This window comes from Tenrec ecaudatus, chromosome 16, assembly GCF_050624435.1.
Source record: "Tenrec ecaudatus isolate mTenEca1 chromosome 16, mTenEca1.hap1, whole genome shotgun sequence".
NCBI lineage: Eukaryota > Metazoa > Chordata > Mammalia > Afrosoricida > Tenrecidae > Tenrec > Tenrec ecaudatus.
This window is the reverse complement of record NC_134545.1, coordinates 66518518-66662696: the sequence shown is the minus strand read 5'-3', so window position 1 is coordinate 66662696 and position 144179 is coordinate 66518518.

Below are 144179 nucleotides of genomic sequence, written 5' to 3'. Positions count from 1 at the left end.
AGAGCTGGCACCATGATGACCAACCCCAGAGCTGTGTGCCTGATCCAAGCCATGGTACTGTTCATTGTCCCACATGCTCTGAAAGTCAGACATTGAACACGAAAGAATCAATGCATTTGAACTATGGTGCTGCTAGTGAATATTAAAAGTGCCATGGACTACCAAAAGAGCAAACAAATCTGTCCTGGAGAAGGATATGCTTGGGAAAGCACAGGGGCAGTGGCACAAAAGGAGGGCCTCAGCGAGATGAATGGACACCGTGTCTGCGGCAATGGGTTCACACAGAAGAACACTCGTGGGAAGGGCACAGGAGCCTGCAGCGTGCCTTTCTGTGGAACGCAGGTTTGCTCTGAGTCAGAACTGACTGGATGGATGGTCAGCATCTAACAACAACAGCAAAGCTGGGGCCCTGAATTTAGAACTCTAGGCTGCTCAATTGTAAGTAAATACATTTCTGTTTGTTAAATCCATCCACTTGCGGTATATGTCACAGAAGCGATAGATAACTGAAACACTCATGATCCTTCTTTGTCTCATATGTTAATTCAGGGCTATGAGAAACAGTTGTTCCTTAGTCTCGAGTTAAATATGTGATTGGCTATGTTACTCAAACTCATTGCCATTGAGTCAGTGCTGCCTCATAGTGGCCCCTGGAGATTTCCTAGACTGTAACTCTTTGTGGGAGTAGAAAGCTCATTTTTTCTCCCATGGAGTTACTGGTGGTTTTGAACTGCCAACCATATAGATTGCAGCCTAACATGTAGCCACTACACCACCAGGGACACATAATTGCTACATTAGACCTGGAGGAACAAGAGGAAGAGAAAAGAGAGCTGATATTTGCTTTAAAATTTTTATGTATAAAAAATTCAAATTTAAATTTTATATACGATTTTAATTAATTTTGATTATATCTAATGGTCTTCTAGAATATTTAGATAAGGACTCCATGAGTTTATAAAATGTGAATATAAAACGAATTTAAATAGAAGGCCAAATTATTTTCAAATAAATTACACATTTGTAATTGTAAGACTATACACTGCAAACTATCACATACCTTTATGAATTATAAAAAATAGAAGATAGCATAATCATAAGAGCATAAATTTATTACTTATTTTTACTCCCTCTTTAGAACAGACAGTATATTCTATTAATAACATTTTATGATAATGCTAAGCTTTTATAATCCCAGGTTCCATCTTTTCATAAACCTATTTATTTATCTGATTATAAACCTAGATTATAGTTGATTAGCCATGAGATTCAGGGTGAAGGAATCAGTCTAACGTGTGGTAATTGAAGTGTCTTGTGTGAGATTTAGCCTGAAAATTAACCAGAGTTACAATAAATCTATTACAAGGAAAATGAATTTTAACACTTCTGTGCTATTTATTAGCAAATCTTGGGTGCAGATATGATTTAGGATTATAAAACTTTCAGTTATTTTAATATGTGTGACTGAAAGTTGTTAGTTGCTTTCAAATTGTCTCTGAATCGTACTGAACTCATGTGCAAAATAGGAAACACTTCCCAGTCGTGAGCCACCCTCACAAATGTGATGATGATGCTTGAGCCCATTGTTGCAGCCACTTTGCTAATTTATCTCATTTAGGGTCTTCTTTGTTTTCATTGACTGACAACTAGAAATTATTTTCATTTCAAAGAAAAATATAATCATTTCAAAAGCTTGGCATAAAACAGGCTTTACATTTTAGGACCAAATATGCCTTATTCTTGTTCTCACGTTCTCTCATTCATTAAATTGTTTCGAATGTCCACTCTGCCATTTTTGTATGGCAGCCAAAGAATTGTTGCTGTTTCTTTGTAGCTCGGTGTCTGTAAACATTTTATAAAAATCTTTGAGAATAAAATCCTTATATTTTCATTGGGATAATATGTCTCCTTCTGCAATTTTGGAGAAAAAAAGGTTAAGATTGATGTTAAACAGAAATAGGTAAGCTTTTTACTATTTAAATGCTATAATTGTGATCATAAAACTTTATTTATTGAATTTATATATAGACATCAGTTAAAATATATATTAATATGATGTGGAAATTGTATATATATAGTTTTATAAATTTAAGTGTTATGGAAAATCCCCATGGTAGTGCATAATGAATGAAAATAAAGAACATAAAGAAGAAAAAATATCTCTTCTCTTATATTTTTGCTTCCAGTAACTTTATTTAATGTTCTACTGCATAGTAAATTTTGTACAGCATAATACTGGATTCTAGTTTCCAATTTCTCACTTAATATTTACTAAATAAGACCATGTCGTTTAATCAAAAGCCTTCTGTTCTATTACAATGATTTTATTGCAAACCCCGTTGTTTTGTAGTCCTCAACATATGCTCAGACATCCCTTCCTCCTTCTATGAAGTTATTGACCAAATATTAATTCAATGGACATATTCCGCCCAGTAAAGGTTTAAATCTTAGGAACACATTCTGTTTTGCACTCACTCAGTATCTCTGTTCAATTTTCTCTCCAGCATCCCACTGCCCATTTTCCAGTGCTGGCTTAACACAGATTGGGAAGTTCAATCGTTAGTCCTATATAACCCGTATCTTTTGCCACAGAGCAGGGATTTATTGACTATAAGGGTACAATGCATATTTTCAGAGGCAACAATTGGTTTACTGGATTTTTTTTAAAAAGTGTAATAGCAATGTTTGAACATCATAACATTGAAAAAATTATAAAGGAGACGATGATACTCAGGTGCTACATCATTCAATTGTAGAGATCCTGCCCCAAATGATACCATGTGGACTCCAAGAATTATTGGAAGACTCAAGACTGTGTTTATTCATCTTGGAATCCCAGACTGGCAATGGAGGATGCAGCCAGTGAGACATCCTACCAGGCTTCAAATGGGGCAACAGAGTAAGAATGTCTATGTGCCATCCGTTTTCAACCCAAGGGTTCTAGCACAGTGCATAATTGATCACGACCCACTCATGCTGATGAACTGCCATGGCTTGTTTATTAATTACTGTGTTCTGAAAATTATGTCACTAATATGTTAAATACAGCAGAGTTGCTCGTGGTAAACAACTCTCTGCGGAACTTCCAGATGAATGAAACACTACAAAGAAGGAATCGCTAACTCACTTCTGAGCTATTAATTAGGCTTTGAAACCCTTCCAAACAACAGTGGAATATAATGTGGCACATTCTTGTTAATAGGTACCACGGAACCAGTGGAACATAATGTGGTACATTCTTGTTAATAGGTACCACGGAACCAGTTCTGGCTCAGAGTGACCTTATATTCCACAGAAGAAAACACTGCACCATCCTACACCACACTCATAATCCTGATATTTCAGCCTCCCAAGTTGAGGGCATGCAAAAACATACTGGAGACAAGCTGCCTCCTCAAAGTAGAGTAGACATTCCTGACTTGCATGGAACAATGCTCTCAGGACTTTCATTTAGTGATAAGGCAAGGTTCAAAATGAGAAGGAATAGGTTTATTCATCCATTTCTATTCAGAAAGCAGACTATATGAAGTATGAATCTAGGAAAATTGGATATCATAAAAATGAAATTGAATGCATAAAGATCCATATCCTAGGCATTTGGGTGCTGAAAGAGATTGGTATTGGCCATTAAAATTGGAAATCATGTGATTTACTAGTCCAGTGAGGAAATGATGTGCGGGCCATTCCTGACTCCTGTTCTACAAGGTAGAAGGGGAATCTACCTCCACATCTGCAGAGTGATAATTCCTATGAATTGATGTCAAACATGCCCCTGGCCTCCATTCTTCTTTATTCTAGGGATGCCAACCATCCCTGACACAGTTATGCGCTTTTCTTCTGCATTTAAAAATTCATTGAAATAACCACATAAAATATAGATAATACTCATGACTTTGTTGTTCACTTGGGAAGTTAGCATGCTACAATTCGTGTGAGAAATATTCAGGATATAGTCATTCAGCCAGGACAGTTTCTTCTCTGGCAGACCCCTAGGCAGGCCTCTCTGACCTTCACCCTCTTGGTCCAACTTCTGCCCCGCAGGGGCAATTTTATAAAACCCAAAAGGCATCTCACTGTGCCATCAACATCATCTCAAAAGAACTGAGCTGCATCTCCCTGGGTCAACAATCCCATCTCCCACAATAAAGGGCACAGAGTGACCCCATCCCATAAGTCAGCTTACTTCCTGAAGCCACTCAGCTTTGCTTACTCCATAACTTGGAAATCTTTCATTTTGTCTCATACTATGGTTTCTGGCTCTGCTGCTGCTGCTGCCCCTCTGCCCCTCCTCTGGCAAAGGCTGTCTACTGGATCACGAATGATCCCATACACAGGTCTTGAGGCCTAACACATGAACTCAACACCTGGCTCTTCTTTCTTACTGGCAGCAACCCATCCCCTCCCCTTTCTGTTTTTGAGATGGCTGATTTTAACACCCAGGAGGATGGGAATCACAATTTCCTCTGTTAATAATAATTTACAACTGGACCAAATAATCTAATTTGTATGCCCCCACTCCAGCCCCGCCCCAAACTTCTTACCTGGACCCCTCAGGAAAATGAAGGTTGTTCTTTGGGAGTAACAGAGGTACATACATATATATTCCTATAAGGAAGACCTCTTAATACAACTATTATTCAAATTTATACATCAACCAATTTCTCCTAGTGATGAAGAATTTTAAAAATTCTACCAGATCATTCAGTCTGAAATCGATCAAATAGACAATCAAGATGTATTAATAACTGGTGATGGAAGTACTGAGAGGAAAAATTAATAGTTAGACACAAAGAGGTGATAGAAATAAATTTTCTGATTGCACAATAGAATTTTTAATGAATTACAACTGGTTCATGGCAAATACCTTTTCAACAGCATACATGATGACTGTACATGTAGGCCTACCTGGGTGGAATTCACAGAAATGAAATTGACTACATATGTTTGAAACAATCCTCAAGAAATTCAACAGTATCAGGCAAAATAAGGCTAGGAACTATGGAGCAGACTGTTAACAAAGAAAATGAAAGTAAGTCCCTTAAAATCAAAGCATTACCTGTAGTATATCCTACCTGAATTTGACATTATCTTCAGATATAAATTTATCTCACTGAACACACATTGTCAGGCTAATTGGAAGAGATTCATAATTGTGAGAATTCCAAAGAAATAGGACCCATAAGAATGCAGAAACTTAAAACAAACAAAAACACACTGGTATCTCAAAAATGTCTAAAAATTTTAATGATATCAGAAATTTTTATATTTTCATTGTTAAAATGTTTACTGGATTATAAAAATGCATATAGCACCACTATATCAATAGGAGGTTTCCCCAAATCAATGCTTGATTCAGAAGAGGATATAGAATTTGGAATATTATTGCTCAACTCTGATGAATATTGGTTGAAAGCAGAGAATGCCAGAAATATTTTTTACTTGTGTTTAATGACTATGAGGACATTTAGCTGAGTGTACCATAACAAATTATGATTAACAAGGCAAAAGATGACTATTCCAAAATACTCAATTATGTTCTTCAAGTGGAATGTGCACAAGAACTAAGAGTCAGTTGTTCATATAGACAAGAAGATATTGCATGGTTTTAAATTAAGAAATGTGGTGAAAAGCTGATGGTGCCCAGCTATCAAAAGATATAGAGTCTGGGGTTCTTTAGGCTGGAAGATAAAAATGTGGCTATCTAACTGAGACATAATAAAGCCCACATGGAAGAAGCACACCAGCATCAAAGGGATCAGGTATCAGGCATCAAACACCACCCCCCCCCAAAAAAAAATCATAGCATTGTGAAGGAGGGGGAATGCGGAGTGGGGACCCAGGGAATGTCTGTGGGAAATTGGACATCCCCTTGCAGAAGGGCTGCGGGGAGGAGATGAGCCAGTAAGGGTGCAGTGTCACAATGATGAAACATACAATTTTCCTCTAGTTCTTGAATGCTTCCTCCCCACCACTATCATGATCCCAATTCTACAAAGAGAAAATTTTCACAAATGAATTAGTGGGGAGTATCATTATTAATGGAGAAAAGATTGAAATTGTAGAGTATTTTATTTTACTTGGATCTATATTCAACACCCATGAAGTAGCAGTCAAGACATTAAATAACGTCATGCACTGGGGAACGCCATTGCACTGGACCCCTTTAAAATTATAAAAGACATCACTTTGAAGACTCTGGTGCTACTGACTAAAAATTAAGAATGTTCAATTACCTTATATTACTTTGTGCAAGCTGGACAATACTAAGGAATATCAGAAAATAATGGATGTGTGAATTATGGTGTTAGCAAAACTTATAGACAGCACCGTAGACTGCCAGAAGAACAAGCAATTTAGTCTTGGAGAAAATACAACCAGAAGGCTCCTTGTAATTAATGATGGCTAGACTCAAAAAAAGAGACCAGTCCATTTCTGTTATCAATTATTTGTGTGTATGTGTGTATTTGTATAAAGATTTAAAGAACATCATCTAACATGTTTTTAGCAATTTAGCAAGTTCCTTTAGATATACCTTGCCCAGATGAGTTGGTAAGAACTTTAATATCATCTTGTTTCTCAGGCTGATTCAGTTACTCATTTCTTGCTTCCCCTGCTTCCCCAAGCCAAACTCACCGCCAACGTGTCCATTCTGACTTATTATAGCCCCACAGGACATGAGAGAAGGGCCCCGTGGGTTTCAAGACTGCAGCACTTAATGGAAGTACAAAGCCTCATCTGCCCTCCACCGAGTGGATGGTGATGCTGAACTGCTCACCTTAAAGTTAGCAGACAAATAGGTACCCACTAAATCAGGGAGCTCAGATAATATGTCCCAATTAAAATTCTAAATTCTTCACTAAAAGACTAAGACCATTTGTGCTCATTTTTACTTTAGATTTGGTCCGGAGGTGTCAGCCACTTCAGCAGAAATGTCCTATTTCACTGCATATTCCAATACATGAGATGTCTGGGATAATTTCTTACTTAATAAGATAAAATGCCCTATGAGTGCATGCATTTGTTTTTGCTAGACAATATGGATTTTGAAGAAAGATAGATTGGAATCCCATTCCTGACAGCAAGTTTCTATTAAAATTAAGAGGACATTAACTTTAAATTTAAGGATATAATTAACATTATTATTATGATTTTTAAACTGGAGGAACAATCATTCTCAAGGTTGAGACTGTCTTGAAAAAATAGTGTTTTCCATGGGTTTTTACTAGCAAATTAGTAAAGACATATGTTAGCAATTTATTTTGATCAAGGGTAGTCTTTAAAAATTAAATTATTATATTGGTGAAAATAAATAAATCTTCCTTTGAGGCATTTTATTAATTAACCACAAAGACACATCTCTATGTGATTTAGTTTTGAAACTACATTTGGAAATTTTGAATCTTAATACTCAAGTCAATAAAATATTGGATAAAGATGTGTGGATTGGCATTCTAGAAGGTTTGAACATGTCTGAAATTTGTAAGGAATTTAAATTTTCTCTTACAATGTCAATGTAAAACATAGTATGTAGTATTCCCTACATGAATTTTTTGTTCTAAATATTTTAGGAATTTATTTATCTCTACCATAGTTTTAAGCCATTCCATAGGTTCCTAAACTTATTTTCTGTCACCTATTTAAAAAAATACTTAGGAAACTGACAGTTAAAAATTTCATTACTAGCCCATAATCCAGGCTCGACTGTAGGTGTCTGCTTTTTCAGTGTATCTGGATAATTCCAATGTCAGCCAGGGCATGATATCATGCACTTTGGAGACACAGTTTTTATTCCTCTCTATCTAGTGTATAAATATATACAAATTACTTATCCATTCTATTAATGATGCCCACCACTCAGACTCAAGTGAAATTTTTCCTTAGGTCATTTAACAGTGTCTTGATAGGAAACTACTAGAAGTTCAGGCTGGATTCAGAAAAGGATTTTGAACCAGAGATGTCTTTGCTGATGTCGGATGGATCTTGGCTCAAAGCAAGGAATATCAGAAAGACTTTTCTTTGCATTTTCTTGACTAAGCAAAAACGTTCAACTGTGTAGACCTTAATAAACTGGATGACCTTTGAAGGACGTAAATTCCAGAACACTTCACTGTGTTCATTCAGAAATTGCAAATGGATGAAGAGGCAGTTCGAGGGAAACCCAACAAGGGAACGCTGCATGGTTTAAAATCAGGAAGGTATGCGGCAGGGTTGCAGCCTCTCATCATATTCATTCAATCTGTATGAACAATTCATCAGGGAATGCAACATCAGGATTGGAGGAAGGCTTACTAACAACTTGCAATATGACCATGACACACCCTTGCTTGCTGAAAGTGAGGGGGAACTGATGCACTTGCTGATGAAGATCAAGGATTGTAACCTTCGGTACAACTCAATGTAAGGAAGACCAAAATCCTCACAACTGGACCAGAAAAGAAAAGGTTGACATTGTCGTGGATTTTGTCTTACTGGGATCCATAATCAAAGCTTATGGAAGCAGTAGTCAAGAAATCAAAAGATGCCTTGCATTAGGTAAATCTGCACAAGACCTCTTTAAAGTATCAAGAAGCAAAGATGTTACTTTGAGGACTCCAGTGTGCCTGCCCCAAACCCTGGTATTCTCCATTGCATCTTATGTGTGTTAGTCTGGGTTGACAGTGAAACAAATCCAGAGACACTCGCGTGTGTTTAAGAGAGAGCTTTATATAAAAAGAGCAATTGTATATTAAGAAAACATTCCAGATCAAGTCTATAAGTCTCACATTAACCCACATGTCTGATAATAGTCCATAAATTAGTCTATATAGTCACACAGCACATGCAATGATGCTGCATGCTGGGAGATCATAGGCCAGTGGGTGAAACGTTTTATGGATCCAATGACAGTGGAGGTGTCTAGCTGCCATCAGCGTGGCTCCATGTGACTTGTCAACAGGAAGGTGAAACGGAGAGAGTGTGTCCGGCCTCCAGGGAGAAAGAGAAGGAAGTGCCCAGAATCCTCATAAGAAGGCCATGCCCACAAGGGGGAATCAGGCTCTGACCTGATTGGCTGGCTATACTCTACCCCTTCACTTTTAATATCCTAAAGGTGATGCGAGATTATGTAACCACCACACTATTCATGTGAAAGTTGGACACTGAATTAGAAAGACTAGAAGAATTGATGCATTGAATTATAGTGTTGAAAAAGGACATTGAAAGTATCATGGGCTGCTAAAAGGACAGAAAAATCTGTCTTGGGAGAAGGAAGGCCAGAGTTCTCATTAGAGGCAAGAATGGAAAGACTTTGTCTTACATACTTTGGATATCTTTTATGGAGAGACAGTCCCTGGAGGAAGACATCATGCTTGGTAAAGTAGAAGCATGGCATAGAAAGAGGAAGGCCCTCAATGTGATGGATTGCCACAGCAGCTGCTTCATGGGCTCAAGCATGAGAGCCATTGTGAGGATGGCACAGGACCACGCAGTGTTTTGTTCTGTTGTGCACAGGCTCACTGTGGGTTGGACGTGGAGCTGAATAGTTGGAGCCTAATAATAGCAACATTATTGATGAGAGTTTGGTTTGGGTACCAAGTATTTTTCTATTATGAAGAAAAATTGTTGTGAGCAGTTTCACACAAATATTTTGAGAAATCTATAAGTATATATGTTGTTTGATACTGCCTTTAAATAGCCTCTCCAATGTTGAATTTAGATTTCTATTCTTGCTTCAATAAATCATCTATAGTGATCAAATTCAGAAGTTATTTCTAATAATGCTCATTTATTAAAAGCTCAGAGAATGTCATCTTCCTATGCTGAACTGGTCAAATAGACAACAGCATAAATGGAGAAATGATTGAAGTCAAGGATTTCATCTTGCTTGGATATAAAATTAACATTCGTGAAAGCAGCGATCAAGCAATAAGAAATTGTAATGTTGCATTAGGTTAATTTGCTGCCCAAGAGCTCTTAAACGTGTTGAAAAGCCAGGGTTCCATCTGGAGGACCACCGTGTGCTGACCTAAGTCAGGCAATTTTTAATTGCCTCATATATATGTGAAATAAATGAGGAAGACTAAAGAAGAATTAATACCTCTGAATTATTGTGCTGGTGGAGCAGTGAAGGTCTTAAAAGTCCCTTTACCTGCTAGAAGAATAATCACGTTTCTATTGGGAGAAGTATAGCCAGAATGCTCCTAAGGACTAAGGATGGCAAGATGTTGTCTCGTGTGCTTTTGACAGGTTATCAGGAGAGATTCTTTCCTGGGAAGTGACAACAAGCTAGGAAAAATTGACAGTCAGCGATAAAGAGAATGGCTTGGCACAGTGATTGCAACAATGAACTCCAACAACCATTGCAGGATGGTGCAGAATTCAGCAGTGTTTCCGTTACACACTGGATTGCTAGGTTTCACAAGCAACTCAATGGAACTAAAAACAAGAACAACTGAGACCATTTAGCGGAGCTGTTAGTTTTTGCCCTTTCTGTCACTCTTTATTTCTACCGTTTGTCTTCATTAGACATGTTAGTTTGAAAAACTAATTTTACAGCTGTCGTGCTGGTGTATTATGGTGTGGTGGTGACCGTACAATCAATACCCCTTGTTATAATTGTATGAGCTATTGTATTATATGATATATAAATTAAGTGCCAATAAAATGTTAGGAAAATATGAGTAGGGACCCAAACAAATAAAACAAAGCAAAAATCCAAATCTTTCTGTAGAGTAATTCCAGCGACTAACAACTCTACAGGACAATGGAAACCTGCACCAAAGGCTCTCCACAACTGTGACACGTTGCAGGAGCCAACCACCACCGTGTATTCCATGCAGTGCCTGGTTGAGTTTCAGCTTCCAACTTTTGGTGTCGAGGTCAAGCGCTTAACCACTGCACCACCAAGGTTCCTTTAGATGCAGAGGGGATTTTAAATATTAGGTCCTATGTTCCCAGATTTAAAAGTTTATATCCCTGTTTTAAACACTAAGCAATCTTTATTGCACTGGAGCATTATAATGCAAATATAAATGCAATGCAGTGATAATTGGGAAAACAACAAGGATGAACAAATAAGTTTGCAAAGAACACCCGAAATATTGCTTTTCTGTATGCTCAGTTGAATATTAATGGCCTTATAGTAGTACTCTTTTATAGATCAAATTGAGATCAAAAGAGATCTTAATTATAGCAAGATCTCATTGATTCAGCTTATGTCTGATTAAATGCACCTTTACCCAAAGTTGAAACACTTTATACCTATAGTAAAACAAAATTCAGCAGAGTATAAAGCCTGCAGATATAACTGAATTGGTTTCTCAGAATTCTCCCTGCAAAAGAAAAGGGGTGGCTGGAAATGAAATTGCAAAATATTGCGTGAAACTTCAGGATAATGCAAGAATCACATTATTGATGCTGGCATCTATGGATAACATTTTGCAATTAAATTATTTCAAAAATCAGAATTTCTTGTTCATTTTTAAATTGTTATGTGCCTTTACCCTATGATCATGAAGGCCTGCATTTAAAATGTTTGTCTTTCTTTTAAGATTAAAGACAGGTACTTGTGTCAGCACTTACAGATTCCATCTAAAGTTATTTGGAGAGAAAACTGGCATCATTTCTTCCCCACCCATTTCCCAGAAGGATCAAATTTCTAGCTCTTTAATAATTTGGATGTTTTTCAATAGAGTACATGTTACTTTATTACTCGGGGTCTTAGAAGACAATGGTTTTTACTTAGCAGGAATGCTCATTCCTTATTTGACCATCTGCAAATTTCTCTGTCTCTCTCTCTCTCTCTCTCTCTTTCAGAATCTGAGTTCATAACAAACATATTCTAAAGATTAAAGCGAGCTTGAGGACTATATTTTGGTAAAATTGCTCTGTAAAGACTGTTTGTGTTCCCATTATTATTATTTTTAATGGCAGGGAGTATGTCCTTTCCACCTGACATCTATCTCAGGTATATCACAGGCATGGTCTGCATTTAATACCTAATAAGTACCTATTTATTATACATTTATATTAAAGTGAAAACCATTTAAAATGTACCACATTCATAAACATTGAAATCACTTAAGTCTTATAATATACATGAATCAATAGCGTTGCCAATGAATTGTTTCTGATTCATAGAAACTCTACAGAGGGCATCTGAGAGTGTGAAACTTCACCCTTTGGAGACAGAATCTTCACAAACAGCCTTATCTTTACCCTCAAGAATTGCTGATAGGTTTGAACTGTTGTGCTTCTAGTTTCCAGCTAAACATCTAACCTACAACTATCCCAGGGCTTGTTAGTCTAAGGGATATTATTATTATTATGAAGATTAATTTTCAGATGAGAAAGCTCAACAGAAATTTAGTAATTTGACTATATCCTGGCAAATAGAAACAGATTAAGCTGTAATTCAAATATAAGCAAAGCAAAAGACGTCAAACACTTTTGCATCACTTCCTGGAATTATTATTTTTAACTACAGATTTAGAGAATTTAGAGAATTTTGGGCAATATTTAGAGAAGTTTAGAGAAACACTGAGGCAAAATGAATAATTCTGAAATATTCTCCCCTGTAGTTTTCTCTGTAAATGTTGAGCATGGGTGGAGTTTATTGGTTACAACTGCTGAACCAATTAGTAGCTAACAAGAGTCAATGGTTCATAATTTGCATTGGGGTTCCTTTCATTTTCTGCCTTTATAGAAATTCCTATTTTCTAATTCAGTTTGCCATTAAAAAATCTTTTTTAGTGTAAATATTTGAATCATTGACTATCTGGGTTTCATTTATTTTTCTTCTTCATACTCTTTTTTGGGGAAGCAGGGGCATTCAGACAAGCCCTGGTGTGGTCGTGCTTGTGCATTGGGCTGAGAACCTCAAGATCAGTAGTTCGAAACCACCAGACAGTCCCTGGAGGAAGTGCCCTGAAGAGTCACACAGTGCCAGTTCCACGCCTGACCACAGGGTGACTATGCCTTGGCATCACCTTGATGGCAGTGAGTTGTTTTTTTTTAATGCATTAAAGCTTTTATGTGTTCATTCAAACACAATTTGACTGAATCTCAAAAATTTAATACATTTGCTTGGACTCAAAATGCATTTTGATGTTATAATTTCTTTGTTGAGCAATGAATTATTTATGATAAATAATTTCTGGATATTTGATAACTTACAAATATATTTTTAGAAGTTATCTCTAACACCATTATTGCAGCTAAACGTGGAGGAGTGGGTTACGTGTGGCTTTGCTAATCTCAAGTCAGCAGTTGGAAACCACTAGCAGCTCTCAGGACACATGAAGAGGCTTTCTGCTCCGAAGATGTGTAGTCATAGAAACCCTGGGAGCAGTTCCTACTCTGCCTTAGAGGGAGTCACTATGACTGCACTTGATGGCAGTGAGTTTGATTTTGAGTTTTTAACTAAATCAATTCTTTGAAATTTATTAATGCTTGCCCTTTAAGAATACAGTTTTTAGTCAACTATAGAAAGTGTCCAAAATACACTATAATAATATTTTCTTACTGCTTGGTGCACTTCTAAAATGTCAAGTTAGTTGATCATATTGGTCCAAATTTCTATGCCATTGAATCGATATTTTTTCTATCAATCATTGAAAAGTTATATTAAAGTTAAATATAATTTATCTGTTGCTCCTGTTAGCTTAATTTTTGTATGTTTCATATGCAAATATAAACAAAATTTTAGTAGGATCCTGATGAATTGATTATTTTACCTTAATCAAATCTCTTTGACTCTAGTAAGCAATTTTTGCCTCTATACTTTCTTTATCTGACATGTATATGACTATACAACTTTCAAAAGGTTATAAAATTGATTACTTTTCCCATTTTTTTCTTCCAAACATTTTTTTCTCTTGTTTAATGTGTAATAGTTATTATTTGTTGTGGTAATTACACAATTTCATGTTAACTTGAAGATATGAAAGTGTAGGGGTGGAGTCAAGCCTGTCAATCAGGTTAGAGCCTGTTGGTACCTCCTGGTAGGTGTGGCCTTCTCCTAAGGAGGATCCTGGGGACTTTCTCTCTCTCTCTCTCTCTCTCTCTCTCTCTCTCTCTCTCTCTCTCTCTCTCTCTCTCTCTCTCTCTCTCTCTCTCTCTCTCTCTCTCTCGGCTTTCACCTTCCAGGTGGCGCCGCCATGTGGAGACCAGTGAGAGCCCTGGAAGTGGGTTCATCACCATTGGAAACACGGGACTTTGCTCCCATCAGTATGTGATCTTCCTGCCTTCTGCATCATTGCATATGCTTGCATGAGTCTGAAAGGGGATTTATGGACTAGTATTGAACTTATGGATTTGAGTTGGACTGGGCTGGGATGTTTTCCTGATATACAATGTCTCTTGATACAAAGCTCTCTCTTGTATATATATGAGGGTGTCTGAATTTGTTTTTCTCATCAACCAGGCCTAACATATTTGTGAAACATGCTATGTTAGTTATCTGCTACTGCTGTAATAGAAATGCCAAAAATTAGGCAGCCATAACAAACAAAAGTGTTATTTTCTCACAATTAGGAGAGTAGAGATTCAAGTTCAGGGTTCTGATCCTAATGGGTTTATCTCAGTCAGCAGAGGTAGAAGGTCATTGTCACTTTGTAATTTTTGTTCTGGGGCATTCTTCATGTGGCTTAGAATCTATTTTCTTCATTTCTCTTCTTGTTTAATATGTTGATATCATAAAGAGAATGGTCCAAGATAAATCAAACATCTAATCTCATGGGTGAACAAAGATAATCCATTACCAAATCAGATTATATCCAAAGATTTAGAAGTTAGGATTTGCAATATCTATTTAGGGGTATACAGAAGGACAAAATACAAGGGGGTACCCCAACAAACAAGAATTGGCTTTTTAAACCTATGTATTTTTTTTTTACAAAACGAGCTTATCACCTTCAACATACTCTCTATTACAGAGCATACATATGTCAAATCTGCGATTCCATTCTTGGAAACACTTTAAATTCATCTGTTTAGATGACTGAAAGCACCCCATCATTTTTCTCCATGTATGTCATAAAATCATTGTCCTTTCATGTCCTTCTTCATTCGCAAAAACAAAAAGAAGTCTCACAGAGCAAGGTCGAGTAAAGTGGGTGGGGCTAGAGAGGCATGCTGTTTTTAAGCCAAACCTGGTGCACTGATATGTCTCTGTGAACAGTTGCATTGTCTTGGCGGCAAATCCAGTCCCCCATCTGCCACAATTCAGGCCTTTTTTTGTCACACACTGTTATGAAATGTTTTAAGAACCTCTAAATAGAAAGCTAGATTAACAGTCTGACCTGGTAGAATGACCTAAAAGTCACCATTTTCATATATTTGGAAAGCTGATAAGACGTCCAGAATGAGGTTTCTTATAAATTGAGATTTTACCTTTTTGAAATAAGATCACTCTTACAATTGAGTTTTTCCCATAGTTCTGTCAATTTACATTTGTTCAACATCACAACAGTTTCGACAGCATTTTTTCCTAAGCAGGAAACAAAATGTCACAGCTGCACAGTTGGGCATAGGGAAAAAGCTACTATATACAAACATTCCTGCGATGAGGACCAGGTAGTAGGTCAGGGTCAGACCAAATCCAGGCATAAATATGGTAGCCAACTAAATAGGAGGGGGAAAGGAAAAAAAGAAAGACATGGGTAGTAGGGAAACAGGCACTAACACTAACCCACCCAAGGGCAGGGAAAGAGGGACCATACTCCCTCCCCACAGAAGAATTTACTTCAGGGACAGCACTGAAGCTACAACTGAGAGTGAGGGTCATGTCTGATCAGAGCACACGGGAGCAAATGAAGGTGGGAGGAAGAGAAAGTAGAGCACATCATGGCCCACCAAGCCTTGAGAATGATATCCCTGCTCAGAGCAGCCAATGCACAGAGAGGATCATATGGCCGGCCCCACTCTGAGACATGACACCCTCACTGACCTATAGTCCCACATTGGACAACACTGGAGACACAGTGTGGGAATTGTGCCCGATCTGGCCACACCACACCAAGGCAAAACACTAAGTGTGTGCAACAGAACAGCAAGGGGAACAGAGCAAAGAAGTCCCAAGGGAGTACCAAAAATAGACTTTGGGGGCAAAGTATGGTACCGCATCAGATTCAACTAGAAACACTCCTAAAGGTCAATCAACAGACCTTGAAATGTTTACAGACTTTTCTTTTTTGGGGTGATTTTTTGTTGCTGTTATTGTTTTATTTTCTTTTGTTTCTGTTTTGTCCTGTCTTGTTTTTTGTGCATATTTTTATCTCTGCAGGTTTATCTAGATAAGATAGGTAGTATAAACAATCTAGAGTAGAAAACAATGGGAACGATGGTTCTGGGGGACATAGGAGAGGGGAAGGTGGGGGAAAGGAAATGGTGTTACCAAACCCAGGGACAAGGGAATAACAAGTGATCCAAAATCCATGGCGAGGGAGGTGTAGGAGGCCTGGTAGGGCTTGATCAAAGGCAATGTAACTGAGAGGAATTACTGAAACCCAAATGAAAGCTGAGCATGATAGTGGGACAAGAGGAAAGTAAAATGAAATAGAGGAAAGAACTAGGAGGCAAAGGGCACTTATAGAGGTCTAAATACAGGCATGTACATATCTAAATATATTTATATATGACAATGGGGAGATAGTTCTACATGGATATATTTCTAGATTTAGTATTAAGGTAGCAGATGGACATTGGGCCTCTACTCAAGAACTCCCTCAATGCAAGAACTCTTTGTTCTATTAAACTGGCATTCCATGGTGCTCACCTTCCCAACAGGATCACTGAAGACAAATGTAATGAAGAAAGCTGTTGGTGCTCCGATATCAAAAGATATAGCGTCTAGGGTCTTAAAGGCTTGAAGATAAACAAGTGGCCATCTAGCTCTGAAGCAACAAAGCCCACATGGAAGAAGTACACCAGCCTGTGCGATAACAAGGTGTCAATGGGATCAGGTATCAGGCATCAAAGAACAAAAAATCATATCATTGTACATGAGGGGGAGTGTGCAGTGGAGACCCAAAGCCCATCTGTAGGCAACTGGACATCCCCTTACAGAAGGGTCATGGGGAGGAGTCAAGCCAGTCAGGGTTAAGTATAGCAAAGATGAAACATACAACTTTCCTCTTGTTCTTAAATGATTCCTCCCCCCACACACTATATAATGATCCCAATTGTACCTTAAATATCCAGCTAGATCAGAAGATGTACACTGGGACAGATAGGAACAAGGAATCCAGGACAAATAAACCCCTCAGGACCAATAATGAGAGTAGTGATACCAAGAGGGGAAGGGAAAGGTGGAGTAGAAAGGGGGACCAATCACAAGGATCTACATATAACCCCCTTCCTGGGCAAAAGACAACAGAAAAGTGGGTGAAGGGAGACATCGGACAGTGTAAGATAAAATAATAATAATATATAAATTATCAAGGGTTCATGAGGGAGGGAGGGAGGGAGGGAGAGGAATGATTAGAAAAATTAGGAGGTGATATCAAGGACCCAAGTAAAGAGCAATTTTTTGAGAATGATTATGGCCACAAATGTAAAAATTGTATGTATGGATTGTGATAAGAGTTGTATGAGCCCCCAATAGAATGATTAAAAAATTGTTCATCACAAAAAGCAATGTTTGAGTGAAACTGCTTTTACAAAAAAATTCACTGTATTAGAGAAACTTCCCAAGCGATGACACCAGGTGCACTAACTCAGAGTGGATTGCTCTGTGATCACCTAGAGGCGAATAATGTATACTATGAAAGCTCCACTCCTCCCAGCAAAATTCTGTTTTTTTCTTTTTTGGGGGGTGGGAACCCTCGTACAATCCATAACATATCCTATATTTGTATTTTAATTATAAGATATTATCATTTATGTTTAATGTAATTGCACATAGTATTAGTATCTTATATTTGATTTTCATTTCTTGCACATCGATGGAAGGACTTACAATGAATAATTATATTACTAGATCTCTAGGTTAAGTTGCCTATAGTGAGCATTCTCACTATAGGAACCAAAGGGCAGCAGTTGGGATGGCAACACTATTACTCCTCATGATCCACTTGCTGAGGTGCTTGCTTCTTAAGGCAAAGGTAATACAGAATGGGTAGTAGAGGAAGGTAGTTCTACCTATCGGTTATGACCAAATGATCAATTGAAAAAGTGAGGTTTGTGAATGTCAATTTATTTTCTTTATATGTGCTTATTGAATATTTTTCCTTTGTTTGTATATGATGTACCAGGTACAATTAAATTCTGTGTGTTTTCATTTATATATATGATAGATGTTTGATGTTAGGTGTAAATGTGATTTCATTAATGTCTGGAAATTATATTTGGGTAAAGAATTGTGTACAGGTGCCAAGTTGGCAAGTGGTGAACTGGGATAAATAGGTTTTTAGCACCAACCTGGCCAATAAGAACATGTGGGATTAATAAGGCTGCAGTTTGATTGAAGTGTAAAGAGATAAATGGCTTGGCAAGTCCTGCCTCTCTCCCTTGCTGAGACATTGAAGGAAGAATCTGTGCTTAAGGGCCCTATATCAAGAAATAGGCTAATGTTACATTTCTTGCACCAGTATGCCACACTTTTAGGTAACCATTCCCAGGTATATTCCCCAGTATTCTGCTTGTACATATTAGAAAACTCAAGCAGATCTTTATGAGTATTGTGCACATCTTCCTGAAACTCACCTTTAGGAACTTTCTGAGACTTAATTTCACTTGAAGCTCACCTTTAGGAACTTTCTGAGACTTAGTTCTAGTTACAGGTCTAGAGGAAATAATTGGTGGTGAGGCTATTTCCTGGGTGCTTTCAGCAATGTCTTATAAGGCATCTCCCCCAGGCAATGCTACTGATGTGGCCCCACCTAGCATTTAAACTTGAATGGTTTGGTTAATCTGCTCAGATGTGGGTGGTTTTACTGGTAGTAGATTAATCCCCTCAGCTGGGAGGGGTGGATCTAATGACTTGGGTAGCTCAGTCATCTCTAGAAGCTCAGTTGCCTCCTCGGCTGGAGCATCAGTCCATATGTTCACATCCCATGTTTCGGGGTCCCAATTCTTTCCAATTATTGCCCTTACTTTAATATTAGACACTGTTTGAGACCTGCAATTCAGTTGACGAAAATGTAATTCAGCTACTCATATAATGAGACTCTGGATCTGGTTTTCAGCAATGTCGGCTCTATTCTGAGAGGAGAGAAGACTCTCTCCCTTGTAACACATGCAGAAGCTTTTAGGTCTGTTATTTGGCACTCGACATGTGCTTCTGAGGTTCTGAGATTATCCCTTTCCTTGATCACATGTTCTATTTTAAGGAGGACTAGCCAATCAGCTTCCCTATTCCTGTCATCCTGACAAATCTGCTGGAAAATATCAAACACGTGATCACCCAGAGCCTCTCCTCTAACCAGAACTTTAATATTGGTGGTGATACTGTGGATATTAGCATTGCTACTTCACACCATGGAGTAACACCACTCATTCTAGTAGGAGTGGCAGATTTATATATGCCTGATAGATCACATTTTCAATTGTGTTATGCTTAATCAGGCTGGAGGGCCAAGTTGAGAAGCCCTACCCTATCTATCTTGTTCCTGGTACTAATGTATTAGACAGGGTTCTCTAGAGAAACAAAACCAGGACACTTATGGTTTGATAGATAGATAATCTCAAAGGAATATAACAGTTGAATAGTTCAAACACAGGAGTACAGAGGGCTCAGTTCAACTCACTTCTGTGAAACATTTAATACACTGGAAGTCCTTCAACTCACCAGGAGGCTGCTGGGTCCAAGGTGAAGGAAGCAGACAGCTGAGTCTTCCGCAGAGCAATTCAGGCAGTCTGACTAGAGGCAGCAAACAGCAGATCATATCACCAACATCAGCCAACACTCAGCCAGATGACAGCATCCAACAGTCCCAAGCTCAAGCGATGTACATACTAGCAACATGGCGATGCAGATCTCAAAAGAACCTCAAGCTCTAGTGACACAGTCGACTGGTTGGGTGTCCTACAGGTAGTGTAACTTGCAAGCTGAGTCAGAGAACTAGCTAAGGCAGCCACACACTGGTCTCATCACCAGAGAGAAAGGCGGGGCTCACCAACCCATTTATATCCTTGCCCTCCAATCAGACTGTGACCTTATTAATCCCACGTGTTCTTATTGGCCAGGTTGGCACAATAAACCTACCTATCACAGGAGCCTTATCTGATATTCCTTGACTACACAAGGGAAAAGGAGAATTCAACTCCACCTGATTTCCATAAGGCAGAGGCCAGACAGGCCTCTACCCTCCATCCCTCTTTACCTAATGCTGACTGTTTCTCCCATGCACTTTACTTCTATGCTGGGTTCGATTAGCTGTTGCTGCAATGTCCCCACAGGACTCAGATATATATTATCTCAGATAATTCTTATGATGAAAGAAATTTATTAGGGAAATCAACAGGTTCCCACAACCCAGGATCAGAAACCATCAATGACCATCACTGATTCATAGCAACACCTCTTCTTAGCCAGCTGCCAAGTCTCTCTCTTTGCCTTCTGTTTCCTTATTTTCTCAGCCATTTGGCGCCTTGCCGTTGGCCTCTGTGAAGAAAGCAGCCTGCTTACCACTGGGCCCACAGTCCCTGAGTAGGCGCTGTTCTTAGGTCTTGCCCTATGGGCTCTGTGTGGCTCCTTTGTTCTAGCCCAGGGTCATTGTGTTCCACTGGCCGTTCTTTCTTGGTGGTCCTGAGATTTTTTTTTATGTTCCTGTTTCCCAAATTGTTGTCATAGAGCCAAGGGAATGGCACAAAAACAGTCTAGTCCCTTTCATCAGGGTTTCACACACCCTATTTGCATGGTCCTAACTTATCATCTGATGAGAATTACAGAAACAAGGACAGGACAGCCAAATTGAGAAATTTCACTTCAACATGCATTCTTTGGTACTCCCCTTTGACCCTCCAATAAAAATGACCAAGCATTCCAATAACTTTCTTTCTATGTCATTCAGATTTTTATTATAAAATAAATATGAACTATTAGGGCAATGGACCTTGCTTTGATCCAAGACTTGCTCTGGATTTGTTGTTGTTCTTTTATTTAAGTTTTGTTAAAAAAGTGTAACACACAAACAAACAAACATAAAGAGTAACAAATAAAAAACAAAACTAGCATCTAAGTGAGAAGTCCACCAAGGCCCCATGGAAGAAGCACACCAGCATCAGTAACCAAAGGACTGTAAATCATATAATCTGAAGCTGAAGGAGGGAATCGTATCAGAGTCTAAACTGAGATTCTGGTTTACAGAAGACTATGAATGTCATTGGGAGTTCTAGGTACAATTGTGAAATCTACATAGGAAATTTAGCCTCTGGTGATTTCCCTTTATCTGTAATAGATTACCAAACAGAGTACATTGGAAAATTGACTATAGGAGATCAAAGGATAATCTTGAACAGTTAAAGCCTTGTCAGTTGATCCCCGCTCTGATGCATGTTGGGCCTGAACTAATTTTCAACATTTTCAGTAGTTTTTAAAATTTTTGTTTGTTCATATTAGAGTTTATCTGAGATATATTTTGTCATTGGGCATGACCACCTTGAATTTTTGTCACATGTTATTAAGTATCTATAACTCAGGATTGATGAACTCTAGAGATAACAGGTAGAATAACAGTTCTGGGGGATACGGGGGTGGGGGGGTGAAAGGAGCTGATGTTAAGGAGGTCAAGAAGGAATAGAGTGTTTGAAAATAGATTGTGCTAGCAATAGTACAATAGTGCTTCATGTGTTTGAGCCATGGAATGATATGATATCTGTATTAGCTCCTAATAAAATGATCATAACAGCATTTGCTGTATATAGTTATAAGAAATTTATTTATGTCAAAGAATGCCAATATGTGGTATTTATTAGGTTCAAATAAATATAAGTTAAAAAAATTTCCTCACACTAAATAAAATAAACAATACTGAAAAATATAAATTCTATAGATTTTATGATTATGCATTTCACTTAAATGAGCATTATGTGTGAACAGATGGTATAAAACATTTGGCAAGTAATAATGCTACTGAGTCCAGTAAAATATGCCCTTTGAATTTTAATTCCACTGTCTTTTAGTCATGAATTGTAAATCAAACATGAAAACCACAATACTCATGTAATACAATTTTAAATATAAAGATATAAAAATCACTTCAATTATACAAATATATTTTACACAAGGAGCTACACAAATTTTATAGAAAAATTCCATTGTATTAAAATTCTATTTTGGCCAAACGTTTTTGAAGCTCCCTGTTCTGTGCATTGAGTATTAGACTGTCAGTTTTAACGTATCACGATGAGTAGATTTTTAGAAAATGTCACAGATAATTTGATTATATGGTACTTAGTTTAAAAAAATGTTTAGACAAGACTTTGTATCTTAAATAAGCTTAAGGAAAATCACAAAAGCTATTGTAAATTCTTTAGTTGAGGTGTACCACATTACACTTTCATTTTTTCTGTTGGTTTGTTTTACAACCTACCTCCTGATGTAATTTATTGATTCCTTATAAATATCTGAAAATAAATTTAGAAGCCCTGTCAAATTTTTACTGAAAAGGAGGCAGTGATTTTGAGTAAATAATATGGGTCAAAGTAAATGTATTAATGACTTATATATTGGTGTTTAGCTATTATAGTATTTACAAAACTATATAAAACAATTTGCTCAAAAATCAGGTCCTCTCTAAAACTGACCAGATGATGAAATCTCTGCTGGGTTGGACTAGATTTGTAGATCATTTTCAGTTACACAGTATAATAATTTCAATAGCTATTTACATAACTTATTAAATTTTTATGAGCCCTTAGTGAAAGTCACACAAATTTGCATAGCCTTACTAAAGATAAATTTTGATTTAAATATCTTATTCCCATAAAGCTACAGAAGGTATACATTGTGGAATATTTGCTGATTAGAAACAAATTTTAGAAATATTATTGAAAGAAATGAAAATATATCACATAAATAGTAGTCAATATTGAGAATATGATTTAATATCATATCAATTTTAAAACTAATATGTAATGTACACTTTAAAAATAATACTACTTGTACCATTTTTAGCCAATTGCTCCTTTCCTGGAGGTAGTTTAGAAATGCCACTAAGTACACACACACACACACACACACACACACACAGACATATACATATACCATGTTGCTGTAAAAAGCAAGCAAAAAACCCCCAAATCACAATAGTTGCAAATCAAAAATTTATTATGAAAACAAATGGACTATGTATTTTTTCCTGAAAATCTGTAATATCAAAAGTATAGACTATGGAAATATAAAGTATTTATTTATAATGTAATGAGGTACAGATAGGCAAATTTGGTTTTGATATATTGTCCTCTTTTTCTGCTCCATTCAAACAATTGTCTCTTAATGTTTGTATAGGTTCCATTTGAGCACAATGAGGTATTCTGGAATTACCATCATATCGATTTTATCCAGAGTTGTTCCCTCTTGCAACCACTGTTGACTGATTTCAGCCAGTTTCCTTGCATGTGATCTTCATGATAATGTTCTATAATTTCTAACTTCTGTTGGGTCATCTTCTTTTGAGACTGATACATTTTGGATATATTGATATATCACTGTCAGCTGCCTTTCCAAATTCCCTGCTCTAGAGGAATGAGTCCTTCCAATGTTCCATTAGCTTTTTGGAACCTTCCATTGGAATTCTGATATTTTTAGAGCCTTGTTTTATTCACAAAGCCTTCAGGGAAGCTTGAACACTTTCCTTCTGTATCATCTATTCTGATCATAGACTTCCTCTAGAAATGGTTAAATGGTTAAATAGATCCTATGCCCTGGTTACTGGAGGAGCCACATGGAGACCCATGGCAGCGCTGAGATGCTTCTACTGTCAATGGTTCCACAAAACTTTGCACTCATTGGCCTGTGATCTTCCTGCATTTGGCGTCATTGCATGTGTTTTGTGAGTCTGAAGAGGACTTGATAGATTGGTATCAGACATGTGGGCTAATATTGAATTTATGGACTTGATCTTGATGGGGCTGGGATGTTCTCTTGATGTTCAATTGCTCTTATATACAAAGCTCTTTCTTATACACATATGAGTGTCTGTCGATTTGTTTCTCTAGTCTACTAACGCAAGCCTTTTTTGGGGGGCGTTTCTAACTCCAGATCTTGTCATATTTCACTGTGAAATTTTACTTTGTCTTCTCAAGTTGCCTTTTGAAAATTTCTGATCAACTCTTGACTTCATTATTTCATCCGTTTGTCTTCTGTACTCTTGGGCCAAGAGCAAGTTTCAGAATCTTTTCTGATATCCACTTTGATCTCTTCATTCTTTCCTTCTTTTTAATTATCTTTTGCTTCATTTATGTATGATGTTCTTGATGTCATTCCATACTTCATCAGGTACTTTTTCATTAGTGTTCAATGAGTCAAATCCATTTTTCAGATGTTCTAGAAATTCAGATAGTTTATACTTAACGTTGTATTTTGATTCTCATAGACTTGTTTAAATAACCTTCAACTTCATCATGAATTTATAAATGTGCAATTAATGGGTATTCCACAGTATAAAGAACATGTTGATCTTCCAAAATTTGACATTACAATCTCTAGATTCATTTCTTCAACTTCATCACTAAGTCCATATTTTCTAACTTCTGTTCTTTCTTCGTTTCCAACTTTTGCATTTGAATGAACAATAATTAGCAATGCATCGTGAATGCATATTTGGCCAATTTCACTTTTAAGAAATTGATAGAATTCTTTCACTTCTTCCTTAACTTTGATGGTTGATGCATAAAGTGGAATAATAGTTGTAATATGACTGTACAAGTAAAGATATTACTCACTGGACCTCATTGTACAAATGAAGATATGATCCTATCACAGCAGCAGTGTCTTCAATATAGACCTTGAACTGTCCTTTTTGGTGAAGAATGTGGCATTGTTCCTCTTGGAGTTGTCATTTCCTGCACGTTGTTGTTATTATTCGGAGCCTGAGGACTGGTTCTGTCTTATGGTAACTCTATGAACAGCAGAATTAAACTCGGCTGGAGCTTGCACCATCGGCACAATGGTTCTTCCAGTTGAGCTCATTGTGGCAGCCACTGTGTTCACGCCTCTCCTGGTAGGTCTTCCTCCTTGTCACTGCGCCTCCAATTTACCAAGCATGCACTCTTTCTTCGTGAGTGACAATATGAGGGGGTAGCCACCAGAACGGAAATTCTTCAAAGTAATCTATCATCTATCTATCTATCTATCTATCTATCTATCTATCTATCTATCTATCTATCTATCTATCTATCTATCATCTATCTATCTATCATCTATTTATTTAACAAAGCAACTGGATCTCCTTGAAATTATTCTCCATATCACTTAATACATTTGTCGAATCTGCCATTCCATTCTTGGAAACAGTTTTCAACCTCATCTGTTTGGATGGCTGACAGCACCTCCCTCATTTTTTTCTTCGCCTCTTCCATGTCCTCAAATCTCTGTCCTATCATGCCCTTCTACATTCAGAGAGACAAAAAGAGCAAGGTCACGTGAGTAAGGTGTAGTGTGTGTGTGTGTAGGGTGGGGGATCAAGAGAGGCAGGCTGTTTTTTTTCCAAAAATTGGCACACCGAGAAGCTGCGTGAGCAGGTGCATTGTCAGGGTGACAAAACCAGTTTCCCGTCTGCCACAAATCAGACCTTTTTTTGTTGCACATGGTTATACAATCTTTTCAGAATCTCTAAATAGAAAGCTTGATTAATATTCTGACCTGGTAGAATTTATTTCAAATGCACTACAAGTTGACATTTTCATCCGTTTGGGAAGTTAACAGACGTTCAGAACAAGGTTAGTCATCAATCGACATTTCGTCTTTTCTGAAATAAGAAAACCACTCAAACGCTTGAGTTTTTCCCATAGTTCCAGCCTTGTAAGCTGTGTTCAACATCACAACAGTTTCTGTGGAATTTTTCCTAAACAGGAAACAAAATTTCACAGCAGCATGTTGTTCTCCTAAATCATCCATCACACACACACACACACACACACACACACACACACACACACACCCCACAAACAAGGTTTGAATGAAACTGCTTTTACGAAAAAAATTCACTGAGACCAGAGTGAACCTTCCCAGGCAACACCACTGGGTGCTCTAACGGAGAGCGAGTTGCTTGATGCTTGATGATCGCCTAGTGAAGAAAAATGCACACTACAAAAGCTCTGCTCTGCCCAGCGCAGTTTCAGGTTTTGCGTGTGTATCCCTTTGTATGCCCCCAAATGAGGTATCAGAATTCTTGCCTCTGAAAATCATTCCCTGCATAATAAACCATATATATGTCTGATCTAACGTGACCAATACCAATCCATTTCAGCTAAAGTGATGTCTATGACATAACTTCCAATTATCTTAGATTCATACTTGAAATCGTTGTATTACCAATTCTAATTATTAATGGATGTTTACTGCTGTTTCTTCTTTTTTGGGTCATGCTCCCTCAGCAAGTATAGGTTCCACAAACCTCTACTCCATACATTCCATTATGGCCATTTTTACTTCGAGAAGGCTGCTCTTCTACAGTCATATTTTGAGTGCTCTCCATCCTGAGGAATTCATCTTCTGGCCCTCTATCTAGCAATATTCCATTGCTATTAGTTAGGTTCTCAGTATCCAACAGTGTTCTTCTATTCATAAGGGTTCCAGTGACTAATTCCTCAGAAATAGGCAGTTTATTCCTTCTTGAAAGTCTTTTCGTGGTCTGGAAGTTCTGCTGAAACCTGTTCACTTTGAATGACTCACTGGTATTAGAAACACCAACGAAATAGCTTCCAGCATGACAGCAACACATAAGTCACACAGCACAACAAACAGTCATGTTCTGGGTCACAGGTATAGAGGTGAGGATTTGCAATATATACTTTGAATTCATACAATTCAATCCATAATATTCCATTATTTGTCCCTTCAAAGTACATGTTCTTCCCACATGCAATGCATGTTTATTCCATCACATCATCCCCAAAGACTGAAATCTACTCCACCTCCAAAATCTAATCTTGTGGTTCACCTGATCCAAATATAAATGAAGCTCTAAATGCATTCCTCAATGAGGCAAATCCTCTTTCATCTGTGACTCTTTGGAATGCAGTTCTAGAGTGCCGTAATAGAAGAAGGACACAATAGGCATTCTGTTCTAAATGAGAGACCAAGAGGGATAACAGGGAATCAATTAAATGCAAATACCAGATGCACCAATCTCATTAGCTTTCAAGCTTTTATTTAACTACAAAAAATACACAATAAAATAGAAACTAAAACTTTATTTTATTATTTATTTATATATTTTAATCATTGTATTGGGGGCTAGTACAATCCATCACAAACCATGCAAACATCCATTGTGTTGAGCACACTTGTTGCCATCATCATTCTCAAAACATTTTCTTTCTACGTGAGCTCTTGGCATCAGTTCTTCATTTTTCTCCTCCCTTCCTGCTCCTCTCCCTCACGAACCCTTGATAATTTAAAAATTATTATTATTTTTTCATGTCTTACATTGTCTGATGTTTCCCTTCACCCGCTTTTCTATTGTCCGTCCCCCATGGAGGAGGTTATAATCCTTTTAATTGACTCCCCCTTTCCACCCCACGTTTCCCTCCACCCTCCCTGTATCATCAGTCTCACCACTAGTCCTGAAGGGATCATCTGTCCTGGAGTCTCTGTGTTTCCAATTCTTATCTGTACCAGTATACATCCTCTGATCTAGCCAGATTTGTAAGGTAGAATTGGGATCATCATAGTGTGTGTGGGGGGGGGGGAATTTAAGAGCTAGCGAAAAATTGTATGTTTCATCATTTATACACTGCATCCTGACTGGCTTATCTCTTCCTCGTGATCCTTCTGTAAGGGGATGTCCAGTTGCCAACAGATGGGCTTTGGGTCCCCACTTCACACTCTCCCTCATTCACAATGATAGGATTTTTTGTTCTTTGATGCCTGATACCTGTTCATAACACCTTGTGATCACACAGGCTGGTATATTTGTTGCTTCTGAGCTACATGGCTTCCTGTTTATTTTCAAGCCTTTAAGACCCGATAGCCAAGCACCATCATCTTTCTTCACCACATTTGCTTAAGCACCCACTTTGTCTTCAGCGATTGTGACAGGAAGGTGAGCATCATGGAATGCCAGTTTGATAGAACAAAATGTTATTGCATTAAGGGGGTACTTGAATGGGGGCTCAATGTCCATCTGCTACCTTAATGCTAAACCTATAAATATATGCACAAAGATCTATTTCTCCATCATCCTATATAAATACATTTACATATGTACATGCCTATATTTAGACCTCTATAAATGCCTTTTGCCTCTTAGTTCTTTCCTCTATTTCCTTTTAATTTCCTCTTGTCCCATTATCATACTCAGCCTTCATTTGAGTTTCAGGAATCTCTATCACATTGCCCTTGATCAAGCCCTACCAGACCTCTTTCACCCTCCTCACCATCGATTTTTGATCACTTCTTGTTCCCTTATCCCTGGTTTTGTTAACACCACTTCCTCCCCCCCCGCCCCCCCACCTTCACCTCTCCCATGTCCCCCTGGAGCCATTGGTCCTATTGTTTTTTGTTTTCTCCTCCAGATTGTTTATCTCACCTATCTTATCTAGATAGACCTGCAGAGATAATAATAATAATATGCATAAAACAAGACAGAACAAAACAAAGCAACAAAAATGAAACAAGAACAAAGCAATGACAAAAAGAAAAAGCCTGTAAATAGTTTAAGGTTTGTTCCTTGACATTTAGGAGTGTTTTCCAGTTGAATCTGATGGGATGCTAAGCCCTAGCCCCTCAGTCTATTTTTGGTATTCCCTCAGGACTTCCTTGATCTGTTCCTCTTGCTGTTCTGTTGCACACACTTAGTGTTTTGCCTTGATGTGGTGGGGTCAGATTGGGCACAATTATCACACTTTGTCTCCAGTGTTTCCCTTGTAGGCCTATGAGTCAGTGACAGATGTCATGTGTTATAGTGGGACCGGCCATATGGTCCTCTCTGTGCATTGACTGCTCTGAGCAGGGATATCATCCTCAGGGCTTGGTGGGCCAGGATGTGCTCCATTCTCTCTTCTTTCCCCTTCATTTGCTCCTATGTGCTCTGATAAGATATGTCTATCTCTCTGAGCTGTAACTTCAGTGCTGTCCTCTGAAGTAAATTCTTCTGGGGGAGGAAGAGCTGTTCAGTTAGTTAGGATTGGGGTTAGCCCCCAGACCTCTCTACTGGTTCACTTCTTCATGCCTGTATGTTGCATTCACATCTTAGAGCACTGGGCTGAAATCTGGTTCCTCTTCCCTTGTAGAGATATAAACAATACCCTCCCCTTGGGCAGGTTAGTGCCCTGTTTCCTCACTACCCATGGCTTTTTTTTCTCTCCACCACCCTATCCTTTTTAGTTGGCTACCATGTGTATCCTTGGATTTGGTCTGGCCCCTGCCATACTACTTGGACCTCACTCCAGGAATGTTTGTATACAGTAGCTTTTCCCCTATGTCCCTTTTGCTTTTTTTTTTTTTAAGTTCAGTGGACTCATATTGTACTTATCCTTTTGTGCTTGGCTCACTTCGCTTTGCATAATTTCCTCCAGTTCTTCCCATTTGTTGATGTGCTTCATGCGTTCATCACTGCTTTTTAGCAATACATAGTACTCTATTGTATATATGTACCACAGTGTTTTAATTCATTCATCGGTTGATGGAAATGTGGGTTGTTTCCAACTCCTTGCAATTGTGAACTGTGCTGTGATGAACACTGGAGCACAGATATCTGGCTGTGGTCTATTTCTTGCCTCTTCTGGGTACATGCCCAGTAGGGGGCTTGCTGGGTCCTATGGCAGCTCAATTTCCATCTGTTTTAGATAGCACCAAATTGATTTCCATAATGGCTGTACATACCTACAGGTCCACCAGCAGTGGATGAGAGTTCTTATCTCACCACAGCCCCTCCAACACATTGCTTTCTGATTTTTATAATTGGGCTATCTTTGAGAGTGTTAGGTGGTATCTCATTGCTGCTGTAATTTGCATTTCTCTTATGGCTAATGATTTGGAACATTTTCTCATATGTTTATTGGACATTCCATTTTCTTCCCTTGTGAAACTTCTGTTCAGGTCCTTTACCCACCTCCTCAGTGGGCAATTAGTTTTTTTTTTCTTTTTGGAAGCTAGATTATTGTAGATTAAAATTTGTCAGGGGAAGCCAGCCCCTAACACATCATTACAGATCCGGTAGGCACAATTGTACAGCAATAAGTAAAGATCATAGTAAAGTTATAGAGAGCATGAGAGATAGAAGAGAAGTATATAAATGGAGTCAGACACAATTCATGGTAGCATGCTCACCTAAGTCCCGCTTGGTGGTCCACGTGGAGGGAGAGAGACCTTTAATGTTAGCCTAGGCTTTTATCTTCTGTGGGGACATTCAAGCCCCCTAATTACAGGTGAGGACATATGTCACAGGAACGGGCTGTGCTATAGGTAATACAGTAATTAGAGGGGGTGGTCTAGGGAAATACACGCAATAGGGATGAGGGATTGGTGGTATACATGTGACAAGATGGACGGATCCTGGAGTCAGGATGGCAGCCTAACCTTGGTCATCCTTGGGTGGGTTTGACCTCTCTGGGGTCTCCTACAAGGAAACAGACAACTACTATCCTTATCAGAAGGAAGTGGGCCCTATTTGTTGTGGGATAAACAGTGGTGACTGCTTGCTCTAGATGGTTGATAGCTCTCAGGGGGAATAACCCCTGACCTACTTCTGATGACCTCCAAGTGTAGTCATTCGCAAGCAGCTGTTTGGTATATATTTGGGGGAGACAGCTTGGGAGAAATCATTCCATATCGCACGAAAACTAAAACTATTAACTATGTACATATATATTGGTATATTCACATCAATGATTCTGATTAATATCCTATGTCCTATTTAAAAATATATGTCACATTTAAAATATACTAATATAATTGGTATAATTGTGCACTAATTTTTCTTAGTTAAAAATTTTAGATATTATTTAACAATATAATGTAAGCATATTTACTATTTTCAAGCTGTATAGTTTTTATGTATATAAAAAGTATACATGATCCCTCAGGACAAGGGGTGTGAGTGGCAATATTGGGAGGATAGAGGGAGAGTAGGTTGGAAAGAGGGAACCAATCACATGGATCTGCATGTGACCTCCTCCCTGGGGGACAGACAACAGAAAAGGGGGTGAAGGGAGACATCGGACAGGGAAGCGTGTGACAAAATAATAATTAATAAGTTATCAAGGGCTCATGAGGGAGGGGGGGCAAGGAGGGAGGGGAAAAAAGAGGACCTGATGCCAAGGGTTTAAGTGAAGAGCAAATACTTTGAAAATGATGAGGACAATGAATGTATAAGGGTGCTTTGCACAATTTATGTATGTATGGATTGTGATAAGAGTTGTATGAGTCCCTAATAAAATGTTTAATAAAAAGATTAAAAAATAAAAAGTATACATAGTTATATTTATTATTTTAGCTTTAATCTTAAATTTTTTCCAGTAACTCAGTGGGGTAGCAAAATATCCATGTATCCTTTTGTTTATCTAGCTGCCTGCACTTTGTGTTGTATGAATACAGGTAATGCTCTGACATCATACCCACTACTAGACAGACTGAAAGTGGTAAATTCTACTCAATCACAAAAGGCAAATACTTTAAGGGTCTACTGCAATAGGAACAGCAACAAAACAGGCACAATCTCAGGCTTGTAGGGCAAGTACTGTGGAATGCTGGGACACTGGATCCTGTATCTTCAGACATACAGCATGCTCCAGAGGCTGCATCTGTGAGATCCCAGGCAGAAACCCCACTAGGTGAACTGGATTCTACCTCAGACACACACTTGTAACCTGAGGGCTTAAGTAAGAAGTGCATTGTGTCTGAAGAAGCAGAAGACAGTTGTAGTGAGATTAGATAACTATGGGTAGGCATACAAAAAGGGTCTTTTTACATCAATATCCTATATATTGTATTAAGATATGTGTTATTCCAGCTGTGCTACTCTGGGCTGACTAGAGAAACAAATCCAGAGATACTCATATAGGTATAAGAAAGAGCTCTATACCAAAGAGTAATTGCATATTAAGAAAACATCACAGCCCAGTCCAGATCAAGTCTACAAGTTTGATATTACCCCATGGGTCCAATACTAGTCCGTAGATTCCTCTTTAGACTCACATAATGATGCCAAATTCAGGAAGATCACAGGTCAGTGGGTAAAAAGTCTTGTGGATCCAATAGCAGTGGCTGCATCTCCAGGGTTCTGCCTGCCATCAGCATGGCTCCATGTGGCTTGACAACATGAAGGTGAAGAGAGAGAGTGCAACCCACCTCCAGGGAGGACGAGAGGAAGTTCCCAGAATCCTCTTGAGAAGGCCATGCCCATAAGACGACATCAGGCTCTGACCTGATTGACAGGCTAGACTCCACGGCTCCACTCAATATTTTCAAGTTGACATGAAATTATGTGTCAGCAAACCTGTAACAGACCTTATGTTTTATTGTTTTTGATTGTTCATATTAGGATGTATCTCAGAGGTGTTATGTCATTTGGAGTCACCCTCCTGAAGTTGTGTTATATGTTTTCTGCCTTTCAGTAAATGAAACCCAGGGTTGACAATGACCCTATAGGGACAGCAAGTAGAATAAGGGTTTGAGGGGCCAGGTACAGGTGTGGTGGTGGCGTGAAAGGGAGACAATGTGAAGGAATGGCATTGCGGAAGCAATTGTACAATTGTGCTTGACATGATTGAACTATGAAATGATATATGTATTAACTCCCAACTAATAATAAAACCTAAGAAATTAATTAAAAAATAAAAATGGTAACAGACCAAGTTTAATACTCATATATAACAAAAAACTGAAATGAAATATATATTTGAAAGTAACTAAGAAAATGGAAGTAAGAAATTATTTCAGAAAGTATTGGAAAAGAGAATACTATATAATATCAAGGCAGAACTTAAGCCACACTGCTTTCTTTGGCAGGATACATCATTGTGCGTATATTTTTCCAGGGACACTGCTGAAATAGTCTATTTTCCTGATTGAATGACCTCAGAGCTGCTGAAGTGCCATGCTTATTGGATTCAATCTCTTTCTTATACTGCAAAGGTCATTACTGGAAATCATCTTAAATACAGTGCATAAACTTTTGCAACATTTTTTCTAATTTTTATTCCTATCACAATATACTGCTCAGTGAAAAAGTAGGCCATGGGTATGAATAATATGAATATCTGTCCTGGCCTGTTTCAATAGTACATCCATGTAAACTTGAACAGTTATTAACAAGAATCAAAACCAAATCAATTGAACCAGAGCAGTCATTCTCTACTCATTTTCCAAACAGACAAACGAACAAAGAGATGGAATTTGTTGCTCTTGAGTTGATGTCCATGAATGGTGACTCCATAGCCCACTTCGCTCAGCCTCCACCAAAAGCCCAAACACAAAACCTGCTTCTCCATGGGGAGTCTTTATCTCAGTAAATTATTAGTGCTCTTTCTCTTCCAATTTTCAATTAAAAATCCAGGAATTGTTTTGCAATGAATCATTTCTGTGTGGTTCAATGAGTAGCATCAGTCTTCTTTTTGACATTCTGTAATAGGTTTCTCATTTACAGTATCAATCAAACTTCTTATTATGATCTCAGGACTTACAGGACTTGAGTCTTGTGACTTCTTTTATCTCTTGCATAAGTTGGACATTGAATTAGGAAGGCGGAATTGATGCATTTGCATTATGGTGCTGGTGAAGAATACTGAAAGTACCAGAGACTAGTGTGTCTAGGAAGGAGTACGGCCAGAATGCTCATTAGTGCCAACGACTGTGAGACTTCATCTTATCTCATGTAATTTGGACGTGTTATTAAGAGAGGCAAGTCCCTGGGGAAGAACACCCTGCTTGGCCAAATGAACGAAGAAGGCTCCTGAGATGATGGATTGACACAGTGGCTGCAACAATGAGCTCAAACATGAGAACAATTGTGAGAAGGAATTAGGACTGGGTGCTGTTTTATTGTAGAGAAGGTGGCTCTGAGCTGGAACCAACTCTCAGGCACCTAAGAACAACATGCCATACATCCTTCTTTATTACACGAACCAACTGATCTCATCATTATTCCTTGAACACATCAAGCCCCCTTCCATTTCAAAACCCTTGAATTTGCATGTCTCTACCTAGAGTTTTATTTATCCATTAAATATGTCATTGTAGTCTATATATTAGTGTGCTGTGCTCATTTGATTGCTGTCTGTCTCTTGCCAATATTCTGTAAACTGTGTGTAGGCAGGGACTCGGTTTTCTTTGTGATGGCATTCCCAGTGACTTACCTAGTGTCTGCTATACAGAGAAATGCTAGATAAAGATTTGATGAATGAAGGCAAAACACCAAAATGGTCTGTAGTTACAACAGCCTTTTTATTCAGTTTTTAAAATGCGTCAACCCCGCCTTAGCTTGAAATTGCTCTCAGTATGCCCATGCTCTTGTTTAAATGGCCACTTACTTGCTGACTTCAATTTCACTCTTACCTCTGTGTAATCAATCCTGCTCGGTAGATATGTGCCATATTTTGAAAACATAATTACATTTTCTACTTGACCCCTTTTAAAAGTTCCTCAATGGCATTTCATTGATCCTAATCCTGAGTTTAATAAAAACCCACAATTTTCCATTCCCTTTCGAGCTTCTGTTCATCTCTTTTATTTCTGTCCTCCATACTTCTTCATCCTAAAGTCATCGAAAGAGTTTGTGCTGTCTTGCTCCTCTATCTTCTTTAAAATACTATATCACATTTTGTTTTGCCAGTGCATGCTTCCGTATACAAATGGAATGTTATTTCCCCAAGTATGTCTTTTTGGACACCTTTTGAAAATCAGACATGATTTCCGGATATAAGACCCTAGGCGATATGATCTTCATAAACCACATTGTTAAATGTGCTTATGGTTTGACAACTGAACAGGAGGCAAGGCCTTGGGAAAGACAGCAAAGCCTGCTGGTTCCCCTTTGGACTGGGATTGTACAGACTGGAATCTACCCATATTTACCTTTGTCATCTCAGTCACCAAGTATTTAAAAACAAGGACTATTTCTCCACTTAAATAACCCTGGCCGGCGGGGGGAGGGGGGGTTTGAGGATTGCATCACCATTTCTTCAGAGAGCCTGTGGTGGAGTGAAAATTCTTAATATGGTTCCTGTGCCCAAGTCTTTGCCTAAATAGTTGAGTGGGGCTAATAAAATAGGCCACCACTTGTATCTCTCTGTGTCATACTGTGGTGGTTTGTGTGTTGCTGTGACACTGGAAGCTTTGTCACTGCAATCAAATGCCAGCAGGATCAGGCAAAGTGAACAGGTTTCAGTGGCTCTATAAGACGAAGAAGAGACAAGGAAGAAGGACTCACCTGCCCACTTCTGAGGGCAGCCATTGATAACCTATTGCGGAGATTCTGAACATTGCCAGCTACTGAAGACCTGGTGAAGCAGAGCAGAACATGGCTGGGGAGATTTTTGGAAGATGGGCCCCTCAGGTCAGAAAGCACAGAAATGTGATTGAGGAGGAGCTGCTTTTTTCTGAGACCATCAGGGTAAAGTGAGTAAGGTAAAATCTGCAGACTTTTGGGGGTCATCATTTGCCAATGGGGCATGATGTAAAGTATGGAGGAATAGCAGAAAAATCTGCTAATAATCAGATATTGGAATATGTTAAGCATGAATATAGGAAAATTGGAAGTGGTAAAAATGAAATGGAATGAATATTAATATCAAAGACATTAATGAGCTAAAATGGACTGGCATTTACAATTCTGGATCAAAAATCATACGATTTACCATGTCCAGAAATACACAGTCAAGAGGAATGGCTTTGTTTTCATTGTCAGAGAAGACAGTTCAAAATCACGTACAATGCTGTCTGTTAATGACTTCAGTATGAACTGGATCAAACATACCATCATACAAGATGCATTAATGATTATTGTAGATTGGAACGCAAAAGTTGGAAACAAAGAGAAATGAACAGTAGTTGGAAAATATGGCCTTGGTGACAGAAATGAAGCTGAAATACCATGGATAGAATTGTGTGTGAACAAAGACTTGTTCATAGTGAATACCTTCTTTTACAGCACAAAGAGCAACTATACACATGAAATTATCTGGATGTAATACACAGAAATCAATTTGACTACATATGTGTGAAAAGGAGTGGAAGAAGTTCAATATTAGGCCCTAAGACAAGTGAGGGGATGACTGTGGAGCAGACTATCAACGGCTCAAATTTAATTGTAGGTTGAGCTGAAGAAACCAAAAACAAGTCCACAGGAGTCTAAATATGATTTTGAGTCTGTGCCACCCGAATTTTGAAAGTGTTGCTAGAAAATATTTGATGCATTAAACACTAATGACAGAAAACCTAAGGAACAGTAGAAGGACATCAAGCAAATCAGCCATGAATAAAGTTGGAGGTCATTGGAAAGATCAGAAAGAAAAGATCAAAGTGAATGTCGGAAGAGATGCTGAAACTTGCTCTTAAACTGAAAAAGTAGCTAAATCAAATGGAAGAGATGACCAAGTCAATGAGCAGAAAATGTCAAAAGGCAGCTTCTGAAAACAAAGTAAAATGTTATAATGAAATGAGTAAAGACCTAATGTTAGAAAACCAGAAAGATCATGCTCAGCTCATCTTAAACTGAAAGACCTAAAGAAAAAAATTCAAGTCCAGAGTTGCACTATTAAACGATTCTATGGGTAAAATATTGAATGATGTAGACAGCATCCAAGGATAAAGAAAGAACGTATAGAGTCTCTATACCGAAAAGAAGTCATTAAAATTCCACCATTACAAGAGACAGTAATAAGCAGGAACAAATGGTGTTGAAATCCACTGAAAGCATTAGACAGAAATAAGCTTCCAGAAATTGATGGACTGCCTACTGAAATGTTGCAACAAGCTGAGGAAGCACTGGAAACACTTTATTGTTAAGCCAGGAAATTTGGAAGACAACTACTTGGCCAACTGACAGGAAAAGATCCATAGTTGAACCCATTCCAAAGAACAGTGACCAATAGAAAGCTCCAATTATAGAACAATATCATTGATATTATAGGCAAGGAAAAATTGCTGAAAACCATCCAACAGTGGTTGTAGTAGTATGTTGACAGGGGGCTGCCAGAGGTTTAGGCTACATTTGAAAGAGGACTTAGAACTAGGGATATCATTGCTGATATCAGACGGATGTTGGCTGAAAGCAGTGAATGCCACAAAGATGTCTAGTTGTTTTTTATTGGCAATATAAGGAATTCAACTGTATGGATCATAAGTAAACTGTACAGTCTTGAGAAGGATGGGCATTCCAGAACACTTCTTTGCACTCATGTGGAACTTGTACATGGATCAAGAGGCAGTTGTGTGAGCAAGATAATACTACATGGTTTAAAATCAAGAAAGGTGTGTCTTGAGGTTGTATCCTCTCACCATACTTATTCAATCTTAATGCTGAACAAATTATCAGAGAAACTGGCTTATATGAAGAAGAATGTGAGATCAACAACCTGTAATATGCAGATGACTCAATATTGCTTGCTTAATGTGAAAACAACTTGAGGCACTTGCTAATGAAGGTCAAGGATAGCAGCCTTCAGTGTGGATTACAATTCAATGTAAAGAAGACCCAAATCCTCACAACTGGACCAATAGGTAACATCATGATAAATAGATAAAAGGTTGAAGTTGTCAAAGATTTTTGTCTTGCTTGGATGCATAATCAGTGCTCATGCAAGCAGCAGTCAGGAGGCCAGAAGGAGAGTTATATTAAACAAATTTGTTGCACAAAACCTTTTTATAGCATTGAGAAACAAAAATATAAAAGTTGAGAACATCCTGACAAGGTCAGATATATTTTAAAAAGTCATAAAATAGCTACAAGGGATAGTGTGGAAAGACAAAGAAAGCATTTTTACATTCAGGGATCATCAATGATATGAAATCATAAATTTTAATCAATAGTTAAATCTGTATCAGTGAAGCTCCTTAATTTTATAAAAGTCCATCAAACTATTTGATAAATTCAGCATATAAAGTAACTTTTCTGAAGCATTTGGAAAGAAGTATTTTTAAAGTCAGCCAAGTAAACTGAAATTTTACATATTTGAATCATTATTATGGCTATTGAGAAGCTGTATGTATAGTCTGTGCAGCTGGTCTGTGCAGCAGAAACAATTACTGATATTTTTTAAATTATTTTTTTTGCTAACACTCTTCTTAGAAAATTTGAGAGTAGTAATTCTTCACATAAGTTAATTTCTAAATTCAAAAAGCTACCATTTTTACCCTTGGATTTTGCATTGCAGTACAAAATAAATAGTTACACTTTCTTTAGTATTCCAAACACGAGCACTAAATTTCTAGATTCCATATAGGGCAAATAATTTAGTACTAAGAAAGATTCTGTCCCTCAAGTGGGAAAAGAAAGTACATATACATATATTCCTTAATCACATGTTGGTTACTTTGTCACCACTTCTACTTTGTTTTCACTTTGCTGCATTTATTTTATTTTATTTTTCCTATTTCCTATCCTTCTTCTATGTCACATTATAGCTTTTTAAAAATCACCCTATGGGGACTTGTCTAAGCCCAAGTGGGCATTTACTTTTCTATTAGATACCAGAAATCGGTCTTTTCGGTCTCTCTCTCTCTCTCTTACATAGCATTATTAGCTATGTAAGAATGTGCTTGAATAGTGTTTCCTCAGGAAGGTGTCATCGTTTTCATAATATAGACTTTTAAATTGCCAAGTAGATATTTCAAAAGTGTTCGTCTGTTTAAAAAAAATAACAAACCAACCTAATGATAATATCTGACACTGATTTTATAAAACTAAATATGATGTTGAAACTTAGAGTACTGGAAAATAGTGATCTATCTTATGGTCATTTAATGATTTTATGTCAACCAGACACTCTTGGCTAGGAGTGGAGTATGATCTGTCATGACCGGAATGTGCTTCCTTGTGGGTGTGGCTTCCCATAAGGAGAACCTTCGGAACTCCCTTATTTCTCTGCCCTAGGCCTTGTGCCTGCTGGCACTCTGCCACTGACCCTGAGAGTTGCTGGTATCCATGTGACTGCAGCCACTGGCCTGTCATCGTGCTGCCTTCTGTATCATTGCAGTGGCTGTGTGAGGTTGAAAAGGGACTGATGGGCTCGTATGGGACTTAGGGAACTTGAGCTGGACAGAGCTAAGATGCTTTCTTGATATGCAAGGACTTCTTGGTATAAAGTTCTTTCTTATATTTATATATATATGAGTGTTACTGGATTCATCTCTCTAATTAAATCAGCCTAACACATATTTCTATACCATTCCAACTACTTTAAAAAGTTGAGGATGACAAAGCATATAAGGATTTCAAATATTATAAGCTGCATAACAGAGTCTAACTTAGTAAGAATAAAAAAGGATTTATTAGAAGATCCCTCAGAATACTAATGCAAAAGCTGGAAAGAGTAATTGGTCAGAAACCAAATTTTGATATTTCAGACAATACACTCAATGAAAGTCTTAGAGCAGTACTTTGCAACACAAAGTTCACAATGAAAACACTAGAGTGACTGAAAAATGCAAATACTTTTTATCATCAGAGATTGAATTATTTTTCTTGCATATTTGCAAGTTGTCGGGTTGCTAATGGTTACTGTAGAATTGGTTTCTTTCCTGGCAACCCATCTCGGATTGCATGGCATGCTACAGCAGAGGCTTTGTAAAGCTGTAACTTTTGGAAAGTACATGGTCAGAGTTGTCCTCCAAGTCACTGCAGTGAGGTTGTGAATTGGCAAGCTTTCTGCTAGTAATCAAGGTCTTAATTGTTTGTACCATGCAAGGACTCCTATCACCAGAAAATCAGATACTTTTTAAAGCACGAGAGCTTCAAAATTGTAGCAAAAATTGAGAACTAATGCTCTATAATGGTGCTTTGAAAGAGCACACAACTTTCTGTCTATCTGCAGGGGTATGCCTGTGCTCAGGAGTCTATTTCCAGGAAAAGGATGAATTTATTTGATCATGCATCCACTGTTAGAATACTGGAAAGAGTACCACCAAAATGGAAAGAATCAGGGGAGGTCGTTTCTTACAGGAAAGGAAACAAGAAAAATAAAGTGAAGTTAGTGGTTTAAGAAAATGGAAAATTGTGTAAAATTTCCGTAAACAGAAGATTAGTAAGGAAAAAGTATTGCTAGAAGGACATCACATTAAAAATCTCTGTTTCAACATTTCCTGAAATATTTAAATCCTAAACTCTTGACTGGAAATGCAGATAGACAATTGTTTATTAATCAGAAAAAATATATGATGAGTTTCTGTGGCAGCTAGATTTTATGCTAACTTTAATAGGGATGAAAATGTAGGAGTGGAATCCAACATTGATCAGGTCACAGTCTGATGATGCCTAACAAGGGGATATAGCCTTCTTGAACGTCACGGGGAGTGTCCCTGGCTGCTTTTTCCCTGCTGGCTGGGACTCTGTGTCTGCTTCCCTGTGGGCCATCTGATCCTGAGTGCTGTCAGCAACCTGCCATGTTTCCACCGCCCTTGGATCCAGGCGACTCTGCAACTACTGGCCTGTGATCTTCCTGCAGCCCACTTTCTGCATCATTAGCCTGTAGTTACCTGATTCTGAAGAGAGACCCATCTAGGATCAGACTTACAGACTTGTGTTGGACTGGCCTGGCATGCCTTCTTAATATTGAATTACTTCTTGCTATAAAGTTCGGTCTTCTTTTTTGGGGGGGATGCCAAAATTACTATTTTTATTTAGTGTAAATTGAACAGCGTACAACTCTTCAAGGAATGGGTAAAGAGATCAAAACACCCCTTCAGAAATTTATAAGCGCAGATGAAGGATATAACAGGAAACAATAGCTTCATCTTTTAACATTTCTGTTTAATAATTTTTTTAATGATTTTGTAGCAAAACGTTTTAAAACGAATTTTATGTGTGTGTGTACATGTGTGAATATAAAGAAAAAACATCTTCAATGCTGGACCAATATATACATCATCATGATAATTGGATAAACAATTAAAATTGTCAAACAAGTAATCTTTTTTTATCAGTCTAGTCCATCTTTTAAAAAGTTAAGCCATATACATATATGAATGTCACTAGATTTCTCTAGAAAAAATATACTGATATAATTTCCTTTTTAAATATGTTTTTTGTTTTCTTTTATATTAGTTATACTTTTGAAAACTTGATCTTGATTTTGAAGAGCATTGACTAGTTCAAAATAATTTCCTATATTGTTATTATATTTAGTGATTATGTGGGAGATAAACTTAGATAATAAACTCTACTGGATATATTTATATATTAATTAGTATTAATTTGATATACCCTTAAGAGTAAAATTATGCAAAAAAAGTACATTGCAATAAACCCATATAGGATTTAAATTGTGATATAGGGTCAAAATTCATTTACAGGTTACAACAGCAATTTTAGTCATGTAAAAATAAGAAAATATAGTTATCTGTATTCTTCTCACTATATCATTAACTATTACAAATCTTTTTATGATCTTATGATTAAATGGTAAGGTAAATACACAGTTGGTCTGCATGCAACATGGGCTGCAAACTTAGGTGCCTATGATGGAAATTTAATTAAATTACTGCATTTAGTTGGGTATAAGATAAAAAAAAGAGTAGAATTTGGAGAGTACATTCTTGATTTAAACCTAACTTATATCACACAGTGTGCACACCAAGATGGAACAAGTGAGACATGTGCCTTGTGTATGAAAATTTGAGTGCAAACCACATTAGAATAAGCCAAATATTTTCAGGTATCTCAAAAATTGATGCAATTTTGATACAATCAATAAAATATCAAAATTAAGGACAATAACATTCATAATTAATTGGTTATAAACTATTCTGTCAGCTGAACTAGTGGGGCCGATTTTGATCTGGTTTTTCATATGCTTTATTCCTCTGTAATAATATCTGTTGTGGTTAAATGCCCTGGAATCACTTATGATTTGAAATTACTTCCTGGACTACGAAACGAAATAGTGTCAAGTCTTGTGCTCGGCGCACACGTTTTCCTCTCCTTGAGCCCGCTGTGGAAGTGACTATGTAAATTCAGCCTGAGACCTTCCTTGTATTCACTGGCCCTCCTTTGCAAAGCATGACATCATCTGAGGATCAGTATGTTACCCTAAGTACTGGAGATGAAACTTTGCCATTCTGGAGTCTTAGGAGGATTCTCTCTGTACTTCTTCCCACCAGGGCGGTTTTGGTTTTGCTTTGTTTCATTATTCTGGCACATTTAATAACTTACATTATACTATAAGTCAATGTCCACAACTTCACTATGTCCTCTCTATTCATTGTCCAGCTTTGTCATGCATTGGATGATGAGGGTCAGATACAATTTAGTTGCAAAATGACATGGCTGTAGGGTTGTGTTTAGCTCGGTTGTCTAGAGAAACAAAACCAGTGACACTCATATACGGATAAGAAAGAAGTAATTTAATATCAAGAAGGCATCCTGGATAACCCAGTCCAACTCAAGTTCATAAGTCTGATACTAGCTGGTACTCTATTCAGACTCACGTTGCTGCAGGCCAATGATACCCAGAGGGGAAGCAGGAGGCAGAAAGATAACTGCCTGGTGGGTGCACAGTCACGCGGATCCCAGTTTAGTGGAAGCATGGTATGGCTCCTGCAGCTCTCAGGTTTGTGCCACCCATATGGAACCACACATGGAGACAGACACAGCATCCCAAGAAGGGTGACCATGACAGACAAAGAGAGCGAGAGTGAGTTCTCAATGTCTCTCACTCTTACACAAAAGGCCATATCCACCAGGAGGTGCCATTAGGCCACCATATGAATGGCAGGTGGGGCTCCACACCTCACATTCATACAAATTCAGTGTGCCTGCCACGAGGGCGAATGATGTTAAATTTCCAGACAAAAATCATGTCAGACAGCCTTTGCTACCCTCAACAAAGGAGCAGATAAATTGTCATGAGAGCCGGAATATTCCTCAGTGCAGATTCCCTAGCCATTTTCTCCCCAATGCAGCTTTCAAAGTTTTGAAAACTTCTTGCAATTTTGAGAAAATCCCTCCTTTGAGAAAATCTATCAACCTTAGTCACCATAATTTTCTGATATTTCTGCCTCAAATTGAAGTGGCCCAGCATATCCCCTCAGAAGTTATTGTTTTGATTGCAATTTGCTATCTGGTTCAGATTTGTAAATCCAAAGCAAATCCCTTTTCATCTATTAAAGGAATTCCTCCTCATCGTTTCCTTTAGCGGCTTGATTATTTTCCCACCACAATGCATGGCATGAATGTTGAAACTGTATCTACTGAAATACTTAATCACGGTCTCTCTCATTTTCCCGTAATTCTAAACATATGGCAAAAATTCACTTTGCACACCAATATATTTTATTCTGAGTCAGGTATACAATAGCTTCTCAATATTTATTTGGTGACTGGATTTATAAAACTAAGTAAAATAATAAATGCTTTAAAATTTGTCTGAGTCTGTTAAAAGTCATTTAAAATAATTAATATTTAGATAAAATAATCAACTTAGTATCCACACTGATGCTACTAGATACAGAAAAACTAAACAACACGACTAGCAATTTCCTTTCAATAATTCAATTGAGGTTTATAACCTTTGAATAAAGAAAAATATACTATAGCAATCTGTAAACTCTATTCTAAATAAAAGGTAATCTTAGTATATAGCAGAATGAATTAACATCGACTGCCAATTTTCAGAAAATTTAAAAGGATTTTTAATTTTCCTTATGGGAAGGGTTTTTGATAGAAAATTGTTTGATACTTTTTATATGAAAGTCAAATATTATTGGCATTAATATGAAAACAAAAGTATTTTGTAAATTATTTCCAAACCTAATATGTCTCTCAATTAGTTATTAATAATTAGTTATTAATAATTCAAAGACAAAGGGGTCGAATTCATCATTTAGTCTTATTCACCCAACATCTCTTGTAACTGCCTGACAGAGTGTGCTTTCTTACATCTAAGAAGTGCAAGGAGATTGACAAGGTACATGTGAGGAGTTATAATACATTTCCCCCCCAACAGTTTTGTTGGTACATAATTCACATACCGTAGAATTGAATAGTTTAGTCGTTCAAACATAACAAGAGGGAATTGTACAATCCCCACCAACATATCCATCCTAGAGCATTACCTCCCCCCATGGTTGATCTGCCCCCAAAATGAGCTGTCCAATTCTGATCAGCTCCAGTGCTCCCTCCCCCTCCCACCTCCATGATTTGCTCCCCTCCCTCTCCCTATCCCTCATCCCTGTCTCTTCTATTCCCTGTAACACTGAATCAGTTCTTATCACTGTACATTCACCCCTCCTGCATTTCACAGCTGGGAAACCCCCTCCAAAACAATGAAAAACAAATTATAAGGCTAAGATCACAGCAGATTTCAAAAGTACAAACAATCCTTGATTGGGAGAAGACCCCCATCAACAGTCAAGAAGCCAGGGAAGAGCTTTTGTCATGGAACATCTAAGGGATACTTGCCCCGGAACAAATTCAGGATATGTCTCCTGGCCAAGTATCCAGCTCTATCCAGCATAATCAAGGTTACAATGGTCTCTGACTGCCAATTTGTATCTCCGCTTTGATTTTTTTTTCATCTGCAAATGTTCTCATAAAATCAAATGGGTAATTTAATGACAGCAAAAGATACATATTTGCAATTATATCTCATTTGTAATAATTAAAATGCACATTTACTGAAGAAACAATTTTCTGCCTGAATTTCTATAGACATTGTAATTTTACAATCTTGTTAAATTATATCAAGGGATCGCTGGCGATACAATACTTACCAAAGAGAGATCTGGAAGTTGAGCAGCAAAAAGGAGGTATGTATGGATCAGACTAATCAACCACATCAAGGCCAAAGGGAAGCATTGTCTCCCAAATGAAGTTTAGAAGGTATGAAGGAACATGAAAGCAGGACAAGTGAAAAGGTGAATCATGAGGAATAAGTGAGATTAGTGCTACTACACTGTAAGGATTGCAACTAATATTACAAAATATTGATGACTAGAAAATCAATTTTTTATCAACTTTCACTCAAATAACACAAACAAAACAAAAATAAATAGGAACAATTAAAGAATAACAAAATTGTTTCCAACCTTGGGGGCACTGAAATAATGAAAATTTTTTTTCAACAACTTTTATTCATTGCTTAGTGTTATGGCTTATTTTCTCCCTTTTCTTATTCGAGGACAATTTGTTCGACATATTAAAATGGCCAAGTTTTATTGAATCCTTCCGCAGGTCAGGGGATCTTTCCATGACCATGAGCAAAGCCTTTGAAGATCGGTGGCCTCACAGTGATGCTAATCATAGACAAAAACATGGAGAAAGAAACGAAGACAAGGTCATAAGAAATAAGAACTCTTACCGATCAACAATTAAATCAATGAACAACCTAATTTTAAAATTGGCAAAAGAGTTGAATAAAGAGTTTTATACAAACACTATACAAATAGTCCTTTAGTACATGGGGAAATCCATCTTTAGATATTATGGAAATGCAGATCAAAACTACAATGGGAAACCACATTACACTTATTAGGATAACGTGTTAGTCTAGGTAAACTAGAGAAACAAATCCACAGAACCTCATATATGTATAAGAGAGAGAGGGAGTGCAGATTGGGAACCCAAGACCCCTCTGTAGGCCACTGGACATCCCCTTACCGGAAGGCTGCGGGGAGAAGATGAGCCAGTCAGGGTGCAGTGTAGCAACGATGAAACATACAACTTTCCATTAGTTCCTAAATGCTTCCTCCTCCTCCACCCCACCCCACTATCATGACCCCAATTCTGCCTTACAAATCTGGCTAGACCAGAGGATGTACACTGGTACAGATAGGAACTGGAAAAACAGGGAATCCAGGACAGATGATTCCTTCAGGTCCAATGATGAGAGTGGTGATGTGGGAGGGTAGAAGAAGGGTGGGGTGGAAAGGAGGAACCAATTACCAGAGTCTACATATAATCTCCTCCCCGTGGGATGAACAACAGAAAGGTGGGTCAAGGGAGATGTTGGATGGTGTAAGATATGGCAAAATAATAATTTATAAATTATCAAGGGTTCATAAGGGAGGGGGGAGCGGGGAGGGAGGGGGAAAAATGAGGAGCTGATGCCAAGGGCTTAAGTGGAGAGCAAATGTTTTGAAAATGATGATGGCAACAAATATACAAATCTGCTTTACACACTTGATGTACTTGATGTATGCATATATGGATTGTGATAAGAGTTGTATGAGCCCCCATTAAAATGATTTTTTAAAGTATAAGAGAGAGTTTTATACATAGGGTAAGTGTACATTCAGAAGCCATCCCTACCCAGTCCAGTCGAAGCCCATAAGTCAGGCTTAGCACACATGTCCGACACCAATCAACAAAGTCCTCCTCTAACTCACAAACACACACAATGATGCCAAATGCATAAGGATCACAGGCCAGTGGGTAGAAACTCTTTCAAGCCAGTGGCAGTGTAAGCATCTCACTGCTGGCAGGGTCTCACATGGCTGCTCCACCACACAGGGCGGCATCAGGGTAAGTGCATGTGACTTCTCCTCAAGGGTGTCTTGCAGGAAGTGAGCCTTGACAGCTGAAGCAGGGTACTGGCTAAGGCAGCTGCACCCTGGCCCAACCATCAGAAAGCAAGAGACCTGAGAACTAGAAAGACGGGGCTCACTGAGCCATTTATCTCTCTGCCCTTCAATTAGTCCCACATGTGCTTATCAGCCAGGTTGGCACAATAAACCTTAACCATCTCAGATAACTATCATGAAAAAACAAGGGTTTGTGAGGATATGGAAATATCAAAACTGAAACATAACTTGTAGGCACAGAGAGCGGTGCAACCCTCATGTCAAACATTTTGCTTGTTCTAAAAAAGTTAAAACTAAAATTACTTTATGAAACACCAATTCCATCAATCCTAGATATAAACCCCAAATACTTAAAAGCAGAGGCTCCAAAAGCTACTTGTACAATAATGTTCAATGCAACATTATCACCGATGGACAAAAGGTGAAACAGTCTAACAGGTTAAAGGTAAAACAAAATGTAGTGGATACATACATGGAAATATTATTCATTACAAAGGGAAATTAACTTCTAATAAATGCTACCACATGGAAGAACTTGGAAGTCATTATGCCAAGTACACGAAATCTGTCAACTATAACAAGCACTAGTGTATGACTTCATTTATAAGCGGTATCTAGCATGGTAGTTCATAGAGATAGGAGTTACAATGAGGGCTTATGAGGGTTGGAGAAATGCTTACAGACTTAAAAATTCTTTATGGAGATTCTATACAGAATGTGAAAGAATGCCTAGAGCCAGCTGTTAGGGATGGCACACATCATGGTAAATGCAGAAATTGCACTGAGTGGCACACTCAACATAGTTATAATTGGTGTATTTTATTATACCTATCCCCGGTAGCTAGAGGGTTATGCCTTGGGCTACGAACACTGGAAGGTCAGCAGTTGGAGAGCACCTGGTGGTTCATGAGAGAAAGACGCGGCTTGTGCTTTGGGCGACAACCTGTGAAGTTTTCAGAGTTTTCAGTGGATCTGCAGGAGCAACGTGGTGCTTCTTAGTCCCATAGGTAGTTACAGTTGGGGGAACTCACAGGAAAGGTCTCCTGGTCAACACCAAGTCAATGATTCAGGGGTGTGTGTGTGTGAGTGTGTGTGCACGCACGCGTGTGTGTCAGTGTGTGTGTGTGTGTGTGTGTCGGTGTGTGTGTGTGTGTGTGTGTGTGTGTGTGTGTCGGTGTGTGTGTATGTGTTTTAAAAAGGTACAGTCTTGGTCAGCTCATACCAGGAAGTTCTACTTTGTTCTTTATCATCATGATGAGTCAGAATCCACCTGATTACAGTGAACTTGGAGTTTAAAAAGAGGTTTTAACACAAATAAAGAAGAGAAGTGTGAAAATAAATGGTAGTACTAATTAATGTCACATTTCACTATTAAGTCAATATGTTAAAATTATATTTATAGTTCTAAAATGTATTTAATAACTACCAATTAACAAAATTAACACACATGGAAACCAGTATGTGCCTCCCTAAACAAATGCAAATATAAATAACTTCTCACCCACTGCTATCTAGACATAGACGCCTAGAGACCAAGGAAGTGAGACAGGACTGCCACTGAGGTTCTGAAGTGAGAGACAGGCCTGCCACTGTGAGTTTCTATTACCGAAGTAGAAAGCCCTGTTCTCCTGAGGGATAGATGGTTTCAAACTGCTGACCTTTCAGATCGCAACCCAGGCTGTAACCACCCCTGGGGATATTTCCTAAAGAAATAGAGAACAAAACACAAATAGACATATGCACACTCAGGTTTATCACAGCTATTTCTATAATCACAAGAAGATGGAAACACAAACCCGTCTGTAGAGAAATGAACTCGGGTACATATCCACAACGGAATATTACATATCCTTCAAAACCGAAGGTGAGTCTGAGAAACGCCTCACCGCACGGAGAGAATTGGAGCACATTATGCTAAGCAAGTGAACTGTATAAAGGTACATATTTCATCACAATTGTAGAGAGAAAAACACACGGTTTCACACCAAATGAAAAGGCTGAACCTTGCCGTGAGGTGAGACCCTAAGGGTGGGGGTGGGAAAGGAACGGAGAGAGAAGTCAGTAGTGAGGGCGAGTGACCAGAGAATATGGAGAAGAGGAAGAGGAAGAGCGAGAAGAAAACTGAGATGGGACCACATCTATGGGGTTTCCTGGGAGACTGTCACTACTTTGACGAGATGGTAGAGCGTGTTCTTCTTTGTATGCGTTAGATTCCACACAGAAAAGGGAAAATAATAAAAATTATGCAACATAAATGTAAACAGGAGAGAGAAGGGGCACAGCTATAAAAACCCTTAAAAAAACCCAAAAAACAGATTCTTGACCCATCATACTTTAAACATTGTCTGAGAGATTAGAAAAAGAGGAAAAACAAAGTTAAGACTGATTTAAGTTCTATTGTGATACAAACTAATTTCAAAAAAACGAACAAAATGAAAAAAATTAATTGATTTAACACATTGCTATTTCAGATCCATTATTGCAGGCACTGGAGAATATAGTACAGTATTTTGATTTGGGGTGGTTTTTTTTGTTTGTTTAGTTTCTCTTTCAATGATACATTCATTTGCCCCTGACATCCTAAAAAAAGAGATAGAGAGAAGTATATCGTGATATAGTGAGAAGTAGGTCCCATGGATTATGCTGAGAGTTCCGGGTGAACCAATGAAAAGATATGAAAAAAAGCGAGAAATATCAAGTGTTCAGCGACATGGTATGAATTATTTACCAAGATGAATTTCTCTGCTGCTGCTGTAAGCATGAGACATGTTTTCTAGACTGACACAGAAGACATAGGTGAGGCCAAATGATTAGCTTTGAACAGTGTAACAGCTCTACACCGGATATGTGTACCTTACAGATTGTATTAGTCTGCGTACTTTAGAGAAACAAATCCACAGAAACGCATATGTATATGAGAGAGTTTTATATAAAGGGTAAGTGCGCATTAAGAAAACATCCCAACCCAGTGGTGTCCAAGTCCACAAGTCCAACGTTAACCCATATGTCCGACACCAATCCACAAAGTCCTCCTCCATCTCACAAAACAGATGCAATGATGCCACCTGCAGGAGGAAAGCAGAGTCAATGAACGTGTAAGCATCTCAGCGCTGGCAGGGGTCTCCAAACGGCTGCTCCAGCACCCAGGACTGCATTGGGGTAAGTCCCTGTGGCTTCTCCTCAAGGATGTTTTGCAGGAAGTGAGCTTTGCCAGCTAAAGCAGGGAACTGGCAAAGGCAGCTGCACTCTGGTCCAACCATCAGAAAGCAAGAGACCCGAGAACTAGAAAGGAGAGGCTCATTCAACCACTTATCCCTCCGCCCTTCAATTAACCCCATATGTGTTTATTGGTCAGGTTGGCGCAGTAGACTAAATACCTCACAGATGGAAGCATTCAGAATCTGATCATCGAGTCTGCATCAACTCTCTTATCTTTTCAGAGTGATCAGAGAACACTGGTTAATTAAAAGCTCCCAGAAGTTAAAAGCTGCTCTATATGAGGAAGAATACCTTGCCAGGGATGAAGGAAGACTTATTAGCAACATACAATAAATACAAAGACGACACACCCTGCTTGCTGAAAATGGGGAGGATTTGAAGCACCTGCTGATGAAGGTCAAGGGTTGAAGTCTTCAGTACAGATGACAACTCAATGTGAAGAAGACCAAAATCTTCACAAATAGGCCAACATACTAATTGGAGAAAAGAATGACATTGTGAAAGATTTCACCTTGTTTGAATTCACAGTCAAGGCCATGGAAGCAGCCACCAAGAGACCCAAAGACACACTGCACTTGGCAAATTTGCTACACAAGATTTCTTTAAAATGTCGAAAGCAAGGATTCTACTTTGAGAACTAAGATGCACCTGAAACAAGCCAGGGTATTTTCAATTGCCCCCTCTGCATATGAATGATGGAGATAGACTAAGGAAACTTGAAGAACCAATGAATTTGAATTATAGTGTTGGCAAAGAGTATTGAAAGTACCTTGGACTTCCAAAAGAACACACAAATCGCTCCTGGAGGAAGTACAACCAGAATGCTCCTTAGCGATCAGTGTGGTGAAACTGCCTATGTACTTTGGATCTGTTATCAAGAGAGGCGAGTCCCCGGAAAAGGACATCATGCTTGGAAAAGTGGAGGGATAGCGAAAAAGAAAATACCATCTATAAAAATGGATTGACACAGTGGCTGCCAAGATGGACTTCTGCATAAGAGCAATTGTGAGGATGATAACGGAAAATACAGTGTTTCCTCTGCTGTGTGTGGGGGTGCTGGGAGTTGGACCCAATATGACAGTTCCCATGAACACAACACCAGTCTTTAAAATTCAAGTCAGATTTTAAAATTCAAGTCAAGAATTTGAAATTCATGTCAGTGAGAATGGTGGATAGCTTCTTTAGACAATTTTCAAAGGAGATTTCAGTAGAGCAACAAATAACTTGTTTTCTTTTGGGGGTGGTGGTGCTATGTTAAACTACCGACATTTTGGGATGGCTTATTAATATATTGTCGCTTGGAATGGTGGTTCCATAGAAGTTCTAGTTTTCTGTGAGGGAAGTCCAGTTTGAGCCTTTGCCAGAGCAGCTAATACGCAGCCTTGCTCCATTTGTCAGTGGAGAACTGGATGTTTTTATGATGTTAAACAAGTTTCAGCAGAGCTTCCAGGCCAGTGGTTCTGAGTCTTCCTTTAACACAGTTCCTCATGTTGTGGTGACCCCCAAACATAACATTATTTTTGTTGCTTCTTCATAACTGTAATTTTGCCACTGTTATGAATTATAATGTAATTATAATTATATTATATCGGATATGCAGGATACATTTTCATTGTTACAAATTGTACATAATTAAAGCATTGTGATTAATCCCCAAACAATATGTACTGATATATTGTGAAAACATGTGTTTTCTAACGGTCTTAGATGACTCCTGGGAAAGGGTCATTTGACCCCCAAAAGGGTCACAACCCACAGGTTGAGAACCACTGTTCTAGACTAAGGCAGAGCAGGAAGAAATGCCTGAAGGTCTTCTGAAAGTGAACTAATGGAAACTCTATGGACCACTAGTCTTATCTGTGGCTCCTCATTGTTCAGGGCAGGATAGCTCTGATTTCAGCCATGTATGATGTCAGCATGAGTCAAGGTGCTGGTAAAGTAGCAGCTAATGTCAACAATCCTGAATAACATCAGTGTGTTTTTGAGAAGATTATAGTTGTGCTTTAGGGTCAAGCAGTCAGGGAAATACATAAGCCTTAACATAAAAGTAACATTTTACTTCTAGGGTGGAGGTGGAGATCTATATGTGATTCGGAGACCAGCTGAAAGTCTCCAGAAGATCATGTGAAAAAGTACATTATGTGGCTTAGTAAATGAAAATACTAGTTGCTACACGGATTTACTGCTTCTTGTGCTCTGGAAACTGTACTGATGGCTTTCTTTTTAGGATTATTTTATTTAATCCACATTAAAATCCTATGAGGACAACAATTATTTTCTCTAGTTCATAGTTTTTGAAATTGAGACTCAGAAAGGATAAGGATTTTGCCCAAATTTTAGGAGCTAAAAAGGATAGTAAAATTAGCAAAATAATCTTCCCTCTCTCTTTTTAAAATTTTAATGGAATTTTTTTCTATCGAGGGAAATATAATATCAAAAATGTGAATCTCCCTTAAAGTAGCGGATGGCTTTTAATTAAAGAGAAACAAGACACAGAGTTACTTAGTCTAAAAACCCTTTCTACTTCAACCTTTAAATTATGAATAAATTTTTCTGATGATAGCAAAAGTAAGGATTGATCATATTTATTACCTAGTAGTAAATAATAAATATATCAAGCAATTAAGCTAGACAAGAAGAGAGACTAAAATGCAGTCCTATTTAATCATGTGGAGCCACTGAATCAATTCTGACTCCTGGCCACTCTATAAAGGGTTTCTGAGACTATATTCAGGCAGCTTCAGCTTTCTCCTGTGATTATATATAAGCCAAACAACCAAACAAAAAATAGACCCCTGTCATTGACTTGATTCCCATTCAATGACTACATAGGGTTTCTGAGACTGTCTAATAGTTACATAATCTGTTGTCAATTTTTTTGAGACTTATGAGTGAAAGGGTATTTAACCTGTCAATCAAGTCGCAGTTTGGTGACCTTATTTGGAGGTGCTAAGGAGATAAAGAGCTCACTGAAGGAGGAACACATGTGGTCTCCCTGGGCGACATTACTGACAATGAGCCACATGGAGCTATGCTGATGGAAGCCAGAGCCTGAGGAGGTGGAGAAGCCCCATGGAGGCCCCTGCCAGCACTGAGATGCTTCTACTGCCACTGGATCCACAGGACTTTCCAGCCACTGGCCAGGGATCTTTCTGCATTCAGCATTGTTGCATGGTTGCGTGAGTCTAAGAGGAATTTATGGACTAGTATTGGACATATTGGCTAATGCTAGACTTATGGACTTGTTCTGGAATGGGCTGGAATGTTTTCTTAATATCCAATTGCTCTTCTTTACAAAGCTCTTTCTGATACATATGAATGTCTATGAATTTGTTATTCTAGCCAACCCAGACTACGACAGACTGTAAATCTTTAAGGGCTCAGAGATTCATACTTTTCTCACTCACAACAGCCAGTGGGTTAGAATCACAGATCCTGGGGTGAGCAATCCACTGTTTGCTCAATAGTGCCATTTCTTGGTGCAATGATTTTACTAAAATTGGTAAGTGTATCTGAATTGCAGCATTTATCATGAAGACTAAGAGCATTAGTTGTCATTAAGATGATTTCATAGGATACCTTGCTTGTTCATTTTGTTTTAATTAAAGTATGTCGAATCATCATGTATTTGTACTATATTTGGTTATTTGTTTATTCCCCAAAATTAAAAAAGTAAGATGATTAAACTTTTCTTCTGTTAAAAGCTATTACTTAGTTGACTGTTGATCTCTTTTGGTCACTTTTTGGTGTTGTTCCCTTATTGTTTTTGATATATGTAATATTAAAAGAGAAAAATTAAAGTATTTCTGAAGGTTCTAAAATGAGAGATAATGTAGTAGCTTTTTACATATTAACAATAAATAAAGGAATTGGCATGATTAATAATCATTTTTACTCCTTACTACATTTTCTTAGCATGTATTACCAGTATGTTGATAAATTACTTAGAATTACCCAAGGTAAAGCACATAACAAAATCAAAATGAGTGCAAACATTAAGGATTATAATATTTATCATGATAATCAAGTTGAATTATAATCTGTTTAACATAATGTCTTCAAACATTTTATTAAATAGATATTTCTCCATTATAGTGCAGACTAATTGATAAGTCTGTGCCTTCTTGTTGAAAGTGGGAGGCATTCCACAAAACAGCTGCTCTAAGCTAATAACCAAGCTCTATCAGTCCCAGCATCTCACATTCTGCATAGGAAACCAATTCACTATTAGCATAGGGCTTATCAGCTTTTGCTTATCTTTATTATGAAAATACAAAATTTACATCAACTTTCATCTAGCCTAACAGTCTCACATTTAAGAATTAGTGGTTCAGTGCCTATATAGATCAAATTAAGGCTGTGTTCTTACATAGTTTAATCCTGTACAGAAGATTAGTTAAAATCCAGTAAAAACGCCTTGATAGGAGGTAATCATACTGATCTGGTACCCCACAAGTTCATTACCATCACCCCTGTGATAAGTATACTTGCTGTATGCTTCCTTGGTTTATAGGAAGATTTGATTCCAGGGAGTAATAGAGGAAAGGGAAGATTAAACACTAACTCCTTGTCAAAACCCAAATCCAACACCAGCAAAAAATAATCCTGAAAATATCAAGCTTTAGAGGGCTATTTGGCAGGGCACCCTTTGTTATCTATTTTAAGCTGCTTTTATACATTACTTATTTTTCAGCCTCTGCTCTGCAGTTATTCAACTGCAAATGCCATTTGCTGCACTGTACACTCCAGTAGCCTGAACAGTAGCCCTTAATTATAATTTATGGGGATTAATTATTCATAAAAGAAATGACTTTTTCTCCTCTGGTTGTCTACTTGGAATGGAAATATTGCTTAGCAAAGAATTAGAAAAAAGAATGAATACATTAAAGGCACTAAAAATACTATCTTAAAATTTTAAAGCAAATAAGCTGGGAAATAAATAATTAAAATAGCTTTTAAGCATGTATATGATATTTATTATTGAAATAAGCAGTAGGTTTTGAACAATAATTGATTCCATCTTATTGTTACTTGAAAATGCTGGAAAATCTATTCGAGACAATGCATATATCTCTGCTAATAAGATATAAATATTTGATAGTTAACTGTATCAATAAATATATTTTATGAATAATAAAAAGTATTTTAAACTTACTCAGGAAGTTATTTTTTTATTATAGGTTGTTATTTATCTCAATTGATGTATATTTATTTGTGATATATGTGAGCTTTTCCAAAATTTGTGCTCATGTGTCTTGTAATATTTCATATTGTTCACATGTATATTTAACTGAATACTTGCTGCAATTTAACTAAACCATCTATGATAGCTAGATTGTGAATCAATTTAGGTGGGTTAGGATTCTCCAATGATGAGATCTAATACAGAATGGTCAATTCCATGATGGGATCTTCCATGAAGCAGTCAGACAGCTAATCCGGTTACCAACTTGATATAATTAAGGGAATTTTCTTTGAAGTGTGGTCTACTCTCGGTATAGATTGACAGTGTGCGCTCAATTCTGCTGCGGCACCTGGATCCAACTTAAGGCTTGTCAACCTCTCAGGTGCCAACGACTGAGCATGGATTCCTTCTGCCAGGCTTGGATTCATTCAGCTAGCCATCCAGCAGCCTGAGGTCTTCCTGCTTCATTTTCTTGCTTCCTGTTCATCAGCCCCTACAGTTACAAGTGTCAGGTGAAGCCTTCAGTTTACATCTGACAAATAGACTTAAAATGGACTGGCTTCCACACTCACGCAACTGTGTGTGCCCTTTCTTGACATACGTGTAAATGTCTTTCTATGTGCATACCAAACCAAATTCACTGCCATCAAGTCGACTCATAGAGACCCTTTAAGCGAGGGTAGAACTTCCTTCGTGAGTTTAGAGATCGTAACTCTACAGAGAGTGGAATGTCCAGTCTTTCTCCCACAGAGCTGCTGGTGGTCTCAGGTGGCAGTTTGATGCACATCCACTACGCACCAGGCCTCCTCTCTATGCAAACATATACTCTTGGTTTTCTTCCCTAAGAAGATCCAGCCCAGTACACTGGCAATATTTTCTTAGAGAGCACTACTAACAGATTATACAATGGGTAAAAAAATACATAATATACTGTACTGATAGAGTTCTTCCATTCCAAGGTTGCTGATTTTACTTTTTATCATTTTTAGCATTCAAGGGTGGAAAAAATCAGTTGAAGGATTCGCATTAGAATGTTCAATGGTACCAAAATTATTACCAGAATTCAGACCTGAAGTTGTTTGTGAATTTAATACAGGATATCTTAAGGGACATGAATAATGGTACTCAACAGCTCTGTACCTGAATTCCTTCCCCGTCTTGATTATAAGAAGAGAGAACTGATTTTATCCTGGGTGAAAAACATGACCATCTGTCACTGGAATTAGCTCTTGGATGATAAAATCCTATGATGATAAACAATAACAACAAAAGGTATTATTTCTCACTTTTAAAATACTGCATACTAGCATTGATTATGATACCTTATGCTGGGTTCTCTAGGAGAGCAAATTCAGACTTTCCTACTATTGTGCCTTAGTTTTAAAGTGCTTCTGAAACATGTATAGTATCACAGCAATCCAATGATGTCCCATACAATATTTATATAAGTAACTATACATATTTCTCATAATTATACTATGTCATAATAAGTATAGGTATATATCACTATATATACAATTCACATAATATGATATATGTGGTTTGCTTCATTATGCTTTATTTCATACAAATATTGAATGTTACACCTTCACCTTCAGATCTTTTAAATTTTTATGGGGCTTGAATATTGTAAAGATTGGTACAAATTCTAGTACTAGGAAACTAAGTCATTCAAATCTGATACTTAAATTTTTAAATTATTATTCAAGAAGGGAGGAGCGCTGGTGGTGCAGTGGTTATTTGTTGGGACGTGATCCACAAGGTTGCCAGTTCAAAACCACTCCAAGGGAGAAAGATGGGACTATCTACTGGCATAAACTGTTACTGTCTTGGAAACTCTCAGGGACAGTTGTGCCCTGTCCTATAGGTCACTATGAGTCGACATCGACTTGATGGCAGTGAGTTTGGTTTTCCTAGTTAACAACATGGATTGACACACTGGCTGCAGCAACACAGAAAGGATGTTGAGTTTGTTAAGGGAGTAGGTAGTACATCATTCTGTTGTACAAGAGATCTCTCAGAATAGGAACTCACTCAATGGCACCAATAGCAATCACAAGAACTATCTGCATTTCCAATGTAACATAGTTTGCATCTTAGTCATGTCTTTTAAATTGGGCATATTTTCCCTAGATATAAAATTAATAACACCTTTATTATATATTGTCGGAGCCAGCTGACAAGTCGAACAAACCTGAAAAGGGGAGTGAGGATTAAGGAAAAAAGAGAAACAGAAAGTATTGGGAGGGCAACAGTGAATACTGAAGCCTCGAGTTTATTATTCATACTCCTTTTTATCCATGCAGAAACAACCCAGGGTTAATTATCTCATTGTTAAGCAAGCACATTTGGTATACATAGCAACTCTATCTTCTGCCAAGCCAGACATCCTTGAGAAAATTAAACCACCTGTTTTTCCCAGACCTTGCATACTTTCTTGTTCTTGACAGTCTGTTCAAAACGTTAAGTCACAGAAGAAATCAGCAAACATTGACACATAGGTCATGAGAATTCTCAGCCGTTTCAAGGCTGAGTCTTAATGGCCTTCAACAATATACTAATAGTAATTACACTTTCTAGGCTAATTTTGTTCACTATTATATTACAGGAAAAGTTTTCCAATTGATGGATTATCTTTCTTTTAAGTATCACTTAAGAACTAAGGAAACTGTAATTAATAACAAGAAAGTAAAACAAAATTTCACAGACTTCTGAAAATTAAGACTCTTCTATGTATTCTGTATTTTCACGGAATCATTTGCCATTGTTAATACATACCATTTAAACCTCATTGATAGTGGGAGATGGTGTTATTCCCTTTCTAGCCACCAGAGGCTAATGGCTAAGATCACAAAAATGTTAGAAAGCAGAATTATGGCTTCATCCCATGCATTGCCACAAATCATTATTTTGGATATAATAATAGAGAATGTAATTTACTTAATTAACCCATATCTTAAAAATTAATTAAGCTTATTTTAGAAGGTATTTTAAATTGATAAAATTGAAGAATAATGAAACGACTACTTAGAAACAGATCTAGAATAGAGTACCAATGAATTGTATGTCTTTAGGCAAGTCATGTAAAATCACTATGGAAATTTAATTTATACCGTAGGTACTACTGCTTAAATTTTAGAACTGTGATAGAAGGTTTATATGTAAGGCTACTAATTGATATTGTTACCATACACGTTTACTCACCAAATGCAAATTTTTCATCAAAATTCTAAAATTTAACTTATATTATCTTCATTCTTTTTGAACTAGTACAATGATTTTACATGGATTGCCAAAAGTCACACTGACTTCTCTTAAAAAGCATACAAATTTAAAATAGTAAATTATATAATTAAAATTTTAAGTATCAAATATTTTATAGCATTAATGAAAAAATTCAGACACAATTTACCCTGTGAATATATGAACTCCTTTATTGTGTGCAAATATCTAGCACTTGATTTGCTGTGACATTTGGTTAGTATAGAATTTAGCTTTACAAGAAACCTTCAAACATTTTATAATATACTTGCACAATTTTCCACTCCCATCACAAATGTATGAGAGTTCCAGTTATTTTACAATCTCTTTAACATTTGCTATTTTTGACTTTTTAATTTTAGTATTTCTCCTGAATATATAGTAATGTTTCATTGAAGGTTCAGCCTGCACTCCATCATAAGTAATACTCTCCCTAGAAAACCAATCAGCTATCTTTTTTAAAATAAAATTACTGTTCAAGTATTTTATCTATTTTTTATTAGGTAAATTTTTCTTATATATAATTGGACTTCAAAATATTTGGGAAAGGTTCATTATCTTTTAATGTCATTTATCCCCCCCCCAAAAAAATTCGAAGAACACATTGGCTATATACAGATTATTTATTCTGGATTAAAATATCTTGTTAGAGTCAGTAGAATATTTATTTATTTTAACGGTATTTTTGATAACTAAACACATAATTCCAACATAGTCTAATATATCAATACACATTTATTTATGATTAATGCATGTTGTCAACAACTTCATGAAAATATTCTCAACTTTTTTTCTGTCATATTATAATTTTAGCATTTGTATTGAGGTCTATAAGGAATCTTAAACATGGAACATCCCCTGAGTTATGGGTTAAGTTTGACTGTATTGCTCATTATAATAAAGAATCCTAAGTCTTCAGTTGACAGTCAATAAATCGGAATCCCTAGGGAGGCTATTTCATTATGTTTTAAAATCAATTTTAGCTATTTGCATTCATCTGGGAATTAAAAGAAGGAAGGAAACGTTTTCTTTCTCAGCTTCAAAACTACCATTTTGTTCTTTTGATCTTCTGTTTCTTTCATGAGGCTCTATATCGTTCCCTCTTACTTTATATTTTCCAAGTGGTCCATGCATGTTTGCGATTGTTCTTTAGGATGGATGCTTTAGAATATTTGTCAGATGATTTTAGGAACTATGACACTCACTATTGAAATCTGATGATGGTGCATACTGATGCTAGTTTATGGATGGCCTGTCCTGATTTGATGTGGCTCATGGATGTGGACTCAAAAGCTTCCAAATTGAATGAAGATGCTTCACAGAAAAGAACATGCCTGTCTCCTCAGGGCATTGGGTTGATGTGAGTGGGCAGTATAGGAATTTGATACTCAAAATAGGGAGGATCCAGGCATGAAGTGGCTGGTTTACAAACTTTCATAGGTGGGGGGATATATTCATAGGTTTATAGGATTAAGGTGTAGGTGTTTATATAAATGCAATTATTAGGCATAGACATTGTTTTGTTCACTTGTAGAATATTATGTTTAAATGAGTCTGACACATTTTGAGTTATATGCATTTTGGATTTATCCTCTTGGACACAAATATGAATTTATTGTTTTGCTTTAAAATTATGTAAAGGTAATGATTTGTGTAAAATGACAAGTTGACAAGGGGTGATCTGTGGTAGTTACATAATTTCATGTCAACTTGCTAAATAGAATGAAAGCGTGGAGTCTGGCCTGTGAATCAGATCAAGTCTCTCTTCCTCCCTGGAGGTGAGATGCACACTCTCTCTGTTTGACCTTCCTGTTGAAGAGTCACATGGAGCCAGGCTGATGGCAGCCAGAGCCCTGGAGATGCATCCACTATCATTGGATCTATGGGATAGTCCACCCACTGGCCTGTGATCTCCCTGCATTCAGTATCATTGCATGTGTTGTGTGAGTAAAAGAAGAATTAATGGACTAATATCGGACATATGGGATGATATTGAGCTTATTATGGACTTTATCTGGACTACACTGGGATGTTTTCTTAATGTGCAATTACTCTTTGATATAAATTTCTCTCTTAGATATACACACAATAAAATAAAATAAAAAGAGTGAAAGCAAAGAAAGACAGATATTATTTAGGAACTAAATTATGAAATTATCTTGATTAATTAGTCATTATATATGGAAATAAATATGCAACTTTTTGAGTAGGGGTTAAATAAAATATAACCACACCTTTTACAATCCAAATGCTGTTTATACTCATAGAAAGAAAGAAATGGACCAGGTGAATAAAATCCTTTGTTGATTTTGTAGATTCCCTCAAGTCAGTTCCAACCCATGGCATTACCATGCACAATAGAACATAAAACTCCCTTATCTGTATTATCCTTATAATCATAGTTATGTTTGAGCCCATAGTTGCAGTCAATAATACATTCATCAATGTGTCAATAATACAATGATCCACTGCCATTGAATCAGCTCTGACTCATCGATCCCTACAGGACACGGTAGAACTGCCCTTTTGGATTTCCTAGATGAAAAATATTTCCAGGAGTAGACAGTCTCACCTGTCTTCCATGGAGCAGCTGGTATATTTGAACCGCTGATCTTCTGGTTACTCTTTTGAAATAATCTACACATATGCCTAATAGAGTTGGGGTTGGTGTTAGTCACATTATTTTGTTATATAATGCAGTACCTTAAGAGTGTGATTTTATAAAATATAAGCATTTCATGGGTCTCATTTTTAGGACACAAAGAAGAAAAGTAAAAAATTTTCACTTCTGAAATGAACACCCTCCCCCACCCCTCCATTTATACGTCTTGCTCTCCTCCAGGTGTGCATTTAATAGGATTAATAGGATTTCTCTTACAAATTTGTACTTTGAGGAGTTTATGATTCCACTATTCAGATTAATTACGTGTATGTTTGCCATTTTGAAGGTTACTACTTAGAGGAAATTTACAGTTGCCCCAGATTTTCCAAACTTTAAATTCTTTCAACTTGAGGCATCAGAGTTCAGTGCATGAATGGCTTCTCCTCTGCTAACAGGCAACAATGATATATGGTGGTGATGCTGTCATATTGTCCTAAAAAATGACACTTTCTTTTGCTTTTTCTTATTCATCTAAAGATAAATGACTATCAAAGATGATTTGTTTTAGTTTTAAGCTATATTGAATGTAGTAAGATTCTCCTACTAATTTTGAGAACCATAATAACATTAACAAGAAAGCAGATAGTGGCGGCTTTCAGAAACTGTAGTGTGGGGTCTTAAAAGTTTGTTTTGTAATAAGCAGCCATCAAAGTGAGGCATCAAGTAAGTCCATATGGAAGAAGCACACCAGCCTGGGTGATCCAAGGATTATGAATAATGTAGTCCAAATAAGAAGAAGGGAATGTTATCAGAGCTTAAATTTGAACACCTGGTTTGAAAAAATGCTATGGATGATAGGGGATGCCCAAAATCCATTTGCAGGCTCCCCACTTCAATTAAGCCTCTCAAGAATACCCGACAGCTAGGATCCAGGGATGTGAATAACATTTCTCTCACACAGAGTTCATGGCAAAGTCAATTATGGTGAATATAGTTAGATTAAAGTGTAAAATCTTATCATTTGATCTCCCCTTTGACTCGTGTTAAGTTGTTTCAGTTAAAATAATAATAAAAAAGGAGAAATACATGTGGATTAAGCATCTGGTGAATCCTCTCTCATCATAGACCATGGATGTGAACATTGGAAAGTGGAATTACTGCAAATGGAGTTGGGTTAAAATTTAATACCTTATCAGTTGATCTCTCATTTGACCCATTTAAAATGTGTTCTAGTCTTTCAATATTTTCTACTTTCTTTTAGATTGAGACTTTTCGCACTCGAGGTTTCACTTTATTATTGTTTTAGGTTGTGTGTGTTTCTGCATATGAAATTCAGGATAAAAAAATCTATAGAGACAGTAACAGGATTAATGATTTCTTTAAGTTATGACCAGGGAAGGGGTGGTTGTGGGAAAATTAGGAGCTAATAACAATGAGTACAATAAAGAAGAAAATGTTCTAAAATTGATTATACTTTTTCTTAATATGCTCGAACTGTTGAATTGGATGACATGTAAATCATGTGCCAATAATTTGAATAAAGTGAAAGGTCATTAAAAAAAAAGGAACCATCCAAAAGAAAGAAAATGGTCAATACTAGTGAATTTCAGTTCAGTAATGCATAGCATATCCATCTTTATGTGTTCCATTTCATTTGGTATGACTTTCAATAGATTCATATTGCATATATTTCATGTTCTGATTATTGGTGGTTAGTTGTGGCTGTTTCTTCTCATTTTATGCAGGCCCGCATCAACAACTGCAACTGTATTCTATCCATTGCAGGAAGGTTCGCTCTGCCTTTAGAAGGCAGTTGTCTTGACTGACTGCCAACTTCAGTGTCTTATTCTGGAAATTCCACTAAATTATGTCTCCCTTCAGCAATCCTGCTGATATTTGAAATACTTGAAACATAGCTTCCATCATAATACCAACCTCAATCCACAACAGTATGACAACCTGGCATGCAAATGGTAGCTTTTTGCTTTTCAAAGTCAAACATATCATAACCTTGCTCTGAATAAGCACTTAACAGATATTAATCTGATACACATTTGCCATCAATAAATTCCTTGGCCTTATTTTTTAAGATCATAAAATTATAGAGATAGTGTTTGGCTGAGTTTTCACAAGGCAAAAAAAAGTGACATTCCTATATGTATAATAAATAAACTTATATCAAGAAAGAAGTCCATACAACTGCAGAGACAGTCCAAGTCTAGGTCACGTCTATGATCAGAGGCTAAGCTGGGGTGCCTTCCAGCTCACTCAGTTGCTGTCACTGGGGGAACCTGGAAGTTGTACCTGAAGGCAAAATGACAAAGCAGAAAGTGAGAAGACACAGTCTCTTGGAAGCAAAGTCAAGTGAATTCAATCATGGCAGTCAGTCTGGCATCCAGGGTCAGCAAGTCTTATGGCAGACTAGTCGCAAGTCTCTAAAAGCTAGATGCAGGACTCAGACCAGCAGGAAGAAGTCAAGAATGATTTCTGTGCAATCAGTTTACATGTATGAAATAGACCACACCTCCAGGGAGATGTTATCAGGTTATGACCTGCCCTTATGGGAGTACCCTTATTGCCAGACCGTTGAGAATCCTGGCCTAGCCAAGTTGACACAAAATGGAAGTATAATAACTCAAAGATAATAACAATTAATTCAATTAAAGAAGTTATGTAGTTTATCTGAATATGTGGTACTAAATTAGAATTTAGAGAAATTGTGATTCATGTGAGCATATTCATATGATGTTATTAATAAATCCTTATACCCATGGCAATGGATTTTCCATTGTCTACTTATGCCACTTTTCCCACTTTTACTGCTATATGAAATGAACAAAAAAGATACCTTTCAAGACCTTCAAAGAACACTTAGCTTACTTAAGTTTTTCCAAAAGATGATTAATTATAGTGCATTAGAACTTGTCTCTTTTTACTTACTTATTTTAGGTATCTATGTTTGTATATTTCAAATTATATAAAAATTTAGGCGATATTCATCGACAATATCAGATGAATGCTGCTAAAAGCAGAGAATACAAGAAAAATATTTCATTTTGTATAAACATTTAACTGTGTGGATTACAAATTATCAATGGAAATTATCTATAGCATTGCATAATTGAGCTCTTAAACTCACTGATATCAAGTGGATTTTGACTCATTCTGACCCAGAGGAGATGAGCAGAGCTATCCCTCTGGGTTTGAAGCCGAACTCTTCACTGGAGTGAGCGTCCTTGTTCTCCTGCCTCGAAGCTGGTCATCTTGAACTGCTGACCTTGTGGTTATCAGCTCAATGCACACCCACTCTGCTACCAGGGCTCCTAGTGTTGCAAAGACTGGGAATTTTAGAACCGTTTTACTCATACAGAACTTGCACATAGATCAAGAACTCTAACACAAAAATGGAACAATAAACAGTTCAAAATCAGGAAAAGTACCAATCAGGATTGTATTCTTTCATCATCCTTGTTCAGTCTGTATCCTGAGAAAATAATTTGAAAAATTTAGAAGGATGGAGGAAAACTCATTAATAATCTGTGATACCCACAAGACACAACCTTGCTTACTGAAAGTGAAGAGGACTGGATGCACTTACTGAGGAGTGTCAAAGACTGCAGCCTTCGAAGTAAATTAACTATACTTTAACCCCACAACAGGGAAAATAAGGAACATTGGGATAAAAGGAGAAAGAATTCAATTTGTCAAGGAATTCGTTTTACTTTACTTAGATCCACAATCAATGCCAATGTAAGCAAGAGTTAGCAAATCATATGACATATTTCATTGCATAAATGTGATGCCGAAGACCTCTTTAAAATATGAAAAGACTTCTTTAAACCAAAGACATCACTTAGAAGACAACGATGCCATTTAAAAGACTACCAAAGTTTGCCTAAACCAAGTCTTGGCGTTTTCAATTGCTCCAAATACATAAAAAGAGTTGGACAATAAATAAGAAACACAAAAAACAATTTGATGACTTTTAAGTAGGGTGTTGGCAAAAGATATTAAATATACCATAGATACAAAGAATAAAAATATCTGTGTTTGAGGAATTCCAGCCAGAATGATGCTTAGTAGCTCTGACGGCAAAGCTTCTTGTATAGTTGAGATATGTCATCAGGAGTGACCAGTCCCTAAGAAGGACATCATGCATGGTAAGATCGAGCATCAGTGACAAAGGGAAGACCCCCAATGAAATGCAAAGCTGACAAAAGACTGAAACCTAGGAATGTTCGTGAGGATAGCAACGGGCCAGGCAATGTTTCATTCTATTGTGCAAACCTCACTATGAGTCAGAACAGACTTGCTGGCACCAAATGAAACCAACAGCAACAAGTATTTTGTTACTGTTGTCATCAAACGTTTGGTGTTGAGTCAATTCTAACTCTCAGAGATCCCACGACTACGGCCTCGTAGAAGCAAAATGCCAAGCTTGTCTTGTAAAGTGCTTCTGGGCAATTTCTAACCACAACCTGTCAGCTAGCAGTTGAGTAGTTAATACAGTTTAAGTACTTAAATTTGACTACCTAACCTCGATCGCTCATGACTGGCATACACACAGATAATCTTAAAATAAATAAAATATTCACATATATGTTGTCTGTGATCTAAATTGCACCACTCATATGAATGCTACATATTGTCAATTTGGGAAACTATAAAGTTCATGATTCTTTAAATAATTTTATACATACTAACCTTAAGAGTAATAATGTAAGTACCTTTTAGGGAGGTTGCACCAATACTAATGTGAGAGAGGATATAAAATACTAATTGCTATCTTACAAACTATGACACAGATGTTGTCGCATCAATTTTATTAGAAACGCGGGCAATCTTCACAACAAATTAATGAGACATGCGATATTACCAGGGCAGTATGATCCATGGAGATGGGGAAAGTCATTTGGGAAGGGTGAAGGACTTTGCCACAGTGACCGCAATACCTTCAAACTATTTTATTCATTAGGCTGAAAATTCTAAATACTTTGTTGCATGACCTCTCTTTCAACTATCACAAATCGACCATAATTTATATGGTGTAAAATTTGTTAAATCATTACATTTTACTTTTCCAATTCAAGCACTGTTAATAATCTACCCCAACAAAAAGGCAAAATATTTGAGATAATAAAAATATAGAGTATAAATGTAGATAATTCTAGCAACATGAAAACATTGACCTTGAAAAACTGAAAAGCATGGTAAAGTAAATAAATCTATTAACCTTTGGGGAAAAGGTACAGCTTCATGTAGTTTCCTACATAAAATCAGATTGAAAATATAGACAGTTTGTATTTAAAATCATTCTATCTTCAGCAATATATTTTCTGATTTAATTTTAATATTAAATGCCTATATGACTATAATGAACCCTAGGTGGCTTTAGAAGTTCAAACATCAATATGTATAAAAATTTTAGGGGCACAAATAAATGAATGATCAACTAAATTATAATCATGTGTTTCAATATTATCCTATAATGCTTCTTCTAAGTCATTGCCCAACTTTCCTAAAACATAACCAGGAAAGCATGGAAAGAAATCACCGAGGCCCTGTAGTTCTTGCTTGCCTTAGACGGATGCTGAAACTATTTGATCAGGCATTATATGATATGCTGCCACTTGTTCATTTTCCTCACTTGTCCTGACCTCATATGCCACTCTTCTAATTTTGGACTTACCTTATTCCTTAAGGGCATCACTAGTGATATAGGTTGCAGCCATTTCCTCTCACTTGTGCTTTCTAATTGATATTGCTGTCTTCGGCTTCTCATGGTTTTCTGAGTAGACTCCCAGCCCTTCCTACTTAGTTTCCTAGTGACGATTATGAGAACCAAAATACAGAACATTAAAAAGATCAGCAAAAAGCTAACTTTGAAAATAATTTCCCCCATTCTTTTTAGATTATTGACAGTAACTTTATCCCATTTTTCCTTGCGCATTGTCAATCGTCAACTAGAGATCAAAGTGAAAAGCATATGTGCGTTTTCAATCCAGAGTTTTCCTCCACAAGAGGATAGAAGGGAAGCAAAAGGGAAGCAAGCAGGAAAGAGCACAAAAGACTAAAGGGCTCGTCTGAGCTGGAATGTAGAGCTCTTTATTGATGATGCTGTGTTCCTTCATTCATCTTGTGAATGAAATACAGAGAATGCAGAAGTCTCCTTTCACTGATAGCTGATCAGAGCTGCAATCTTGGGTTACACATGCAGGTAAGATAGTTCATCTTCAGCACACGTGGAGACCTTCGGATGCGTTCTGGATGCTGTCGTTATATTCATTATTTGCACCTTCCTCGCCTTTGTAATTGAACGGCTTCTCAAACAATGTCTACAAATTGCTGTGCGTGAACTGGTGCGAAGGAATGTGGTGCTGTTTAAGTCAGATGATAGCTTGATCATTTATTTTATGCTCCATTCATCATCTCTTAGAAAAAGACAAGGGCCAAGACAAGCACTACTGGTTGATGTTGACTGCCATCCGAATTCTTGAGGCAGGCCTCAATCCCACCTCCTACACTTTGTTGCTATGGCTCCCAAGTTAAATGCTTCCATGATCAATGCACACACCAGTCTCCTCTGTAACATCATTTAGCTATGAGTGTCGGTCGTAGTGCATGCCTCTGAACTCTCGCTGATGATGCCCAAAAACCTAACATCAATTATTAGACAAACACCACCTGCTGGTGCCCAACACAGAGGAAAATCTGGCCGCACTGTGTAGAACTGGAAATCCATGCGTTTAAGTTCAGCACATCCCTTACTGACCCCAGAAAGTGTAAGTTGCTGAGGACGGAGGATGAAATGCTGTGAGACGGAGATGTTTTCTCTCTGGGAAGTTCCAATTCAAGATTGTCAAGCACAGAGTGTGAGTGATGAGGCCACTGCAGGCCACTCGCTAGCGTCACCACTTGCTTTAGAGCAAGATAATAACAGCTGCTACATGTGAAAATAATAAGTCATCAATACAGGACATCAGATGGCTGAAAAGGCAGCCTGGCGAGCACTCAGATGTGGCCGGCAGCTGCCTTGAAGCAAACATGGAGTGAAAAGATGACTTTCAGCAGCTTGTTATGGATGTCAAAGCTCAAAACCCCGAAAACTTTCATTTCATTCTGCAAGTAGAATGGAAAACCACAGATGACGTGGACTTCATTTTTGAGCAAACACTATCAGGGAGACAAAGAGGCAGAAGAGCTGAGGAATCCCTACTGAAACATGTATTGTTCCAGCCACTCTGTTTCTTGGCGCCATGCCAAGGATATAAATGGTATATCTTTTTCCTTTCTTATCCGCTTGTAATACACCCTTTAGAATTTTTAAATTGTCAGAGAAACAATACTTAATAAGACTGCATTTATATAAACAACCATCTTTAAAAAATTGAATTAGCGTACGAGATTAAAAAGTTTGACTTCACTTAATTACTAACAATATCTATTTTAGAATATGCAGCCTTAATTTAAAATCCCCAATTCTTTTAGTATCTAAACCACTAAAATCAAATTGTTTTGGATCATTTCAATATTATTATGAAAATTACCTCTCCTTTCTGTGATTTTAGATACTAGGGCTTTGATAAAGAACATAGATATTCCCTACCTTATTTAACATATGGGTTTATTTCTGTGCTTTAAACATTACAAGCTTAATAAATGAATATATATAAAAGATATAAATGGTACTGATTCCACTTAAATAGTGCTTGTGTATCAGAGAATGACACGTTTGTTCAAGAAGTGACTGTACTACTTAGGAACACCTGATTTACAGCTGAAGAGATAAATTTTAGACACAGAAGAGCTTGGATAGCAGCTAATATTGTTTTGCCTTTTTAAGTGTAAAGAGACTGTTGATGATGCTAAAAATGAAAGAGTTGTGATTAAATTTTATTTTAAAAGGCATTTTGTCTTAAGATCTGGTAACGAAATATTTAGATTAGGCAATAAGTAAGTTGGGTCCAGAAGCACTAATTACAAGGCCATTGCAATTAGGGCTGAAAAGGGAGTATTGGGATGCCTCAAGATGTATGATTGAATGAGCTTACGCAAACGACATGTAGAGTAATATACTGGGAAAAGTTACTTCCAATCAACCTTCCGGTTCTGTAGTCACATAGTAGCTGGGGGTATTCGCTTGCAGAGTGTTGCATCTATAGCTCAAGGCAAACAAAAGATGTTAATAGATGTCAAAACTTATAAAAATGCCTCTAAGGGCTTTCACTGGAGGAGGTGATCAGCAAAATTATTTATGTTGTGAGATCTATCTTGAGAAGTAACCTAAGTTGGAATCTCTCCAAAATGACTTGAATTTACATTTCTGGGAAGGTCAAAGACATATCATTTCCCTATCCGCCTGCCAAATAAAAATAAATTCCTAGGACATTACAGACAAAACAAGGGTCAGAAGATTAAGACTTTCATACTGTACTTCCTAGTGGTTAGAAATATCTTCATTAATATTTTGCCTTTTTTATATGTAGATACAATTTGGAACTATAAGTTGCCAAACTTAGAAAGTGATCTTAAGAAGCGGATGACATTTTAATGATTTAAATACTTGTGTTGGCATGATAGAATATTCACATGAAAATACAAGACAGCAAACAACCACAGCAACAAAGCATAAAAAACCACGTGCTATGTGACAAATCTTTACTCTTGAAATTATTTTTAATCCACATTCCTATCTGTCTGTTTGTATCTCTATCTATCTTTCATCTATACAGCTATCTTGCCCCTCACACATCCATCTTTTCTTTTTAACTCATGAGATTGGCTGGTTGGTTTGGTTGGTGTTTGGTTTGACTAATATGAGATAGAAGTGTGTGCCTCTTTGTTTCCATAGAACCTTCTGAGACCAGCATATAAATTCATCAAGGACCTCATGTACCTACAGTTATAAGCATGCAAATATTTTTTATTGAAAAGCACTGAATTTGGAGCCAGATATATGTTAATATTATGATCCTGAGCCCTACCACTGATTAAGAATGTTTTTTGGCTACTTAAATGCTTTAGCTTCTTGATTGAATGGTACTGTAAGAACTTTAACTTCATCAAATTTTAAATACTGAATCCACGTGACTGACACTGGATTAGTTAAATCAAATTGAAGTTTGAGTTCTCATAGGTGAACTAAATTCGGCAGTATTTGCTTGACCATTGGAGATGATGGGTAGTTCGCAGGAATTCTGGTGCCTTTGCCTCTGAGTCACTTCCTGACAGTTTGGTAGCAGGCAAAATGCCAATCTGTTTAATGTCTACATTGTATACACACGACAGTTCAGTCAATGAGATGTGAGCTAGGGAGGGAACCCCTTTGCACATGCATCTGTTCTGTCCCCTGAGCAGCAGAGTGCCTCTGAATGCGAAATGAGTCTCATCAATAACCTGCGCTCATTCCGACCACTCATATTTTGGCATTACATATACTAGACTTGTCAGGCTTACCAGCTGTGGCTTAATCAAGGAAGCCATCAGGTCTCTATAACATCTATCTTCTACACACACATCTAAAAAAATGCATCCATTTAATTTCAAGTCCAAGTTTCCTCTTACAAAATACTATTCCAACGGACATTTGCCACTCAATTTTACCTGGTGCTTACTATTTTCCTCCACAGTTGTCCCTTAGAAAAACAATTCATTTTGGCCTGTCAATTATTTTGTTATTTTGGATTTGTGCCATTTATTTCTGGAAATTATAGGAAGTCTCCCTTCTATAGATGTGATTATAAGACACACTTCAGACATTTTTGTTTCCGTTTTCATAATTTAGCTCTCTTGTTTCCCACAAGAGGATTAGCATATGTGTTTCATACTAGCTCTCCCTTGTCATTGTCAGGTTTTCAGACTGGATGTTTGTAGGGATTGAACTTTTGTTTATTTTATTAATTTTCTAACTTGATTTATCAATGTTGCCCTAAAGAACTTTGTCTCTTCCTGTAGAATTTTGTATATGTAAATGGGAGCCCCGTAATGGAAGAGCAACTTTGTAAAATTGCTTTGTAAAGCAGAGCATTTGTTTAGATTTATTTTATTTTTGTTTATGAACAGATACTAAACCATCAGTACTATTTAACCCCAGATTCAGTGATGGAATTAGTGCACACTGTGTGTGGATTTGATGTCGGAGCTTTTTATCTGTATGTGCATTGCGTCCTCATTATCAAAAGGAAGAAAATCTAGACATTTGAATGTACAAATCATAAGTGTCAAGAGAAATATTATTTCTGCTATTTTTGAAGTAGCTTCGAGGATTTCATTTACAGGGTTTTGTTGTTGTGATTTGTTGTTTATTTGAAAGAGCAGGATTTGGAAGTAGTGGTCCAGTAAACATACCATCTGTCAGTACCTATAAACAAAACAAACGAAGCCACCGCCTACTTGATACCAAGGCACACTGAGCCTGCTGGGCAGAGTGGAGCTGCTCCGGAGTTTCCAGGGCTGGACATCTTGACAGAAGCAGACTACTGCATGTGTCTCCCCTGGAGTCTCTTATGGGCTCAAACTACTGACCTTGTGGTTACCAGCCCATTGCCATCCACTGTTCCACTAGGACTTCCACATTCGTGGCCAGAGAGAAAGGAAGCAAGAAAGCACAAGAACTATATTTTCACCACCTCCATTCTTCCACTTGAAAGAGAACTCGGTGCCACCCCACCCTAACAGATTACACGAGGTAGATACACAGAGTCTTGAGGAGCTGGGGTGGCACAGTGATTAAGCACTTGGCTGCTACCCGAATGGTCAGAGGCCACCAGCCCTGCAATGGGGGACAGAGGTGGCAGCTTGCTTGCATAAGGATTTACAATCTTGGGACACCCTAAGGGGGAGCCCTACTCTCTCTAAAGGGTCCTTATGAATCAAAATCTACTAGAGGGTTCACAGTGGGGCTTAATGAGCTCTACAGTTAGTACTGGACATTGCATTGAGTAAAAGGAGAAAATTAGCAACTGAAACTTCATAATCTGTATTTTGGCAGTGCTCAACAGTCTTCACGGCACACCCTAGATGTTTTGACTTGGAATCCCCATTAAATGGGCTGGATTTTACCTTCAACTCACCTGTAACTTATTTGAGGAACACAAATGCTTCCATAGACTTAAGGCTGAATTGTCCTTTGTGAGAAGGAGCAGATGACTGCTATCCCAAGACTGGTCCAGATCTCTGCTTTGAGGGTATCAGATGAATGACGGCTTTGGGATTTGTTTATTTTTATTGGTCAATTTTTGCTTTTTTATGGCATGTGATAGTCTATCAGTCTATCAAGTCTAACATTTTTTAATTGCTCCAGTCTGCCTTTGTGAATGAGTATTATTGAAAGTCTAGCCCTATTGTCAAAGCTCATTGTTTTTGTACATAGTGCCCAGTTTAGTTTTCAATCTATACAAGTCAGCAATCCATGTACTGTGGTCTGAAAAACTATGCTATACATGCGTTTAAAATTCTATGAACTCTATTCCACTGAATCAATGCTGACTCATAGTCACCCCCTGTGGGTTCATGAGAGTGTAACTGTTGACAGGCTTACAAAGTCCAGTCTTTCTCCCATGGGGGTGCTGGTAGTTTCGAACTGCTGACCATGCAGATCACAGTCCAACTTGTAACCACTTCATCACCAAAGCCGCTTTAAAATTCTACAAATTGGCAAAATGATTGATACAATTAAATGCTCCAAGAGGATGTTTTATCATTTTTCCCAATAAAATTAGAATCATGTCTTTACAGTGAACCAGGGACATATATAAACCACAGATATATGAATAAATTTGAGGCTCAAACATAATGATAGCCCTAATCCAAGAACAATTAAATCTTATGACATACCTGCCCTAATAGAGAGATCACTGAAGATATGGCTGCTACAGCAAAGTGCAGTGAAGAGATCAGATGGTGCTGGGTTATCAGAAGTAAGAGCATCTGGGGTCCTAAAGGCTTGTCTTATTACAAGCTATTGTCTGAGTGAACTATCAACTGCTGCACACAGCAGAAGCACATCAGTCTATAGTAGCCATAGATTATAAATAATAAAATCCATAGGAGAAAATGGTATTAGAATTTAGATGCTGCACACCAGGTTTGTAGAAGGCAATGGACAACAGTGTAAGTTCCAAATTCACTTGAAAAGGCCCCAACGTGGATAAGCCTCTGGTGAATCCCCTTTGATCATACGTGAAAAATGTGACTAGTCTTGCTATCATACATGGTGCATTGTAAAGTGGATTATTGCTAATATAGGTAGGTTGAAATGTAACACTTTATTATTTGATCTCCCATTTGATCCATTTTTAAAATTATTCAAGTTTTTAATATATTCTGCTTTCTTTTCTATTGAGGCTTTTCTCTGCTTTGTTGTTCTTGTTTTTGGTATATTTTTCTGGATATGAAATCCAGGATAGGTAATCTACATATATGATTAGATTAATAATTAATAACTTTACAGGCATGGCAGAGGAGGCTGAGGAGAATGGAGAGCTAAAACAATGAGTCAAAGAGAGAAGAAAATTTTCTAAAATTTATTGTGGTGATTGCACAACTCTCCTTAATATTATTAAACTTCTTAATTATACGATGAATGAATTATAGCTATGAAACATTTTAAAGAAAAGATCTATCGATAAAAATGCTTATAATAGCTTATTCTACCCCTTGTTAGATCAAAGTTGACTGGAGATGTTTATGTATGCCAATTGTACATTGAATGATATTCAAAAATGATCGAGTTGAATTTTAAAAGTGCTTATAAAGTTAAAAAATATTAAGTTTAATCTCAGATCTAGGCTAATGTACCCTACTTACACCAAATGCTTCATATAATTTTGTCGTTCTCTCTCTCTCAAATCATTGCTCATTGCTGATCATAAGAGCTATATCCATTCTCTCCTGGCCTTTTTGTGGGATAGTTTCTTCCCTGACATTCAGTGCAGTTGTTTACCCTCCTGCCCGGTGCTTCCCCTTCCATTGCGTTCCCTCACTCTTCTCCTTACCATCGAAGTCTATTTCCTTTGTTATGAAAATCCTTATATTGATTGTTTCCTTATAACAGTAGCCTCACACCATATTTGTTCTTTTGTGATTGACTGATTTTATAACAAACTATGGATAGGCGTGAGATTAATAGGAATTCCAAATCACCTAATTGTGCTCAGGTAGAACCTGTACATGGATCAAGAGGCAGTTATGTGACCAGAAGAAGGGATTACTGCATGGTTCAAAATCAGGAAAGGTGTGCATTGGGGTAATTATCTCACCATACTTGCTCAATGTGATCAGCAAATCATGAGGTAAGCTGAATCATAGGAAAAAGAATGTGGCATCAGGATCAGAGGAAACCTTATTAACACTTCTCAATATGCAGATGCACAACCTTGCTTTCTGAAAGTGAGAAAGACTTGAAGAACTTGCTGGTCAAGATATGAGATTGCAGCTTTCAGTATAGGTTGCTACTCAATGTCAAAGGCCACTATCCTGACAACTGGACCAATAGGTAATATCATAAAAAATGGAGCAAAGATTGAAGTTCACAAAATTTAGTCTTGATTGGATCTGCAATCAGTACACATGGGATTGATCAACCAAAACATTGCATTGGGTAAATCTGTTGCACAAGCCCACTTAATAGTATTGAAAATCAAAGATGTTACTTTTATGATTAAAATGAGATTGACCAAGCAATGGCATTTTCTTTCTTTCTTTAAATCATTTTAATGGGGGCTCATATAACTCTTATCACAATCCATACATATATCCATTCTGTCAAGTACATTTGTACATTTGTTGCCATCCTCATTTTCAAAACCTTTGCTTTCTACTTGAGCCCTTGGTATCAGCTCCTCATATTTTTTCCACTCCCATCCCCACTCACCCTCCCTCATGAACCCTTGATAATTTTTAAGTTGTTATTATTTTTCATGTCTTACACTGACTGATGTCTCCCTTCACCCACTTATCTGTTATCCATCTCCTGGGAGAGGGTTATATGATCAGCATTGTGATCAGCTCCCCCTTCCTTCTCCCACATTCCTCTTACCTACCTGATTCAGCTACTCTCATTATTGGTCCTGAGGAGTTTATCTGTCCTGGATTCCCTGTTTCCAGCTCTTATTGGTACTTGTGTACATTGTCTGGTCTAGCCAGATTTGTAAGGTAGAATTGGGGGGTCATGATAGTGGAAGGGAGGAAGTATTAAAGAACTAGAGGAAAATTGTATGTTTCAAAATGCTATACAGCACCCTGACTGGCTCGTCTCTTCCTTGTGACCCTTCAGTAAGGGGATGTCCACTTGTATAGAGAAGGGCTTTGGGTCTACACTCTGCATTCCTCCTCATTCACAATGATATGACTTTTTGTTCTGGATCTTTGAAGCCTGATACCTGACCCATAGACACCTCATGATCACACAGACTGGTATACTTCTTCCATGTGGACTTTGTTGCTTCTCAGCTAGATGGCCTCTTGTTTATCTTCAAGCCTTTAAGACTGCAGATGTTATATCTTTTGATAGTTGGGCACCATCAGCGTTCTTCACCACATTTGCTATTGCACCCATTTTGTCTTCAGAGATCATGTTGGAAAGCTGAGTTTCACAGAATACCAGGTTATTAGAACAAAGTGTTCTTGAGTTAAGGGAGTGGTTGTGTAGAGTCCTGATGTCCATCTGCTACCTTAATACTTAACATATAAATATATGTATATAGATCTATTTCCCAACCGTTATAGGTTGTTTATCTCTCCACAGGAGAGGAAGAGAGAGACCAGACTTCAACCTGGTGCACCAAGACTTGAATGTAACATACCAGCATGAAGCAGGGAGCCAATAGAGAAGTCTGTGGGGCAGGCCCCAATCCTAACTATGTGGACACCCTTTTCCCTCCCCTCAGAAGAACTCACTTCAGAGGACAGTACTGAAGCTATAGCTCAGGGAGAGGGGCACATCAGATCAGAGCACACAGGAGCAAATGAAGGGTGAAAGAGAGAGTGGAACACATGCTGGCCCCACCAAACCCCGAGGATGATATTCCTGCTCAAAACAGCCAATGCACAGAGAGGACTGTAGGGCCAGCTCCACCATGAGGCTTCAAGGGACAGCACTGATGGCACAGTGTGGGACTTGTGTTCGATCTGACCCCACCACACTGGGATGGAATGCTAACGTGTGCAATAGAGCAGCAAGGGGAGCAAAGCAATGAAGTCCCCAGGGAATACCGAAAATAGACTTTGAGTCCAGGGCATGGCACCCCATCAGACTGGACTGGAAAACACTCCTAATGGTCAACAAACAGACCTGGAGATATTTACAGACTTTTTCTTTTTGTTGTTTTTGTTTTCTTTTGTTGCTTTGCTTTGATCTGTCTTGTTTTTGTGCTTATTATTGTTGCTGAATGTCTATCTAGATAAGATAGATGGGATAAACAATTTGGAGTTAAAAAAACGGGACCGTTTGGGCGGGGGGAGTAGGGGAGTTGGGGAAATGGAAGTGGGTGTCAACAAACCCAGGGAAAAGGGAACAACAAGTGATCTAAAATCAATGGTGAGGAGGGTGTGGGATGCCTGATAAGGCTTGATCAAGGGCAATGTAATCAAGAGGAATTACTGAAACATGAATGAAGGCCAAACATGATAGTGGGACAAGAGGAAAGGAAAAGGAAATAGAGGAAAGAACTAGAAGCCAAAGGGCATTTATAGAGGTCTAAATACAGGCATGTACATATGTAAATATATTGATATATAGCCATGGTATTTTCAATTCCCTCATAAGCATGTGAAATAAGTATTACTTATTCAAGATCCTTGAATAAATAGGACCAAAGGAAAATCTATGCCTTTTAACTATGGTGCTGGTGAAGATATTGAAAGTACATCAGACTGCCATTTAGTTGTTGGATAAAAATGATGATCTGAAATGTAAAATCCTCACATAATTCACAACCAAAAGTACAAATAAAACAACCAAATTCTATCCGTTTTGATGAAAACTGCTTTTGAGGACTCTGACAATTAATTTTATCCTTATAAGATTAACCAAAATTGTGCTTTTCTAATTGACTAAATGAGTATTGGATCTTGGTTCACTTTATTAGATTATCATTTTACATGATATAACATCAGAAACTATGTATATATTATTTAAAATTGAATGACTACAGACTCTATTTTAACTATGCTATGATTTTAAAAATGCCAATTATTATTATTCAACAAATATCAAGCTCAGAATGTGCAGATTAATACAGTCAAGGAAATACATTGGTTGTTGTGGAACTTTGTTCTAAACTGGAGGATATGTGTTGATATAACTCTTACTTCCCATTCTCCCCTCAAGGCTTTAGGTCTTCATTACCAAGGTGCCTCTGAACAAATATAGAAAAGAAAGTATGCCTTTATTTCCCCACTGATTTATAGGTCATACGTAAACCCTGAACTTTTGTTAAAGAAAAAGATCAATGTGGTCTAAGCTACAGATTTAAGCTGACTAGATAATAAACTTTGGAATCAGCACAAATTGTGTTTAAATCCTAGTTTTTTCTAATATTCACTAGATTTACAAACCAGAAATGCTTGCTGTGTTTCAGTTTCCTTAGCCATAAAACAGGTAAAATTCACACCCAAATTATAGGACTGTGGTTTGGTGGCATCTTTACTTTGGTCCTGTAGGAATAATACATTCGTCCTGCCACCAGAATTCCCCTGGTGATATTTTCCACCAGAGGGAAACGATTGTATTCCAAGTAGAGTTGTTCTTACATGGACTGCACCTGGTCTCTGAATATGCTGTCTTAGTTGCTGTTGTCCAAGGCACCTCTGGGTGACTGACCACAACCAATTCATTACCTTCCCTGTTGCTATGTTCCCTAAGGCGTGAATCTCCTGCACTGTTGCTTTACCAGCATTGAAGGCCTGATCTGTCTGGTGAACTCCCAATTAATATGCCCTGTGATGCTTTTATTAGTTAAAGACAAACTAGTCCTGAGCAGGAAGCACTAGAGTGATGCTAAATAGAATATATTAGCCACCTATGTGTCCAGGTCTCGACTATCAGTTTTAACCGAGACATTATAATCGGGGCTACTTTTATTGATTTTACTTGCAGTTGAAGTTCTTTCCCAAATAGTTCATCCTCTGCCTTTACTGAGCTAAGAGGATGGCCTTGAAACTTGAAAGGATTTAGCATTTCTAAAGTGTCCAGAGTTTACCAGGAATTTGTTCTGTTAAAATTCTCATCTTCAAGGATAATTGCACCATAAGTTCATTCTTCAGCAAGCGTTTCAATATCCTCTGCCTCTGGAATCCTTCTTAATGAACACACGCCCTCTGTGACTCAAACACACACAGTCATTCTTTCACTCTCGGGGCATACGTCTAGCTTTCTACTCAACATGCCTCTGACCTGGACTTTACATATGGCTTCAAGCTATCAGCATTCCAAGACAAAGTATTTTCTTATTAAATGTTGCTTCTGACTTTCTAGGACTTCTGACTTCCTGGAGTCTTTTCTTGTCTCATCTTGGCTCTACAATTTTCCTCGGAGTGTTTCAAACACCGTTCACTTTCTTTACTAGCTGGTCCTGGGGGCAGAAGATTTAGGCTGGTGAGGGGGTGGGGTGTACTTTTGGTCTTATCAACCCCAGCAATGGGAACCATTGGCCGGGTCCTCGGAGTCTGGCATGCTTCCTGGCCCATCCCTGCAAGCTCAAATCTGCAGCTACCAACTACGGTGGTGGAGCAGCATGGGGAACAGGGCAAGAGAATCACAGGTTAGTATGATATCGTTGTTTTTTATTTCCCAGTGCCTCCCCCTGACCCAGAAAATCTGAATTGTTTGTCTCCCCCACCCCCCTCGTGGGACAGGGAAGGTGCATAGGATACCACCTGACCCCATCCCAGAGGATGGCTGGAGAATTTAACTGTTTGGAACTCACCCACGGTGGTCAAGATCATCACACAGTTCTCATCATGCACCACCACCCCCACCCCTGTCTCCGCTCAAGCAGCTGCTCTGCCAGCTAGCGCAGAGGGTGGCACCTTTCACACTGCCCTTCCCACTCCCCCAGACTGTTGGGGATGCCCAGGCCCAACCTCTGGCAGTGGTGCCTCAAGGCATGACCAAACGCATACTTACAGGTTGAGAGATGGGTATACTACCCATTTGAATTAAGTAACTCCTGTTCCAGAATGTCATGAGCTGACCAGCGAAAGAGTAACTGACCCTTTTCCTCTCCTTTCTCTAGTGGGGTGCTAGCAGTTCCTGGGGTCACTCCGCCTGGTGGGTGGGCTTCCTCTGGTTTAATGACTACTGAAGCAAGCTTGTCCTGCTGGAGAGGGAAAACTCTGTTTTCTCTGTTCACTGTGTACCTCCTTCTGAGGCTCTAGGGGATCCTAGGGGACACCCGCATGGAGTTCCACTCCATCCACACAGTCACCCCGAACTCCCTTCGGCAGGCAGAGCCTTTACTACCATGGAAAGCGACACCAGCACCCCCTTGGTGCAGGCCCTCAGAGTAACCCGCGGGGCTGTGCTGAGGATTGGTTTTCACAGCCCGGATCTTTCTCTCTCTTCTCTCTCTCTCTCTCTCTCTCTCTCTCTCTCTCTCTCTCTCTCTCTCTCTCTCTCTCTCTCTCTCTCTCTAATCAAAGTCTCTATCATCTGCTAAGAGATCGGCGGCCAATGATGAAGCCTCTGGGCAGCAGGGCACGTTCCTCAGGCTTCCATTTGAATTGCACACATGTTTTTCTCTGCAGAATTTCACCCCAGTGTCCCTTTCTACTAAACAGACCGCGTGCAAAATGAATAGGGACTATCTCACAGACGTCTTTTCTTCGTTTTTAAAATGTGTTTCCTCCTGCAGGGTCTCTATCAAGTCTTGCTGCATTTTCAGGGTCTCTCCGTACTCACTTACTGGTCCCCAGTCTCAGGGCTTCTCCCTTGAAACTTTCTCTGACCTTCCAGGCTGTGACGTGTCCTGTCATTGGCACAGCTCGGGGTTGCTCACCGACTGTGAGGACACCCCTTGCACAAGGGCAGTCCTTCCCAATTACTCTGTGTTGAGACCCTGGAGAAAACACCAGGAGTCACACCAGGAGACATGGAGTTTTTTATGGAAAAGTAACTAACGGACATACAGTGCTGGGTGTCACACAATGTTGGCCAGCGGGTCAGCGTTTCTTCTGTGCTGCCTTCCAAGCAAGCGAGCAGGGGTTTGGATACCAAGGCTGGAAGGGGAAGGCATTCGGTGAGACGGGCTTGTGGACTGACTGCGGAATCCCTGGCGTCTCCTCCTCCAAAATGCCCACTCTTATTCCACTCTTGTTGCAAACCGCTTTGGTGGTGACCAATTCTTTGTGGTCAGCTCTGTTACTAAGCCTGATGACAGGGCTAGTCTGAGGGGGAGGCCTTGGATGGGATCGGGGTGGGTTGGGGGGAGGGGGGGGCTGGGGCTTGTTTACCCAACAGTGACCCTATGGACAGGGTAGAACTGCACTTTATGAGTTCCAAAACAAAATATTTGGGGAGCAACTAACTTTCTGTTTCTCTTGGGGAGCAGCTGGTTGATTTAAATAGCCAATCTTGTGCTTGAAGCCCAGGGTTTACCCCACTCTGAAACATTGTTTTCATCAATGTTCCTTTCTCTCGTATCTTACAAAATAATAAAAAGGGACACACATACACATACAAATATGTGTGTACATATATGACTTGTTGTTCATTGCCATTGAATTGGTTCCAATTCATAGTGATCGTAGAGCAATGAGATAAAGCATTGGCAGTTGTACCATGGTCACTGTTGCTATGTTTGAGCCTATTGCTGAAGTCACTTTGTCACCCATCTCTCTTGGACACAGACCCTCAGCTTCAGCGGGAACGGTGCCCTCCTGCAGGTGATGGCCCCCTCTCACACGACGCCTAAAGAAGCACTCACACTGTACTTCTCTCCGGACACATTGATTTATTCCTCTGGAAGTCAATTGTATATTTAATACTTTTCCATCATCAGAATCCAAAGGGATGTAGTCTTCTTTGGCTTCCATATTCATGTCCCAGCTTCGGCAGGTGAAATATGTGTTGGAAGTGACTGGAGTCATCATGGTCCAGACAGGTGCACTTTAAGTTCTCAAGGTGACCTGTGTGCTCTTCAAAACTGTAAAAAAGGGCTTCTGCTGCCGATTTGATTAATGCAACATGCCATTAGATTGCTTAACTGGTGCTGTTATGGGTGTCAATTGTATATCCAAGTAAAAGAAAAACTTTGATCGCTGCAACTGCGCTGTTTACGATGATGGTGCTTCTTCGTCAGGCGCTGAGGCTTTTTGTTTTCTTTCTGTTGAGTTGGTACCATGCTGGAGGCTCTGCTCTTTGATCTTCACCAGTAAGTGCCTCATTTTCTCTTTCAGCACGCAAGGGTGGATCGCATATTTTTAGGAATGTTTTGTTAGCAAGTGACTGAAGATTTTTATATTAGAGAAAATATCATGGAAGATATTCTGAAATGTTGCATATGTACACATGAGAAAAAAAAAACTAAGTATCTAATAAGATGCCTGTTAGGAATTTAATTGTGAATCCCAAAAAGATATGTTGAAGTCTTAGCTTCCTATATATGGTTATAAATAATATTTTAACATGTTATCAGTTGTGTTCAAATGAGTTTATATTATGGAAAGGTGGGTGATAATCCCATATAAATGATGCTCATGTGAAAAGTGGGAAAAATACACAGATTCAGAGAATAGTTTCGATGTGAAGATGGAAGCAGAAGGTGGATTTATGTTTCCAAAACAAAGAATGCCTGGGGCTGTCAAAAACTACCTGGAAGAGAAATTATTTCTTTTTGAGAAAATTCAGGGAGAGCATATTCTGCTAATATATTGAATTTAGATTTCTAGACTACAGCCCATATAGCCATGGTGGATAAACAAACAGGCAGGGGGTTATTTGTGTTACCCTACTGAGATAGTTAAGGTTTATTGTGCCAACCTGGCCAATAAACTCATGTGGGGTTAATTGAAGGGCAGAGAGATAAATGACTCGGTTACCCTCACCTTTCTGGTCCTTAGATCTCTTGCTTTCAGATGGTCGGACCAGGGTTCAGGTGCCTTAGCCAGTTTCCTGCTTCAGCTGGCAAGGCTCATTTTTCTGCTAGACATCCCCAAAGAGAAGCCGCATGGACCTACCCTGATGCAGCCCTGGGTGCTGGAGCAGCCATGTGGAGACCCATGCCAGCACTGAGATGCTTCCACATTCACTGACTCGGATTTTCTCCTGCAGTTGATGTCATTTCTTGTGTTTTGTGAGATGGAGGAGGACTTTGTAGATTGATGTTGGGCATATGGGCTAATGTTGACATTGTGGGCTTGGGCAGCACTGGGTTGGGATGCATTCTTAATGTTCACTTACCCTTTATATAAAACTCTCTCTTATACATGAGTTTCTGTGGATTTGTTTGCCTAGTTTACCCAGACTAAAACACACCTACCAGTAAGTAATGAAAGATTTAATTTTTTTTTCACTTTTGCTGTTTGAGATTTTTTCATTTTTTGAGATTTTGCTTCTTGGAATGGTTTTAATCTGTTTCTCTCCCCATCCCACAGGACTTTCCTACAAAATCAAAGTCTCATTTCAAAGGTATGAACCCTGACAAGGGCTGAGTATTCAGTACACAAGGTTAGCATGGGCTTATTTGACAGTACTTACTCATTTGCAGTGAACAGTTTCATGTAAGGTGAAAATGGGGAATTGTGTGCTGTTGATTAGTAAGTAAGCCCATGCTCACCTTGCTCACTGAGCCCTGTGCTCCTGATGGAGGCTCAGTGTTTAAGCACTTGACTGCTTCTAACCCATCAGCCACTCGGCAGGAGCAAAAATGTGTTGTCTGCGTCTAGGTAATACAACCTTGGAAAGCCGGTGGGGTAGTTCTACCCTGTCTTAGAAGGTCACTGCGGTCAGAATCAGCGTGACAGCAATGGGGCGAAGACGACAGAACTGTGAAACAGAACTATTTCCTGTGATGGTAAGCCACGTACTTTGTGGTACATTGCGATGGCAGCCTTAGTACACTGGGAGGGAAAGTTACAAACCACAAGGACTAACTCCTGAAAACACACAGATGAGAACCATCTTAGAACACTTGAGTACTTTATGTAAGGAACAAATAGGTTGATCAAAATGATAAAAAAAAATAGATGTGGAAATCAGTGGAGAGTAAGGCATGCGCTAAATTATGAGGAGATTAAAACCAACATCGAGTGTAGATTCCAGTTGAGGGTCAGTGGAATGACACATTTCAAACTCATACACACACAACTGCATACACAATTTCTTCAAAAAACTGGGGCTGAAGTCAATGATCCATGCACATAGTACCTGGTAACATGGCAAGTACTATATGTATTAGCTCTCTTAGTTGTCTCTACAAAAATATAGAACTGAATATCTATATTCTTTTTAGAATAAGGGATTAATAGGGCCGAGAACTGAAAGTCCTTGATGAATAGAAAACTCATTTCAATGCAGAGAATGTTTCAAAAATTAGGTAGCTTTTCAAATATATTTGAAATAAAGTGTAAAATAAGATTGTGCCAGAGAGAAATCTCTGTGAACGGCAATCTTGTTTTGACACACTCAATGAGATTTCTTAGTGGTTCTTCTAAAAAATATAGTCCTCTGAAATCTATTAGAACCGAGGGTTGAAATTTTTGAGAAAACGTAAAATTATACATTGCATCAAGGCAGTTGCCACCACAAAATAATGTTTTCCTGGGATAAATATATGTCATGATTTCTAAAAGTATTTGGAGCCAACATAGACATAGACAAATCTAAGGCAGAAATTCAAAATGGGCTTTTCCCAAGGAAATGGATCGGAGAGAGGACATTGTTGTGTTATTTTAGGAAGAAATAAACCCGATGAGCAGCAGGTGTGTATGCTAATAGAATGACTCTGTGTTTTAATTAAGCAGCATTTCCCCACAGAATAATTACCTGTGTTGTTTACTCAACTATTTGTTTAAAGTCTATTAACACTTCTGTAATGTACTTTCTCACAGGCTACAAGTTAAAAAAAAACTTGAAAAACTTTTACTTTGAATATGAAAGGAGTACATAATTGGCATCCTGTTAATTGCAAATATTTACTCTCTACAACATAGTGTATCCAGGAATTCAAGCAAATATCTCCACAGGCTGACTTGCAGCGTTTACTTTCCTTCAATAAAATGTGTTGTAGATTCATTGTTAAAATACATGCCTTGGAACTGAGAAGAAGTAGAATATTTTGAGATGTCATCGAATGGATATTGCTCAACGAGGGGAAATTTCTGCAGTTCTGACAAGTATTGTTTGGAAGAATGAGGAGAAATGTCACTATGTATATAGTCAAGACTACATGATACACTATCTTTTTGAATAAATAGCTGTCAACTGAACTTAAACTTCCACATAACAACATAGGATATAATATAAACCTTGAAGGCTTATGAACAATTTAGCAATAAGAAGAGTATATTAAAATTCCTTTCTTGGACTACCATAAATCCATAGAGTTTTGTAAAAAAAAATTTAATGGAGCTGTGGTATTCACCAGAGAAAAAAAAACAGCTATTTAGATTGTCAAACAGATTGATTTGTTTAAAATAAAAATGTTAAAGTCTTATTGATAAAGTCTATAGAATCATCTTTCAAAATATTGAAATTGACTTTTGAGGATCATGAATCTTAGGGCTATGAAATGATATTGAAGCCACTGAAGTAGTAACTACAAAGTCACTGCTAGTACAAGAATTTTAAGTGAAGAGCAGAAATGCTTAAATTAGATTTAATTAGGAGAGGGGAAGGGGAAGTCTTTTGCTTTTTGTCTTAAACAAAAACTATACTAGTAAATTTCATCAATTATTGTAAAAAATGATCAGTCAATGACAGGGGGAAACTGCTTCCGTTCTTAACAACAATTCATTTTGACAGAAATAATGCTAAAAATATCATACCAATTTGTCTGCAAAGACCATCTATGTCTAAATTCTAATCTAGTTTAAAAAGTTGACCCTTAAGCCCATTGAGATAGTTAAAGTTTATTGTGTCAACCTGGCCGATAAACACATGTGGGGTTAATTGAAGGGCAGAGGGATAAATGGCTCAGTGAACCTCGCCTTCCTGGTTCTCGGGTCTCTAGCTCTCTGATGGTCGGACCAGGGTGCAGCTGCCTTAGTCAGTTACCTGCTTCACAGCTTGCAAGGCTCACTTCCTGCAAGACATCCCCAGGAGACGCTACATGGACCTACCGCAATGCAGCCCTGGGTGCTGGAGCAGCTGTGTGGACACCTCTGGCAGTGTTGAGATGCTTACACCGCCACTGGATTCAAAGACTTTACCCACTGGGCTGTGATCCTCCTGCATTCAGTGCCATTCTGTGTGTTTTGTGAGTTTGAGGAGGACTTTGTAGATGAGTGTCAGACATATGAGCTCACTTGGACTAATGGGCTTGGACTGAACTGGGTTGGGATGCTTTCTGAATGTACACTTACCCTATATATAAAACTCTCTCATATATAATTGAGTTTCTGTGGATTTGTTTCTCTGGTTTATCCAGACTAACACACCTATTAATATCAGCTGATCAAAGAGTGATTCACATCATAAAAATAATTATTAATCCAAAATATATTTTAAATGCATATGTCAACCAGAGAAGCAGGAAAAACACACCTTTTTTTTCTTTCTTTTTTTACACTGAAGGTGTTCTAAAGAAGGTACTAACATGTCTTTTCAAGAAATGACCTAAAACAACAGCTTAAATCAAAGTGTCTATGATATAGAAAACCCTCCAGAACAAATCATACCATAAACAAAATCTTGAGTGTTTCCTTCAAGTATGTTTTTCATATGGTAGAGTCACATTTTTCTTCCTTATGAAAGCACAGTTTTTTCTCAGAATTTTTATTCATTTTCCTTTTAAACCAGTCCTGGTTAAAAAAAAACTAAACTTTTTAGAAACTTTAATAATTCTGATGTAGGAATTTATTATGTTTGTACAAAAGAGATGATAGGAAAAATTATATTTTAAGAATGCATTTTAGTTAGTTAAACAAGGCAGTATTAGACACACCAGGATTTTTTTAAATTTTTAAAAGAAAGTATTTTAATATCTCTGTTGCACGATTTTATTAACACAGACTTCTCAGCAGATCCATAAACACTGCTAACCTCATTGCCATCCAGTTGATGCCTACTCGTAACGACCATGTAGGACAAGGTAGAACTGTCCCTGAGTGCCCAAGACTGCATGCTTATGGGAAGAGACAGGGAAGTTTTTCTCCCATGGAGCAGCTGGTGGTTGGGAACTGTGTATTTTGGATTGCAAATTTATATGAGAGGTTAAAAAGAGGCTAAAATTGTACTCCAAGTAAATTAGTCTTTAATAGTTTAAGAACATATCAGACCCATAATTTTGTTTTATATTGTTAAAAATAAAGTAATGATATTTTTTCCATTTGAAGGTTATAGATCCTTATGGGAACATTTGATTAATATGAGCACTTTTGATTAATTTTGATAGCAAAGTGATACCCTGTTTTTAGACAGAACTCTGAAAGTAGGTTTAGAGACTCTGAATTTCAGATCAAGTTGGTGGGGTTGTTTTAAAGATCTTTTATAATTCTATGATTTTAAAGTATTATCAATTATTCTTAACAAATCAATATTGTACAATTATGCAAATAAGTACTTCTTATGTTTTAGATGTGCATATGCTCCAATTTTTGTGAACTTTGAATCTAAAGAAGAAAAATCCAGTTACCCCAAATCTTACCACACCTCTTCTTCAAATGCCTTCGCTTAGGAAACATGTGCAGCCCTGGAGGCCTTTTAGTCAGACTGGTTCTGTGCTGGGCAGCTAATACAAGGTCAGCAGTTCAAAGCCACCAGGCTCTCCTGGAAGAAAGACAGGGCTTTCAACTCTTGGAAACTCACTAGATCCGTTTTTTGTCCTAACATGCCACTATGACTTGGAATCTAAGAAATGACAGTAAGTCGGTAATGTAAGCACAGTTTTAGGCTCCCATCTCACGATAGAACCTGATTTTGTTTTTCCCACCTCGGATGGCCTAGTGCATTACACGGTGGGTTCCCATAAAGAGATGCAGTCTTTGAAACACACAGCAACAGCCACTCTATCCTATAGAGTCACTATGAGTCAAAATGCAACTCAATAGCAGTGAGTTTGGTGGGGTTTAATTTTGAGTACTAGTGGGAAAGTAATAATAAATGCATTTCTGGAGTTTCTCTGTTTTAAAGAGTATGTAATTGGCGTCTCTTGGGCCATGTTGATTGACCCATTGAAATTAATGCCTTGAGATAATAATTAAGATCTAAACCAACAGCATCGTCTCATTTCTTTTGAAAGCAAACAGTAATTTGGCTTCACTGGTAAAGAATCTGAGTCTTGATATTGTGCTCTTGAAAGAGCTATCAATATAGGATCGCGTTGAAAACACTGATTCTAAAGATTCAGTGGGAACCTAAGGAAACAGTGAGTTAACGGGAGGACCACCTGGGAAAAGGAGTATGAGAAAAGTTGCCTAAATTGAAGAATCTAATTACCATCACTGAATTACAAATATAGAACTATTCAACTTATGTATACTTTGTTATGTGTCTTCTCAACAGCAAATGGAATTTTAAAAATCCATTGAATTAGAATAAACATCACAAATAAATTCTAAGCAACAGCAGTAAAGATCAATTTATTCTGAGTGGGGACTAAAATTTAAAGTTTACTGACATAGTTAAAAAAAATAGGTGTGTGCATGGTTTCAAACGTCATGAATCACATTAGGATTCTTCCATTGTGGGAGGGAAGAAGAATCTGTTCTCACAGAAGAGATATACAGAGAACGGAAAAGTTAGCTAGTCAATAAGTTCATGATAAGTAAGTTTTATGAATGATATTGATCTTTATCCTCAGTCACTTTCTCTGTATTCATACTTGGTAGTGTGTCAACAAAGGCATATTGTCTGTAATGATTTGTATTCCTTTTACATGCTAGACATTCAGTATAATTTTTATGCACTAGAATCTGAGTATTGAAGCAAGTTGTGCTAAAGCTTCCAGTCATCCATTTATAACCCACTATGCAGCATTGCTGTTTAGTTTAATCACGTCTCTGCCTGCTGTTCTCCACTCTCATTAGAGATCATGAGAAAAATGATGTAGTTAAAGCGTGATCATATAATCTCTGTCTTTATGCTTAATTTCCTCATAATATTATTTCTATTGCCATTCCATCTGTAGGAACTAAGTTGGACTTCTTTAAGTAGAGCAATTAATTAATTGGTTTGAGGCTCCCCAGTCAGTGTATAGATTTTAGCTACAAAAACTGTATTTAAACAGTTTCTTAGGAAGAGAAAAGAAAAATATATATATATATATATAGAGAGAGACAAATATTGTTTAAAAAGGGGTAACAGAAAAAATTCCAAGTTTGCAACCAGAATGTTTGTCCTCTGTTCTAAATAAAGATTTCCTACGAGAGACTTGAGGGACACCTCTGGCCCAGTAGTTAAGCATGCAGTTACTAACCAAAAGATCAGTGACCTCCGGTCCCTCCAAAGTCTGAGGTTACCGCTGTAAAGATTATCGATAACTTTGGAAACCTATGAGGCAATCTAAAAATCCACTGGACTCCAGATAATGATAGCGGCTCAATGCCTATTTCAAGTAATTTCCTTTCAAATTACAAAACTGGCAAACATTTTGCCTGTTTGATTTTATTTGCATTAAAATGAACCTCATATCTAGAGGTGTGCTGGCAACTATGTGACCCCTGAGCACATGTGGGAATGAACTTGGTGAGAATGAGTCTGGGGCGTTTGTGTGTGTGCAGGACAGACTGACCAATACCTGCCACAAGTGTGCAGGACAGACTGACCAATACCTGCCACAAGTGTGCAGGACAGACTGACCAATACCTGCCACAAGTGTGCAGGACAGACTGACCAATACCTGCCACAAGTGTGCAGGACAGACTGACCAATACCTGCCACAAGTGTGCAGGACAGACTGACCAATACCTGCCACAAGTGTGCAGGACAGACTGACCAATACCTGCCACAAGTGTGCAGGACAGACTGACCAATACCTGCCACAAGTGTGCAGGACAGACTGACCAATACCTGCCACAAGTGTGCAGGACAGACTGACCAATACCTGCCACAAGTGTGCAGGACAGACTGACCAATACCTGCCACAAGTGTGCAGGACAGACTGACCAATACCTGCCACAAGTATGCAGGACAGACTGACCAATACCTGCCACAAGGAGCTCAGTCACGTCAATGATCATAAAGCCGGAGCAAGTCTTGACCCTCTTTTGTTCTGTTGTGCAAAATTTATTCACTGAGTTGAGCCGACTGGACAACAACTAACAATAACAGAACAGTTTGGAATTTGGATCTGAATTTTAAATTTTGTTTGCTTTAATCTAATTTAATTTGAATGAAACACTGAAGCGGGATAAAATCATTTTTGCCAGACTCATTCTTATTCCTTTATAAGACTATGTTTCAATATAGCCACCAAAAAGATAACAACCATCTAGCATGAGCTCTAATTACAAAACATACAAGGATTTTAAAGTCAGAGAATTTAAAAATAGTAAAGTATTAATACTTTATTACAGATGGAAATATGATGCAATATCATTATAATATAGTTATATAATAGTGATATAATAATTATAACAATATAATTGATTGAAATTATAATAATAAATTATTTCACCTAATCTTAATAACAATGGAATGCTACTTTGTGATTGAAACATGTGAGAGTGATTCCAGTTTTCTACTAAAAAATCAGAGTGCTTCTGCATGTGGCTTAAATTATCCTGCAGGTCCCTGAATGTTTTTAGCGTCATCCTTCATCCCAGCAGGTGGCAGAGATAAAGGCAGTTTCAGAAAAATGAAGTTACTGCCTAAAGCACAAGGTGGGACAATAATTTACAGAGTTGTGGATTTAGAATTTTTCAATCAATCCTAATTAGGGTAGAGATGAAAACCCTTTTGCACAAGCAAAATTACAGAATTCCATTTCAAATTAAAGCACTCAGAGAAGCTCACAATATCAATTTATTTCTCCAAAGTTACACATTTTATTGTGAAATTAATTAATAATTAAAATTGATTTATACGAGAATGACTCATTTACCATCTGTTATAAATGTAACAAGTATTATTTACAAAGACAACATGGGCAAATATCTCTGCTCTCAAGAAAGTATCCTTCAGTTGGACAAAACCTAATCGAAGGCAGACTATGTGCAAGTCCCCAATAACAATATTTGTTTCATTCTCATGACTGCTTTGCCAAAAGAAAACTTTAAAAAACAGAGCCTATTATTCATTTTTATAGATTTATTTTTGCTGTTGTTTTTCAAAGACCTAAAAATAGACTTCTGTGAATCTAAATTACTATATATATGAGTAGCACAAAACCAAATCAAGCATAAATAATTTAAGCAAATGTCATCAACATATTCACTACACAGAGCAAGAATTACTACTGTTAAGGTACTTCTGCTATTTTTTTCCTCTGATACTTACACTATTGAGATAATAATACATATATTTCTTATTTTCCTCTGTAATTTTACAGAAATCTAAAGAGCTTTACTAATTAGTGATTTTTTCAAATTTGTTACAAATATAATTTTTATCTATTGTATTTTATTCTTTTTATGAAATTAAAAATATATTATTGAACTGTATATAGATTGAGTCCAATCTTCCTTTTTTATAAGTAATATTTTGGTTTCCAATTTTTAATTAATAATTTGTGTATTTCTGGGTATATTAAAATGCTTTTCAAAAATTAGAAGTAAAGTACAGGAGGCAATTATTTGAAAGTCTTAAGGTGCACAGGAAAAAATTAATTATTTAGAAGCCTATTCTAAATTATCGTTTTGCCAGCAATTTACTAAACTGATATATCACACATTTTCACAAATGCTGAACATGTTGCACCTTTTTGTTGTTGTGAATATTACACCTCTTATCAATTTCTAGCTCATTATTTCCCAAGTTTCTATTAAGAACTGCATTCAACTTCCATTTTATTTATGTATTTTTGTATTTTAAGCACTTTTCTTTCATGAATCTATAAAATAAGTTTAAAGATTTTAAAGACAAGTTTAAGTTTAAAGAATTTCTCCCTGTAGAGTCAATTCCCACTCATGGCAATGCTGCAGGGCAGAGGAAAACTACCTCTGTGGATTTCTAAGTCTGTAACTTCCTTATGGACGTCGAAAGCCTCATGTTTCTCCCACTGCCCAGCTGGTTACTTTGAACTGTGGACCTTGCGATAGCAATCCAACATGTACTCGGGGTGACATAGCAAGGACAAATAAGACAAAGAAACCACAGAGAAAAAATATGAGTTGTTTGTACAATCTCTTTGTCTTTTTTAGATAATGTGTGTCAGTCTGGGTAGACCAGAAAAACAAATCCATAGAAACTCATATGTGTATAAGAGAGAGTTTTATAAAAAGGGTAATTTTACATTAAGAAAGCATCCCAACCCAGTCCCATCCCAGCCCGTAAGTCTTATATTAGCCCACATGTCCAATACCAATCTAGAAAGTCCTCTTTTGAGACATGAAACACATGCAATGACGCTGAATGCAGGAGGATCCCAAGCCAGTGGGTAGAAAGTCTTTGGATCCGGTGGCAGTGTAAGCATCTCAGCGCTGGCAGGGCTTTCCACATGGCTTCTCTGGCTCCAGAGGTCTGGCTCCATCAGCCTCACCCCATGTGTCTTCTCCACAGGGATGTCTCCCAGGGAGTGAACTGAGAGAAGAGAGTCTCCCCTGACTCCAAGGAGGAAATTCAGGAATTCCCAGAATCCTCAGGAGAAAGTCATGCCCACACAGAGGCCTCATTGGCTATGATCCGATTAACAGACTAGACTCCACCCCTTCACCTTAATCCTCGCAAGTCCCGGCTTGACACCAGATGATGTAACTCCCACAATATGGGAATCAGAAATGCAGAGGCCATTGTTCTCACCTACATGTCACTACATCTCTCAATATCAGAAACAGAAGGCATTGTGAGTACACAATACGTAATTAAAATGAGCTTAATGTAATCAAAGTGAGCCCCTTGTAAAGAATAACGATTTAAATGATTACAATATTTAATATTTGTATACCAAACCCAAAATCCAAATTCACTACCGTAGAGTCGATTTTGACTCATAATGACTCAAAAGGAGAGGACAGAACTGCCCCTTTGGGTTTCAGAGACTCTTTCCAGGAGTAGGAAGTACCCCTTTGATCTTCTGTGAAATGGTGGTTTCAAACTGCTGACTTTTAAACCGGTAGCCCAACATATAATCACCAGGCCATCAAGGCTATAATATTTGTACTATCAATGCGCAAATGATGAAAAATCTATGTTTGGAGTCTATATGTATTCATTTAAATGTATAGACTCACTGTCATTGAGTCAATTCTGACTCATAGCAACCCTATGGGACAGAGTGGAACTGCCCTGTGGGTTTCCTAGACTGTAACTCTTTATAGGAATGAAAAGCCCAGTCTGCTTTCTATGGAGGGGTGGGTGGGTTTGAACTGCTAACTTTGTGATTAGCAGCTCAATCATTAACCAGTACACTACCTGGGCTCCAAATGTACTGTGACAGTTGCATAATTTCCTGTTGTTTTGAATGAAGGAGCAGAAAATAGTCTGACAATCAGGTCATATCCAATGATGAAGCTGTTTAGACATGTCCTTCTCCTGGATTCTGGGAATTCCTGTCTATCTCCCTGGAGGCTAGACCCTCTTTCTTCTTGACATTGCTGTTGACAAGCCACATGGTGCTATGCTGATGCAGCCAGAGTCCTAGAGCTGGAGAAACCATGTGGAGACCCATGCCAGTGCTGAGCTGCTTCCACTGCCACTGGACCCACAGGACTTCCTACCCACCAGCTTGTGATCTTCCTGTATTTGGCCTCATTGCATGTTTTGCATGAGTCTGAAGAGGAATTATAGACTGGTATGGACATAAGGGCTAACATCAGACTTACGGATTTGATCTAGACTGGGCTGGGATATTTTCTTAATATACAATTACTCTTTGATATAAAGCTCCTCTTACACATATGAGTGCCTCTGGACTTGTTTCTCTAGTCAACCCGTATGATACATGTACATACAGATGTATTTAAACATATATGTATACAATGACAAATCAATAAGTATTGTGATGAATTATCTTTTATACCCTTACAGGTTTGTTGCAAGCAAAAAAAATGTTTAAACATAGATCTGAAATCAGCGGACGGCTGTGCACAAGTTCTCGCAGTAATATACTTGTCATAATCTCATTAGGATTCCTTCAAGACAAGGATGCTTTTTATGAAAAATTGACTTTGAAGTAAAGGCTAAAAACAAATTGAAAGCAAAACCTCAAGAGAACTTTCTCCAAATCATTGATGTGCTGCAGTGTTACAGAAACACACTCACTCATTGCCGACTCACTCCTGCCTAGCAGGCAGGATAAAACTCTGCCCCCGTCGTTTTTTAAAAACTGTTTACAGGAGTAGAAAGCCCTATCTTTCTCCCAAGGAGCAGCTGGTGGTTTCAAACTGCTGAACTTGAAAAACACAGCCCCACATAAATCAGCAATCCTTTGTTGGGAAGTTGAGAAGAGCTTAATGATGAATGTAGGGAGGAAAGAGAGATGGAAAACGTTGGTAGAAGACCAGAACCTGGTGGGAAAGACCTAAGAATGATCAGTTAGGGACAGGCACTGAAGCTGGAATCACAGTTTGTCACTTTCACTAGTAAGGGACTATCTTAGCCCCGGCAAGCTTTTGGCTCAATGGTTTCCAAAAGCAATTGCTTGAATATCAGGTAGCTCAAAGAGTTGACCTTTCCATCAGTGTTTTATGAAAGATTTAAGCTCATGATAATTTAGTCAGTGAATCTTAAGCTAGGACAAGTCTTGGATTTACAATGTAGTCTAGAGAGTGAGATCCAATTGAAAGACTGACTGCAGAGATCAGATTGGCACAGAGTTCACTTCAGAAGTTTATGGTAAACCACTAGAAATATAAAGGGAGTGATCTTGATATATTTCTCAACAAACAGGATCTTCTTAGGAGGAAGCTATAGAAAATATCAAACTGCAATGGGGAGTAAAAAAGAGCAGGGGGATGAGTTAAGTTCACTCCCTCCCATCCCCCACCATCACAATACAGGTGCTTGTCCTTAATGGGTAGCAAAGGTGATGTTATGAAGATTTCATTTGGGAAAATTTACCCCATTTGGTTCAGTCTCTATCTCAACATGTCAACCATTGAAAAATATCCTAGGGGGCTGGGGGTAGGGTGGGGAGATTGGACCAATTTTCTTTTGTTTTTGTATTGGTTTTAATATTGTTCAAAAAAGGTATTTTAATATATTCATCTTCTTCTTTCAAAAATCTATATCTACAATGCCTGGAAATGAGTTGCATCCTTTACAAACATTTCTATTTACTTCGCCTATATTGCATTTCTTTCCAGACTACTGTTTTCTAGCTATGAAAATGTGATGGAAAGTAATCACCTGTTTTGAGAAGCAGGGCACTGAGTGGAAGGGGTAGCCGGGATGACGGCGGAACTCTTAGAGTGCAGTGTTGTTGGATTAGATATGTAATTTAGTTCAACTAGCTTCAAAACCCAGCTCCACAGCAGGAAACCAATCCTCTATAGAAGCCTTTGAACACAATGCAAACGAATTTAACTGGAAAAACCTTGAATTTGGGAGTCAATCTTCCAGAAAATAACCAATTACGTGGAAAATTCCTCTGGTTTACCTCAGAGATCGCTTTACAGTTTAGGAAATTGTCTTGAAGAAGCTTTTTTTTCCCCTAGGCTGATGAAGTATTCAGTGTGTTTTTGGTATTGCTAAAATATCCTTACACCCAAAAATGAAAATATAAAAATATGGATTGTGTGGTAAATTATAGAAAATAAGAGAAGAAAAACAATAAAGTTACTAAACCTTACTTTAGATCTTCTACAGTATTACATTATTGAAATACGAGTCTTTCATCTTAGAATGACCAGGAATGATACTGTAGTTTTCTGTTTATTTGTTTTTTGATCCATTGTTTGTTTTGTGTGTATGGTTTCTGAATCTGTAAGCCTTTAGAGAGGTCTTTTTGCAGATTTGCCTGACACAATATAAGCAATCCTCCTTAAATGTGGCTAGCTTGGTTTGTAGGTAAATTGGCACAGGTGTGCACAGTTCTTATGTAGCCTTACTTTTGTATAAGGAAAGGGCTCAAAGCATTTTTAATGAATTGGAATCTGTATGCACAGTAAGTGAAGGTGACCGTGATAAAGGGTTTCCTGCCAGGAGGGATTGGCTCAATTGTTCAAAGTGAGGACCAGTTGATATAATATTTTAAGGCAGTATGAACTGTCTGTAAGTTGGACTTCCATGCATGTACCTACTATAGGTCCATTGCTTCCATGGCTGTTATTTGTATATCTAATAAAAATGAAATCCTTGACAACCTTAATGTTTTCTCCAAGTACCATAATGTTGCTTATTGAAGATTTTAGGGCAGTGTTCTTTATGTGGAGATATAACCCATATGGAAGGCTGTAGTCTTTGAGATTCATCATTAAGTACTTCAAATCTTCTGAGCTTGCAGGCGCCAACATCGTGTCATCTTCATATAGAAGATTGTTAATAATTCATTCCCAGTTCTGCTGCTGCAGTCTTCTTCACACAGTCCAGCGATTCGGCTTCCTTGCTCATTGTTCAGACTGAAGGATTCAACCGTGATGCACAACTTTCCTAACGTTCAACAACAGAGAGTAGCACCTTGTTTGGGCTGAGCAACTGCCCGCTGAACTATCCAGTTTCCTCAGGAACATAATTAAATGTTCTGGAATTTGTATTCTTTGCAAACAGTTGGAATAATATGCACAGACAATAAAACACACGTAATTTTATTGTAAAATAATATAGACACATGCAATAGAAATACCATGATGAACCAAATATCTAATGATGAAAAACATATAGTTTTGATATTAAATAATTTGGACATAATTTTATCCCCGAAATAAGATCAGATATCAAGAGATAAACTATTTGACTATGACACTTTTGAATTTTGAAGATTAAATACATAAATGAATATGGTGGAGAGAAAATTGGCTTTCATACAAAACTGAACAATAATTGTGATTTTACAATTGAATCAAAGTAGAAATAATTCAAAACAAAATACAATGCATAAAGCATAGCTAGGGCTTGACATGATTTCATTTTGCAACTATTAAAATTATGCAGGATATATATTGACATATATGTATATATTCTCTACATAAGTATTATTACAAAACAATACTGTGCAATGGATGCATACTCAGATAATAACCAAATGATTCATTGGTTACAATCCATTGGATTGTGTGCTTTCTGAAAGATTACAGTCAATGAGCATCGATGGAACAGTTCTATCCTGACAAAATGTCTTTAGAGTCAGAATCCACTCAGTCGCAATGGTTTTGTTCTTTGGTTTTTTTTAAATAGCATTATATATGTATTAGCATTGTATAAACATGATTATTTAATAGTGGATATGGCAGTATGTAAACAGTGGCTGTCAGAAAGTCAGGCCAGATTCAGAAATGGTCATGGTAGAAGAGGTATCTTTGCTGATGCTAGAAGGATCTTTGTTGAAAACTGTACCATAAAATGCTTAGTGTTTTATTGACGAGGCCAAAGTATTGAACCACATGGATAATGCCAAATTATGAATAGCCTTGAGAAGAGTGGAAATTCTAGAACACTTCACTGTGTTCATGGAGACTTGTACATGTATCAAGAGGCACTTGTGAAAACAGGACAAGTGGACTTTGTGTGAACAGGAATACTGCCCAGCTAAAATCAAGAAAGGCGTGTGTAAGTGTTGTATCTTCTCACCACAGCTATTCAATCTGTATTCTGAGCAAGTAATCAGAGAAGTTGGATTACATGAAGAAGAATGTGGTATCAGGATCAGAGGAAGGCTTGTTAACAATTTGAGATACATAGATGATTCAGCCTGGCTTGCTGAAAGAAAGGAGGACTTGCAGTATTTGCTGAAGACAATCAAGGATTTGCCACCTTTGGTATGGATTACAACTGAATGCAAAAAAAAAAAAAAAAGAAAATCCTAACAACTGGACGAGTAGGTAACATCATAATAAACCGAGAAAAACTGAAGTTGTCAAGGATTTTGTATGCTTGGATCCACCATTCTCATGGAAGCAGCCATCGAGAAATCAAATGACACATGACATTTGGTGAATCTGCTGCCAAACCCTCTTTATCGTGTTCAAGAGGAAGGAAGTCACGCTGAGGACTAAGGTGCTCCTGACCTAAGCTGCGGTATTTTCAGTCACCTCAAACTGAATGTTGGAGACCGAAGAAGGAAGACTGAAGAAGAATCAATGCGTTTGAATTTCCATCCCTATGAAGAATACTGAATGTACCATGGACTTCAAAAAGAATCAACAAATCTATTTTCAAGAAGTACAGCCAGCAAGCTCCTTAGAGCCCAAATGGTGAGACTTTGTCTCGTGTACTTTGGGCACATTATGAGGAAGGCCCAGTCCCTGGAGAAGGAGATCACGTTGGGTAAAGTGGAAAACTCGCTTGCATCGAGTCGAGGCTGACTCGTAGCCACCCTGTAGGACAGGGTAGAACTGCGCCTGGGGGTTTCTAAGACTGTAACTGGTTTGTTTGTTTGTATTAATCATTTCATTGGGGGCTTGTACAGCTCTTATCACAATCCATACACATATCCATTGTGTTGTGCACATCTGTACATATGTTGCCATTCATCATTTTCAAAACATTTTCTTTCTACTCGAGCCCTTGGTATCAGTTGCTCTTTTTTATTTCCTCCCTCCTCTAACCCCTCCCACCCCCTGAACCCTTGATTTATTTATTTTTTCATGTCTTCCACTGACCACTGTCTTCCTTCATCCACTTGTCTGTTGTCCGTCCCCCTGGGAGGGGCCCCTACATCGATCATTGTGATCGGTTCCCCATTGCTCCCCCCATATCCTTCCCTTCTCCTCCTAGTACTGCTTCTCCTGTTATTGGTCCTGAGGGGGTTATCTGTCCTGGAAGAGACTGTAACTGTTTATGGGAGTAGAGAGCCCTGACTTTCTCCTGAAAAGAGTGTAGTGGGTTCAGAACTGCTGACTTTCCTGATTAGCAGCCCCGTGCGTAGCTACACCAGCAGGGTAGACTGTAAGGGCAGGGAAGTAGAAGCAGCTCCTCAACAAGATGAATTGACGCAGTGGCTATGACAATGAACTCACACAAGAACCATTGTGAGGAGGGAGCATGGCTGGGCAGTGTTTCATCCTGTTGTACATCCGGGTTGCTTCTCTCATCCTGTTTAGTGTCCTTTTTCCCTTCTCCTTGTTTTGACCTGTTGTACCCAGATATTTATGTTGCAGCTTTACCAAGTTAATCATTTAATTTCTGCTCTCAAGCAATCACAATTTTTTCACCTGACTCCTTAGTATTAATAACCAGGGGAAAATATTTGGATGTAATAAAAATCCGTCCGATGTAATAGCTGGTCACCTATTATCTAAAAAGTACTACTGCATTTTATAAATGCTAACCCTATTTCCTTTCCAGTGACCGTCAAATGCAGTCTGAGCCACAGCCGTGCTCGCCAGACTCCTCAGTGTAGCACTGCCTTCCACAGGGCTCCCGGGGCTGTGACCTTTCAGAAATAGACTGCTGGCCTCTTTGTGGAGCCTTTTCTGGGTAGGTTGGAAAAGAAAACCTTTTAGTTTGCAGTCTAGTAGTCAACAGATTTCTTTTCTTCCTTTTCCTTCTCAGTTTTGTACTCTCACTTTCACCTGCTTAGTGCTCTCATCTATTTTGACTTTAATATTTAGTGTTTAGACCTACCAAATTCTATTTGGCTTGAAAATTGGTCGTTAAACAATTTCTACCTCACGCTGCTTTTAATTGTGGATCATTCCAAAGTTTAAGGTGATTATGATTTCTTTCCCAACCTGTTTCATTTTCTATTTAACTATGAGCTTATATTGCCTTTTTCTTTTTTTTCTAACTCTTTTTTGGAAGAGGAAACATGGTGGTTTTCTAGAAGAGGAAAATATTTCTATCTTGTATTGTCCAGATCTGGATAACTACTTTCCACATTTTGGAAAATCATGCATTAATGTTGGCATCATTCACTTGTCTGTGTCAGGAAATTTGGAAGACAGCTACATGGTCAACTGACTGGAAGGGATCCATATTTGTGCCCATTTCAAAGAAAGGTAACCCAACAGAATGCTCAACTAGAGTACGGTATCACTGATATCACACGCCAGTGAGGTTTTGCTTACAACCATCCAACAATGATTGCAGCAGTACATGACATGGACCTGCCCCAGGTTAACTCTGGATTCAGCAGAGGACTTGGAACTGGGTAAATGTATCATTGATGATGTTAGCTGGATCTTGACTGAAAGGAGGGAATACCAGAGTAATGTTTACTTGTGTTTTGTTGACTAAGCCAAGGCATTCAACTGTGTGGATCATAACAAACTATGGGTAATGTGGAGTATAATTGGAATTCAAGAACACTTCATTGTGCGTATGCAAAACTTGTACATGGATCAAGAGACAGTTGTGAGAAAGTATCTAGGAAATACTGCCTGATTTAAAATCTGGAAAGGTGTGCATCAGGATTGTAGCCTCTCACCATATTTACTCAATCTGCATATTAAACAAATAATCAGAGAAGTTGGATCATATGAAAGAATGTGGCATGAGGATTGGAGGAAGGTATTAACAATCTGCAATATGCAGATGACACAACCTGCCTTTTTGAAAGTGAAGAGAATTTGAGACACTTAGTAATTACAATCATGGATCAAAGTCTTCATTTTGAATTACAACTCAATGTAAAGAAAACCAAATTTCTAACAACTGGACTAATACATAACATCTTGAAAATGGAGAAAAGATTGTAGTCTAGGATTTTATGTTGCTTGATTTTATGTTGCTAGGATTTTATGTTGCTTGGATCTGCAATCAATGTTCATGGAAAAAGCAGTGACAAGATCAAAATATGAGTTGCGTTAAGTAAATGTGCTTCACAAGCTCTCTTTAGAGTATTGACAAGCAAGCATATGACTTTGAGGACTAAGGTGAGCCTGACCCAAGCTGTGCTAGTTCCCATTGCTACATATGCATGTGTAAGCTGTACCTTGAATAAAAAAGGTGGAGGGAGAATATGTATATTTGAATGGTGGTGTTGGAGAAGAACATTGAAAGTGTCATGGCTAGAAGGGTTCTATTAATTCACCCTAACTCCCATGTTTCTCCTAATATGAAATTTGTTCAAATAGACAGTCAGTGCCAATTTTAGATAGAAGCATATAGAAGAATAGCCTGGATAGAGATCTACACGAACAGCATTTATAATTAAATTCTAATTAAAATTGGCATGGGGTGATTAAAAGATTAATTTACTAATGAGTAATTTTAATAAGTTGATAAAGCTCAAATAAGCACTGCAGGTGGAGTTGGTTTCAATGATTAGCAAAAATATTATAAACCGTCAGTTTATATTGGGTAACATGGAATAATTTAATTTTGAATTCAACTGTAATGAAGATAAAGTGTTTGGGGGGAAATAATAATACCTTAAGAAAGCAAGGTGTCATTATAGATATTATAAATGCATTTCATGAGGTATACATTAAATAGCCGTAGGGAACCCTTGTTATTTTTCTCTACTTATATTGATTGTTGCATAAAACCTATGTAAAGTGTTGAATAGCAACGATAGTCACTTTGCGTATGAAGATATGCCTAGTCCAAGACATGGTACTTTCAATAGCATCATATACATGTGAAAGCTAGTCATTGAGTACAGAATACCAAAGAAGGTTTTTTGATTTTGAATTATGGTGCTAATGTTGAATATTGAAAATACCATGAACTTCTAAAATAACAAATAGTGTGTCTTGGAAGAAATATAGCTAGAATGCTTCTTGGAAGCAAGGGTGGTTCATTGTCTCTAGACATGTTAGTTACCAGGAGAGGTCATTCCCTGGAGAAGGACATCTTGCTTGGTAGAATGTAGAAGAGCAGAAAAGAGGAAGGCCCTTAGGGACATGGTTGACACATTGCTACGAAAATGGGCTCAAGCATTGCAGCAATTGTGCAGATGGTACAGGACGGGGCAGGGTTCGGTTCTGCTGTGTATAGGGTCTCTGTGAATCAGAACCAATTTGATGGCACCTAACAATAATATACTGACTGTGAACATTGTAGAGCCATACGGTAAATCAATGTTAATCTCGCAGTTACTGATTAGCTTAAAGAATGTTGCTATTTCGCTTCCTTTCATTTGATTCCAAATCATGCTGACCCTTTGTCAGCGTAAAACCCCTGTATTGCTAGGGTATAATCAGTATGGAAGTTGATCACCAAGTTTTTCTTCCACAAAGTCATTGGACTTGAATCACTGATGCTTTGGTTAAAAGGCAAGCAAGCACTTCACCATGACACCAGCAGAACTCCATAGTTTTGAAAGTCCCACCAGCCCACTGATACTCAGTTGATTCTGACTCACAGTGACCCTCTGTGCAGTTTCTGAGGTTGTAGACATGGACAGGAAAAGATGGCTCCATCTTTCCTTCTGGGTGAGGGAATCAGTTCTAAGGAGAAAGTGTCATCAGGGGTCCTTTCAACTTTGAAAATCCAAACTCACTTCCATGGAGTCTACTCTGACTTACCTCAATCCTAGAGTAAAACGGCACCTGTGAGTTTCTGAGACTGTGAATTTTGACAGGGGCAAAAAATCCCATCTGTCTCCAGAAACTAACCTGTCAATATATCAATCCAATCATTCAAGAGGTACTGAAAAGCATACTGTACTCAAAGACCAATATTAATAATCAAGATATGACACAATCTTGTAACTTATTAGTAAATTTGTACTAGAACAATGCATAGTATGCTCACAGACCCAAAAGTAAGGACATTTTGTATTCTAATTTAGCATTTACTACGGAACCCTGGTGGTATATGAGTTATGTTGCTACTAAGAGCAACGTTAGCAGTTCTAAACCACCAAGTGAGGCTTTCTATTCCCATAAAGATTTATCGCCTGAGAAACCCATGGGTTTCTACTGTCTGTAGGGTCACTGTGAGTAAGATTGACTCAATGTCAGTGGGTTTTATCACTTATTAAACATCTATTTTGTGCTCTATGTCCTTCTATTTACCATCTTGGAGGATGTATTACAGATTTTTGAGATAAAAGTAACTGTCTAGGGTCACATTAGAGAGTTGGAATTTTAATTCCTTTATTTAATAGTCTATAAGTTCTCCTTTTCCCGTACTAAAACTGGCTTCTCCTATAACATATAAATAGTGCTTCAAATTTTTCATAATATCCTCCATGTAATAGTGTTAGGCCAGATTTACTAAAGAAACAAATCCTTTGACCCTTATATGTGTATGAGAAAGAATTTTCGAGCAAACAGTAATTATATATCAAGAAAGCATTCCAGCCCAGTTCAACTCAAGTCCCTAAGTCTGGTATTAGTCCATAAGTCCCTCTTCATACTCACATAGCCAGATGCAATGACACAGACTACAGAAAGAGCACAGGCCAGTAGGTGAGAGTCATGTGGATTCAAGGTCAGTGGAAGCTTTAGGGTCCATGCAGAGTCCTGGCAAGCAGGAAGGCAGAGGGGTCAAGAGAGGGCCAGGTTCCCAGGGCCCGCCTTAGAGAAGGCCACACCCCCAGGGTGTGATTGACAATTTGGATTCCACTGCTACTCTTTTATACATATTCGAGTTGACATAAAAGCATCTAATTACCATAGTAACATATCTTTTATTGTTAGTATTATTATTATTTTCCTCTGTAAATAGTCTGTATTAGGCTGTGCTGTCTAGAAAAACAACCTCGTGACAATCATCTACAGGGAATGCAGGACAGATGACTCCTCCAGAACCAGTGATGAGAGTGGCGATGCCTGAATGGTGGAGAGAATGTGGGGGAGAAAGGTGGAACTGATTACAGGAATCTACACATAGCCTCATCCCTGGGGGAGGGACAGCAGAGAAGAGGGCAGGGGGAGACGTCAGACAGTGTAATATATGAGAAAATAATAATAATATATGAATGATGAAGGGTTCACGAGGTGGGGGGGAGTGGGGAGAGAGGGGGGAAATGAGCAGCAGATATTAAGGGCTCCAGTAGAAGGCAAATATTTCAAGAATGATGATGACAACAAATGTACATGATTTTGACACAATGGATGTATGTATGGATTGTGATAAGAATTGTACGAGCCCCCAATAAAATGATTTTTTTTTTAAAGAAGCAACTTTACAGCAAGAAGGTGCCCTGCCAAGTTTAGTTCGGGTCCCTTGGTCCTATAATAGCTGAGGCCCTCTTTAAACCCACTTAGCTACAGGCTGATGATGACAAAAATTGAAATGGAAATTCACAGGCCGGTGAATGCAGTCATGTGGATTCAAGGTCTGAGGCCGCATGGGAGGGTTGCACCAGACCTCGGTGTTGAGCCGTTCACATGGGCTGTCCCCGAAGGCAGAAACAATATGCTGCAGAATAGAAGATTATATTTAACCATCGAGTCCGCTTAGTTTTCTCTTGTCTCTGACAGTATCTCATATCCTCATTGTTTTTAGTGATGGAGATCATTTTGAGGAGTAAAGATAGGTATTTTGTAGAATATTTCCAAATGAGATTACAATTTGGTTGATGTAGATTTTATGATTAAATTAGGGAATTAGGCTTCTTTCTCCAAAAGTTTATTTTGAATTGCTTTTTCTTATTGTAAAGAGGCATCTGATTTTAGCACACTCCACATAGATAAAAGGGATAAGAATTCAAAAATAAAAGATATCTATAATTCAATATAGATACATTGTATCAATGAAGTCAGTGTCTGACAACTCACTGCACTGTTGATGAAATATATTTATGTTGACTGGCACAGTGAGGGATTTTCTCTTCTTTAGTCTTTTCAAACCTGTGTGAAAATCAAGAATAGAGTCAGTTTTTTGTTCTTTACAGCTCTGTGATGCTCTTTCTTCTCAAACACTGCTAGAGCAGCCGCAGGCCCAGGTGTTTTCTCTCCACTATTGCAATTTGGATCAAAATGACAGTGTTTTTATCCATCATATTTATTTTAGGACATGTCTTGTTTCTGTCAATAACACTAGTCTTCAAATTATACAAAGCAAAAAGTTCAAATCTGTATGTTTTAATGAGACAACACATGTAACACATTATACAATGAACAAACAAGACAATTAACAAATTATAGCAGTGTGAGTAATATATAGTATATATTTATAATACATACTTGAGAATTATAAAAGACCGCTAACGATCCTAGAGCAACCTTGTGGCAGGATTCCCTTGTGTGAGTCCTTGGGTATTTTCCTTCTTAATGTCTAGCTATATAACCAATTGTATTTAAAAAATGAATTGCAAATTTTATGAGTGTGTGTTGGTATAAATAATGGTTTAAAAAGTACTTGCATCTGTATTGATTATCCAATGGGTGCACAATGAAAATTCTTCATGATGTTTAGATATAATTTATTCTTATAGCTGACCCAGGGACCATCATGTCATGTTGTATTAAAATATAAAAAGCAAGATGTTTGCCAATATTATATGCCTCACACTTAAAAAAAGCAATAATATCATTAAGTATTGAAGCCATAGAGAAGTTATTGTATATATTCCACAATGCCATTTATTTAATATGGATTCCAAATTATTCATTAGTCATTGCGCTGTATCATCCATTGTGCTACTAAGGAGAGCCTACTTACAAAAACTCTCTCAAGGTTTATTACTCTACTATGCTGATGATGACTACCCAAGCAAAGCTAACCCAACTGAGGCAGGAAAACTGAGGTCATTTGGTCCAGGTCATGTTAAATATACCCTTTGGAATTTCAACTCTTCCGTCCTTTCACACACATTTCCCTGAATGTGATCTATTTGAATGGTGACGGCACCTTTGACATCCAAACATCCATCACCAGCAGGGAGGCGAGTTAGAAACCTAGCCTTAGAGTGAGAAGAGTGGTCTCATTTCTAAAGGAGTATGGACTTCTCTCCAAGCACATGTTACCTGTAAAGATCCCATATCACTATCCCCTTAATCAGAATCAAGAGATGGGGTTGACCAGAGGGCTAATAGACTTGTAAAGACCTTAGAGACGAAAGATGCCACCATTCAAGGATGGCTGTTCTGGAGTACTGTCTGACCTTGTTCCAAGCCTTGGTGCGGTTGGATGGGTGGGACTGATTGAGGTGCCAGTTCATGGCAGCAAACAAGTCAAGGAAACCTGATGTCAAAGTCCCTGGAAAATCCCCATAGGCATTAGTATTCCTCATGCCCCCTTACACTTGCTACAACGTGTGCTGATCATAGGTAAGAAGGTGAACATGTGACATGTGGTCTGAGGTTCAGGCTGCTGGAGCCCTGTCCAGATACACTTTGGGCCAGATACATTCTAAGGGCTAACAAGGAATTGAGCCAGTTTTGAGGTGAGCACTTCCCAGCCTGTGGCCCTGTGGGTGTGGTGAATAGAAAAAGAGTTCTACTTGCCTGGGCCCAAGAGCAGTAAACTTTAGATATGAGGTTACTGGGATGCCATATCATGCTGCAATTGTTCTATGAGCAGTACACATGTGCATAAACACAGAAGGCATTTTTAAGCATACATACTTAAAAGTTTGCCATATATCTTAATTTATATCAATAATTAAATGTTTATTTATTAAGTGAGTGTCAGCACTGACGATATGTGCTTGATCACCTATGACTTACAAAGTTTATACATCAAACCTTAACAATCTCTTGACTGGCAGGAAATCCAGTTCAGAACATCAGTTTCCCCGGCCAGTTGTCAACTCTCACTATTCTTGGGGACTAGTCTTTTCTTTTGAGAAATGATTTGACCTCTGAATGTATTTTTGTGTTTGCATTTTCTTGGCTATTGAATCCATACTCAATTTCTAATGACACATTTCTAATAAAAATCCTCTGAACTTTAGGTCAGCTTAATATCATTAATATTTGCCTTTTAAACATTGTATTCTAGTGCATTGCTTTTATGTAGATTTTCTTAGGGAGACTCTGTTTCATATTGCATAATGGTGTTCTTTCTAGTTTGCTAAAGAGCCTCACATTCTCCTTCTCAGTACTTTAATCACCATATGTGCATAATGAGAGCTTAAAAGTAAATACATTTCTAATGACCTAGTGAAGAGCTATTAAAGGAACAATTGTTAAGAGATAAAAATAGATTGACTTTGATTAATTCAGAGTGGTATTATAATGATATAGAAAGCAATCTGTTTTATTACCACACCTATGAATTTTACATATCCTAATCACTCCTTATAACTAAACACAATTTATTTTATTAGAGCTTTAACTTACCATACAGAGGTAGCACCATATTCAGACGAAACCAAATAAAGGGGAAAGTGTTTCAAATGGATGCTTAGCAATAAATAAGCATGGATTTGTAAAATGAATTTAAGAATGATACTGCTAAATGGACACATGTATATGTATTTAAATACATATACCATAAAGTTGAATATATGTATATATAAATAAAACTATATATTTATATATCTTATACAATCACTTCATATGCCTTAATTTACTATTATTTTTACATAATATAAGAAAAACATGAGTTTCAGATTCACCACATACTTTTTGGGCAAGTAACTAACCTCACTGGGTCTTATCTTTGCACTTTGGAAATTTTCATGTACTTTTAAGACATTTAAGGATCCCTAGTGACAGAGACAAGAAGCCCTGGTGACTTTGTGGGTTTCATGCTGGGCTGCTAATTAGGTCACATTTGTAATCTACCAGTGAGTAATGAAATGAGACTTTTCGTTTATAAAGATTTATAGTCTACAAAAACATTGCTATTGTTAGGTGCCTTCAAGTTGTTTCCAACTCAAAGAAACTCTATGCACAGCAGAGCAAACATTGTGTGGTCCGGCATCATCCTCACTGTTGATCCATGCGGAACCCTGGGGAGAAGTCACTTTCTGTCAGATGAAATCACTATTCCTGGATGACATCAGAACACCCTGGATAGTAGTAGGCTTGTTGGTAGCACAGTGAATAAAGTGGTCAGCTGCTAACTTGAAGGCAGGCAGTACAAATCCACCATTTTCTCAGCAGGACAATGATTTAGCAGACTCTTTTCATAAACATTTATAGACTTTGAGAAAGTTGAAGCTGTCTTCTCAAATGAGGATTTAAAATCTCCCAAACCCCAAGGGGGCAATGCTACCGTCTTCCAAGGTCATTGTGAACCGGAATCAGCTGGATGACAACAGGGTTAGTTGTATTTTGGTATCGGGTTCCTATGAGTTGGAATAGACTCTATACCAGTGTTTAGTAGAAGACATTAAGGATTCAGGTGTAAAACTTTTTCAGTGATGATTCCAAAAACAAATGCTTATTTCTTCTTCTAATATTCCGTAGTTTATTTTAATTAAAAGCCAACTTTTTTAGTACTCCTTATTTTGAAAGTTCATGGTAACCTTCAAATACCCAACCCCAATTTGGACTTAGTTTCATCATCTACCTAGTTTTTCGCCTATAATTTCAGCATCTTTCTGCTAACTCGTCTCTCAGTGTATAACTATGGGGACAGTATAAAGAAACAGATTTTTTTTACTTCATGAAGTAATATAAATTGATGCAACTTAATTAGATGATCAAAGAATCCCTCACTCCCATGAAGTCAATTATGACTCTTGGTGGCCTTATAGGGCAGGGTAAAGCTGCCCCTTGGGTTTGAGACAGTAAATATTACTGCTAGCAGAAAGCCTCATCTCTTTCCCAATGATATGAACTATAATTACACATAGAAATACAAATTCCCTGGAATGTCCCAAGAAAATAATCTTAATAAATTTATAAATCATTACCTATGGTATTTAATCATAGCAATAAACTGGAACACAATTATACAATAAGGGAATATGTTAAAAATATGTGATAGTATATATATATATATATATATCTCCATTGAACAATGAAAAACTATACACAGCATATAAAATATAGTTTAAGTGAACAAAAGGGAAGCAAGGTGTATATCTTTGATGCTCCGATTATTTTAAGTCAAGATTTAGATTTAAATAAATAGTTTAAGATTATATTCACAATCAGATTTTTTAAAGGCCGTTATACACAAGGGTGCCTATGTAGCATAAGTTTCCAGTTGCCTACCAATGCTAAAGAACACATTATTATTAGACAAGAGCAATGTTTAGCTTAAAGCCAACCAACCAAGCAAATAAATCATAACTTCTTCAAGTTTTGGAACTGAAAATTGATTGTGCAATGACCACTCAGTTGTATGTCAAATTTATTGATTTGGAAAGGGGAGGCACGTGACTACCAAGTAAACATCTTAAACAGCATCAAAATCAGCTGATACGCTTTCTCTTTCACTTGGACTTGTCATTCTTTCTGATATACCCAGACGCCAGAGGTGAAATTTCAGTATCATTTGTGTAATACTCTGGGTGGGCTAGAGAAACAAATCCATGGACACACATATGTGTATAAGAAAGAGATTTATGTACAAGAGCAAATGAACATTGAGAAAACATCCCAACCCAGTCCAGCCCAGGGACATAAGTCTGATATTAGGCCATATGTCCGATAGCAATCTATAAAGTCCTCTTCAGACTCACGAAACACATGCAATGAAGCCAAATGCAGGCCTATCACAAGCCAGTGGGTGAAAAGTCTTTGGGTCCAGTAGCACTGTAAACATCTCAGCGCTGGCAGGGGTCTCTCTGTGGCTTCTCCGGCTTCCGAGGTCTGGTTGCGTCCATGTGGCTTGTCTTCTGCAATGTCTCCCAGGGAGTAACAGAGAGAGAGAGAACAGCATCTTCCTCCTCCAGGGAGGAATTACCAGATTTCCCAGAATTCTCTGGAGAAGGCCATGCCCACACAGAAGTCTCATTGGCTATCTCCAGATTGACAGCCTAGACTCCACCCCTACGCTCTCAATCCTTAAATTGACACCAGATAAGGTGACTAGCAGAGTTTGCAAATGTGTTTGCTTCCCAAAGGTGGTCGCTGCTGCCAGGGGCCCTTCTGTAGGTTCTGACTCAGGGGGAGCTCTCAGTGCAACAGGATGAAATGCTGACAGGTCTGGTGACAGCTTCATGATTCTTATTTTTGAACTGAGTTGATCCATCTTATTGAGGCTTCTCATTGTTTTCAAGGACTCTCTATCAAACGGGGAGGGGGGTTCTTTTACAGAGACAGGTTCCTCTTGAGGACATGTGCAAAGTGCTTGCGACAAAGTCTCACTTTTAATGAGGACTCTTCTAAGACATAACTTCTTCCAAGACATATCTGTTTTCTGACAAATCATAGTAATTTTAATAAACTCCACCAAAACCATAATTCAAATGCATCAGTTCTTTGTCTTTATTTCTTAATAATTGTTCAGCTTCCCCATGTATTTGAGGTGATTGAAAATACTATGATTTGGGTCAGTGCACCTAGTCAAAGTGACATTTTTGTCCTTAAAACTTTAAAGAAATTTTTTGTAGCAGACCTACCCTGTGAAATAAGTCATTGGATTTCTTGACTACTGTGCTTCCACGAGTGTTGATTGTGGATCCAAGTAAAATTAAAGCCTTTACAACTTCAATATTTTCTCCATTTATCATAATGTTGTTTGTTGGTCCAGGTCTGAAGGTTTTTCTTTTGTTTATGTCAAATCTACTTCATATTGAAGGCTCTATTTTGAGTCCTCTTAGATTTCAGGAAACAAGGATGTTTTGTTTGCATATTACAGGTGGTTAATGAGCCTGCCTCCAATTCTCATACTGCATTCTTCTTCATTTATCACATATTCTTTGAGCAAGATGGAGATCTAGAAGCCTAGCTGCTTATGAAGTTATAAAACTACTAGATCAAGCTTAAATTGCCTTCTGAATTTCACCGATGAATTTAAATCTCATTTCACTTAAGACATTATTTTGTTTCATAAAACATCTACTTAACTTTAATCATTATTTATGCAAATCTCAAATTTAAAAATCTGTATTAATTGTATGCATTCCTTTAAAATTGAGATGATATGAAAGCTGAAAAATAATAAATATCCGCAGGCATTTAAGTTCTGCAATACAGTATTGATTCTAAAGAACTTGGCTTCTGGAAGCTCCGGTCATGTAGTAGGTTATGCATCGGACTATGAAGTGCAAACTCAGCTGTAGTAATTCACTAACCACTCATCAGAAGAAAGACGAGGATTTCTACACCCCCAGAGAGACACTGTCTCAAAAAGTCATAAGGCAGTTCTACCCTGTCCTGTAGGGTCGCTATGAGTCAGGCTCAATGGCAATGAGTAAGTGTGAAGTTTTAAGTCAAGTCTGAGTTTTAACATAAGTTCATATGTTGTATAAGTTCTTTATGTTACCCCCCGAATCCTTGTTGACCATTTTACCAGCAATGTACCTCTGCTTAGACAAGTCCAATTCAAACCCAGGATGGGACAATTTGCCAGAGTGGAAAGAAAATAGATTAGCTAGTACACAGAAAGTTCTCACACAAAGAAGTAGGGAATTTTTCCTGGGTATTTATTGATAGTAGCCAAGTAGATATATGCTATTTATTTAAATGTCAGGGTCCTGGTAACTCAGTCTCTGGGTCACATACAGAATTTGCTTATTCTAAGATTTACTGACCAAATGACATTTACAAGTATATTCATACGACAATCATATATTGGCAGTCTGTCATGTCTGCTTGATTTTTAATCCTATGTTCTCTACACTATACATTCCACCCACCACCCACCCCCCTTCTGCGTTACTGGCATTCTTTCTAGTTTCTTAAATGTGTAATTCTTTTCCTGATTTTCATTTAGGGCACTCATAGTCTCATTATCATTTCATAATTACAAAATACTCTAGGATAAGAGGCATTTAGTGAAATGTCAATGTCATTTGCTTATCAGGAGATAGGATATTTATGGAATAAAACATTTCCTAAATTTTGTAAAAGTGCGCTTTTAATTATTTTGGAATATAATTGATATTTCATAAAATTACTAAAGATTATCAGGATTCCTCTCACATATTTTCAGTAACAAAGCTTTACCAAAAATATAGTAGTGAAAAAAAATAATAATAATAATAATGAATCTGTATTATAAGAGAAAGAATATAATAGGCTGATCTCAACAAAATTCTAAACTAGATTATTTCAATTCCTTTATGGTTAGAAAACACACACACACAAATCTCCCTGTCCGGGGTTTTGTTTTGTTTTTTAAAAAGATAATATGAGCATTTTCCCTGTATTTAAGATTTTTAAATTCTTTTAGGAATAATTTTTATATTCTTCCTTCTCCATATTGGATATTTGAAGGCTTACTGGACAAATTGGAAGGCATTTTTAAACATTCACGTCGGAGCCCGGGGAGTAGCCTAGTGGGTTCCAGATCTCACGGTCAACTATCAGGTCAGCACGTTGGTCAGCACCAACCACCCCACAGGAGAAAAAGGAGATTTTTTTTTATTTACATAAAGAGTTTCAGTCTTGGAAACCTACAGTGAATGTTTTATTAAAATAATGATAATGAAACTTAACAAAATAAAACTATAGTAATCTTTACTATTTATTCAGTGATAATCCACTGTAAAGTGTGCTAGTGGCAAGGTAAGCATGGCACCAGTTAACTTCAAGGTTGTAGGTTCAACCACAACAGTGTAGGCACAGGAAAAATATACAGAGTTCTCCTCCCATGAAGTTTTACCCACAAACTCTCTTCTAATCTGTCAGAATGGATTTAATGGTAGTAGGCGCAGTTTGAGTTTAGTATAGTCTATCCTAGGATCTTCCACTGCTTAGTTTGGAAAGAATGTAAAGCTGTCTCAGCCTCAACTTTCTCAACAAAAGCACTTAAAAATTAAGACAATTGTGTTGTTTTAATTAGTGTTCTCTATTTTACTCCTTTAGGACACACTATCTTTGCAATAGCTACACAGACTCCATGGACAGAAAAAAATTAGGTTTAAAGTGCTTATTAAGAAAGTTAACAGATTAGAATGCTAGTGAGAAATGCACATATGGCTGTTTATCAAGACATGTTACAAAGGTCTTTCAGATCTGCTCATAAATGTCCAGAGAGGTTAACCACTCCTCTGTTAGTCTTCCCTTGAAGGTATTTGCTTCAACCTCGATGGGTCAGTGAATCCAGATCCCTGCATTAAGGGTGCAGAGGCACCCCCTCCAGTAAGCCTCAACCCATAGGCACTTGGCTGTCCTTTTGTCGGCCAAGAAACACAGCTTCCACAATGAGGTGCCAACAGACATTCCACTCCTGCACAGAAACACACAGCTTTATTTGCTCTTTGCCTGGGGAAGTCCACCACTCTGTCTCTTGCTCTGGTTCCTGTTTCCGTGGCGGTTCCTCTGTGGATATAGCTGTCATCTGGATCCAGGAGGTTCCCTGAGCAGAGATTCTGAGGATAGAGGACACACTTCATCCTGAATCTTGCTGGTAATGAGATCCCTCCTCTTGATTCTCCGAGGGTTTGTTCTGTACATAGCAGGGGGAATTCTGTTCACTATCACTCACTGGTGAATCCTAGCGCCAACTTCCCCTGCCTTCTTTCCAGACGCATACAGGAAAAGGCTGTTTAGTGAGAATTATAAATGTTAGCTAGAAAAATTGCAATAAATAATTCACTGCTCTTGCACCCTTTTACTTTTTAATACAAAATTATTTGTCTGAACTTTTGGTACAAGTACATTGTCATCTGAAAGTCAAAGTCCACTGAAATATATTGAGAAGACATTGCGTGTTTTTTTGTTTTGTTTTTTACATTCTCTGTGGGTGTGAATGCAGTTACAACATGGCAAAATTTAATTTTCAACCACACATTAGCTGAAGAGAAACTTATATTAAAGTGTATCATCTTTCTCTAAAACTCTAAGCCAACTAAAATAATATTTGTGGAAAAGGTATTTGTAGTGCTTAGATTGATAAACAACCTCCCAAGTTATGTTGTTCAGCTCTTCATGGTTTTCACATTAAAATGAGATCTATATTAGAGTAATTAATTATGAAATGTTTTAATTTTTCTTGATAAAGTGTAAACTGTCGTATGCTGTCAGGTGACATTGAGTGGATTCTCTCTATTAGAGAGTCTATAGAGAGCAGAGGAACCATTGCCCGATCCTATGTCATCCTTATAATTCTTGTGATATTTAACCCCATTCTTACAGCCACTGTTGACCTTGTCAAGAGTCTTCCTCTTTTTCACTGCCCTTTTCCAGGAACTGGTCTCTCCTGATAACAAAATACACGAGATGCTGCTTCAAAGCAGCATTCAGACTGCAGCAGGTCTTGTGAGACGGACTTTCTTATTCCTTGGGCAGTCCACGATACTTGCGTTCTTCATCCGTGCCATAATTCAAATGCACTGTCCTCTTTGCTGTTCCTTGTCCAGTGTCCAGCTTTCACCGGCATATGACGAAACTGAGAATGTCACAGCATGGACAAGCACATCACAGTCCTCACTGCTCGTCACACTTCCAGGAGCTCTGGTGCAGTAGAATTGTCCAGTGTTTGGTTTCTTGACCGTCATTTCCATGAACAATGACTGTGGATCTAAACAAGTTGAAATTCTTGACAATCTCAATAGTTAATCCATTTATCATGATGTTATCTATTGGAGGATTTTGGTTTTTGTTACATTGAGTTGCAATCCCTACTGAAGATTACAGTCCTTGATCTTCACCAGCAAGTGTTTCAAGTGTCCTCCTCATTTTCAGCCAGCATGTGTCATCTAATCCTTTGGTCAGTTTGTTGGAGCTGTATCCCTGATATTTCACATACAAGAGCAACACCCAAGGTCAATTGATTTCAGTGGAGTTACAGACTAAGACCTGACTGTGAGGAAAGGAGAGGCTGTCCACTTCTGAAGGACTAGCCCATGAAAACCTTAGGAACAGCAACAGAGTAATGTCAGCTACAGTGCTAGAAGTTGAGGCACTCAATTCAGAAGTCACTCAAAATATGAATCTTCTCAAAGTAATTTGAAAGTAGTGACATGAATGAAGCAAATTTTTCCAGACCTCCATTTGTTTGGGGGGCATGATTAAAGAAACAGTTGAAAACACACAGTTCGTGGAATGGAATAGGACGAATGTAAGAAAATTAAAAGCTGTCAAAAATGAAATGGAATGCATAAAGATCAATATCCTGGACTTTAGTGAGTTGAAATGGACTGGTATTGTCCACTTCAAAACAGACAATCATGTGGTTTACCACACAGGGAATGACAAATGCAAGCAGAATGACTTCAGCTTCAAAAAGAATATTTCAAGAGCTTGAAACTCAATGTTTTCTGGGAAAAGATATTATCTATACACATAATTAAACCCAGCGATTACAACTATTATTTTAATTTACTCACCAACCACTAAAGCCATTGATGAAAAATCCTATCAAATTCTTCAGTCCAAAATGCATCAAACAATAACCAAGGTGCATTGATAATTGTTCTAAATGTATTTTACAAGAAATTTCTTCTTAAAATACATACATACATACCATGGGGTACACCTTTTTTTTTAAAGGGATCGTGCATGCTGGGCTCTGTGGCACAATGGATAGCGCATTGGACTCTTACCTCTTCCCAAGAAGTGATTTAAAAGGGATCATGCATAATTTTGTTAACATTGTCCATCAATGCTGCAAAGATTAATTAATAAAGTCTTTTTTGTTTTCTTAAATATGGAAAAAGCTCTCAGCAGTTAATAATGAAATGAATTTATTATTTAAAATATTGCTATATATGTAAATAGAAAATATGAGGTATTTCAGTAAACCTAGTGTTGGGTTCAACAATTATTTAGAAGCCTGGGATACATTTAATGTAAACCAATTGACCACTGGAGGCTAGCTATATACTACCTGTCTTAATTACCTAGAGCTGCTAGATCCACTTGCTCTAATCCCCAAGTGGATGGCCTTAACAAAAAGATGTTTCTTCTCTCACAGGTTAGTTGAAGATAAGTCCAAATGTGGAGTGCGCTCTCTAGAAAACAACTCTCTCTCTCTCTCTCTCTCTCCTCTCTCTGGAGGAAGTTCCTTGTCTTCCGTCAGCGTTTGTGGTATGGCAGTCCTTGTCCACGTGTCCTGGCCTCAGTCTCACCTGGGCTCAGGAGGGTCCCAGCATAGTGACAGTGGGTTCCAAGGACACTCTCTTCTCAAGGCTCTTCTGAGTTGACAGCTCTGTCTATTTTCTCTTCTCCCCCTTTTTATCATCTTTAAGACAAAAGATGATGCAGTCTACTCTGTGAGCTGATTAAGGTTGTTGCATCCTGTCTTAGAATGGAGGTTAATTACATCATTTTCTAGCTGCCATGCTACTTATAATTATGGACCAACCACGAAGACACATCATTAGGTGGGGCATATAAATCAATCTAGGACACTGATGTTAAGAATTAATAGATGCCAGGTGGCGATGAAGCATGGTAGTAGGGCAGGAGGAAAGTCAAGGGAGATGGAGGAAAGAGCTAGGAGTCAAAGGGCATTCATGGAGGTCTAGACAAAGACATGTACATGCAAATATATATAGGAGGATGGGGAAATAGATCTATGTGTCTATATTTATACGTCAAGTATTAAGGTGGCGGAAGGACCTTGGGCCTCTACTCAAACACTCCCTCAATGCATGAATACCTTCTTTTATTAAATTGGAACTCTATGATGCTCACTCTCCCGACACAACAGCTGGAGCCAAAGTGGGTGAACAAGTAAATGTGGTGAAGAAAGCTGATGGTGCCCGGCTATCAAAAGAGATAGTGACTGGGGTCTTAAAGGCTTGAAGATAAACAAGCGGCCATCTAGCTCAGAAGCAACAAAGTCCACATGGAAGAACACACCAGCCTGTGTGATCGAGTGGTCCCAAAGGGATCAGTTACCAGGCATCAAAGAACAAAAAATCATATCATTGACTGCACACCTCCATGATAGGATCGCTGAAGACAAATGGGTGCATAAGCAAATGTGGTGAAGAAAGCTGATGGTGCCCGGCTATCAAAAGAGATAGTGTCTGGGGTCTTAAAGGCTTGAAGGTGAACAAGCGGCCATCTAGCTCAGAAGCAAATAAGCCCACATGGAAGAAGCACACCGGCCAGTGCGATCACGAGGTGCCCAAGGGACCAGGTATAAGGCATCATGCAAAAAAAAAAAAAAGATATAAGTGTGTGTATGCATGTGTATGTATGTGTATATGTATATATGTATGTATATATATATATCATATTAAATGAAGGGGGAAGTGCAGAGTGGAGACCCAAGGCCCAAGTGTCGACCAGTGGAGATCCCCTCATAGAGGGGTTTAGGAGAGGAGATGGGTTAATTAGGGTGTGAGGTAGTATCGATGAAGAACACAGCTTTCCCCCGGATCCTGGATGCTTCCTCCCCCCAACTACCATGACCCGAATTCTACCTTGCAGGGCTGGATAGGACAGAGGCTGTACACTGGTGCATATGAGGGTTGGAGGTACAGGGAATCCAGAGTGGATGATACCTTCAGGACCAAGGGTGTGAGGGACGATGCTGGGAGAGTGGAGGGTGAGTGGGTTGGAAAGGGGGAACTGATTGCAGGCATCCGCGTGTGACCTCTTCCCTGGGGGAGGGACAGCAGAGGGGGTGGGAAGGGAGACTCCGGATAGGGCAAGATATGACAAAATAACGATGTATAAATTACCAGGGGCATATGGGGGGGGAATGGGGAGGGAGGGGGAAAAAAAAAGAGGACCTGATGCAGGGGGCTTGGGAGGAGAGCAAATGCCTTGAGAATGATTGGGGCAGGGAATGTATGGATGTGCTTTATACAATTGATGTATGTATATGTATGGATTGTGGTAGGAGTTGTATGAGTCCCTAATAAAATGTAAAAGAAGAAAAGAGAAAAAAATTATTAGGGCAAAGATTGTACAGATGTGCTTTATACAATTGATGTATGTATATGCATGAACTTTGAGGAGAATTGTATGAGCCCCAATAAATTGTTAATATTAAAAAAAAGAAAAGAATTAATAGATGTATTTGTGCCTGCATATTTCAAAATATGTACATATATTTTCTTGAGTTTTATAATCAACTGTGAAAGTTTTTTTCATATCTTTATAAAGCATTTTGTATATAATTCCATGTAAGAATTTTGTGTGAAATTTCTAGGACAGCATTCTGGGAAATAATAATTAACTATTTTTAAAGTTTAATAAAGAGTAAATAATCATAAATATCCACCACTCACTCATATGTCAGTTTCTTGTAATGTGGTGGCTTGTTTTTCCCGTGATGGTGGATGTTAATCCACTGGTCTTTTCAATACAAGCTGAAAACATCCAGGCACTAACTGAAGAAGCCATGTTTACTGGCTCGACATCTCCAGGATGAGGACTACGGTGGGCGAGCATGCCATTTGGCCATTAATGGCAGCCTCAGAGGAGCTTTTGTGACATTGCCTGAGCAGGGAAGATGCCAACTCGCTGTGTCACTGACAAGCCAAGACCAGCTAGAGATCTGCCTGCAAGCACAGCTGAGAAGAGGCCACGCTGTTCAAGTAATTGCACCCTGAGCCTTGGGAACCTGTTGCCTTCCTTCCTAAATCCCAGAATCAGGAGGACCGTTTGTGAGCGCTGTGTGGCCACTGCAGTACATTATCGAGCCCAGCTGAAAAATAGAGAGTGTCGAAGAAAGGACAGTTATTATCAGAATTAGTGGGAAATTTGAATGGTGGAGGAGATCTGCCTCATAAAAATCAGCTTTGGATTATAGTGATGGGGAATTTGATTTTTCTACCCCCAAGTGAAGCCTGAAGCTGTCAGACATTCGCCCCACATCACCTTCTTTTGATGTGGATTTTGATAGAAGTAGAAAAACTTTTCCTAGACAGGTTTCAATGGAGCTTCCAGACTAAGACAAACTAGGAAGAAAAGTCCGATTATCAATTTTGAAAATTAGCCAATGAAGCCACTTTGAGTCCAGGATAGACCTAGAAAATGAGCCTCATAGATTTGAAGACAGTCAAAATTCACAGTGGCTGCAACAGAGGGCTTGAATATTTCAACGATTGATGTACATGTGTCAAAGCCAACTTGTCGGCAACCTACATAAACAATAATATTAATTAATATGATAGAGAAGCAGTAAAAAATTCATGGAAAAAAATCAGTATTGGGTAAGAAATGTATTGTTGTCAGGTGAATTTATGGACGACAGAACAAAAGCCTGTGTCATCCTTCTCCGTCCTCACAATTGTTCCCGTGCTTGAGCCCACTGTTGCAGCCATGGCGTAAACCCGTCTCCATGAGGGCCTTCCTCGTTTCACTGCCCCTCTGCTTTGACAGCCACGAGGTCCTTCTCCAGGGACTGGTCTTTCCTGACAACATGTCCAAAGAAAGAAATACAACCGATGCATAGACAAAGAGCAAAACATATTCTCGTTAATGGGCATTTATTGAAGACCCCTTATCACTCCTTGTGTAGGCGGAAATCATTTGATTATGGTAACAATGACAGAGGCAGAGCCATGTCAGCTTCTGCAATGATTCTAACCATCAAAAAGCAGTTGGTTCTATCTGTCTAATCAAAGATATAATTCATTATACCCATGACATTAAAAGTTTGCATCAGCATTACAGCGTGAAAACGCACAGCCAGGGCTGTAAATAATGAAGACATGACATGAAGTTCACTGGGGAATAACTGTTTGTCACTGAGGGTGGGGTCTGAGCAAAGGGAAATAGATTAGAAAAGGAAATAGGATCATCAAGATAAATGAAGTGCCTTTTACAATAGAATCTAATCTACTAGAGATCCCATTGTTAATGCATTATTTATACCAAACACAAAGAAGAGAAAATCATTTGTGGAAAAGGATATTGAAATTTTCATAGCCAAGTATTCAGCAACTTGTATCCCTCATTTATTTGGGATGAGAGTTAATTTCATGCACAAAATTACTTATAACACCAATTCGTGGATATTCAGAAATTTAAAACTGTATCTAACACAGCACTCACACCTTATCTGAAATTTACAGAGCATGCATTAAGGTCCATTCAATTTAGAGTGAAAGCTTTCCTGATTAAATTGTTTTCTTACAATATATATGCTCCTACATGGAAGTATAGACTCTAGATCCAATTTGAAATATAATTCAACAAATTTAAACAGAGTGTATAACACTTTAATCTGACTTTTTTAAAGAATCAGGATTAAGCTTTATTGCATCTTGAGATAAATATTAATTCAAGTTAAGAAATATAAGCATAAGTCAATTTTATTTTGTAAGCCTTTCTATATTTTCTTGTGTAAATATAAATTAATTACAAAGTTTATAAAAATAATAGTAGAGAATGAATTGGACATTCAAGGCTATTTTTTCAGAGATATTGAACTACATAAACATTATATGATGCTTAAATTGCCTTGGTTTACAAAGGGTGTATTGATTGCTGAATGATCCGATATTCTCATGGGCCACTAAAATTAGTTATTTGTATCTAAAAACACAAGAACAATCAAAAAAGGACATTAAAACAATGGTTGACATGGAGACACATTCGAACACAATGGGTTCTTATGTGTGTCAGTGTAGATCTGAGCTCCAAAGGGTTTTCAATGGCTGGTTTGTTTTGTTTTTTTTTTTCTGAAGTAAACCTCTAGATTTTTCTTCAAAGCACATCTGGGGTTGGAGTGAACCAGCTCCTCTTTTGGCCAGCTTCCAAACATTTGCATTACCCAAGGACTTGTCTGCCACAAAAACACTAGATGCCTTTCTAACAAAGTAGGACTTTGTTATGGATTGAGTGATGTTCACCTGGAACAATGTGCTTTAAACTCTACCTTTCATACTTATGGAGGCAATCCCATGTGAGAATAGAATGTTCTTTTTTATGTAGTGGAGGCCTTCCCAAACCACCTGCCAGAAATCCAGCCAATAGTAGGAGGTGCTCTGTTAGCAGAATATAAAGCATGATGCTACATTCTACCAAGCCCTTTAAACTAGCTAAACTCTTTGGATTTTCCAAAGTATCCAAGTGCAATGGAGGGGATGTACTTGAACATCCTACTTTGTGGTGTTCGTTAGAGATGGGTGTGGGGACAATGAGTCAACTCACCATCTCCCTCTCCTCTGCTGAGGTCCAGAGAACTGGGGGAAGAGGCAGGTCTGGGGGCCTCCTGTCCCAGCAGCTTGAATCTGAGGGTTGGGGCGGGGAGGGGCATTCTTGCTCTTGTCCCTTTTCAAATACCAGTCTGTCACTGATAGAAGTTTCTAGTCTTCTGGGGAGGTTTAGAGCTCAAGTTCTTCTGCCTTCCTGGTTGTTAAAAGTTTTATTTAAAGAGGGACTTTACTTAGTCTCTATTATTCACTTACATTCTGTCTATATTTTAATTTGCAATAAGGTACTATAAATTATAAGTGAAAGTATTTTGCAACAAGTAAAATATTTTGCTAATTACTTTCCTCTTTTAGGTCAGAAGAAGAAAATTCAACTTCATTTGGCCACAGGATTGCCATAAGTGTGGGGGTTAACAAAAATATCTTTGGTTCAGTTAGAAAATGAAACCCAATTTCCACCTTCCATTGCATGACTCTCTGTAAAACAATGTTCTCTAGGCACACTCCTACCCACCCCAAAGAGCACTGTATGCGACAATTAGCGAACTCACACACGTGGTATGTTAGAACTCTTGCAGAATTTTCTACAAGAAATGCTTTTCAGCATTGTCCTTCCTCTGAGGCATGGCACTGTTGTTCTCTAGAACGGCACCCCCCATGCACCTGCAGTAGAACGGGGAGAGTCAGGGCAGCGCGGTTGTGTGGCACTAGCTTACCCAGAGCTGATGTTGATGGCAGGGAGGGAGAGATTTTTGCCAAAGTCAACTAGAGAATGACACAGTCTTGTAGCTTTGACTAGTTAATTATATGGTTAATGTAGTTAGGAATGGTAGTTTTTTAAAATTAGCAATGATGGATTTTTAGAGAATATGAATATATTCATAAAAGTGACATTTAGTCACAAAAACATTTTTTAAAGCGAGATCATTCAAAATTTGCAAAGATATTTCAATATTCTGTGAAAATCTGAACATAAATGAACAGAAATTCATTTAATGTCTGACACTTAACTCCATTATGAAGCCCTGTCATGTGGGACTTTAAGTAGTCATTTACAGCCTGCAAACATTGGATAAAAGAAAATATTAAATCTCCAAGATTATCACCAAAAACAATCAAATCAGTGATTGAAACACGTAATTTAAAAAATTCATTAAAAGCAATTTTTATGATCTTGTTAATGATTTTGGTGATACATATTTACATTTCTGATTATCTGTACTTATCTTAAACCTTCATACTGAGGACAATCAGCTTTCCTTTCATTTCTTAAAATAATTATTACAATTAGAGACAAAGGATGATGAAACAAAGCAGAAAAAATGTACTATTTTACCAATCTCATCATTGGAAAAATATGAAGCAGTCAAATTACTTGATATGGTTCTTTGTAGCCCTAGTCTTTGTACTTCTCATCAGGTGACTAGGTTGAAATATGGAAATAATGTGTATGAGACTCTTTTTGGGAGTTGGATGGTTTTACCATTTCATTAAATATAAAGTGAGCCCTGCCAGCTGAGGCAGAGAACTAGCTAAGGCAGCCGCACACTGGCCCAACCATCAGAGAACAAGAGACCAGAGAATCAGAAGGGCGAGGCTCACCGAGCCATTGATCTCTCTGCCCTTCAAAGAATTCCACATGTGTTTATGGGTCAGGTTGGCACAATAAACCTTAACAAACTCAATGGCATGGCTGAGAGGACTCTGCTTTCACTGTTGTGACCGGCATCAAACGCAGCAGAGAAGCAGAGTGTGGTGGGTGGGAAGGCATGCTTGTCCTCTGCCTTACCCTTCAGTGAAGTCAAGGGAGGCCAGACACTGCCCCCACACTATTTTTTTAATCAATCATTTTTGTGGGGGTCCCTTGCAGGTCACATCAATTCGTACATCAATTGTATCAAGCACATTTGTACATATGTTGCCATCCTTATTTTTAAAACAAGTTCTTTCTACTTGATCCCTGCTGTCAGCTCCTCCTTTTACCCTTCCTCCCCTACCCACCCACCCTTGTGAACCCTTGATAAATTATAATTATTATTTTCATATCTTACACCACACTATTCTTATTCTTGTTGTAGGACATATAGGATGGTACTTCAGAAGGTTTATGGGAAAAAGCCTATTATCTTTTCATCCCATTTTCCTAAGAACTTTATATGATGTTCTCATCCATATTCTATTTACTGAGCTAGTACAAGGAGAAAAGGTAAGACCTAGCTATTTTGTAGTGACTTTTAAATCATTTAACACAAAAAGAAAACTTGAATGACAGATTTTTTTCCCAGTAAATCAGCAGTGGACTGCTCACGATGAACATTGTAAAGCAAAAATAAGATATAATAATCTTTTTATTTTTTAAAACACCTTTTAACTTATAAATATTGTAATATATATCACTTTATATCCAATGAAGCAAATTTCTATATGATTAGCAAACAAAGAAACAGATAAATTGGGGTAAAATTGACTGTATGAAACTATAGCAAAAATATCAAATTTGCTTTGACCAAAATAATATGGCAAGAAGATTATGGGAAAAACTTGTCAAAAAGTTTTTTGATGTTAGCAAGACAAGATTAAATTTAACTCTTTCGAACATCCTTGAAATATAGTTCTGAAAACAAATTCCTATCAAATGCTTTAAAATGCCAACATCATATGGATTTTACTGTTCTTAATAAGATTTTAGAGTCTGTTTTGTGTTTAGTACATTTTATTTTAATTATTTGAGTTATAAATTAACAAACACTGTTGCTCATCTTAATTATACATATTATGAGATGGGAAATCTATCATGTACTTCTTCAGTTAAATTTTAACTTTTGGTAATTATTTGATCATTTTTATCATATTTTTTATATTCTCTTCTGGTATAATAGTGGTTTCTATTTTTAAAAATCTTAGATTATTTACATTTATGGTTATTTAATTTATTTAAATTATTATATGACTTTCATGTATTACATGATATAAAATGAATAAAGTTTCTTGTTGGAAATGCTTTTCATAAGACATTAGACGTTCTATAAAGGTAAAAGTTGTAGAAGCAATAAAATACTTGGGTGAGGAGATTAATGATTTAAAATTTTTAAATCTTGATTCTAAATTATTCTGGTTACCTAAAAGATATAATTTAAGTTATTTTGGTTACTAAAAGATATAACAAATTTGACAGCTTACATATGCTTTTCTATTAAAAAAACGATTAAGGACATACAGAATCGGACAGTGAAGGCGCAATATTCTTATGGACGAGTTGTAAATAAGTTGAATACTTTAAAATTAACTAACCATGTTTGAGATTATGTGTAATCACAAGGAATTTACAGTGACTGTAAATCCAATAAGAACTCATTGAGTGGTTGAAATACACTGGGTGCAAAGTAAGCAATTTGGAATCACGCTTTTAATACTCCCAAGTATTGCCTGGAGAAATTATACTCCACTCTCATTGTCCAAATGATACTCTAGTGACCTGTAATGTTTAATATGGGGTTTCTTTAAAGAATGAATGTATACACTTAATTTTGGTTCAGTAATTATCATTGATTTTAATTTTTCTAAAATTTCTTAAGTGTAAAGCAAAATTTGTATTTCAGTGATATTATAAGAACAACTAAGAAACTACTGCAAAAAGTAAATTATGTCTAGCACTAAAAATTTTACTCACCTTTTTAAATTTGTCTAAAAAAGTAAAAAATTCAACATTATGAAAAAGTAAAATACTCAGAAGAGCCCACAAAACTCTGAATTATTAGTAAGGCAAAGAACCATTAATTATTCTTAGGAAATAATATGTGTTATAATTCTAATGATATTGAAGAATTCTAAGTGATAGATAATATTGACTGGGGAGGTAAAATTAATTCATAATTCATGGTATTTTAAAATATGGTATTATTTTTTATAAAATCAGTTACATCTTTATGAAGGTGGGGCCAGGATGGGCATTAACTCTTCAAAGATACTTAAGAGAAGATTAGCACCTGTAAACACTGGCTTTTTTTTTTTCAAGGATAGGAATGCAATGAATGGTTTAATGGGTTTTTCTCTGACACCATTAGTTCTTGATCATTGAGTCAGTGCATTGACTGTGTGTTTCTTTATTTTCTTTGTATGAGCTACGTGTTTTTTAAACATTGTGTTTATTGTTGTTAGGCTCATCCAGGTGGTTGCAAATAACAGTGGCTCTATGTATAATAACACAAAATACTTCTTAGTCCTGAGTCAACCTCACAAACATCCCCATGTTCGAGTCTTAATGCAGCCACTGTGCTCTTATATACATAAGCTGGTGATGCTAGGAAACAAAGGTTTGGGGCATGGAGAATTAAGAGCAAGGGGAAATGTTATACAGAGGATTGCAGTAGCCATTCAGAGGGGGAAAGATGAGGCATTCGGCTTCAGTAAAGAGTTACAGTCTTGGAAAGCCTGTGGGACAGTTATCCTCTGCCCTATAAGGACACTGAGTGGGAATCTGCTTTTGCGGGCATTGAGTGGGCTTTCAAGTAGGTTCCAGTTCAGAGTGACCCCAGAGGACAGAGGAGAACTGCAAGGGAGGTGGTGGGGGTGGGGTGGGGTGGGGGGAGGGGGTTTGAGGCAGTCCATCTCTATGAAAGCAGGTTGTTACATCTTTCTCCCATGAAGATGCCGGTGGGCTCCAAGTACCAAAATCCAACAGCACACATGGAGCCCACTGTAGCACCAGAGCTCCTAGACATTGACTAAAGAAATAACATATGAACTGAGATTTCAATGGCAAAAATGGCAACATTCATTTGAAGATTTGCAGTCAGGGAAAATATGTACTGTTAAAAGCTCCACAACAGAGAAAAATGCACATATTTGACGGGAGAAAATCAAAAGTACAATGCCTGAAGCTTAGAGCAATTAAAAATCAGAAGAGCTGAGATGTGAGAGATATTGCGGTCATAAACCTTGGTATAGAAAGAATATAAAATGGTTTATTCTGTTTACTTATAAAACGTATCAAACTTGAAGTAAAATTTAAAGTAAACTTGAAAGTAAATTTTACTTTAAAGTAAAATTTTAAATATATCTCATAAAGAGCATGCTATTAGGTTTATTAGTTTGTATAGGTATCTTTGGACGTGTGTGTTACTGACTTCATGTTATCATTTGAGTCCACTGACTTTTTAATAAGATTGCCTGACATCTATGATTCATTGTTGTAAATAAACTATTAGAAGCGGTCTAATTAATCTGTTACATGAAAGCTGGAAATGAAATAAAACAAATGTGCCAGGAGAGTCATAATACAGGATCAGCAAAACAAGTCACAATGTATCTTAGGAAGGGGAAATGGCAGTAAGAGCAAGGCATGTTATTGAAACCATAATATGGCCAAACAAGTAGCAAATTTAAATATGTGGTTGCCTGGACCCAACTTACTTTATATTTATTTTTAAAACTTCGATTTCCCCAATATCTCTTTTACCAGAAAAAATTAATATGATTTGTGATGTTTTTTTCTATTTTCTGTAGTTTTACTTAAATTGTATAGAAATGAGAGAATGTTATTTTCTTCATTGTTAGCTTCCTGTACCACCAAGTATCATGTCTATTTGCTAGTCTTCACCTAAATCATTAATCAGTAGACATTGTCTGTCGGTTCTGTATATTTTTGAAATTGTTTTATGTCTCAGATAAGTTCTTGGTAGTTACAGGAACACGTGTGCATTCGGATGCTTTTAAAAACCCACTCTGCTCTTGTGTTTTCCCTTCAGGTCAGCTCTTTACTTCCTCTTGGGTCTCTTTCCTAGTTCCTGAAGCTCCACTGAGGAAACCTGACCCACTGCCCCTCTGCTCTCACTGTGCTGAAAGCCCGTGAGATTTTCCTTCTTCATGTTCTTCCTCTTCTGCAGTTAGCACTGGTCTCTTCCAGGCTTAATACTTCGATGCTTCTTCAGGGTTTAATATTAGGAGTGGTCAAAAAATAAATCCCCTGATCCCGGGTATCAATCACACATTATTTCTCTACTGATTTTTTTCCAGTCCACTCACTCAAATATTCATTACAAAATGAGAACTGATATACTTATTTTCAATAAAAATTATACTACTTGTGTAATAAAATATAAATTGATACATTTTATATTTATTAATAATTACAATTTTATGACTTCAAACAGCACTATATTGATTTTAAAAACTCATGATAAAGGATTACTTTTACATGTACAGATTTGCCTTTGCAGCTCTAAGAATCTATCTATAAACCTTTCCACAACCATGGATTCAAATATGGGAAGAATCTCCACTTTTATTGTTCAAGTAGCTCTCTTTCAGCATTTCAATATTAAAATATTTGTAGCGACTATCTTGCTAGATGAACATCTTTAATATTATAAAAACATTAAAATCTGTAATGGGAGCTAACTAAAGAATTATTCAAGGGAGGATAAAAATTTTCTTATTAAGTGTAATTGATAGTAGATATCTAATTTAAAAGGTTAACAAGCACTTTAAATCTACTGAATCACAGGGAGGGAGGGGAAAAAAAAAGAGGACCTGATGCAGAGGGCTTAAGTGGAAAGCAAATGCTTTGAGAGTGATTAGGGCAAAGAATGTACGGATGTGCTTTATACAATTGATGTATGTATATGTGTGGATTATGATAAGAGTTGTATGAGCCCCTAATAAAATGTAAAAAAAAAAAAAGAAAATGATTAGGGCTAAGAATGTACAGATGTGCTTTATGCAATTGATGTATGTATATGTATGGATTGTGATAAGAGTTTTATGAGCCCCTAATAAAATGTTAAAAAAAATCTACTGAATCAAGTAAAGAGTTATACACCTAGTATAATTATCTGTTGTTGGAATATCTACTCAATTTTTGAACATCAAAATTCATATTTAATTATGTCAAATAAAATACAAATAAAGGGTATTATAGGTTATAATACATAATGCCTGAAATGATATATGCAATTAATTCAAAATGCGTCTATAATCAGCAAATACTTGATAAGATATATTTTCAGAAATATTCTTTCTAAAATATCATTATTAAAATATTCATTTTCCATATCAAAGAAATGTTAAATGACTACTTTTTATGGGTCTCATGTCAATGAAGACACTGACACTATACTTAAGAGTGTGCTACAAATAAATGATGCTATTGATTTTTTTTAAAGAAGTGATATTATAAAGAACTTAGAACACATCACTGGAATACATTGGTATTGTGCATAAGAGAGGTATTTAACACAGTGTGAAAGGAGAAGGGAGGATCAGAGGCGCTTCACAGTGGAATGTCCTTGCGTGTTATTGAGTGCCATCTAGCAGCTTCTGAATCTCAGTGACTCCATGCACAACAGAATCAAACAGTATCTGGTCTTGCACCGTCCTCATAACTGTGATATGTTGCATCTCCTTGCTTGACTTCTACTTTTTTGCTGACCTTCTGCTTTACCAAACACCAGACTCTTTTCCAGGAACTGCTTTCTTTTGGTAACATGTCGTTTAAATTCTTGACTGCTGCTGCTATGAACATTGATTGTGGATCCAAGATATCTAGCACAACTTTGATCTTTTCTCCATTTATCACTTGCTTTTGAAAGCAAGGTTGTGTTATCTGTCTATTTCAGGGAGTTAATAAGCCTTCCCCAATCCTGTTGCCTAGCTCATATAGTCCGATTCTCTGATTATTTGCTCTGCATATAGACTGAATAAGTGTTGTGAGAGGGTACAATGCTGGCGCACATATTACTTGACTTTAAAGCATACAGCATTCCTTTGTTCTGTCCAAATGTCTGCCTCTTGGCCCAAGTGCATGCATGATAAAGTGTTCTGGAATTCCTTTTTCTCAATGTTATCCATAGTTTGTTACAGTCCACACAGATGACTATGTCAGAGTTCACACCTTTGCATAGACATTAAAGCGTAAGTAATGACTTTCTGGTATTCTCTGCTTTCAGCCAGTGTTCAGCTGAATTCAGCAATGATTTACCTCATGCTATATCCTCTTCTGAATCCAGGATGAATTTCTAGCAGCACCTTTTCAATGTACTGATATAAATTTTGTTGAGTGATCTTCACCAAAAATAGACTTGCATGTGATATTATTGATATTTAGGAATCACCGGTCTTTGAAATGGGCACAAATATGAATCCTCATCCAGTTGTTTGGCCAGGTAGCTGCCTTACAAAGTTCTTGGCATAGATAGGTGAGGACTTGCAATGTTTCATCAGCTTGTGGAGCCCCTTCAATCAGCATTCCATCACCTCCTGGATCCTTGTTTCTAATGAATGGCTTTCGTGCTCCCTGGACTTCTTAAGGACTGTTGGTTTTGCATTACATGTCATCGCTTGAAAGTTTTGCATCTCAATCAGTCCTTATTGTGACGTTGACTGTGAAGTCCTTCGAATCTTTTGGTAATTCCTACACTATTCCAGTTTTGCCCAAAGAATTCTCCAATATTGTAACTCAGCTTTGAATTTTTTCTTCAAGTCTTTCAACACGAGATATGCTGAGTGTGTTCTTCCCTGTGGCTTTATAACTTGGGGGCTTGGCACATTTCATTATAATAATTTACTTTGCATTCTTCCCTTGAAAACTACTTTGAAATTTTCTATTGAGCTTTTTACATCTGCATGTCTCTCTTCATCTTTAGTTATTCTATGAGGAGGAGCAAATCTCAGAGTTACTTCTGACATCCATTTCCTTTTTTTTCTTTCTTCCGAATCTTCTTAGTGACCATTTGCTTTCTTCATGTATGGTGTTCTTGATGGCCTGCCACATCTTGTCGGTTCTACTCTCATTAGTGTTCACTGGACCAAAGCTGTCCCAGGGGAATAGATGCAGGTCATAAAGGTCATCTCTGTAGGGAACGAGGGGGAAGGAAATAGAAGCAGAGAAAAACCAGCAGGCTATATCAAGGCCTTTCTTAAGCCTAAAGGCAAGGGGAAACATCAGCATATTTGCTCAATCCAAGGTATAATACCGACAACCTAAAATGAACACTAAGTCATAATATGAAACAAGGATAAATGATTTAATATTTCTATAAACCAAAAGAAAAGTTTCAAACTTTATTCTCAAAGATCCCAAATGAATTTTAGCATGAAGGTGGCATAAGCAGAAATTAATTTTTTATCTATGTCAAAGAATATTATCTTTTAAAGCAGAAATTCAGTACATGAAAGTAGTAAAAATGACATAACCATGAAGTTATGAGCAAAAAGATATGATTCAAAGCATCTTCTTTTTTTTTAAGTTAGGTTAAAAAATGTTTTTAAAACATTTTATTAGGGGCTCATACAACTCTTATCACAATCCATGCATATACATACATCAATTGTATAAAGCACATCTGTACATTCTTTGCCCTAATCATTTTCTTTCTTTCCTTTTTTTCTTTTCTTTTTTTACATTTTATTAAGGGCTCATACAACTCTTATCACAATCCACACATATATATACATCATTTGCATTAGGCACATCCGTACATTCTTTGCCCTAATCACTCTCAAAGCATTTGCTCTCCACTTAAGTCCTCTGCATCAGGTCCTCTTTTTTCCCCCTCCCTCCCCATTCTCCCCTCCCTCATGAGCTCTGATAATCCACAGATTGTTATTTTGTCATATCTTGCCCTATCCAGAGTCTCCCTTCCCCCCCTTCTCTGCCGTCCATCTCCCAGGGAGGAGGTCTCATGTGGATCCTTGTAATCAGTTCCCCCTTTCCAACCCACTCATCCTCCATTCTCCCAGGATCGCCCCTCACACCCCTGGTCCTGAAGGTATCATCCACCCTGGATTCCCTGTGCCTCCAACTCCCATATGCACCAGTGTACAACCTCTGCCCTATCCAGTCCTGCAAGGAGAATTCAGATCATGGTAGTTGGGGAGAGGAAGCATCCAGGATCTGAGGGAAAGCTGTGTTCTTCACCGGTACTACATCGCACCCTGACTGACCCATCTCCTCTCCTAAACCCCTCTATGAGGGGATCTCCAGTGGTCGACACTTGGGCCTCGGGTCTCCACTCTGCACTTCCCCCTTCATTCACTATGGTATATATATATATATATATATATATATATATATATATATATATACACACACACACACACACACACACACATACACACACATACAAACACATACATACATACATATATATATATACCTATGTACACATACACACACACACACACACACACATATATATATTCTTTTTTTTGTTGCATGATGCCTTATACCTGGTCCCTTTGACACCTCGTGATCGCACCAGCTGGTGTGCTTCTTCCATGTGGGCTTTATTGCTTACCCCAGACACTATCTCTTTCGATAGCCGGCCACCATCTGCTTTCTTCGCCACATTTTCTTATGTACCCGTTTGTCTTCGGCGATCGTATCATGGAGGTGTGCAGCCAATGATATGATTTTTTGTTCTTTGATGCCTGATAACTGATCCCTTCGGGACCATGTGATCACACAGGCTGGTGTGTTCTTCCATGTGGGCTTTGTTGCTTCTGAGCTAGTTGGCCTCTTTTTTATCTTCAAGCCTTTAAGACCCCAGTCACTATCTCTTTTGATAGCCGGGCACCATCAGCTTTCTTCACCACATTTACTTGTTCACCCACTTTGGCTTCAGCAGTTGTGTCGGGAGAGTAAGCATCATAGAGTGCAAATTTAATAAAAGAAAGTATTCATGCATTGAGGGAGTGGCAAAGCATCTTCTTTAAGTAAATTAAAAATAATTTTAATATTATTTTCTGGATAGAACATTGTATTCCTCTCCTTGTAATACATTTGACTAGAATGGCACAATGATTTCGTTGAAATATAACATAAAATAACACAATAATATTTTCAAATCAACCCAAAGCCTAGCATGAATTCTGTTTATCAGATTTTCAAGCATGCATATTTGAGGACATTAACTATCACCCTAATAGGAATGACTATATTTCATGTTGTAAAATATTATATTTATTGCTTCAAATGACTCCAGGGTCATACTTAAGTCCAGAGTCATACTTAACTTATAAAACTGATGTTAAAATGACCTTTATACAGATAACCATTTAACATCACTGAATTATTGGAATTCTACCAGTCCCCTGCCTGACCCCTTTTCTGGGTGAGAAATGTCTTCTTTACTGGTTGAGAAATGTGTTTGCTTCTGTTCGTAGGTAGTTTGGTGATTCAAACATGAGTGTATGATTTTAGAATGCCTTCAGACTCATCATAGTGATGCAAGAAGAGAGAGAGAGAGAAAATAGCAAAGCCTTATTACTAATTTTTGACCCAAGTAAATTTGTTGAATAATGCTGCAAATGAGCCAAGCAAAAGGTGTACCAACTGCACTGAAAATTGAAAAATAATTTTTTGGTTAGAGAGAGCAGAAAGCGAGGGGGGGAGCGAGGAGGGAGGGGGGAAAAAAGAGGACCTGATGCAGAGGGCTTAAGTGGGAAGCAAATGCTTTGAGAGTGATTAGGGCAAAGAATGTACAGATGTACTTTATACAATTGATGTATGTATATGTGTGGATTGTGATAAGAGTTGTATGAGCCCCTAATAAAATGTTTAAAAAAATAGAGAGAGAGAGAGCAGAAAGCTTTTGTGATGAAAACCATTTTCTGTGTTTAGAACTATGGGCCTGGAGTGAAAGCTTTATTTTGCTTTAAAGTATAAATACTGTTCAGACAGATAATTAAGACACAGGGAACAGAGACACTGAAGATAGAGCTTTGAGATAGAGCTTTAGTGAGCTTCTAGTGAGTTAAGGAAACCATTTCTAGGGACCAAAATATATCTGTTCCTCTCCGTAGAAGATATGTTATAAGTTATGCTCCAGGTAAGAATTAATCTATAGGTTCTATTAGGTTTTAAAAAATAGTCCCAAGGATCTTGCAAAACATATCCTGGACTAAAACTCAATGCTCTGCTCTGTCTTGTGCTCCTAATTCTGCTGACTTTTCTGTGGCTGCCACCACCGCCCCACCACTTAGTTGTCCTGCTGCTTCTCTGCTATACAGCTCTGTTTCCTGGATCAAAGGAGTTCAGCACAAAGTTAAATAAAACATTAAACTCACTGACATCGAGTGGACTCCAATTCATAGCACCCCTATAGGACAGGTTAGAACTCCTCTGGGGGTTTCCAAGACTCTTTACCAAATAGAAATCCTTTTCTTTCTCTGAGTGAGTGGGTGGTGCAATTGCAGAGTTGACATGACAGTCAATGGTCCAATATGTAAACACGTCACCACCTGTGCTCCGTCAATTTAGACACTTCTTTCTTGATGATTGTAAGATATCCCACTCTGGTTTCTGCAATATCTCAGTTTATCCCTAGCAGGATGGCAAAATGAACTCCATGTTAGAGATTAATACACCTTACTTGATGGTCCCACCTAATCATTTGTTTGGAGTTGCAAAAACTATGGCCAGAAGAATTAGCTCAAATAAATTCACTGTATTACCTTCATTCTGAATTAAGATGGTGAAATATTAAAAATAAGTATTATCCTAGATAACAAAAGGATTCAAATGAGAAAGGGACTTGAATTCTAGATACCAGGTCTAATATTCCTATTAAAAAAATAAATAAGTTACAAGACTCAGTACTGTTTAGCAAGTGTTTAATACATTACTGCTTTGCTGCAGTTTTTACAATGTCTCTTTTGTTACTACTAATGCAAGATAAATTTTCATTAAAATGTGGGATTTTTTCACATAAAGCATAATATAAAGAAATTTGCTTATTACCTTATGTATATACTGACAAGAAATTAAGGCAGAAAAATATTGGATGGCGGTCACACAAAATATATAGTAAATCAAACCCTATGTCATCTTAGAAATTAAAAAAATGCAAAATATAAACAGATACAGGAAGAAATAATTGCCTGGAAATTTTAGCAATTTGATTCACAAGAGACTCCATGATCCTTATAAAAAGAAACTACATTTGTTTTACACTGTAATGAAACAAAATAGCATTTTCTAAGGCACTATTTATCATGCCCCCTTGTGTTAGTCAATGAGCCTAGAGCACCATCACAGTGCATCAGTCCCAGGGTCAAACAAGGCCAACGCATTTATCAGGAGAGGAGAGGGCTGAAGTAAATGGAAACAGAAAGTTAAAGAGCATGGGAAGATCAGAGAAATGAAGCACAAAGTTCTTTTTTATTGGTTACCTAAACACTAACTCACACAAAAACAAAAAATCAGAACAAAATTAAACCACAAAAACAATGGAAAAGAGACATGGTAAAGATAATATCCAGGTGACAAAGGAATTGGTGAGAGAGAAATGGGCACACTCTCTATAGATGCCCGAAATGGAGAGTGATAGAGGAGGAATTTTCAAATCGTTATTAGTCTTAAAATAGCGGTTAAGTTTGGAATATATTTGGGGGAGACAACTTGGGAGAAATCTTTGTTTCCCACAATTCCCCCTTTTGTTTTATATATAAAATTCAAAAGACCCACAGGGCTACACTGTTATTTTCTATACATTGAAAGCTGTCAAGACAAAATTGATGACAATATATTAAAGTACCAAAGCCCAAAACTCAGGTATATGGCAAGCACTTTGAATCCAGAGTCAGGGGATCAAGCCTTCCCATGCCCATCTACTATCAGGGGGAATGTATGAGAAGAGTTGGATGCCATGTCGGGAAGAGATAGAGCAAATAGGAATATCTGCTCCTATAAGGAGATATAATCAACCATGTGCTCACTTTAAGGCAGTACAGCTTTAAGAGGAGAAACTGTAGAAATGATAGACTACTCCAGGAAAATGAACTTGGACTATATCTCCAACTACCAGAGTGGCTGTCTTCCTATCATGGGATATTGTTCTTCCAGATTTGTTCTGTACCAGTCAGGGAATATGTCCCAGTCATAATCCCTTTCTGTGTTATATTTAAGATTCAATAGTGTCACAGAGGTGACATGGTCTCTCTTTAGTCACTTAACTTCCTGTAGAAGCTGCATAAGACTGTGAGCATCAAAATTTTGATGGTAAACAACACAGTCAGACTGGAACTTAAGCTATGTGAGATGCTCTGAACCCAAGCTCGCAGGTCCAGCCCTCTCATGCTATTCACCAATTGTTTAATCATATCAGAGCCAGGAGATACCTTGAGCCTCTCTTTGAATGTATAGAAAATATCCTATTTTAGCTGATCAAAAACCAATGAAATGTTTCCCTCAAGCCCTTGCAAATGTTTTCTAATTAAATCCCAATAATGCAATGTTTTATTATGTGGGTAAGGGTTTATAAAAAAAATAGCATTGTGAGTCTCTAAGGATGAAAGAATAACTATCTGCAATGTTCTTCGTATAAATTAGGCAAGTCTCTAACTTGAAGTCAATGAATTACAGAAAATCAGATAGTCATGTGATATGGGACCCCAAACCACTTCTGAAATTATTTTATTTTATTGATAATCTCTCATAGTCTGTTACCAATCTATCATCCCCCTTCATATTAAATGTGATATTGATTTGATTTCCTGTAACAGGAGGTGAGCCCACTCATATGCATGATAGCACGATGTTGTTATGGGTAAGAGACTGAAATATTGCCTGGTCCTGCGCCTTCTCACAAGCAGTCACATGTTTGAAGCCATTCCTGTAGCATCTGAGCCATTTCATCTAATGGAGGACTTCCCTCATTTTCACGGACATCCCCAAATATGATGCTCTTTAGCACAAATGATGGGTCTTTCCTAATGATATGTCCAAAGTAAGCTAGGCAGTCTCCTCCTCCTTGCTTTTAAGAAACCTTCTGAATGTACCTTCTCTAAAACAGATTTGTTCCCTCTTCCAGCATTCCAGGATATAGTAGACATTTTATTCAATAGAAAATTAAATATTTCAATCCTTATTTGACTTTAAAAATATATATATTGTCCAGCTTTCAGATGTCCTTGCAGCAATGGAAAAACCATCTAATGCAGTAGGTTTTTTTTTTCCCCAATGCAAAATAACATTTGATTACTTGACTACTGGCTTCATGGACACTGATTGATGATCCAAGGAGAATGAAATCACGATGTTGCATACCAATTTAAGTACTAGGTGGCCATTAACTGCCTTATAGGTAATTTTCAGTACGTTGCACATACCATTTTTCTACAATTTGAGGAAATTGTAAATATATAAAAAAGACTAGCTAATAAACTAAATATTACTTAATAATTTTACCACTACTAAGACTAAAACCTACTTTGAATAGAAATCTTTTATTCTAAAAAAGAAAATAAGGAAAGAAGCATTTCTCTAATTTCCTCCCCACTCCAAGCAAACTGGCTTAATTGTGGAATTTATCCTAGATGGTGCTTATTTGAGTCTGCATACTGCTTTTCATAATATTTGTTATAAGAAAGACCCATGATTAGGACATTATTATTTTCAAATCAGCTGAGGATATTGCTATTGTCTCATAATTAGAAAATGTTAACTTCTCACAATTTAAATGTATTAAATCCAAAGGATTTTTTTCTACTCCAAGTCCAACAAAATCTTTAAAACATGGATCACACTGGTAATAAAGTTCCCTTGAGAAAATCCCACTATCCCATTCCATGATAGTTCTTTTTAAAGGAACCGATGCTCAGTTCTGATGACAGAACTGCTAGTACCAGATCAGATCCTCAACCTTGTACCTGGAAGAGATGAAGATGTTAGTTTCTCCTGCTAGAGCCTGTGCAGAGGACTGGGTTTATATTGGGCTGTTTTTCTCTTTTTGTTATAAGTTTTGTCATAGCAATTCGAATTCACAACTTTCAGGCTTTCATATATTTCCAGAAAGATGTTACTAAGCTGTATACCTTTGACCTTTGCTGTGTTTGTAATTTAATTCTATGGTCATTCTGATTCTTACCTGTATAGTCTCAGGAGCCAATGACATAAAAGAAGCAGAGGTAGAGAACTATTCATAATTAATATCCATCCAAAAATAATACAGGAGTTTCTCAAGGCACTATTAATTTATTGTTGCTTTTTTAAATCTCTGGAACCTAAGACAGACTTAGAATTTTTAAAAATGTCATAAATTTATTAGTACAGAAAAATCATACTTTTGGAGTGTTGGTAATCCCATTTCATGTATAGGACAATTTGTCTCCTAAATGATTGCTAATTATTTAGCAACTGGGAAACAGGGTCATTCCCTGTCCATTTCACACATTCGAGACAGCAGAAAAATGGGCCTTTGTACTCTTTTAAAGAATCACAGTCTCACAGGGCCTCCCCCAATTCCAACTATGTGGAACCCCACCCCCACCCCTGAAGAATGCACTCAGAGGACAGCAATGAAGGTACAGCTTGGGAGAAAGGCACATCTGATAAGAGCACACAGAAGAAACGAAGAAGGATGGAGAGAGAGGGGAAGACATCCTGTCCCACCAAGCCCTGAGGATGATATTCCTGCCCAGAGCAGACAATGCACAGAGAGGATCATAGGGCAGGCCGCACTACAAGACACGATATCCCTCCCTGAACCAAAGCGCTACGGGGGACAACACTGGAGACAGTGTGGGAATTGTGCCCAATTTGGCCCCATCACACTGGAGTGAAACACCAAAGTCATGCAACGGAACAGCAAGAGGAGTAAAGCAATGAAATCCCCGGGGAATACCAAAAAGAAACTTTGGGGACAGAGTTTGGCATCAGACTCAACTGGAAAGCACTCCTAAAGGTCCAAAAACAGACCTGAGACTACTTATAGACTTTACCTTTTTGTCATTGGCTTTCTTTTCGTTGTTGTTATTTTGGTTTTGTTTTTTGTTACTGTTGATATTGTTTTGTTGGTTTTGTCTTCCTTTGTTGTTTTGTTTGGCTTTGCCTGGTTTTTGCGCTTATTAGGGTCTCTGCATGTCTATCTAGATAAGATAGGCAGGATAAATAATTTGGAGAAAATACAACTGACCCAACGGATCCCAGGGGGTACGAGAGAAGGGGAGGTGGGAGAAAGGAAGTGGGTGGACAACCAATCCAGGGACAAGGGAACAAAAAGTGAACTAAAATCAATGAAAGGAAAGGCATAGGATGCCTAGTTCAATATACTAGTGAGAAATTACTGAACCCGAATGAAGGCTGAACATGATGGTGGGACAAGAGGAAAGTAAAAGGAAATAGATGAAAGAACCAGGAGGAAAAAGACATTTATAAAGGTCTAAATACATACATGTACATATGAAAAATATATATATAATGAGAGAAACATAGATATATGTACTTATAGCTATATGTGAAGACTTAAGTTTTCCGATGGACATTGGCCCTGGACTCAAGTACTCCCTTAACACAAGAACACTGTTCTAACAATCTTCCAGAAACGATCGCTGAAGACAAAATGGGTACATAAGCAAATGTGGTGAAGAAAGTTGATGGTGCCCAGCTATCAAAAGATATAGTGTCTGAGGTCTAAAAGGCTTGAAGATAACAAGGAGACATAGCTGAAAAACATCAAAGCCCACATGGAAGAAGCACACCAGCCTGTGTGATCATGAGGAGTTAATGGGATAACGTATCAGGCATCTAAGAACCAAAATCATACCAATGTGAATGGGGACAAGGAGTGGAGATCCAAAGCCCATCCACAGAGAATTGGATATCCCTTCACAGAAGGGTCACAGAGAAAAAATGACCCAGTCAGGATGCACTATGAAGCACATAACTTTTCTATAGTTCTTCAATGCTTCCTCCCCACTACTATCATGGTCTCAATTCCACCTTACAAATCTGATTAGACCAGAACATGCACACTACTACAGATAAGATTCTGAAACACAAGGAATGCAGGATAGATAAAGCCCTCAGGGCCAACAATGAGAATAGAGATACCAGGAGAATAAGGGGAAAGTGGGGGAAGAAAAGGGGAATTGACTACAAGGATCAATCTATAAACCCCTCCCAGGGGGATGAACAACAGAAAAGTGGGTGAAGGGTGATAGAGGATGATGTAAGATATGAAAATAATAATCTATAACTTATCAAGGGTTCATGAGAGAGGGAAAGCAGGGGAGGGGAGGGGGTGAGGAGGAACTGACACACAGGGCTCAAATAGTAAAAACTGCTTTGAAAATGATGATGGCAACATATGTACAAATGTGCTTGACACAATGGATGAATGTATGGATTGTGGTAAGAGATGTAAGAGCCCCCAATGAAAGTACTCAATTAAAAAAAAAAAGCATTGCAGTCTCAGAAACCCAGAGGGGCAGTTCTACCTCTTATTGGGTCACTATGAGTTGGAATCAATGCAAAGGTAGCAAGTTTGGTTTATTTGTTTTTGGTAACAGCACCAGCTATTTATTTTTTAATAAATAGAGACCCCTGTCACTGTAGATAAAGCACTATTGAGAGATTATTTTATGCCAAGATTTAGAGTGCAAAGAATGAAAAGATAGAGTCTCTAGAATTCCCATCTGAGATTTGAATGGGAACACAATGACTGCCGACAGCCTCTCCAGTCCAAAGACTCCTGATGAAAGGGCACAAACGCAAAAACACTCAAGAGCTTTAGGAGCATGCGCTAAGCCTTTACTTGCCCACTGTCATGAGAATCGAGCATCTGACAGCTTCAGACCCCTTCGACCACCATGCCGGTGCTCTCCAGGCATTTATTCAGCACTGCAAGGGAGACACTGAGCTACCTGCTGTCTACACATCTTCCATAGACTCCGGGTACATATTAGTGAGAGGCCAGCTTGCGGCACACTGCATTTATTTAAAACTCCCCATTGCAAAATGTAACACATACATCTAATCATTTGAAACACTATGTGTAATTTATAAAATCTGATGGTTGTCTAAAAAAGTTTAAGCCGTCAGAGAAAATGGCTTAAGAATGAAATGCTTTTGATCTCTCTGCTTTAAAAATGTACTGAGTGGTTGAAGAATTGGTTGAACACTGTAAATAAATGTCTTCAAACATTTTTTGGGTGTCTAAATCATTATAATAAGAGACTTTTGTTTAAATTGATTGATTTTAATGACTTCTAATGATGAGTGAATTTTAGAAGAGAGGAAGCATCATTTTTATTTTTTGCTTGTTTTATTTTTCTAACCCAAACTTCACAGCTGTAAAATAAATTTCCTTTCCCATTAATCTTTCCATCGACACAAATTTATTTGAACAATTTCTGGGTTGTTTTTCCTTAGAAATTGAGTACATAAAATGCATTTATTTCAAGCTATCAATTTGCTAAGAATTTTAACTATTTTTGTTGAAAATTAATAGGCAGATAAAAAACAAAACAAAAAAAGAACTCCCTTCAGAAAAAGAAAGCAGAGTGTATATATATATGTATGTATATATATATATATAATACCCTTATATAAACAGAAGTTTTTTCTCTTCTCCCTCAGGCCTATCATTTTTCAATATTCTCTGTTCAAAGGTAGTAGAAAATAGAACAGCTCACATTAACTTGATACAAATTCACACCTATGGGATATCTTGTGCCAATATTTGCCAATGTTTCTTATAAAATGTATCTCCTAAAAACTTTATACTCTAGTTGGAATCAATATGCATGATTTTTGTTGTTGTTAGCTGCTGTTAAATTGGCTTCCAACCTCAATATACGTGGGCCTTTACATAAATGACAGTCCACAATCAATTGCAGATGAGACGATGGTTTGAATTTGGGATTTTATTGGCTGATTTTCAGAAGTAAATCAACAAACCTTTCTTCCTACTCTGTTTATATCTGGAAGCTCCACTGAAGTCTGTTCGCCACAGCCATACGCAGGCCTTCACTGGAAACCTGGTATAAAATGATTAAGTACAGTGGCCAGGAATCAAACCCAGGTTTCTCTCATGGAATGTGAATCCCCTAAAGTTAGTGATCTCTGCTTAAAAAATTTGAGACAGCTTAGTAAAGAGATGCCATCACGTAAAGGAAGGCTGTCATTCAGCACCTGTCAGGTCAACTAGTGTTTGCTTACATCCACTGCGGCCCAGAGTGAGAGAAAGAAAAGGGGGGAAATGGAGTGGGGTTACTTCAACCTCTACCATGGAAGACCAGTTGCAGTATTGGAACTCTAGAGGAGAATGGTGGGACTGTTATACTGTATGCACACGTTCCAAAGGAGGAATGTGAACGCAAGGTGCTGGATATGCATTCGGCTATTCAGGTAATGACAGTTTGCAGTTGGAAAATTTTCAGCAAGAGTTTTAAAACATTCCCAGAAATAAGCAATTGAGACTTCCTCAATTTAAACACTGGCAGCAAGAACAGAAATGCTAGGATTGAAAATAGAGAAAAAAGCTGTCCATTAAATTATGTCACCCCTCCAAATGTAACAGCCAGGATGAACAGGGGCCAGCACAGTGGGGAAGAAAGAGACACAGAGATGAATGGGCATTTTTATTGTTGAAATAAAATAGTACCAAGGTTCTAAAGTGGACAGAGAACATTTATTCCCTAAGAATGATCACAAACGTCAGTAAGGGTAGATGGAGATTTCAACCAAGCTATAAGAAGGTCTCACCATCATAAGAGAATGTACAAGGGATAGAGGATGGATACGAATGGAATTCGTTTCTACTAAAACCCAGTAATTCCCTCTTGTTTAATATACAGTGTGTATAATATTTAAATTTTGCTAATACTTTATATTCATACTAGGCCACTGTCATCATTGTGTTAATGAAAACATTAGGATTCAATATAGTTTAAGCACTTCCCAAGAGGTCTATGGCATTCGGTGGCAAAGTTGTTTAGAAAATAGGTCTAAGAGTTCACAACCCGGTGAGAAAGTTCAAGGGATTGTGTTACAAAATTGGTATATACAGCAAGGTTTTAACCTTCATTTTTTCTTTCCCTCCATATCATCAAGTAGGTATACGGCTTCATCTCTGTTAACTGAACTCTATTGCCACTACCCCATTACTGTATTTCTTCTGTTCCACATGTAAAATTCTTTAATCTTCTTTGCAAAGCATACTCATAAATAAAAATGTCTCAAAAATTGTGTAATGCAACGTCTTCACACTAAGCAGTCGGTAGTATACTGCTTACTTCCAATGAAGTAACTTTGCCTGTAAGAAACAAGGCCTGGGTTCAAAGAATCGTTTGTTATTTGTGAATTTTAAGAGCTCACTGTAAATACTACACAGCACCTAATATACCCCTTGGTGCTCTATAGTGCTTACAATGAGCTCTTAAACTTTACAAATTCGTGAACAAAGACTGGGCTTTCTACTTCTGGAAACAGTTACAGTCTTGGAAGCTTGGGGGCAGTTCTGCCCTGTCCCATAAGGGTTGCTATGGGTCAGCGTTGACTCAATGGCAGTGAGCTTGGTTTGGTTTAGTATGAATCTCAAGGAACTCTGGCAGTGTGATGGTTACTCATTAGGTTTTGATCCAAAAGCTTAGCAGTTTGAAAACACCAGTGCTCCGGGGGAGAAAGTCGGGACTTTCTACTCCCTAAACATCACAGTCTCAGAAGCCCACAGAGCGGAGCCCTGCTCAAAGTCAGCATTGACACAATGGCAGCGAGCTTCAACAGCTCCAGTCTCAAAACCTCACAGGAAAGTTCATCCCTGTCCTAGAAGGTCACTGTGAGCCAGGATTGACGCGATGACAGTGAGTTTATTTTCAGTACGACCTTCTGTCTGTCTAGTAGAGTGTCAGTCCTAATATTAAAGGTTTTATTAAGAACAAGTTATGAGTCCACGTACTGGTGCTGGAGCTTCATAAATTAAAAATAATAATATTGGAAGTTAAACACATTGTATTAACACGTATCCTCAGCCTACAATGAGTATTTTAATACATTACCTTATAACTTGAGCCGTGACAGTTCACAAAGGGACACAATATGGCATGGTGGAGTAGAAATGTAACCCTGAAAAATTACTAATTTTGTATTTATACTTTGTCTTCCCCTGTTTCTCTAAAGTTAAGGCCTCAGTAAATGTATTAAACTTTTAAGGGAGAGCTGCAGGAATTAGTGAGACACTGGAAGTAATTCATCGTTTGAGTGTTCAAGAAAAGTTCAAATGGAAAATAAATTCACATGATCCCAGATTGTTGAACCCCAGTTGCCTGCAACAAACAAATGTAAATCATCCTGAAAGGAAGACGCTCACATTCTACAGCTTAAAATCGAATAACCAGAGCACATATGAGTACACAGACAAGCCACAAATAACCACACAGATACTGAGAAAAAAACCACACAACTGAAAAGCAAAGAAATGACAGACCCACAGAACTAACAATATTGGAGTTTATATGTAGTACATATATTATATAGTACATACTTTAAAGTAAGTGTTTGATGGTTAAAGAGATAGAAGACAGGTTAAGAATACCAAGACTTGGAGGGAAAAAAAATCATAGAAAGGTACTTTCTATCAAAAGGACCATGACAACTCTATTACTAGTTATCATTCACAAAGAGCTCTTTCTGCAGGCAGGATGCCCAAACTAAAACTGTAAACACAGCCATGGAGTAGATTCTAACTCATAGAGACAACATATAAGGATTGGGGGCTTAATTTTTTACAGGAACATATTGTGTCATGTGGTCCCGCAAAGAGGGTGGTAGGTTTGAACTACAAACCTTGCAGTTAGCAATCCAATGCTTAATTCAACAGTACAACCAGGGCATCTTAGTGGCAGGGGTCAAGCTTCTAATCTAAATAAATGTTCTTCTGAAAAAGAGATAGAGGTCCTGCTGTGACAAGATCCAAAGAATATAAAAATAATTCATACTAAAACATATATATATTAGAATATATGTGTACAAAATATGCAGGAAGGACTTACACCTGGACCCATCACTTGAAACTGGTAACTATAAGATAATACAGAGACCAACTCTGATATTACACTACAAATGGGTTCAAGAGGGAGCAATGTGCAATGAGGGATAGCCAAAAAGGCTAGCCAAAGTTAGGATGCAGGCGTCCCCGCAGTATAGACACTCCAGGGGCATGCTTAAATACGTTCTCTGCATGCGGGCTTCAACTCATGACAGGATTACACAAAGGGAAAGTTCACAATTCTTTGAAGGTTTACAAAGAAGCACTAACACATCAACCAGGTTACTCATAGACCGGAGGGGAGCATGAGACCGAGAACAGGAAGTAACTGATAAGTTTGCAGACTTCTACAGCTTTCTTCAGGGAACAGAAGGCAGGTGTCTGTTTATCTCGGGCAGAGAGACAGGTTAGCCATTGCTTCATCACCTCCCATGACAGAGCCATCCGCATTCTCCCATGAGCCATGAACCACGGAGGGTGCTGATCCTGTCCCCTTTACCTGAGAAGCACACAACTTTTCCCACACAGGTAATGTGCTCCATGGCTCATAAGATACGGTAACATATTACAGTTTCCCATTCTCCTAAAGAAAGACGTGTTCATACAAAAACTTGCACACAAATATGTGCACAAAAGTGTTTACAGCAATTATATGGCTCATAGTTCCTGAAAATCTGAAGTGAGCAAAAATTGTTTCAATAGGCAAATGAATAAACAAAAATGTCACATGATACAATGAAATCTTTTTCAGAAAACAAACAACCATCAAGTCATACCAATCACATGTAGAACCCTCGATGAATATTTCTAATGAAAAGAATCCAGTCTAGAAATGCACATATTCTATGATTCCAGCTATATGACATTCTGAAAAAGGAAATATAGAAACAATAAAAAATGACTCATTGTCAAAGATTTGAGGGGGATGGGCGAAAGGAAAACAGTAAATAGGTGGGACACAAGAACATTGTATTACAGAAGCTCTTCTGTATGGAATTGTAATTGA